The 121,896-nt window shown below is 39.3% G+C and overlaps 1 protein-coding gene across 1 annotated transcript; it reads right to left on the bottom strand.

Moving 5' to 3' along the window:
- Window positions 1-1,872: 1,872 nt before the first annotated feature.
- Window positions 1,873-99,800, bottom strand: PTPRC (protein tyrosine phosphatase receptor type C). Its single transcript, XM_089516502.1, has 30 exons — window positions 99,588-99,800; window positions 99,383-99,502; window positions 50,799-50,834; window positions 44,548-44,649; window positions 43,116-43,136; window positions 40,587-40,817; window positions 37,636-37,749; window positions 37,060-37,218; window positions 33,030-33,179; window positions 29,834-29,992; window positions 27,128-27,321; window positions 24,873-24,933; window positions 24,642-24,750; window positions 23,183-23,217; window positions 21,020-21,129; window positions 18,758-18,848; window positions 18,547-18,623; window positions 18,384-18,420; window positions 17,521-17,618; window positions 15,252-15,377; window positions 14,281-14,438; window positions 11,858-11,993; window positions 10,655-10,804; window positions 10,003-10,093; window positions 9,348-9,484; window positions 8,617-8,751; window positions 7,886-8,008; window positions 5,749-5,930; window positions 4,615-4,750; window positions 1,873-3,547 (listed from the first exon to the last, which is right to left on the bottom strand). Exons 2-30 carry the CDS (start codon window positions 99,447-99,449, stop codon window positions 3,269-3,271), a joined length of 3,504 nt encoding a protein of 1,167 aa, XP_089372628.1. The 5' UTR covers window positions 99,450-99,502; window positions 99,588-99,800; the 3' UTR covers window positions 1,873-3,268.
- Window positions 99,801-121,896: the final 22,096 nt, after the last annotated feature.

The raw sequence follows: 121,896 nt of genomic DNA, 5'->3' as shown, positions 1-121,896 counted from the left end.
TTGCTGTCTTCCAGCAGATCGTGTATGATGTGGGTCTTATTATTAATCGACCTGGCATTGCACAGGAGCAGCGACAGGGTTTGTGGCACGGTTGGAATGACCCTCAGGTCCCTTTGGTTGGGAGGGGGACAGGAAGGGGAGATAGATATGACGCATCGATCTCGCCTTCCCCTGTAACGCACGTCCCTTCTCCCACCGCCATACCTTCCCCTGCCCCACACAACCTCAATTGGAGCCCCACTCATGCCGATGTTATCCTCCTCCTCCCCAGCCAAAGCATCCCCCCTGTCCATATCCTCCCCCTTCCCTTCCCCAGCAGCTGGAGGAGCAGAGGTCAGTCACTGCAGACATTCTCTGCTCCAATGCTGGCATGGACGCACTCCTTCAACCCTATGCAGCCAAAAATGCGCAGATGCGCAGATGCGGAGCTCCGGAGTCCTCCAAACTCAGTCCGTGGGTGGCCTCCCTGGGGCGGTGCGCAGATGTGCACCTCCGACACCCCAAAGAGAGCCGCCCGGCAGCAAACAGCTCCCAGCCCAAGGTCCGATGGCAAAAGGAGGCGCGACGAAGCAGGAGTCCAGCAAGCTGGCTTTCAGTGTGCCGCTGCCCCGGCACGCCCCTCGCTCCACCCTCGTCCCAGCTGTTCCGAATTCGGCCCTCCGGAGCCGCTTTGGAGCTGTCAATGGCAAAGCGGGAGTCCTCCAAACTCAGTCCATGGGCGGCCTCCCTGGGGCGGTGCGCAGATGCGCACCTCTGACACCCCAAAGAGAGCCGCCCGGCAGCAAACAGCTCCCAGCCCAAGGTCCGATGGCAAAAGGAGGCGCGACGAAGGAGGAGTCCAGCAGGCTGGCTTTCAGCGTGCCGCTGCCCCGGCACGCCCCTCGCTCTGCCCTCCTCCCAGCTGTTCCGAATTCGGCCCTCCGGAGCCGCTTTGGAGCTGTCAATGGCAAAGCGGGTGTCCTCCAAACTCAGTCCGTGGGCGGCCTCCCTGGGGCGGTGCGCAGATGCGCACCTCCGACACCCCAAAGAGTGATGAGTGGTGCCAACTACATGTGTATGTTGGTTTGCTTACCTTTGTATATATCACAGAGGTACTATAAACAGAGATGTCTATCATCCTGTCTCTCATCTACCATATGCCTATGAGAAGCTCACAAGCAGGACATGAATGCATCCTGCTCATGCATCTCAGAAAGTAATACCACTAACACATTGCTTCTGACCTACCTGTAATACAGCTTTGTTGTTGTTGTTGTTGTTACATGCCTTCAAGCTTAAGGCAACCCTAAGGCAAACCTTACAGTTATCATTACTTTATTCCTTGTGAATTTCTTGGGTCAACTTCTCAAGCCATCTAAATTGGTGGGCATTACCTCACATGGTAGTACATCCCATTGTTTAAGCTGAGAAGAAAAATACAGTGGCCAACATGCTGCAATAAGGAGATGGAGTGTAACTTTAGGCTCACAGAGTTACGGGTCAGTTGTGCAATGCTACTCATTTGAGACCTGGGAAATTGCATAACTGAATATATGACCAAATGAGTATGAATATGTTTATGCCAGTGTGGCATAGTGGCTTGATCATGAGTCTAGAGGCCAGGGTTCAAATCCCCACTCTGCCATGGAAACACACTGGAAACATACTCTCAGAAAACCCTGTGATAGAAATGCCTTAGAGGTGCAATAAGTTGAAAATGAGTTGAAGGAACACAACAACAATAAAATCAACCCACCTTCTATTTATGATAGCCTAACTATCTAATCTATATATCATAAATTAGAAGTTTTAAAGTGTGTGTCTCTAATTTAGACCACCTTACAAATGTATTTGCCTTGAAATAATGTTTTTGCTTCTCTCTTAGCTGATACATTATTTTTATTTCAAAATGGAAATAGTCGGAAGTGTAATATAGAAAACTGTAACTTCGTATAAAACGACTGAAAACTGCAATATTTCAAAATGTGGAGCATATACAGGAACCAAAGAAGAGAGGAAAACATCTTCTATGGAAAATTATATCCAAGCCAGAGAAAACAGCATCTTAAAGAAGAAAGCCCAGCTGTGCTAACATGTAGAATCAAAATGTCAGCTGAAGAATGTTTCTTCAGCATTTTTCAAAACATTCCCTCTTCATAACTTATCAGACTTGCTAGACACTCAAGAGTAGAAGTCAGCTGAAATTTCTGTGAATACAGTGACACCCAGAGGCTGGTTCTAGACATACAAACTGTACATTTTTATCAGGATCTTGCTACAGTGGACCCTTGTTATATGCTGGGGTTTGGTTTCAAGATCCCCCATGGATAACAAAAATCCATGGATGCTCGTCCCATTAAATATAATGAGATAGCAAAATGGTGTCCCTTATAAAAATTGGAAAATCAAGGTTTGATATTTGAAATTTATACTTTTTTTGGACATTTTCAAACCGTGGATGCTTAAATCCATGTATAAAAAATCTGTGTATAAGAAGGGCCAACTGTATTTACAAATGCTCATTGCTCCATTTCAATCCCCTGGTTTGTGCTATTTCAGTACATCCAATGTCTCTATCACATCATGCTTTGCTTAAAGAAAGTTTTCTGATGATGGTAAACTTTATTATGATCCCACTATGTTTCATAAGGGCTTCAATATACTCAGAATGTCCTGCAGGATCACAGACTGTAGTTCACTATCCACAAAGGTCCTATGTTTACAAGGGGCATAATACTCTGTGTGAGCTTCATATTTACATTAGATCTTCCACATTCTCATGGAAGCCAATGGATCAGGCTCACTATTAGTATCCCATTTGAGGCGCAGCATTACATTAACTTTTTTAAAAAATCACTGTGTTTCTGATCCAAAGAACAAAATTATGAACATGGTCAATGCAGTTGTTAACCTTCTACCTCTTTTTTCAGTAAGCAGATCTTCATGCCATTCTAGTGCCTCATTTTAAAACTTAGTTTAAACATGTAGCATGTTGGGCTGTTGGAGAAAAATGTCCCACTATGTGTGTTGTGCTTTGGATACCTAGTTGAAAATTCATACTTATGATTGCTGGTGGCATGCATCTGATCTGCCAAGATGCCAGGTTAATTCTTCTTTGATAAAAAAAAATGTGAAATGTAGATTTCCTTTTCTATGTTTTAGAAGAACTGAGCTCTATACATTAAAAAATGAATACAAATTATACCAAACAATTAAAACTAGCAAATATACAAACAAAATAGCACATAAAAATTCACAGTGTACAAATATCTTTAACTGGCAATGGATTCTAGGCTTCTTCAGTTAAAACTTGATTTGTGGGTCCATTTGAAGAACTTGCAGCTTCCCTAGAGCTATCCTTGGCTTTGGAATCTTCCGTTGTTTCCAAACTATTTCCACCTTCTTGTTCTGGAAGGCAGAGGTCAATTGCAACAGAGTCAGACTTTTCTTCTTTCTTCTCATTGTTGTGAATATCAATCTTGTGTTCTTGGCACTGGGTCTTTTGCACTTGTCCATTCTGGGCCGGATAGATGCTAGCAATAGCATCATATAGAAACTGGTAATCTTCCTAAATGAGATTAAGAAAGAAAGAAAGAAATGACTGTATGCATAAAAGCATCATCTGCTTTTCTTCCTTCTCCAATTGGTTTGTTCCCCAAAAATAAAGAGTATAGATGGGTGAGAAGCAAGCTCCTATCATTAACTTTAGAAGTTTTAATTACTTCTTTAGATATAAAGAATACACTCAAGCTTTCTATTCATTGACAAGAAAACAAGAAAGAAGACAAAAAGAGGATGTCTGATACAAGAAGGCACTCCTTTGAGAAAATGGTCCACTGTCACTAGATTTTTTGCATTTTTCAGACCTTTTTTGTGAAACATTTGGTTAGGAGGCTTTTTTTTGCATAGAAAACAATGTAATTTTGCAAAATGTATATTTTTTTTTCTACGCAAAAACATTGGTTTGGGTGGAATAATTACATATTTGTGCAAAAACTCCAATATACAACAATAATTTTAAAATGTGCAGACTTGTTAACTTTACACAGAGGTGTGATAAACTTCTTAAATAACTCGTCATTGCATCTGAGAATAAAATACTGTATATACTCAACTGTAAGTTGAATTCATATATAAGTTATGGGGAGGTTTCAGAGTCAAAATTATGGATTTTGATATGATCCATGGATAAGTCAAAAATAAAATGTAGGGGTATGTAACAAAGGATGTAAAGGATGAAGCAAAGGAAAACAATGCCAAAGAAAGGCCCTTCTCTCATTCCCACCACCTTCACTGGTATGGCTGTGGGAATACAAGAAAGAGCCTTCTCAGTGTCTGCCCTGCCATTTGGAATTCTCTCCCTAGGAAGGCTAGAATTGCACCATCTTTACTGGCCTTCTGTCATCAAGCAAAGCCATTTTTATTTAGACAGGCTTTTAAAATTAAAAGCTTTTAGCAAAAGGCTGTAAGTGCTGTATAGTTTTAAATATTACAGTGTAACTTTTAAGCTCTTTCTAGAATGTATGTTTTTAATATGGTTAATAGTTTGATTTAGTTTTAATGTTGATTTTTGGTATGTTTCTAATTGTAATAATAATAATAATAATAATAATAATATCCAAACAGTTTACTTACAAAAGAAGAAACCATTCCTGGCCTGGCTTTACGGAGAGCTTTCACAACTTGGAAAACATCTATTACACCTTCAGTCTCAGCACTTTCCAAGAGGTTCATCAAGGCACAAAACATTCCTGTTTGCTGGGAACCATCACTACAAAATAACATTTCAGGAAATCCACCATGTTAGTCTATAACCGCAATGTGACCAAAAAGAAATGAACTAATGCCGTAGTTTGGTAAGAAGTTTCATTCCTCTCTTCTGGGGGAGATAGAGCTATCTCAAGGTTCCAGGTCATTCCTTGCTACTATAAGTCAAAATGAAGTGCTAGTTAGTTTTTCCCAAGCCCAGCTGGCATAACTTTAAAAACAAGGCTGGGAAACTGAAAGCATGGGAAGAGGTACAACCCTCTGTCTCCCCAAAGCCCCTGATGATAACACACTGTCTTTAGGGAAGAGTATCACTCCGGCTGACATGTAGTCCTGACTAAGCCACTGTGATGGATGATATCTGGATTTTCATTAATCATCTTGAAAGCTTAGTTGTTGAAATAGTTTTATTGTGTTTTAATTCATTTTCTTGAGTGTTTTAATCATGATATCTTTTTATTTGTGTTTTATTTTTGTTAGCCATTTTTGTTAGAAAGAATGGATTTACTGTTCATTTAACAGACAAACCCTGCTTGAATAAATGAAGAAGTTTTCAAGATGATTAATGAATATTAACCTCAGAGGCTTGGTATGGGCAGAAGCCCAAACAAAACTGTATCAGTGTGCATTTCAACATTCAGCCATCAGATACTGTGTGGAAATCTGACACATGGCAAAATGCCTCCCCAAGAAAGAACATCACCCCTCATGGGTTAGCAACTGAATAGAAAGCAGAGGATTAAAAGAACATTTGCACAACATGCAACATTCAGTGTGTGATATATTGTTTTTGACAAACCCATCACTATTCTCCCCAAATCATAGTCAAAGGTTTCTTAAAGTGGGGCAGCACAACCAAAACTGTAATCTTGTTGCACATGTGTAGTAACAGTAACATGGGCCAAATATGAACAATACAAAAACCAAGACAGGAGTTATTAACATGCAACACATATACATTCACACCAAAACTAGCCTTTTATCTGAGAAATTTACACTCACCGGCAGTGGATAACAACTTGCACATTCTTGCTATGTACATGAGCTTCAGATGTTCTTTCTGGTGGTGGTAGCCTCTGCTTAAGATTCTGGATCATGTTGAACAAGTCTTTGGGGCTTTCAGGGAGATCTAAGGCCTTCCATTTATGGTAGTGATACTGAAATACTTTTCGAGCTTCTTTCCTCTACAAGAAAAAAGCTATGTGTAGTGAGCTTCTTCAAAATACAACAAAACAATGAATGGAGAATAAGAATCAAACAATTCAGGACCATTTAGAGCAGGACTTGGAAATATATGGCATTCCTGATATTTTGACCAACAACTCCTGTAATCACAATGTAGCATGGTAAAGGACTGTGTGAATTATTATCCAAAACTAATCAACAACATGATTTAAATAATGTACAGATTACTACTACTACTACTACTAATAATAATAATAATAATAAAGTTTATTTCTATTTCCTGCCTCTATAGAAGTGGGGATCTGTTTTGAGGACATTGGACAAAGACATTCTCTTCCCTTTGTCTGGCAAAAAAAAAAAAAAGACCAAATAAATGTACTGTGCTCCCTTGCCTTTCGCGAGGAATCTGTTCTAGATTCACCTGTGTAAGACAAATACCCCATATGCTCGAGCCCCATTGAAAACAATGGGGCTTGTGCACATGGTGTGGTGCCGTGCGCATACCATGGGCATGTACGCCATGACCTGTTCAGTTGCATGGCTTTCAGTGTGAGCTGAAAGCCACATATAGCATTCCTGCCTATGACGCGGGTGCACTATATCTTCAAAATATGTCAAAGATTACCTAAAACCTTAGGAATTACCAAAGCAGCCTCTGTAAAAGTGGCCCTCTTAATCTCTTAGCTCAGAGGTGGGGAGTCAATGATCCTCCAGATATTGACAAACTGCAGCTCCTGTGCCAGCCTTAGCTAGCATAGCCAATGGTGAGAGATGATAGGATTTGCAATCCAAAAAGATCTTGAAGACCATTTTTTCCTCATATTTTTCTTAACAGTATAGTCAGGTTTAACACACATAAAAACTAGAGGTGCCACTTTTGATTTGCAAGTAGTTCTAAGATGTCTTCTGCCTGTGCTGGACACTTCCCAGTTTTATGCCAAGAATACAAACCAGCCAAAATAGTAGGTAAATCTTCTTTCAGGGAATTGGGGGGGGGGGGGGTATCTCCATCTGGACATGGTAGGTCAACACAGGAAGAGATGACAAATTAGGTGACGTGCACAGTTCTTTCTGTTCTCCACCAGCTCACCACTGCTCCCTTTCCCTTCACTCTGCCTAACAGTACAGGTACTTGCACTCAGTTGCAGACAGCTATTAATAGAGGATCTGAAATGTGAATACTACTCATATGTGTTACTATTATGTGGCTTCATGTTCCCTATCATGATCCTATCATGGTATTTTCTTGGCAAGATTTATTCGGAAGAGATTTGCCATTGCCTTCCTCTGAGTTGGAGAGAGAGTGACTTGCCCAAGGCCACACAATGGGTTTCAATGGTTGAGTGGGAATTTTAATGTTCTCAAGTCCGAGTCCAACAATCAAACCACTACACTGTGTGAGTTTCCTATTCTTGCATGTCCCATAATGAATTGTGCTCATCTCGTACCACTTTCAGCTTTCTTAAAAAACATCGTTTGCCTAAGAACCTGTTTTATGATATAACTATGCTGCTGGAAGAGGAGGTATATAGTGGAGCCATAGCTGCTGTGATGACAGGAGTGACAGCAGCAAAAACTGTCCCCATCAGAGCAGAAGTCTGCCTTGTTAGTTCCCAAGCTGCTCAAGAACGGATGGGACTTTTATTTCATTGCAAAGATGTCTTTCGGTGCTGTCTCTCTGCTTCTGCCACAAACAGTTTGGTTTTTTAAAAAAAAAGTACTTTTGCCAATGTAAATGATCTGCAGGACTCCAGTTTCAGTTTTCAGCCCATGCAAAACAGTGGATCTGGATAACTGTGACCTTTGCATGTACCACGTGGGCTACAGATGTGAAACTGACATTACTGTCTGGTACCAGTGCTCCCAAAGTAAATCCCATGATAGGAGCAGAAGAACACCAGGAAATCTTCCCTAAGGGACTAAGGGAGCAAGAATATGCCCTTTTATATTTTACCTTCACATGAGTTACATCAAAGGTACGAATGGTATAACTGGAGCAATTGTTGACATCTTTCAGTTCGACTGTGATGCCGTCGTATGTCATGTGTCTATCTCCCCAGTACTGTGCACAGAGTTCCTAGAGTGGAGGAAAGGCAAATTATGTAATGCCAAGATGCCAGCAGAGATTAATTTGAGTTAAAAGATGGAGGTGGGAAGATATTTGCAAGAAGTCAACTACACTCAAGCTGGCAGTTTAGGGGGGTCAGCTTAGTATCTCATAGTTGTTTGAAGGAAAAGTAATCAATATGAGTGGAAAATTAGCACTACGTAGCTGAGGATGTGCTATGGAGAGTATATATCATGGACATGCTCAATTGTGGACCAGATATCTCTCGGTCATAGCTGAGGATTCAACCATTCAGTGCATGGGTCAGAAGGCAAATTATGTTTTTCCGGCTCAGTGTGCATGTCTGTCTGTGCATGCATGTGTGCATATTAATAAAGTCTGCAAAACATACATACATATATATATATATATATATATATATATATATATATGCCTTATTGCTTCATTCCTTTGCACTTCTATTCATAAGTAACCCCACTGAACACAGTGGAACAAATTATTTTTTCCATGCAGTGGGTAGGTAAGTTGCTCAGTTCTGTAAATTAGCGAATCTGAATTTTAGTATGTCTTTGTATGAGGGAACATGTCATAGTATAGATTTCTGAAAATCTGCTTACTTGACTATCATCCTTCAACTCAGTCAGCATGACAATCACTTTCACTTTCCTTTGATAAACCATGTTCCAGAAGTCAGCAATGGTTCCTGGGAGTGGCCCTTGTGTTGCTATCATTGCATTTTGAGGCCAGTAGCCCTGAAAGGGAAAAAACATCAATCTCAAATCTTTCTAAAGAAATCATGGCTGGAGAGGGATAGGGGAATCACTGATTATTACACAAGACATATTTCATAGTGTAATATCGACAAAATTCACTGCATGCATTTCCCTGTGTGTACTGAAGACCAAATTTAGAACAATAGTTTTGGTCCAACTGCACATCATATGGGTGGGAAGAAACAAAAGAAGTACACCTATATGGATCTATGTAGCACTTGAGAAATAAAAACCAAGAAAGTTAAATTCCACCAAGAAGGATGGGTTGTTACTAGTAGTCCACATCCAGCCTTTAGGCTTTGCATAAATTGCCAGTACTATCTACATCCCATGAGTCTGCAATGTGGTCTAATTACAGGCTTCTGTCTTTACCATGCAAACTCTTGCACAAACATGCTCTCATACCATGCTCTCATTTCAATACTGGGTATTTTAGTATTGTTTGTCATTTAAAAGAAACATTCTTGACTTCACTTTAATTTGGAAAAGGAAGAGGGAAGGAAATATTATTTTGTACTGTTAAACTCTAAAAGTTTCAACAAACTGAGGTAGATAAGTTATCCAAACACACTTACATTTATAAAAGAAGCATTGATGTATTTGTTGGGTTCCTCATCACAGTCACTTTCATCATCAGAGGATTCACTGCCATCATTTTCACTCTCTCTGCTCCCCTCTTCTTCATGTTTGAATAACACTCTGTTATAGTCATCTGTACAGCAAGAAGATCCAGGAGGGAAAAGTTCTTCAGTTCAATATATCATGAAAGGTTAACACCAGTCATCACTCTGCCATAACATAAGTATGCCAAAGCAATATATATCTAGCAGTCCACCTAGTTAGGAGGGCTGAAATCCAGTGTGGTTTAGTACTTTGAGTGTTGGATTATAACTCTGGAGACCAGGGTTTGAATTCCCACTCGGCTGGTGAGGAAGCATGTGTGAGAGAGGGTTCTTCTATGTTTCAAATGTTGTAAATGTTTCAAATTAATTGTGACGTGTAGCTTGGCGCTTAACACGTTGTGTTAAACTGAGACAAAAAGTGTATTCAAAGATAGACTTTGTGAATAAACTTTTAGAAAAGCAATGGAGAGCCGTGTGGCTTTTATACAGCAAAAGCACATCCCAGATGTTTTTCTTTTTCCTAAAAGATCTAAGTGCATAATTGAAAATGCATTTTTGTTCTTATTTATAATGTTAAAAGAGGGGGAAATCCTCCTCCAGTACTCACATGGAATGACAGTTGAACTTCGGTTTTTACTTTTATTTTCATCTCTCTTACCAGCTCTCTGAGTCTGCCAGTTTTTGTATGAAGGCAGCCTCTAAAACAAAAGATAGAGACAATTAGAGAACAAATTCCAAATAAAAGCTATTTAGTCAGAGATATTTAAGCAAAAACATTAAATCATCTCGCAGCATCAGGCTTTCTTTAGTTAACCTAATTCTGCACTTCAGTGAACTCTTCAGCTTCACTACTAATTCCACTACTAGGGGAAACTTAAATATGAAAGGAATTGTGCCTGGCAGAGGCAGAGAATATCCATACCCAGCTTTAGTCTAAATAAAGACACTTTGTGATTTTTATTATTTTTTGTAATGATCTTTTATGATAACATTACAGAACCTAGAGCAGTATTAGCCTTAGAAACTTTGCTGCCTGAGGTGAAGAATAAAATTATATTCCCTCCCATTCAATGTACAAAAGCCAACTGGACCAATAGCTGAATCTTTCTTCAACATCAGTGATGAAAAAGATTTGACCATATCTGGAGGCAGCACATGGGGCAACCCACTGAGCTGACAGTTTTGTCCACCAGCACTTTTCTACCACCAACCATCCACCTTCTGTGCCTAGGGGCAAGGTTTAAACAAAAGCAATTTACCTGGAATTCAGCTTCCAACAGAGATGGATCACTAGGGGGATCTGTTTTCTTCAGCTGATTAAGGTAGTTGTGCAGTTCTGAAATATTGACCTCTGTTTCACCATACTGGATGTATTCAACCAAAGCTTGATGGATCAAGATGTATTGGGCCTAATGTTCCCAAGGATTCACAGAGAGTGTGGTTTTAAAGAAAAATGAAATTTAAAGGAATATATGTAAAATTCCATTATTACAACATTATATAGAGTAAGATTTTTCTGACAGAAAGCTTGTTCTCTGGCAGAGAAAAGTTGTGCATGTCAAGTGGCCTTTTTTGCAAAATGAATGTACAAAGGATTGCTTCAGAACTATTTGATAGTAAATCCCCTTGGATTCAAGTGGAACATATTTCTGAGTAAAAATGCATTAAAAATTTCTCCAAAAGAATGGGGATAAAGAAAATTTCAGAGATTGTGTAGAGATGAATCCCAAAACCTGGGTTACTCACTGCAGCTCTGTGATGAGTGTATCTGTATGACACTTGCATTTGAAACTGTTTGCTTGTCACAATTATATTTTAGACTAACATTTATTAAAACACCTTAGGCTGCATCGGCACTGCAAAAATAATGCAGTTTGACACTGCTTTAACTGCCATGGCTCAAATCTGTGGAATCCTAGGATTTGTAGTTTGTTAGGGCACCAGAGTGCTCTGATGGAGAAGGCCAAATACCTCATAAAAGTACAAACCCCAGAATTCCATAGCACTGAGTCATGGCAGTTGAAGTGGTATCAAACTGCATTATTCCTGTAATGTAAAAAGCACCTTAGACACACATTTCAAATAATATAATGTGAACTTCCCCCAGTGCACATTCATGTTTCATCAAAGGGAAAAATGAGTAAACTGAGAATGTGATGATTTTAGATTATTTTCTAAACAATGTAATTATTAAACTAAACTGCCTATGCAATCTTTCACCCTGGTGGAGTACAAACAAGGTTATAGCATGGGGGCAGTAAATGTGTTGTTGGAATGCAACTCCCATAAACCTAAGCCAGCATAGGCAATGGTGGGGTATCATGGGAAGTGAAGTCCTACAAAGTTTGTAAGTGGGACATGATCTCCACCTGCTGCTCTAGCACTTATAACTGAGCAAGTGAGATCTGCCATTGTGCATTCCAAGATTGTTCTATCTGGACAATAATTATCTGGAAGCATACCTCTACTTGGACCATAAGGCATCGCTGACGCCGTAGCTTTACAACATAGCCATAAACATCTACTCTTCCTTCAGACTCCAGTCCCTCCAGCATTGCATCAATTCCAATATAGGTTCCTGTGCGCCCAACACCAGCACTGAAAAGAGGGTAATACAGGGGAGAAAACAAATGTCTGTCATATTAAAGGGACAATACTGGCTTTTACTTTTGAAACTCTAGCAAATGTTTGCTCTTAGGGTTACTTCTTAGATGCATATCTTCAAAGTGGATGATGAAGACATCAAAATAGTTAAAGACTTTCTATACCTTGGCTAAGTCAAAAATCAAACTGGAGACTGCAGTCAAGAAATCAGAAGACTGGGACTTGGAAGAGCAGCTATGAAAGAACTAAACATGACAAGTGCAAAGATGCATCACTGAATAATGCATGCCACAATATCTCTGTTTCCCATGTATGTCTAGGAATGCTGGACAGTGAAGAAAGCTGACAGGAAGAAAATTAACTTATTTATAAATGTTGTGCTAGAGGAAAATTCTACAGATCCCATGGACTGTCAAGAAGACAAATAAATTGATTCTGGAACAAATAAAACATGACTTCCCCTAGAAACCAAAAGAACCAAATTGAGGCTATCGTACTTTGGTTGTATAATGAGATGACTCTGGCTCAGAGTTTTAAAAAGAAAATAATGTGTGGCAAAGTGGAAAGCAGTAGGAGGAAAGGAAGACTGTGCTACAAATGGATAGACTGAATCAAGGAAGCCATGGCCTTGGGTTTGCAAAACCTGAGCAAGTGGTCTCAGAGGTTTCTCACTCATAGAATCAGTATAAGTCAAAACCAACAAATTCTTATTGTTGATACCGATAAGACGTACTGTATAAACTTGACTATAAGTCAACCTCATGACTATAAGTCGAGGACAGGTTTGGGGGCCAAAATCATGGATGTTGATATGATCCATGGATAAGTTGAGGTTAAAACTTAGGGGCATGTAGCTAAGGAGGTAAAAGATGATCCAAAGGAAAATGATGCGAAAGAACTTATAAAATTCTGGCAGCCATAATTGTTTGTGCTCATCCTAAAGGTTGGATGGATGAGAGAAGAGAGGGGATCCATGCTTCTTTTTGGTGCTCCCAGAAATGACTAAGCTCTCATCTTTTACCACTACATTCAGATAAAGGGGAAAGCTCCATTATATGTGTGTGTGTGTGTGTGTGTGTGTGTGTGTGAGAATTAAAGTACAGTACTTACATTGACCCATGGATAAGTCAACCCAGGATTTTTTGGTTCAATTTTAGAAGTCTAAAATTTCTAGACGTATACACGAATATATACAGTACATGCACCAGACATATAGGGATGGGTGGGTCAGCCCCTATGTGTGTGTATGAATATCAATAATAATACAAAGAAAAATACATAAATACTAATGTTCCCTGGTTTTGTTTTCTTGGTAGATTCATATTTAGTTTGCACAGCCAAAAAGAAAAAAAAAATTACAAGGGAATTGTGGCAGAACTGACTGTACCACTTTGAAATGCAGGTGCAGAGCTACATTTTTAAAAGCTCACCTATGTAAGAAAGTTCCCTCTGTATAGTAATCTAGCACAGTGGGAAGAAAGTTTTAACTTAGTAGCCAAAATCCTGTTGGTGTGTGATAGATGTGTAAGTTCCGTTAGACACATAATTGTACTCTTTTGGCCATTGCGTGACAGATGTATTCAGTTTGTTTTTATATAAGTGAAGATCAACATGAATAACCATTTCACCCAAACCTAAATCTTATTTAGCCATTGTATCAACTGGATTTACCTATGTACTAAATCACCATTCAATAATTAATGCTATGGTACTACTCTAGCTGGGACTAGCCAACAAGATTCCAACCATTCAGCAGCACATTCTATTTCTATACTGACACTATTTGTCAATGCCTTCACCATGCAAATTTATTCACAGGGATTGTACATTCCCCTTTGCACAAAGGGAAAATAAGCAGCCACATTGACAGATGTAAGATTGGTTGCATAATGTTAGTATTGAGCAGAAAGGAAATGTAGTACAACCACCAAGTAACTACATGATTGTTGCATTACACTACAGATGCACAATGTAGGATCTCAAGCAGAGTTTTAGGATGGGAGAAGAGACTGCTGTCTGTGAACCCTTCAATTTTCTGACTGTAACAAGAAGAAATTAATAGGTTAAACTGATTCGACAGATGCCCATTTCTTAGGGAGATATACAGTGGTGGCCTTGAAGGGACAGACTCTGCATGAATAATTGTCAGTGATGGTTCTAGATGAGGTATGCATTCCCTTCCTTAACTGTACAGTACAGTATAAAATCTTATTACATGTGGTGACTATGACTCAGAGAGCACAAACTGGTTAGCAGAGCCTGTTGTATATTTAAATCTTACCTGCAATGAACCACTACTGGGCCGCTGAAAAAGTTGCTTAAAGCATTAACTCTGCGCCGTAGCTTAAGCAGGAGATGAGGCTCATCAGGTACTCCATGATCTGGCCAACTTGTGAATTGAATGTGAGTCACATCTCTTCCTGTGGTCTTTTCCCTTCTCTAGAAAAAAGAGTATATGTGTGTAAATATTCATTGTTTCAATTTTAGTATAGAAATCAGACAAAAAAAAAACCCAGCAGAAAAGGCTGATGTATCTGAACTGATGGTGCTTGGTCCAAATTGGAGCAAAAAATCTTGTACAATGCTTCCCACACTGAACTAACACTATGACAAAAAATATGTCAGATGACCTCCTCATTTTCATCTTTTTAAGAGAAGGGCAGATTTCAGGGTTTCAGAATCTATTTTGTCTTTAACATGAACTCTGTAATCCATCATCTAGAGTCTGGAGCAAAACACATACAGTTGGAATTCTGGCCTATGAATTTGTTTTGAGTACTAAACTAGAACTAAATGGTGCTCACAGTTTTTGCACACAAAACTACTGAAAGTTTTCCTTTTTTATCTTTATTTATACAGTAATAGACATTTATTTTATTGCAGCTTTGGCTAAATAACTGGGAATCAGAATTCCTTGCTGATGTGCTGCAAAGTAGGTCCACCTCTGTTCACCCTCGTATTACTTTCTGTACCTCCTTCCATACCTCATTCATATCCTAAAGCAAATTATATTAGTAAATTACAGATGACATAACCTAGTGGCTAAAGTAACAGAATATGCATGAAGAATATCCCTGCAATGAGATACAATGACTTGGTTCATATTTCACTGCAGCCAATGAACATATTAAATGATGCTAGGCATACCATCTTTTTTTAAATTATACAGACAGCAATACTGGTTATTTTATGGAGTCATAAGAATTACTGCAAGAATGTATATGAATCTCTTTAAGTGTTATTATTACTCACATTTGTAATATGCAGCTTTTGAACGATGTAATCAGGACATACTTTGCATTCATTTATCTTCACAATGATGTCCCCATAAGATGCAGTCTCCTCCTCCATGGATGGCCAGTATTTGGCACATTTGACCTACAGAAATATAAAGCTATCAAATGTCAAGAACCATTACAGGAACATAATCCTTGTTTTCTTCTTTAATTCTTTTTGTTAAGATAAAAGGTAGGGTAGAATTTCAGAATGAAACCGTACTTGTCCAATAAAACAGTACATATCGGTCTGTTTTTTCTTATTGACCTGAGGGGGGGGGAATATTACAGGGATACACCCACAACACCTCCACACATATTCCAAAAAGCCAGGGTGGATCATTTATGTCCAACAACATTTGATGTGTAGAAAATAGTGAAGAATAAAAACCTTGTATGTATAGGCCACAACCCAAAGTTCTTAAGACTCTAATTATTCTTTGTGTTTAGCCACACACACACACACACACACACACAGAGGGGGGGGGGGAGGGAGAGAGAGTTACAACAGAATGGCCAGGACACAACCAATAGAAGCTTCTTTAAGAGATCTGCAGCATGGAATGAGGACAGAGATGTGTTTCTTCAGGTTCCAGCAACCTGTCTAGTCCTGTTGTCCACTCTTTGTGTGTGGGGGTGGGGGGGGGGGTGGGGGGGTGGACTCAGCCCCCAACAAGCTGAGTACTACTTTTACTCATATACGAAAAGATGGAAGGCTGAGTCAACCTGGAGCACTGCAAGATCTAATTCACAATGTTTTGGCTGCAGTACTGGCGTTTAACCACTGCACCAACAGGGCTCTTTCATGGGTTAGCCAGCAAATAAGGGCATAATGTGTAGGGCTGTGTCATCTAGAGTGTTCCATTAGCAAATTTCCCATCTACTGATTTACTCTCCTGATTCTTCTTATTCACATTTTGTTTTCCTCCATAGCACAGTTTTTTGGATTTTCTTAGAAACTTCTGAGTAGTTGTTTGTCTCTTTGTTTCCCCATGCTGACATACAGAGGCAGCCAATGGATCCATTGCTTCAGTGAATCTCCACTTGGTTTTATGGGAGCCATCCATGCTGGGGTTTACAGGAGCTGCTCTGGGTTCTACAGGAGCTATCCAAGGTGATGAACCTGTTCTGAGACTAGATTTCAGCATCTTGGATAGTTCCCATAAAATCCAGCGTAGATTCACCACCTCAAAGTAACATAGGGCCTGAAAAGTCAGGCCAAAATAAAGCTGCTTTGGGTCACTTTGGAGGTATGCTGTTTAAATGCTGCATGTGTCCTAAGAGGCCGGAAGCTGCACCAAAGCCATGCACCAGTCCTAACAACTAGAGCTCAGCTTTGGTGCAGCTTCTGGCCTCTTAAGATGTGTGTGTCATTTAAACAGCACACCTCCAAAGTGACCTGAAGCAGCTTTATTTTGGCCTGTCTGTTCAGGCCCGTAACTACTGGCTGTTTCTCCTGAAATACAGTACTATTCCTCATAGCTGAAACTCACAGAACTATTACTGGGTGCAAACTCTTTGTCCCCTAAATCAATTCTGTAAAGGTCCTCTACCTTTCTGTATACCCTTAGTCTCCATCCTCAACCAAAAGGAAACATAAGACAATGTAACTGTATTTTTCTTATCTCCCAGTCATCCTTTTGCCGCCATTCTTCTGCATGATTGCTTCCCCTGGCAAAATTTGCAAGCCCTTTTGGAAACATATGTCCTTTTTAGAGGAATTGTTTTGTTGTTCTGATTAGGTTATGCTTTAAAGGACCATTGGTGAAGGAACTATGTAAATTGATTTTTTTCTCCACAAAATAACAATAGAAATCCCAATAACATTTCAGAAGAATTTTGCTGTAGCTGGTCAGACCTACTCTGTCCACTGGTTACCTATTTCAGAGACTGTAGTGGAGCACATTCTTTGTTCTACTGTCTTTCTCATCCTTGATGGAGTACAGATGGTTTTATTGAGACCAAAGGTGCAATTTGTTCAGCATTTAATTAGCACTGTGGATAGCCACTGTGGATACTACAGTGGATAGCCAGATGCCGCTGTGAATCTGGTGGGCAAATCTATGAGCAACAATTAGTGACTTCTTTTTATAAGACATATTACAAAATCACAAGGCCCCAGATGCCTTAGTATATTGCTTAAGCTATTGGTGGCAAAGAGCATTACCACAAGCAAATTGGTGAATGCAGTAAACAACACAATGGTTACAATAACCATAAGAATATTGTATGCATGTTTGTCTCACCCTGTTTCCTTCCTCACACCGAGTAACCATAACAACAATGGTTGCTTTTTGCTCCCAAATCATTCTCCAGAAATCATCTGTTGTCTCATCCTTGGGACCTGGCAGAAAGATAACTTTTAATATTTGAAACTGTAATCAAAGATAAGCATTTTTTTAACTGAAAATATAAACATGCTTAAAGCTACTCATAAATAAAGCTTACTTTTGGAAAAAAGGGTAGAGCCTTCATTTTGGCAAGTTACTAAAGAACAGAAAAGGTAATAAATAAAAGAAACAGAGCTTCCAAGTAATACAATGTAGGTAATGTTGTTACCTGTAATGCATTACTTTGTGGTATAATGTTCTTTTTGAAAGTGACATAACTAGTAGCAAAAACTAGCAGTATAGTTTTTGTAATGTAATTTATATAGATACTTAAATGGGCAAATATTGCTTTCAGGGACATTTTGAGGAGATTTTGTTCAATTTTGGGGCCATTTGTTTTAACGTTTTACATCGAATCGACCCACCATAAAGGTACCAAAAAGTAGCGGCCAATTATTGTTTTCATTTAACAGAAAGTATAGCAGCAATGAGTTAATTTTTAAAACTGGAATGAGCAAAAATATTTTAAAATAAATGAATTTCTAAACATCAAAAAGAAGATATAACCCTATGTGGACCTTGTTATACATAAGGAATGTGTTGGAAAATGCATATATCTTACACTATCAGTTGGCTACCAATATCAATAATTTATTTCCACATCCAAACAAACCCATGCAAGGTGGAAATGAGACAGATTTATTTGACTTTCCTGAAAAATATAAAGTATGAAAGATAATGAAAAGAAAGTGGGGATAAATGAAAAAAAAATAGCAAACCTTGGGCAGCAATGTACTTCCTTGGTTCTTTGAAACCCTATGATAGAAAGTCATATATTATTATCCTATAAATGTTCAAGAATGTCAGTCTGCACATCTGCAAGAATTACAAGACTATGAACAATATGATGATTTCAACATCTAAAGGGTGAAAATGACTCACATCAATATGGCTTGCATTTATATAGTCAGATCCTGGGTCACTGGTTATTGCTGAAAGCTCCACACGGTTGTAGTCATCTATCGATATTTGAATCAAATAAGAAAAAAAATCATATTGCTTCAGATGGAGTAGTTTGATATAATTTCAGACATGAATGAGGGTGCTTAAGAAAAAAATGACATGAAAAATCCAGTTTAATACTGGTACTTACAAGGAAGGATATCAACGTAACGGTTTTTGTTCTGGTTGTAGGATTTACGTGCATCTTTTATAGTGAATTTGCTGAAAACTCTGGGAATGCTCTGCAAAAGACAAGACCCACCTGAGCAAAAACAATGAAGTCTAATAGCTGGAGACGTATATGATAGTCAGTTCTTTTACTTAGCAAAATAATTTGATACCCTGAATGCTGTTTTTCACATTCTACTCTCAGGATTCAAAAAATGAATTTAAAAATATGATTTAAAAATACCTAAGATTTAAAAAGACATACACTGTGTAAGTTGTGATGTATTTTCTGACCCCATGTGAATTCCAGCACACTGCATGGTTTTAAAATGGCAATACACCCAAAAGGATGTTCAACACTCTTGAACATATCCATAGCCAGAAAAAAGAAAGAACTATCTAAATCTAGCTTGGTTAGTTTAGTAACTAATTAATTTCTGTTAATTTGTCCCAACAAGAGTAGAGCAACTGAATCAATTGTTCAGTGGAGTAGAGGGGGGGGGGGGAACATGTAGGTAAATACCAATAATTCAATGGATCTATTCTAGTCAGGACTAAAAATGGGATTTAGGTCAAGGAGAAATAAAATCAGATCACTCTCTCTATATTATAGAGTCTCTCTATATATATTAATTACTGTACTGGGCTGCAAGTTTCCTAGGAATGATTGTAAACAATAATGACAGAAGGTGCCTGGATTCTATTACTTTTATGATGTTACATGTATGCATAGCATTTTACAATTATGACTATGAAGGGATTCTTATACCACCATCCTGACATCCTGAATCCCCCATGCCATGAGAGAAAGAGAGGATGAATGTGCTAAGCTGCCACAACTTAGAGAGGGGTCTTTTCCCTTAAAGTAGGATTCTAGGAGGCTTACTAATTTCAAACAAGTATAATACTGCTAAAAACAGATAAAGGATCAGCATTAATATAGAATTAAACTATTAACAATTTAAAACAAATTAAAAATATGATTTAAAAACAATTTTAATAGTTATTAAAACGATGCAATTAAAACAGTGCAGCACATGATTACTGGCACTTTGGGGCCTCAGTGTAGGAGGGTCTTCAAAATAATACAAAACATTATTTATATAAATATCTTATGTATATTGACATCATGCAAATGAATATGTTAACAAATTCAATTTCAAATTTTATGTAATACTTTTTTGTGGTCATTTCCAACTTACGCAACCCGAAAGTGACCCTATCATTGGATTTTCTTGGGAAGATTTGTTCAGAGGAGCAAATTTGCCTTTGCCTTCCTCTGAGGGTGAGAGTGTGTGACTTGACCAAGGTCCCCGTGGCTGGTTTCCATGGATGAGAAGGAATTTGAACCCTGTATCCAGAGTTGTAGTCAACCACTACACCACACTAGCTGACTCCTCGTAATGATACAGGTCTTCTTAAATTTGATGTAGTGTAGGTCCTCATTATGTTTTTATCCAGCCCTGTGTAGACTCTGTGAATCCCAACCAATATGAAATTGATAGCTTAAATGCTAACATTGGCAAAACTCAAAAGGCTTGAAATATTTAAAGACTATGGAGAACAGCAGAAAGGACTTTGATAGTTTTGCAAACAAGGCTGTTTCAGAGACAGCTCTGAGTTACTTTCCATGGAGACACAAACTTCAAGCTGATCATGGACTGCACACACAACCTGACATGAACATGATCATAATTATGAAATATGCCTCCTCGTCTGCTTATTCTCCTCCAAATTCTAGTTGAATGTTTTTAATGTTTTTAATGTTTTTATATTATGACTGTTTAAACCTGTTTTAGCATTGTGAATGGGAGGTGGATATAGGGATTGATTTCTTCTTGGATTTTATTGTAACTTTGATATATTTTACTGTTGTAACCCGCCCGGATTCTCTGTAATAGGGCAGGCTACAAATAAAATTATTATTATTATTATTATTATTATTATTATTATTATTATTAAGAGCTGAGCTATGCTTTGTGTGAAAATGTCTACACAAGTCAGAATCACACCCAGATTGACTCACATTGCTGCAGGCCCATGGTTTTAGCCAAAGTCACTGCTGGAATATGGGTCTCAAGACTCTCACCAAAGTTCCTGTTCTGGGCCAGAAAAGAGTTTTCCACTCTTGCCACAAAAGGTTAAGTTGGGAGCTTCCTACTTCAAACCAAAGGAAAGCCAACTACAAATATGATTCAAATTCCTGACATGCATTTAGTTTGTTTCTTTTTAATAGAGCACCAACCTGAAATTCATCCAGGAAAAGTCTTCCTTCATCTGCTATCTTTCTCTTATATGCTTCCCACAATAATTCTGCAGGAATGGGTTCTATGCTCATCAGATGTCTTTCATCATCTTTGAAAACAGGTAGATACAGGTATTGTTTTTATTATGAATTATGTTGATAAATTAGATAGATGATAGATAGATAGATAGATAGATAGATAGATAGATAGATAGATAGGCATGTTAAACTGAATGTTGCTTAGTTATGTAGAAAGCTGTGCAGACATTTTACCCTGTGAACACCATAATAACCACTTTTTCCTAAAGTACATACATTTAAGCTTTGAAGATGAACCCACAATGTTTAAATCAGTGGTAGACAACTGTGGCTACAACCCCTTTACAGCAAGCCAAATGCCTCTTGCTTATCTCTGCAAAAAAGATGACAGGAAGTGAGATCACATCACTTCCACTTGCCATATTGAGAAGGACTACAGAGGAAAACAGAGGAATTGGTGTGTGGTATAGGGTTCTAGGATGTGTGTGTGTTGTCATGCATTTGGAGATGAACAATTATTCATTTTCCCTTCTGAAAAACCATACAGTATGAACTCATCTGTGGTATTAACTCTTTTGTGTCTGTCTACCCAGATCCTGCACATGGTAAAACCTTCTAAGACATGTGCACAAACACATAGCATTGGACAATTCTTTGGGCCTCATTATTGTCTTCCAGAAACAGTACATAGTTTTTCCTATAAATGATAGTATGAATGAGAATACATGGTATTTTTTGCCTGATAATAATGTGCAATGAGACAGTACAAATGAAATTTGTATGTGGAACTTCTCATGTGAAAGCAGCTGAGGGATAGTTATGTTAGAGCTTTGACAATTCCCCCCAAACCCCACAACTTGCATATTCACTAGCACATGTTATCTGAGAGAGTCTGGGAAGTGTAAAAGTAACAGAGAAAGAAGGGGGAAATGCTTTCCTGTCTCTAGTTAGTCTCTTGCAGCAGAAACAAGTCTTGCAGCATCTTTAAGGGTAAACCATTTTATCATGGGCTATGCTTTCATGGCCATTGTCTACTTCATGATCTGAAGAAGCTGATCTATATACCTTTGGGTGGTGTGAAGGGATTATTAACTTTGAAATGAAGATTTATATCTCTGGCCTGAAGAGCTCAGATCCTGATTATTCCCTGCTCTCCTAATGCAGTAATGGATATGTGGGGCATGTTTCTAGCCTGCAGACACAATGTGTCTGGGACAAGGTTAGATATCAGGGTACTACTTTTATATGAGCAGGACAAAAACATCTGTCTGATGCCTGCACCTGCAAAATTACATCATTTTTTTTTTAAAGAAAGACTAGGGGGCATGCAGCCACCCATTTTTGCCCAGGATCGGTGCTGTGGCAACCGCACGGAGCGGCACTGATTTGGTCCCTGAAGGGAGAAAAAAGAAGCTGTGAAAAGTGGGTTTTTTTTTTTTTTTTGGAAGGGGGGGGTTATATACACTGGCACTTTGTGCCGGCCTGTGGGCAGGGTGAGGGCTGAGCATGTACACGCTCCAAGCCCTAACGATGCTGTCCAGGCACCATTTTGACATGCACCCTTCTAGACAGCATGCGCCATATGACGCACCTCTGGCGCAATGCCAAAGGGGTGTCATCATGGTGTGTCAGTGCGCCTATGATATCCCTTCCATGGAGCAAGAAGAAGCCACTTTTCATGGCTTCTTTTTTATCCTTCCAGGGACTGGATCAGTGCTGCTGCATGTGGTTGCCACATCACTGATCCGGGGCAAAAAGGGGCGGCTGCATGCTGCCCATCTGTATAGCCCCTTTAGCCCCCTGGAAGGGGCATCATAGGTATGCTGACACATCATGATGACGCCATTCAGTGCTGTGCCATTTGATGCCTGAGATGCGTCATCATGGCATGCACCATCTAGAAGGTCACGTGCCAAAACGGTGCCCGGGTGGTGTCATTAGGGCTTGGAACATGGAGACGCTAAGCCCTTACCACACCCACTTTGTGCCAGCCTGTATAGCCCCTAGATGGCGAACATCCAGGGTGCTTTAGAAGTGGATTCCTGCAAGACATAGGGTTGAATTAGATGGTCCTTGAGATCCTTCTCAGTTCTATGAGTCTATATTTACTTCCATGATATTTACCTCTGGGAACAAGTACCACTGCTTCATCTGAATTTCTGTAAGAAGAATAAATATTTATCAATGCATAGCAACACTCTGTCATAACAAAGTCTTTTGGGAGCAAAAGTTAAATTTCAATAGTTGTTTTGGGACCATAGCAAATTTATGTGCTGAGTTGGGATGAAATGGGTCTACTGAGAAACAAGAGGAAAGTATCAGCCAGACCTCGAAAAAGTTTCTGTTGGGGGATTACACCTCCCAGAATCCTTCTACCAGCTTGACCAGTGGCTTGGTCAGCTGGGGCAATCTGGGAGATGTAATCCCCAAAAATGACATCCCAAGATCTGGAAAGCTTGTCAGCATGCTCTGGAGAACACGTGTGAGAAAGGGTTCTAGGAATAAAAAAATCCTAAGGAGCAATAAAACTGAAAACAACCCACTGAGGAATGAGCATACTCCATAGCTGCAGGATGATGTTGGTGATGGGAAAACAGAGGGGAGAAGATGAAATGGTATATCCTGAAAGTAGTCCTTGCTGGCTGGAACTCTTAACTACAACATTTTGCTGCCCCACTGAGAAAGCTTAATAAATGCCAAGCTGCATTTCTGCAGCTTGGTCCTATGGAATTACATTAGCAGTTATGAGGAGGGTGATGGAAAGAATAACATAACATAACACTTTCCATCACCCAGTTCCCATGGAGAAGAATGTTGAACCATGTCTTTACATTTATATGACTCCCTGTCTGAAAGGTGCCATGGATAGCTCTTTTAGAGGATTATCACACCTAAGCTTATCATGGTTAAAATGCTGGTAAAATGCTCCGTAAGTGTGAAGGTGTGATAGCCGGTCGTGCTTCTGAAGCATCACTGAAGCATCCCCTCTCCTCTCCCGTCAGCAAAGAGTTCACGGAGCAGCCATTTCTTCATAACAGAAGTTCCTTTTACTGAAGAAATGGCTGCTCCATGAATGCTTTGCTGACGGGAGAGGAGAGGGGATGCTTCAGTGATGCTTCAGAAGCGCGGCCGGCTATCACACTTTCACACTTCTGGAGCATTTTACCGGCATTTTAACCACGGTAAGCCTCCTGTGTGATAATCACCTTAGACTTCAATCTAAACCCCTACTGACATAGAAGCCACCAGCTGTCCTTGCACTGGAACAGTCTGTGACAGGAACACGGGGAACAAAGTCCCATGCCACTCCATCACAGGGACGTAGCCAAAGGGGGGTTCTTGGGGTCTGGACCCCCCCTTCCATTAGAAAAATGAATGGTGTGTGCTACTTCACCGCCGCACCCAAGCCCCATTATAATGGTGGCACTTAGTCTGGACCCCCCCTTCCTAAAATCCTAGCTATGTCCCTGTCCATCATCAGTGATTTCAAAGGAGGCAGGCCTCAATCTTTACTTAGAAGAAATGTTTACAACTGTCTCACCTTTATTACACATACCTGGAAAAGGGAAATAAACAGTTTTACCTGGACCTTTCTCTGTTGAGGGTGTAGATTTTGTACAGAACAAGGAGTAAAGCCAAAGATGTCAAAATAATGAGGAATGCCAAAAATGCAATCAGGGCTTTAGCATTATCTGTTGAAGGAAGGAAATCAAGATAGAAAGTAACTTTGAAGAAAATATCAATATTGTATTGCCATAACAGTTAAATTAAACAAATCAGGAAATTAAAAGGAGTGATTTAAATTTGAACCTACATCTGGTGTCCACGGTTTTCCATAAACCTTCAGAATAAAATATTCCATTGAAAACATAAACCTTGAAAACAGGGAAAAAACAGTAAATGAAAGGTTATTTTAAATTCAAATATGTATTACTAAAGGCAAACTATTTTAGAAACCTTCCAAAAAGTGTCTTCTCTCTAAATAAAAGGTGGACATTTTATCCTGAGATCCTGAAGTTCAAATTATTTCCTTGTTTTATGAAAGCTTTTGTAACGTGAGACATCACAGGAAAAAAATCAAGAGTTCAAACTGTCTAGGAAAATATTTTTTAAAATTGGTTCCTTCTTTTTTGTTATTCATTTTTAAGGAGCATATGGTGGAAGTCTGAAGATCTAAGTGGATGATAGATATGACACAACTAGGACTCAATATTTTGCATTTAAACAATGTCAATAATAATCCATTTGATCATATATCCTTGGGGCCCCAGAAAACCTAGCAGAACCAAAACAAAGGTCCAAGAACATTCTAAGAAGAAGGCATAGCATGTGGCCTGAGTGCAAAGAGGCATCACATCTCAAAGTGCTCATACTAGGGACTACCACTATCAGTTCATCCAGGAATTCGTGTTGGGAGTTGGGAGTTGCGGGGGGAGGTAGACTGTCTAGGCCTCCAGAGGTTCATTGGGCTCTAGTGTGGCTGTAGCCATGCCAAAATCCAAACGGGAAGGACTGCCCTCTCCACAGCTGCTGGAAGGGACAGTGCCAGGTTTCTCAAGATCTGTTTGGGCTCTGGTGTGGCTGAAACCATGCTGAAGCCCAAATGGAAGGGACATGCTGTGGTTGCTGGACAAGCAAAAAAGGGATGTAGCGCCCTTTCTCCCTCACCTAGGAGCTATGCCAGGTGTACCACTCCACTGGGTGACACCCCCATCTGGAGTGTCACCTGGTGTGTCCGGCAACCCCCCACCCCCACCCCCTTAGTAATGTTACTGAGTGCATCCATGTCAGATAATAGAAACTATTCAGCCAAAAAGTTGCATGAAGCCTAGGGAGGTTTCTATGCAGCTCCCAAAGCCAACCAGTCTCCAACATATATTTTCAGCCAAACATGTAGAATAATACACCCAGAGGAGTCATGATTCTCCATTTATTGTCTACCTCGAAAATTTGAAATGTCTATTCCTTCTCACTCCCAAGACATTTCTGCCTTTCAGAAAATAGCTAGGTGCAGCCCATGTCTGTGTGTGGGTGGAAAATTGACCAAGTGCAGTCCCCAGACCTTGCACCTATGTCTACCCTTGATCTGTGTAAAACAGTTTAGTCCACTGATTTGAGTATCAGATGAGGCATCTCCAGAACAGGTGGAGCCCTAAATTAAATTTAGACATGCCAATCTAGAAAGGCATATCTCTGTAATGAAGCAGGTTTCTGATCAATTTACCTTTTTCATAAGGACTAGGACTGGCCCAAAGCATTCAGCCTTGTGGGTTTGGGGGGGGGGGGGGGTTGAAGGATGGTACATTCAGAGATGGAAAAGTTGAAATCCCTTAATTCCTAACAGGATATATGTATTTGATGATTTCATGCTTGATTGCCACAATAGATAATTTCAAATGTGTTCTTTCTGCTAGGGAAGATGTCAGAAGTTTTTGTGCATCTGGCAGTGGATTTTCACATTCAGGACTTTTTTCACTTGAAAGTTGTTTATGTAAATTGTCTTGTGTGTTGGTCTGCTAATGTCAGATGCCTTAATAGGTTTTATACACATGTTGCTACACTCTTTCAGCTATTGTGCAAACTCAGTTCATGGCTGTACAAGCAGAGTTGTCCAAATAGTAACATTTCATATGGGCCTAAACCAGAATGAGCAACTGCACAGGGGCTGGGGCCATTTCTCTTCCTTACACCTGCACAGCAGGGTGCACTAGAAGTTCAGAGAAAAGAATTGGTAAAACACCTCTGAGTATTTCTTGCTGAAGAACACCACATTAAATTAATGGGGTTGGCAACTATAAGTTGGCAGGTGACTTCAAAGCACATATGCACACACACACACATATCTGAGGGAAGCTAACACACCTTGCTTTAACCACATCATTTCAACCTATAATCCCGGTGTGACTTGTTATTTTATTTATTCCTATATATTTAGGATAGCTCCCTTGAGATTTATATTCTGCTTTTCCTGTTCAATCCACCCCCAATGAGTCAACAACAGGCAAATGCAATTATCTCACTGTCAAGTGTGTGTGTGTGTGTGTGTGTGTGTATAATTATACAACTTACTGTGAAATTATATGTTTTCAAATAATAAAGATCTGCTACACGAAATTGACATGTGCTTTGGTTCATACTTCCACCATCCCAGGTCAAGGTAAATATTTTGTCAGGACCATTTAATTGTGCTGGCTCTCTGCAGGTCACCATTACAACATTGTTGTCTAACAAGCTGGCGTCGACTCCTTTCGCACGTTGTGGTTCTGTAAAAATGTTAAGTATTTCATATCAAAAGAAAAGAATAGGAAGCACTATTATATTATACCCCCTTACTTTTTTAAACAACAGATTCAAAGTGGTTTCACAAGAACACAGCTTAATGAAAGATATGTGAAAGCTGGTGAAAACAACCCTGCACCACCTCCTCTTATACCCAGTAGTAGTGCTATATGTTTTGTATAATGTTTTAACCCCCTATATGAGTTTTAAGTGCAATTCAGTTTTATCTTTGTACATATATGGATATTTTGATATATCTTATCTTGTATTTTATATTTTGTAACTGTATTTAGTATTCCATTGATATGGTCAGCTGATTTATCAACAAACTTGTTGTTGTTTGTATAACTAGCCACAACATAATTATGTTGAAGAGAAAAGTCCTTAAAAGGAAAGTGACCAGAAACTAAACAATCTTGTCAAAGGGGAAACTTTTCCCTTTTGCCTCCTATAGTTAGTACTGGTATACACAGGTGAAAACAATCCTTAAAATTACCCAACTGTTCACAGGCCTCCTACTGAGCTAATAAATTCTCCCAGATATGCCATCACTGTCAGGGGTGACTCCAGGTTCCCTACCTTTTTGGATAGCATTGGGATCACTATCACTTCAATATTGGTCGTTTTAAGAGGGGGGGGGGTGTGGAACAGTAGAAGATGTGGGAGAATCTAGGCCCAAGTCTTTTCCACCAATATTATAGTGTTTCCTCCTCATTTCTAAACTCTTAACTAGGGACAGAAAGATACATTCTCCTTTATTTAAATCTTTCCATGACGTTTGACAAATTCTTCAAAAATGAACTGAAATGAAATTCTTCCCCATTTTGTGCCAGCCAAATTCAACAGACACTGTCAGAGCAAGCATGGAGACAACCATGTTTTACCTCCTGCCATACAGGTGTTAAAGATGAGGTGACTCAGAAAAAAAAGAGACGACAACTTTAATTCAGCACTAACACAGTTGAATATGCAAGTGATTCAAACCAAGTATATGAAGAGGTAGCTACTCCCCGAGGTGGGGTGGATGAATCTTACAGTTTTATTTTCCCTATATTTGATTTTTTTTTTAAAAAAAAATAAAGTTCTTTCTATGCTAGACATGAAGATGTTGACAGGAAGGGATGGGCTCTGTAATTCTAAAACTTTTTGTCCCAAGTAGAGGAGAACCACCAAAGCAAAGAGAATGTAATCAATCAATGTCTCTGTAAGTACCATTGAGTTAATGCGTGCATTCTAGTCAAAACTAACAATTAGTTTTAGGCCCTAGTTTACTTTTGCTTCTGGAAAAAAAAAGAGATTATTATGAGCAATCTTTAACCTCTATTTGCTACTTAGTGAAGACCTACATAGAATCACATCAGTTTGGGCACTTCCTCACCTTGCTTACATTGTACTGTAGTATAGGTACTGTTTTATCATGGTCCAGGCCCTTCATTGCAGGAGCATGTGTGTCAGTAGCATAACTACCATTCACTCTGTCATGATTTGGCAAGGACAGTCCCAATTAATTCTAAATCATCCCAGTTTTTTAATTGCTTTTAAAATGGCCCAGTTTTTTTCTCCTCCTCCCACTTTCCTCCATTGTCCTAGGCTTGCTCCAGTTGCTGCAAACTGAGCTCAAAGTTCAAAAGCAGTTTTTACTCAGAAGGGGAGAGGAGAGGGCAGAATCTTGCCCTTTTCTATAGATTCGTGGAAGAACAAACTGCTGGAGTTTCTGTCCTGTCTTGCCATCTTGACTACACTCTGATGTTGCTTGGCCACACATGTCCTGGCTTTCATCTGTGAAATGTTGGAGGGTATGGACCACATAGGTAACACCAATGCCATGAGACTTTCCCACAGAATCATCACCTCAAATTTGGTCCCAGATATATAAAAAGAGTTTATCCCATTAGCAAATAAGACAGTTTACCTCTTCCAGCTTGAATTCAGGATCCAGGATGCTCCTGGATGTTATCATACCTAACTAGCCACCTATCTTACCAGGATGCTGCCACCCAGATGCATTCCAGGTCAAAGCCTTGCTCAGCCAGCACTTTTTTGAAGTTGGGGAGCTTCCGGCTTCAAAACTTGGCCAGCTGAGTGAGGCTTCGACCCAGGATGTATCTGGGCGGTGGCATCCCAGCTAGATCAGTGGCAATTTAGGTATGATAACATCCAGGAGCATTCCAGATCCTGAATTCATGCCAGAAGAGGTAAGCTGGCTTAATTTGTTAGTGAGATAAGCTCTAAGATCACACCATCTTGAAGCAGCTCCAAGGGATGCATCTGATTGGGATGTGACTTCCATTAAAAACAGGAGACATGTTTAATATGCAGTTTTGAAATTGCTTGCATATATTTTTTTAAAAAAATAAATGCATCCTACACAAACATTGTTGCAGATATCCAAATGCAGAACAGGAGGCATGTTCAGCACATATGTAGCACTTTTTGTGAATAGGCAAAGAATGATTAATTTTAAAGTTAGCACACTAATAAGAAAACATGACTTACGTGCTGCTTCAGTCTGAATAACTTGATCAGCTTTTATCCCTTCAATTTTTTTACTGCTCTTCTTTGAGATTATGTATGCCCATACTCTGACTGTGTAATTGGTGAAAGGGTCTAGGTTACGCTTCTCATAAGAGGTGGCATTTAAATCTTCTTTTTCATCTATAGATTTTAAAAAATATAATAGGAACTGTAATCTAAACAAATAAATAAAAAATAAAATAATGCAAGATCTAGTTCCCAACATTCTAAAACACAAAAACAAACAAACAAAAGAAAAGTAATAGCAGTGAAGACAAACTGAGAAGCAGGGCTGTATGTATAGAAGCTTGTTCAATTCACTGCTCTCTGTTTGATGTCAAAGTAAAAAGGCTTCAGTCTAGGACAGAAGACACTCACAATAAGTCCCCCTCTCCATTTGCCCTGCTGAGGTGAATAGGTTTAAAATAGGCCTAAGACTTTGCTTTCACTTTCCTGTTCCCTTATAATAAAGCCTATGATTCCTTACTTACTTTGTTTTGCAGCTGGATCGATTGAAATTAATTAATAAATTAAGCAGTTATCCTGTTGATGTTTTTTTAAAAAAAAAAAAAAAACTCTATCTGGACAATGTGGTTGCAAGCATTAGACCACTTAACTTTAAAGTGTTTATTTATTTACTTATTTGAAATACTTATGTTTCACCCTATATCATCAGATATTTGGGTAGCTTACAATAAAAGTAGTTTTTTAAAACAGTTTTAATATGAAAGAGTAAAATCATCTCAACTTGCTAAAATATATATATTTAAAATATTTTTAATTTTTTAAATACAAAAGGCTTTAAACCATGTTCATGTGCAGTTTTGGAAAAAAATAATTAGGTCTCAAAGAGTTTAACAAAAGCCTAGTTTTGGCTAGGTGATGGAATCTGATGTTGGTCTCAGCTGAGCCTTAAAGGGTGGGCACTCCACAACCAAGGCACTATGACTGTTTTAGTTGCAAAATCATGAATTAAACATTCAAAGTGCATTTCAGTTACAAGTGCCCTGTCTGCACAGACCAAATAAAGCAGCCACCCCCACCAAACCCCCAAACCCCCATCTTATCAGTGGGGAGACCACATGGTGCACAGCTCAAACCTGGTGCAAACACACTGGGCACATCCAGCCCATTTAGTACCAGAACCAGGGTATACCCCCAACCCCCTCCCCCCCCCCCCCCAGAAATTAAAATACCTCAACAGTTGCTCCTGATCTTCTTGAAAGACCCAGAGCCCTCTGTTCGGATGCCTAGCAGCTATTGAACACCTCTCACTCTGTCACCTTCCATGTCTGGTGCTGCTGCTTGCTCTGAGGACAGAACAAGGCACCCAGCCATGTGATTATCACTAGGTACCTCATTCTAAACTGAGAGTGAAGAGAACTGTGCTGGCAGTTGACACATCTGGCTGCTCAGGAGGAGCACATGTTCAAACAGTCACCCAGAATCAGAATGGAGGGCAAGGTAACAGGGGGACATTGGGGCAGCTCTGGGGCCAGGATACTCTGGGCAAAGCCTGGATAGTCCTGGCCAGTGCAGTGCAGATCACAGGTGGATTAACTGTTATTGACACACTGAGAATATCTCTTATTTGATTATTTATGGGAGAGATGGCCAAATAAAGGAAATGATATGGTGAGACAAGTGGGGTTGTTGAACTGAGAAAGGTAAAGCTGAAAGGGGGTACAATGAAGTTAGGGAAACTATTAATAAAATATTCCACATTACAGGTACCAAATTACTTGGTTATAACCATTGGCGGGGGAGGAGGGAGGGAAGAGGGGTTGAAAACTATGTACTGTAGTAATGGTAATATTTAGTAAGGATTCATTACACATGTTGTAGGGTATTATGAATCATAAACTAATAAATAAAACAATTAAAAACTGTTATTGCCTCACTGTAGGACAGTTGAAGTTTTTGACAAATGCTAGCTTCTGCAATTTCTTCAATTCTGCAGTGTGCTAAAAAAATCTGTATGGCTATCTATGCACATTTCACTGAAAATTAGTAACAGCTGTTTCTTTTAAGTCTCTCTAATAATATAAGTGGGGTTGCTTCCTAGTCCCATATATAGTGATAGATAACATTCATTCCCAAATGTAGTCTGATGGTGGGTTGTTTTTCTTTAAAGATTTCACAAGGAAAAAAAATAAAAGAAAAGTATGTGAGTTAGTTTGGAAATGGATGTTTCAAAGCCTTTTCCAGTTTTTTAGAATATAATTATTACTCGTTTTCATTTTGTTCTGTAATGCAATTCAAATTGATGGTTCATGGGCTGTTCCCAGTCCACAAGCCATTGGTGGCTGCTCTCCTGTGAGTTTCCAGGAAAGAAAGAAACAATTGTAACCATGGGGTGCAACTATGGTACCAGTCCCTGGCTCGGGGGGGGGGGGAGAGATACTGGCCCCTCATGTCAGAGAGCCAGCATGGTATAGTGGTTTGAGCATTGAATTATGACTATGGAGATCAGGACCACTAGGCCACAGAAACCCACTGGGTGACCTTGGGCAACCCATACTCTTTCAGCATCAGAAGAAAGAAAGGCAACCCCACTCTGGACAAATCCTGCCAACAAAACCCCATGATAGGTTTGCCTTGGGATTGTGGTAAATCAGAAATGACTTGAAGTGACATAGCAATAACAAACCCCAACTCAGATAGCTTGAGAGGCATTACTTTAACTCTCAGAGGACACTGCCCAAAGCTGCACTGAAGCTGGGATTGTGGAGTGAATTAGACTCTTATTAGAGAGGTTTGCAAATCTTCCCAGAAGAACCAGCAACAGTTCTTAGTTTCTTATGGTGCTTTGTTTTACCCTTCTGACCAGATGCCACTGCCCTAACACTGCTTCTAATTAGCCTCAGCAAATCTCATTAGATCTGGACAACAGATACTGGGCAGACTTACAATACAAGGAAATATGTTTTCATAAAACAGGCATGATTTAAATTTTATCTTGGTTTTTTTTCCCCCTCACGGTAATAGAGAGAGCCTCTACCAGGCCTCTATGGATTGCTCCTCTTTGGTGCTGAGGCTTGCAGTAAAATGTACCTTCCTCCATGTGGTGATCCTGCAAAGCTCCACAAAAATTATTTCCAATAATTAAGAATAGCCCCTTAGAAATGGTGGTGAGGTGGAATATGTCTTGTGGAAAATATATTTGCAAAGTACATACCAATTGGCTTAGAGGATGGATCATCCGTAAGGTAGATTTGGACCTTGTAGCCATAACTTTGGCCATTGATTTCATTTTTTGGCTTTTCCCAAGAAATTGATATACTTTTGTTCGTTTGCTTTGCGGTGACATTTTCAGGTTTGCCTGGCTCTGACACAGGAAATTAGCAGAAAAGATATGTTTAAAATACAGCGATAACTCTAGTTACTGAAACAGCAGCAATAATCATCATGAAGAATTCCCCCCCCCCAAAAAAAATACTATAACAGATGAACCACATTGCACATTACCAAAAAAGAGTAGTTTTTAAAACTTTCTCAAGACAGATTACATAATACATTTCAATCCAACAAAAGCAATTGATTTATGAAATGTCTTCACATGGTGTAATCATTAAATATAATGAACTGAGGATGTTGGGATTTCAGACAAGAATAGTATGTTCACAATAAGGTAGGAACAGGTGATAACTAAAGTATTCCTGTGAATACAAACAGCAGCTTCAAACAAGTGTTTTTTTCTCATGATTATAGCAACAGAAGAGAAAATGATTAAACACCACGGTTCACCTCTTCTGATCCTGATAATTACTAGCCCTGCCAGCAAGGTACTACTTATTTGCACTATTTAAAATGTATATGTTACATGCAACTATATTTTTATGGAAGCTCTCCTATACCTACTTACCCAGGAGTAAATTCCATTGCATTTAAGGACACATTATTATTATTATTATTATTATTATTATTATTATTAAAATCAATACACATAAAATGACATTTGTTCATTTCAAAACTGTATCATCATGTACCTTCTATAATTTCTATTTACATCTTATCCTTTGATACCCAATCAAGGACACTTATTTCTGAGTGTACAGAACTGTGCCTAAATTAATGTTTTATCTAATTTAGCTCAAAGTCTACAAAGGTTTATCTGTTTGCTTAGGTACAAGAGAATACCCATGGGAGCAACCTGTACAGTGCACAGTGTCCGATTTAAATGGCTAGAAGACAGAATTATTTCTGAACCCTGAAAGCAACAGTCTAAACAAGTGCCTTGATTGGCTTTAAGTTGTTCCTTGAGGAATACTTTTCACAATCCTGTACCATCAGCACTTGTGGCTAGGGATTCTGGGAGTCTATGTGACATATATCCAAATGTTCTCCTCTCCTATAAAAAGTTATTAGGCAGTCAGTAGAACCTGCTGGATGCCATGTCAGTGGGGTGGTGAATCCACTCTTGGTTTTGTATCAGTTTGAAAGAATGCAAGGTGCTGAACTTAGTGTGTGTGTGTGTGTGTGTGTGTGTGTGTGTGTGTGTGTAGGGTATAGTGATCAGCACCTTGGATAACTCCTTTTCTAATGAAAACCCAGACCAAATTCACCACCCACCTTCAACAGTTTTCAGAGTCATAGCATTTTTTCTAATATCCTAGAAGATGGGTTCATGCATCAAATGTGCTAGGGAATAAGATAAAAGATTACTCATTCAGTTCCTAAAATGCTCACAAAGTATTCTAGTCAGTATCTAACATGAGATAGCTCTCCTTTATCAATTTTCCAGCCCATGTACCCACCCACATTTTCCCTTGAGAATACTGTGGGCCCGTGGTATTTGCTGAGGTTGGGTTCCAGGATCCCCTGGGGATGCCAAAATCCATGGATGCTGAAGCCCAGTATTTTCAGTGGTATAAGAAAATGGGGCCTTATATAAAATGGCAAAATGCTATTTATTTATTTATTTATTTATTTATTTATTTATTTATTTACAAACTGTGGGTGATTGAACGCATGGATACAGTATCCCTGGATCCAGAGGCCAACTGTAAAAGCATAGTAATCTGATAGTCATTTCCTTCCTTAAATAATGTGCAGTGTCCAGAAAGGCTAGTATTAAGAGTTAATATTTTTGGGTACCTGCTAAGGTCCATTCAAGGCCTTGCTGTTCACATTCCTTGTTGTGACTGCCTGTTCATCAGCCATCTGAATCATGTTTGTCATATAATTTGCCTTTGTGTAGCTATTTTTTGTCTTTAACAAAGATATTACATGGAGGCGAGTAAACTAGACTGTGACTATGATGTCAGATATCCCTTCCATCCCAACTGGACCCATCCTCCCACACACAGCTCTTCACTCACCCTGTTTGCTTGCTGTGGATGGGAAAGCTTTTGTTTGCACCAATGGGATTTTTTCCTCCCATTGCAAATAGCAAGCTGAGGTGAGTTAATTCTGATCAAAACCATGACAGAGGCAAAGAATTAACAGCCACAATCCCCATTATGCTGTTGTCCCAGTAGAGGACATACCTGGACTATAATTTCCGGCATCATCCAGCCAGCATGGCCACATTCCAAAAAGTCATTTTTTCCCCCAAGCTGAGGTTTGGTTACAGTCCAGCTGGGCTCACTGCTATCTTTCCACCACCAGTGCCATCAAAGAAAAAGGAAACTGTGGGGCTCTCCAGATCACCCCAAAGGAATGGGCTGGAGGTGCCCAGTTTCCCTCCGGAGGGACACCACAGCAGCCAAATAGTGCAGCATCCCTCCAGACCAAAATGAACCCGGAAAAACTGGGTTCTTTTTGGAGTGCATGTACAACGTCATCAGTGTGCCATTGGCACACTGTGACGTGTCCATGATGCAAGTGCGGCACCCAGAAGTGCAGATGCGCCACCACGCTTGCATTATGCACGCATGTCACATATGGATGGTGCCACTTAAAGATGGCGCCGTCCATACATGTTAGGGTTCCAGAGCATGTGGATGCTACACTAGCAGTCTGTACTGGGCCTGTATGACAAATGACATTGTTTTGTCCCTGAGCACTAGCGCTATGATGGGAAAGAGGAAAAGTATCAGATTCTGCTATTCAGACTGGCCCCAGAAAAATCATGTCAGCAAATTGCCAGGATGACAAAGTGGCTCAGTTAAAGGCACTTGTCTAACTACCTGAAAAACCAACACCTGACATTTGTGCCTAGATTATACTCGGTCATTGTTACGCATGAACAGAAAACCTTTATGAGGAAAGGTGCTATCAGAGATGATGGGAGCTCTTCTCCCCATTAAGCTCCAGGGTGTGAATACAGGATGAGTCTGGGCCAGAAGCCTCCATTGACTAGTTCAGAGAGACATCCAATAGGATTATCTTGGGGCCCTGCAGGTGCTGTTGGACTGTTACTTTATGTGGACATGGTCAGGATAGCCAATGATGAAGGATGTTGCAACCTGCAGTCCAACAACACCTAGATGGCCTCCTGATTCCCATCTGTGGGAGATTAGGGGAGGTAAAAATGGAAGGGCTGTACCCTCTACTGTTCCTTTCAAAAAATTCTCTAGGCATATTTTGGCATATTTTGCCATAATGCCATTTTAGGCCCAAGATATTCCCTTTTTAGCAACAAGAAGTAACCAGAAGTTACCGAAGGGAGCCCTGGTGGTAAAGTGGTTAAATGCCAGTATTGCAGCCATAAGGTTGTGAGTTTGATCTAAGACAGGGCTCCAGGGTCCACTTATCCTTCCATCTTTTTGTAGATCAGTAAAATGACTACCCAGCTTGTTGGGGGCAGTTGGCTTACACAATGTAAATCACTTAGTGTTAGTTCAGTAATAAGTGGTATAGAAATGTACTTGCTGTTGCTATTGCTATTTGCTATTCCTGTTTCAGAAAAAGGCCTCTCCTGGGCCAAAAATAGCTCAAGGAGAATAAAATGTGGCAGAAATGCCCTCATGTACATTGGAGGGCATTTGGATGCAAAATTATTTGGAGGGAAAAAAACCAAAGATTATTTTACACGCACACCTGGAGCCATAGTGGACACAAAAATGACCCTGGGGCTTCATGTGTTCCACACCCCACATTTTGCCCTACCCTGCCCTAGATGATTCAATCCAATGTTCCCATCCCTTCCTGTAATGCATATAACACTTTTAATCACATGAATGCATCATTATATTACACTGATTTCTGGGGATGAAAGAATGTTCAGTAAGAAGCAAAGTGCAGGAAAATTATGTTATACTCACGTCCAAATTCGGTTTCTACCCTGATGGTTGTCTTATTCAGATTTTTATTCTCGAAATATATTTGTGATGTACAACTGTAGTTCTTATTAGAAGATAAATTACCAATAATTTTTTGGGGGTTCGAAGATTTCTCATTACAACCTTCAGTGGGTATAACATCTGTAACAAATGGTAAGATTTCATGAATTTGTGTACCCAAGAGAATGCAAGCATCTGTATTGGGCACTAAAGTCCTATAGCCCTTAATATGATTTGGATTCCAATTTCAATCATTCTTGATGATGCTGGTTGGGATTGATAAGAGTTGGTCCAACAATATCAGAAAGGCCAAAAATGCCTCATTTCCAATCAAGATATTATGGGTTTTTTAAATCATATTTGGTACATAAAAAGACACAGATATTCCTGAAGACTGGACAGCAGAGTGCATACATTTCCATATTAGCCTTGACTTTTAGAATACGTTTGTTTCCTACTTCTCTACTTTTCTCTCTATATATATTTAGAACCATTTATTTTTTAAAAATTCTCCATAAAATTAAGAAAAAATTGCAAATAGTTCCTTTAAAGTCCTACCATGAGAGTGACAGCAATATGAATACTGTAATTGGCATTTAGAATTGTTAGTAATGTTCCAGATTAAAGTCACACTGGTGTCAGTTACATCTTTTGAGTCCAACTTCCATCTAACTGGAGGAGAGAAAAAAGAAAAAGAAAAGAAAAAAATCCATGATGACATTTTGGTATTAATTGTTCACATTTTGAAAGAAAGCTGGATGAAATTCTGCATTTATTTCTACATTTTATAACAGGTTACATACATTTACACATTTGGGTATCCAGTATGGTTTTCAAGTGTTCTCCTATTCTATTGCATCATTAACAGAGATATCAGAGCCAGAGCAGACAGGTGTAATAGTGGCCCAAGTCCTCTCCAGATGGAAGCAGATCAGAACTCCCAAGGTGAGCTGTGCACTTTGGGGCAAACCAGAGCCAACAGAACATATCCTTTTTGTTCCTTTTGCTCTGGGCTTAAGGACCAGTAAGTGACATTGGTGGCCTCTGGCCACTTTGGAGATGTACATCATTTAACCAGCACACTTCCAAAGTGGCCTGAAGTTACTTCAGTTGGCCCATGTGTCCCCCCCCCCCCAAAAAAACAACAACGAATATTCTTAACTTTAAAAAAAGCTGATTATCATGTTAAATCTAGCAACTTCAAGATGTGCACCAAGCACCCCGAGCAGATCTTAGCCAGTGATAAAACTTTTTAGTCCTGGCTAGTCTCTATAGCTGAAGTTCATTGGGATTTTAAGAGTACTTAACTCAGGCTGGATTATGCCCTGGTTCAGTGCTAATCTTTACAACAGCATCTCAGAGACACTGAACATCTGGGTAGGATACGATGGACTAATCCCGTCATATCCAGCCTATACCAACCCTGCCACCTATCTGGTTCAGTGTTCAGATGCACTGAACATGTTCAGATGCAGGTGTTCAGATGTATGCACAATGCCATGCCATGGAGCTGATGCTGCTGCCACTTTCCCCATTTCCACTGTCACTGTTCTACTTGCAGACCCTCAGCATGGCTCATAAGGGCAGAAAGTGGGCACTTGGCTTCACATGTCCAGATGCCCCCTCCCAACATCACAGTATGTGGCTGGGGCCTGCAAGGCAGTGGAAGCAAGTAAGGTTATGTGTGACAATCCAGTCTATCAGCTATTATGGCAGAATTTCTGGGAAACCCCATCACAAACAACTGTTTTTTTATTACCAAATTAAGGGCCAGTTGGGCCAGGTAAGGCTGGATACATTGGACTGACATCTGGGCTACCCATCTCTGGCCTAGGGCTGTTGACATACATCATCTAAACAGAACAATGCCAGAATGGAGAGAACACAGGCTTTTGGGGCTGTGTGTACAGCCCCAGAGTTACAATGTAAACTACAGTCCTTCACCTCTTACATCTTCATGCATTTATTGGACATCTTTGTACATGAACATTTTGATACAGGAATCTTACATTTTAATAACATGAAGTGAGGGACATCCTCCCACACTGTCCCCCTTCATCCACGCATTGAACAGGGACATCTGAGAAAGGGAAGCCTATGCTGGGCCTCCATATCTAGGTTTGAATCTGGGGCGGAATCAGAATGTACACCTTTTTTCTGTCATCTGAGAGGCTCCACCTCTGCAAAAGTTTTGTGCCAAACGAATATAACATGGACTTCTCCATGCAGGGAATAGTTGTTCTTATTGATTAACTACCAAAATTAGAATTTCATTTCTAGTTCATTTTTTTAAGGAACTACTAAAATCTACAGTTTTAACTACCAATTGCTTATCCCAACTGAAGTAGGCGCACCAGAATCATTTGGTGAAGTGGAAACCAACACTCATGTAAATCACATAAATCCAATGGGGTCACTTTAATCAAACCAACAACTGGATTTACAGTATACCACAAACATCTTCCTATTCAGGATAGAAAGAACATGAGATGTAAGAAATTTAAATGCAAGAGAAAGCAAAACTGATAGATTCATCTATCCTTAAACTCTGCATGTCGACCTCTAAATACAACTTCGAATAGAATTCCAACAAAGGCTTTCCCTTGTAATGCCCACACACAATATATGGATTACAAAGGCAGGGCAAAGAACTGCATGTTTAGGGCTGGGACAAGCAGCAGATGGTGCCATTTTCTATGCATGAATCCCCTTCACAAGATTAATACATAAATGGAACTATACTTAAAATGTTTCAGGTAAATGTGATAGGAAGCTCCCGTTAGACATCTGAACATGCAAATAAAAAGAAACACTTTATTTTAATTTAGTTTTTGGCAGATAAAATAGTATATAATACTTTCTCTATATAGAAGTGATATATCTGGAGGAAAATCATCATGTACAAAAATGCTTTCAAATAAAATTTAGCTTCCTTCCTTCCTTGTTTTAAGTGAGGTTGGGAAAGCGAAGATATCTGCACTGAAATCATAGGTAAAACATTGAAATCATGTGAAAATATCCATGTATCTGAACTCTGTCAGGAGTGGGAACTTTGGTTCTCTTTAATTCCAAGAAGTCTTCTTAACAACTTCACCAAACTACAGTTCTAGTAAACAATAAAATAAAATAGACTTGTGACACCTTGAAGAGTAAGATTTTTAAGGTGCTGTTAAGTCTGGCATGGCTACTTTTCTGGAATTCACTTCCATTGCCTATATTCTTTCATTGGGTAACTAAGTTGTTATATGAATAAGGAGAGGGTGAATACTTCATGCAGGAATACTACAGGGTTTCTCTGCTGAATAGTCATATTCATTAAAATCCTTAAAATAGAAATGCGGGTATCTTAACATAAATGTGTGTAAAAAGCTCTCCACTGCATCTCCAGTATAACAGTTAGTATATTCTCTAAGGAGGCCAATACCAGGATTAAAACAGTTGATAAAATGAGGATAGAAAACAATAATCTCAGTTTTGCTTTAAAAAAATGATGGGGTTTCTGTGCTTACCAGGTGGAACATGAATTGATTTGGGTTTGATGCATCCTGGAAAAAATGCTTCAATGTCATATTCTTCACATTCTTGAAGTCCAGTAAGCTTATTTGTGTTCTTGTTCCAATCACAAGGGTAACCATTGAGGCAGCTAACATTTTGCAGATCTGATGCTCCATCAATGCTAATATTTGCACTAACATAGGGACGAGCATCCTCATAGTTCTGCACCGACAGGCTAATAATATCTAGGAAATGAAGAAGAAAGATATTCTCACACACTTCTTGGCAAGATTTCTTTGAAATCTACAGAGAAACCATTTTTAACATGCCCTTCCTGTTTCAAGCAAGATTCAGAGCATGCAGAGCAAATGAACCTACCACTGTCATATTGTTGATGTATGGTGCTTTTATTGTCTAATTGCCCAACCATATTGATGCAATGTTTACAGAAGGGGCATCGGTTCTGATGTCATCATCATCTGCTCATAAACCTCCTATGTTTCCCCATTATAACCAAAGAAAATTCATTAAGGGTACACAGTGGTCAAGGCCATATATCAGAGTAGTGTAGTGTAGATCTGCATTAATTGTGCTATGCAAACTTCATGTTGATTGACAATACTGCTGCTATTGCACAACTAACCCAAGACACAAAATGTGCAGGCAACTGCACAACCAAGTATGCATGCATCCATGCACAATGGTTATCAGTGCACAGTAAGTAACACTTATCTGTGTGTATGCAAAGCTGAGCTCATTGTGTGATGGCATCATATGCATGATGAAATCACCAGGAGAGGCCTTTTGTCAGCCTCACCACTGCCACAAGCATGGTTGGTAGTGATGTGAAAGAAGGCCTTCCAAGTGGTTACCCCTAAACTCTGGAACTCCCTTTCCTAGGAGGTCAGAGAGGCTCCCTTTCTGTTGTGCTTCTGCTACCAGGCAAATACTTTTTTGTTCCTGCTGACTTTCAAAACAGAAAGTTTCTAAAGAATTGCTGAGGGTGCTGTACTGTTTTAGATGGAACTGTTTTAATTGCTTTTTATCTTTTAATTGTATTTTATATTTTAAAGTGTATTTTTAAATCATTTTAATATTGTCAGTAGTTTAATCCCATTGTAATGTTCACTTTTTTGTATGTTTTAGCTATACTGAATCTTTGAAAATTGTAAGCTACCTTGAATTCCACTTTTGGGAGAAAGGTGGGATATAAATATAATGACAACAACAATGATGATGATGATGCACACTTCTGCTTCAAAAACCTTGAACTGAGTACAGATGGTCTGCATGAGACAAAAATGCCCAACTAACTCTGTAGGAGTTCTTTTGTAATGGTATTTTGGGGTGTTTTTTATTGGAGAATTGAAGGATCTCCCAGCCTGTTAGCAATTATCAATGCTAACACTGATTTTCTACTAAGGCCTTCAAAATGTGTGTCACTTACCACAACCCTCACTGGCAAGTCAACCAGAGCTTAGCAGCCATATAGGATGGTGCCCACAAGGATCAGTTAATTTTTCCCTCCCTCTCCCCAAATGGAGGCCAGGAAACACAGTGAGATTTGAACCTCCTGGTGACCACAGTATACCGCTGTTCACTTGCATGTATCTCCAAGGGGTCCAAAATTGTGCAAGTTTTCATTATTCTTTGAAATGTGCAGCATTTTTAATTAGGTTGTTTTAATTGTTTTTAAACATGTTGTTTAATGTGTTTTATATCATGAGCCACCTTGGGTCCCTTTTTGGGAGAAAGGCGGGATAGAAATAAAATAAAATAAATAATAAAAACATTGCCTTATCATGGAGGGATCTTTCTAACTCACTTATTAAATTTTCTAAATTTCCTTTCCCAAACTAATTATTCATGGGTCAACTCCATGAAAGAAACAATTACTTGTAATATATACATGTCTTCCTATGTGACATTGTTTACCTCAGTGTCTGGTTGTTAACTAAAAGAGAGAGAGGGTTAAAGGCATTCCAGCCCATGGAATTTACACATTCACATAACATACTGAAAGGGACATTTTATGCTTCATGAATTTTTTGTTCAAAAAAACCCTCAGGATTGTATCCAACACGAGTCATGTAAAATCAGATGATTGCAATGTATTCCACTTCACATCTCCTACCATACCATAGATAAACATGATATTGAGACAGAGCGCCATATCACATTAAGAAATGGGTGTTTCAATACATGTAGGTGGCACTATGATAGTAATTATTAGTTTTAAAGTGCATGTTTTAACCAAGGGTATGCAGATACACAGATAGGACTTGTATGAAGTAGTTTTACATCCAACAATGCTTTATTATCTGCTTATCTCTCCAAAATCTTATAATTTACATATAGCTATTCTTATGCATGAGTAATTCATACAATATACAGTAATTCTTCTTTGAGAATGTAGAATGGGAATTAACTGTGTCTGCAAATGAACTAACAGAGAAAGCAGCATCTGATAAAGTTAATTTATATCCTTTCTTATTGCAAATGTTGATGTCCTCTTCAGCAGAGAAAGAAAAAGAAAGACTTACCACAATTTCTGGCAGGAGTTGCTGTAAAAAAAGAAGAGAGAATAATATGAGAAAGCAATTTGTTGAAATTGTCTTGAGAAGAAGAGTTAAATATCACTCTTTAGCTATAGCACTTAAGTATGTACTTCTTTGTATATACTTTAGTTTTGATATATTTGAATATATACTTGAATATATGATCCGCTAAAACACCAAATATCTAAAATACTATGATATACTCTGGCTGATTTGTTCTTTGTGTTTGGCATTTAAATATACAAAGAATTAATACATATTGTATTACATAATTATTTTGGGACCAATGAATTAGTATCCAGCATGGTCAGTGAAATATGAACCATTACACAGTTGGGATTTGAGCCACAGATTGTGGTGGGCTACCATCTGCATCCCCAGGCTCAATAAATATAGTCATGTTCCAGAAAACCTCAGGGATACTTAAAGTCCCAAGACTAAATAGCTCCTTAGCAGTGGCTGGTGCCCACTCCAGTGAGCTGGACAGAAGACAGAGTTTTCAAGGGTGAAACCACAGAGCTATCAACTATGGAGCCAACTATTCCTACTTTGCTGGCTAACATCCTCCTTGGCAAGGTTTATGTAAACCTTGTACCCACCTGGTGTTTCAAAGGGGTAGTGGGAACTGGGTGGCTAGTACTACTTTTGCCCAAACAACAGGGCAAACATTGCCATAATTTGTGTCTTATGCCAAGTTTCTATTGTACTTAGTCTCTCAGCAGGTACAAAAGTTTGTGACCAGTTCAGTTATATTACTGGTTTTCTGCACTGGACTAAGAATGGCTGCAGCTTCACCAGTGAGTTGCACCATTCTCAAGAAAGATCGCACAACTACTGGATATACTCATGTATAAGTCTAGAAATTTTAATCACAACATTGACCCCAAAAAACTGAGTTGATGTATTCACAGGTCAATTTAAGTACTGTACTTAACTTAAGTACTGTATTTACTGTACTGACCTTTTGGAAGTTTGATTCCTTTCTCTGCTAGATATTGTGTGTGAGATGAATGGGGCTGGTGGTGAGTTGTTCAAACCTCTGCCCAGAGTGTTATAAATTCTGCTTGAAGATCTACCCACACATTTCCCAATGAGAAACTGTTCTGACTCAATTTCCCTTCATGTCTATAGACCTTGTTTCTTAAAGTAGATTTCAACTCTAGCAGTTGGTTTAAGAGTTAGAATTAATAACTGGTCTTAAAGCTGGCCTTGCTTAAGACCCAGAGAGCCAACAATCTTATTTTGTGCTCTTAAACTCTAGAAGCAGAATTCAAGACCTGGACAGGAATTCTCATGAAATAGACATACAAGTTAAAACCAAAGTTTATATAATGATCACAGGCATGTGAATAGAATTCCAAGCTATATGCATGCATGCAGTGGTAAGATGGCACTTAAATGTGTGCATGTTTGTCACCTATTGGACCAGAGGTGGTGTCTGCAGGAGCTTGAGAGATGTTTGCTGGAGTGTCAGTAGATGCTGAGCTGTCGGCATGTATGGAAGAATTATTCAAATCATCTATCAGGGAATAAAACAAATGTTAGTGTTACATCCAGCAACAACTATCAAATTCTCATAATTGGCAATGACCTTGAAGTGAAGCTGCAAGGAGAGAAAAATCTGTCATTTCCCTTTTAAGAACAAAATTAGAATTCTTAGGCCAAAATACTATTGCTAGCCCCAACTAGAGTACTAGAGTACACCAGCTGAATCAATGGAACTTACATGAATGTTAACTTACCAACTTCCTACTTGTTCAATTGATCTATTCTAGTAATAGAATTTAGGGCTTTAGGCATTTGGCTCCTATCTTACCCACTTTAAGTATGCTCAGAATTGTGTTGCTAATGTAAATCTAAGGTGTAACCATATTCACACTTGCTTGGAATAAGTTCCACTCAATACAAGGAATCATTTTGATGTCATGGCAAAATACTCTATGGTTTATCATGCCAAGGCCAAATTTAGGCAAGCCTTGGGCTTGTGCAGTACAGTGGACCCTTGTTATACGCTGGAGTTTGGTTCCAAGATCCCCCGTGTATAACAAAATCCGTGTATGCTCAAGTCCCATTAAATACAATGACATAGCAAAATGATGTCCCTTATAAAAAATGGAATATCAAGGTAAATTTATACTTTGTTGGAACATTTTCAAACCGTGTATGCTTGAATCCGTGTATAAAAAATCCGTGTATAAGAAGGGCCGACTGTACTTTGCTGCTTAATATGACACGTAGGCGTGTTACAGACCACCTCTTTAGGGCAGCCTGTAACCGGCCCTTTCCCCGCTGTATCAGGGCCTCAGCTGCCACAACGGCAGCCTCTGAGGCCCCGATCCGCCGCTTTCCAGGCCACGGGGAAGCGGCAAAAGGCCGCTTCCCCACGGCCTGGAAAGGGGTGTCCTTGGGGCTTCATGGGGCTTCATGGTGGCAGGGAGGAGGAGAAAAGGGCCGCTCGGCCCCTTTCTCCCTTGCATCGCTGGCGCAGCCGTCTAAAGGCTGCACCAGTGACGCAAACCACAGAAGGAGCTCCATTTCGGAGCTCCTTCTCACGCCATGGAAAGGGTGCTCTAGGTGCCCTCGCGTAGGGTGACGATGTCACAACTGCACTGCCTCGTTTGGAGGCGGTGCAGTGGTGACGTAGTCATGGCAGCACCCATCTGTATTTTATATGGACTCATCGCGTACTAGGGTGCCGTTTATAAAGGGCCATAGTTTCAAAGAGAAGTTCGAGATGTTTTTATTTCCAATTCTGATTCTAAATGAAATAAACTGTGGTTAATCTTAACTATGATTTGTTTGAAATGTGCCAGCTTCAGACTATGATTACTCAAAGCTAATTTGTTTCTATTAACTGTAGAATCAGAGTGCATCTACAGAGTAGGGATAATGCAGTTTGGCAACACTTTAACTGCTATAACTCCATCTACAGAATTTTTTTGTGAGGCACCAGCATTCTTTGGAAGAGAAGGCTAAAACCCTGTAAAACAACAAATCCCAAGATTCCATAGAACGGCGCTACAGCACTTAAAATGGTGTCAAACTGCATTTTTTCCTATAGTGTAGATGCACCCTAAGACTAAGCCCAGTTTAGGGTTCAGATGACATGTTAGACTATCTGTGGATAATTGAAAATAAAAGCAATATTATCTGAATTCCTCTGGTGATGCCAGAAGAAAGAGAATCCGGAACTGGAAGGGTGGAAAGTAGGATATCTTCTCTCAGTAAGCCACTGTTTATCTTGATGTCAAAATAAAGTCACCTTGGGGACCCTGCCATTGCCCTCCAGAACCACTGTCCATGTGGGCAACTCTGCTGAGCACTATGCCAGGGGCAGGGACATAGCTAGGATTTTAGGAAGGGGGGGGGTCCAGACTAAGTGCCACCATTATAATGGGGCTTGAGTGCAGCAGCGCAGCGGCACACACCATTCATTTTTTCTAATGGAAGGGGGGGTCCGGACCCCAAGAACCCCCCCTTGGCTACGTCCCTGCCAGGGGTCAGGCAGAGTTAGACAACAGTGGCTGTTTACGCATAATCTCATAATGTAGTGCGCCCGCCTTACGCGGCTTGAGCACGTATGCTCAAGCCGCGGGGCGCGCGCGGGGCGGAAGGGGCAGCACGTCCCATTCAATTGAATGGGCGCGTGCACCCGTTGTGCCCGGTGCGCTGCCGCGCCGCCGTGCATGAGCCCCATTGTTTACAATGGGGCTTGAACATAGGCGGAATTCACCTTACGCAGAGGGATCCGGAACGGATCCCCGCGTAAGGCAAGGACCCACTGTACATATCGATTTTACAGTATGTACACCAAGCAGTTACACATGTGGATGCTCTGGGGACACTGGAAAAGAACACAGCAAACCTGATGGTGCATGCGGGATGGTGGAAGGAGAGAATGGAGGAAAGGCAGCAGTGCTGCTGAATGTCTGAGTGCTGGAAGAGTTTGAATCCATGTGAGTGGTGAAGGATGAGTTGCTTGGTGGATGAGTCTCTGGAGTAACAAAAGTGCAATCAACTTATTACCATTGTTAGGATACAATAGTCAAGCATTAAAAGCTTGCAGGCAACTTTAACAGAAAGGAAGAGAGGATGGAATTCCTGATCTTTTCTAAACTTTTTTTCCTCAATAAACACATGAAACTATGAACATGTACAAACATTTAGGCTGTGCATATGATATTGTAATTTAAAGGTATAATATTAATTTCACTAGTTGTTCATGTCACATCTCTTGCTATTACATTAAGTGATACACGAGAATTATGATTTATGAGTAACATAGTACAATTAAAATTACTAAGACTTCTGTATGGTGTGGTATGGGAGGAGGTCAATGGGCAGTGACATCATGAGTTACTACACTGGGTGATGCCAACCCTAGTGATCACACTGCACACACACACACACACACACACACACACACACACGTGCACACGAACAGAAAAAGCCACACAAAGCCTCTTATCTCAGCAGAATCTCATGGCCATATAAATTAATTTAGTATTTTTGCTGTCATCACTCCCTTTCACTGGAGCCATGACTGTTACAGTCACTTTGGTACACCATACAACCATATCTGTGACTTATGCTTTCCAACATCTATACTCCCACACAACCAATGTATTTAGGCCTGTCAATTGATGGTGGAATGTGGAGATTATGGCCCACTCTGTTCTCCTTTCGGCAGCACTATGATCCCCATCTTTTCAGTACATTGCAAGAGGAATTATCACCTACAAACAGGAGCAGGAAAAGCTGCAATTAAAGTCTTAAGGGCTAGAGCAGAGAGCATCAGCAAGCCTGAACAGGGCAGACTGAGGGTTAGGGTTAGTGTATATTTTCCCTGTTTCATAAGGGTGAATGATGCCAGCGACAGCTTCCATATTGCTAGTGCTTGGATGCTGACTTTCCTCAGCAGCTATCTAAGTAGGTGTTTAGTTCTCAGCCCATTCTCCTAAAACTGCTGCACCATTGTTTCTCATTCCGTTCTATTTTATATTGAAATATACAGAGACGTCTTACCTACACACTCACCCCACCTAACTGTCAATTGATTTCAGAATTAGTCATCACTCGTTGTCTGTTGCCACACCACATAATTTTTTCCACTCCATCTGAGTAATGCTTCTAGAGCCACTCAGCAGTTACTTCAGAACATTAAAACTTAATATTCTCCCATCCCCAACTTTTAAGGAACACAGTATCCCCGAATCAGGATAACCTTGATCAGAAAAACTCTCCAAAGCAAACCTGGGATGGTGATGAAAACCGTTGTGACAGAAGGAGAAGGAGAAATCATTTTCCTAACGGGCATTACAGTAGAGTTAGAGGTTTGGTAAAGAACCACTGTGTCTTTTACTGTTGAGCCAGGCTTTCCATCCAGGGTGCTTGCAGGTGAGGTTGCCGTGGTGTGTGGAGGTATGATAGAAGGATCAGGAGTTGGAGAGTGACTTGCATTCCCTAAGGTGAGCAGATGTGAGGGGAGGGGGAACAAGAAATCAGATACATTTTACAACAGATCCTGAAACAGAGTAGTATGATGTGGCCAAACACCAGAGTCTGTCTAATAGAGGAAATTTGGTTTCTCAGATATCTATCATGCCATGCCAACCAGTGAAGATATATATTATGATGTTAGGTCTCCTGACCAAAAGATCTCTTGTCTTTTATTTTACAGACGGTAATTATGTGCAATGGGGATCTGAATAAAAGATTCAGTCAGTGTCCAAGAATAAGATTTGTTTGCCTCTATGCTATTGCCTCAATCCATTTGCTCTCCCAAAGTTGTTCTTAGCAATGAGGGGGAAACATATGGACATAAGCACTATAGCACACATGTTTTCGTCCCTTGTTTTGTGGCTAACAAGGGCCTGTACATACAGAGTCATGGCACGGTGTACTGATGCTGGATGCCCTGACTCCGCCCCCAGGGCATCATGATGCCGTGCACCATTCCAGACAGCACGTGGCATCAGATGATGCAGTGCCAAAGGGGTGCCATACAGCTGTGCTGCTGCAGCTATGGCTTCCTTTGGAGGGCGCAAAAAGGAGCTGCTTTTTGCTTCATTTGGGCCATGCCAGGTGCAGGAAAACTATGGCCCATGGTCCCATTGTGGTACTACTGTTCTCCATACCCCAAAATGTTACCAGTTTTCTTGCTGACATACTTTGTGACATGTTGATGGTCCACAGAGTTCCTCATCCCTCCATTTCTTCTAATCTGCTTGCTTGTCACTCAGTTTGGTGACAATTCTTACTTACTGAAAACTATTTAGAATCCTGAGGAAATTTTTGAGGCCAAGAAAAATATTCGACATATTGTATAGAATACAAGAGAAATTACAGAAGCCTTCCCAAGGCCATGGCAATTAAATATCATAGACCAGAAATAGACCTGTGTATTTCTTGGGTTCAGTACTCACAACTAACATAAACATTGTTAGAACGGGCAAAATTACTTCTTTGGCAAAGTATCTACTTCTTAAAGCAGGTTGTGCTGATACTTTTCATGCTTTAGTTTTATTTCACAAAGCTTCCTGACAGCTGAATTCTCCTTTGAAGATAACATAAGATTGGATTAATCTATAATCATGAAATGGAATGGAGAGAGGGGGACACTCTTTAATAACTTAGTTTGTGAACAGAAAAGGCAAGGAAAGCACAGCTATTGCAAATAAATAGCTGAGACCCAAGACAGACGGGTGGGAAGTGGCGTGTCAGCGCTGATTCTATGGTTCGGGAGTGCGCACCAACTGCACACTCCCAAACCCTAATCCGTACGGACACTGCCATCATGGCAGCCTCCTGTCCCCCTGGAGGATGCCATGATGGCACAAGCACAGCACCGTGTCCGCATGTTGTGGTGTCACTCTCGCCTCATCGCCATGCAACAGTGTGCCAATGGTGGACCCATTGCATTGGCTGCGTGCACCTAAAAGAACCCAGTTTGGCCGTGCAGTTTGGCTGCTGCAGCATGCCTTGGGAGCAAAAACAGGTGGCTTCAGCCTGCCCTTTTGGAGCAGTCTGTCAGCCCCTAAATATAAGCACCTGGACAAAAGAGCAAAAATAAAGAGCAGAAAAAGGACAAGATTATTGATTTTCCATATTACTGATTCACCGCCCCTTCACCAACGTGCTCTTGGGTGGATTACAGATTTTTAAATACTTGAAACCATTACATCAGTATAAAACTAGCAAAAGTATAGCATCAAAATACAGTAAAGCTCAAAGAACATTTAATCAAGGTGGAAGCAAAGCGTGATTAATAGCTGGCAAACAGCATAACAGTAAAGAGAGGCCCTAATAGTATGGTGAACTTGGTTATAATTGGTTATGTTTGTGATCAAAACAAATCTAAGAATCTCTCAGCCAACCTGGCCAAACCAAAAACAACTTTCTGGGGACTGATCCAGTTTCTCTTTTCTCCCTTCCAACTCACTATCAATCCTACTGCTCTACAAACAGGATTCTCCAGTTGCCTTTCCAGATACCTTTCCATATTGCTGACCTCCTACTCCACTCACCCACCACTGTCCAGAATATAGAAAACGTGGCTTGCAACAACAACAAAAAGACAGAAAATGAACACCATTACAGAACTGGATCCTGCCCAATGTACAGCAGACATTTCACAGTAATGTAATTCAATTAAAGGTCTTTTCTTACCATCTGGAAAATCATTAGGAAGAGGTACTTTTTGATCTAGAAAGAAAGAAAGATGACAGCGTTATAGTCTGAAATACTACTTATATTTTTTCCCCAGAAGGGTCTTTGGTCCCCTTAAGTATATTTTTAAAAAGACAGAAAGATCTGGCACCAATATTTTAAATGTATTTCATGCCAAGATGGTTAAATGGGTTCTTGAGTGTGGTAGTTGACAGTGTATCATAAACAACAACAAAATTGTAGACAGAAGACAATTTCTGCTCTTATAATTTGGAAAGGAGCATATTAAATGAGCAATGAAATACAGTAAGAACCAGTGGCAGCTCATGAACCAAGAGAGAGAAACCTCATCACAGAATGGATGAAGGTGCACTTTACTTGGTTCAAAAACCAAACATCTCAAACTTAACAAAAGGTGCACAGAAGCAAAAATACAGCAAAGACAAAATAAGATTGGACAATTAAGGATGCATTGAATTACATGTTTTTGTTATTGCTTTTTAAATTATACAGGCTGAGTCTCCCTTATCCAAAGTTTTTGGATTTCAGATTTTGGGGGATTTTGGAATACCTGTACTTGTACATATCTACATAATGAGATAGCTTGAAGATTGGACCCAAGTCTAAACACAAAATTCATTTATGTTTCATCGCCTTATACACATAGCCCAAATGCAACTGTGTACAATTTTTTAAGTAATTCTGTGCACAAAACAATGTTTGCACACACTGACCCATCAGAAAGCAAAGCTGTCACTATCTCAGCCATCCATGAAAAAATAGTTTTTGAAATATTTCAGGTTTTGAAATTCCAGATAAGGGAGACTCCATTTTGATCACTACTTTGTGAGAGGTACTAAGAGACTAAGAGTCACCAAAATGCAAGATATCCAAAAATAAAAAAACCAACCAATCAACTATTTGATCAGTTCCCCATTGGCACAAAGAAGCTTATTAGGTCACTGTGACATTCTGACAGCTAAAGGTTATAGCAAGAGACCAACAACTAGCAAGATGTTAACTTTAAATCCCAATATTATTTAACTGCATTCATATTGTATGTATTAACAATATACTCCACAGATCAAGGCTTGATTATAGACTTAGTCTCATTCTTTCATCCAGTCACTAAAAGCTCCATCACACAATATATCACCTAGCACAAAACAGCATGCAGTACATATTTTTAAAAATTAAGGCAGAGGTGCTAGTTTTACTGGTTAGTTTCCTGTGATATCCAAAGAAAGTGCTGTGCCTCACTTATAGTTCAAGCATTTGATAGTTGTGATCTAAACTTTGCTAGAATGAAAGCAGCATGACATCCTGGATCCTTTGAAGTTCAAAAGGCTGGATCTTTGGTCTTGGGAATGAATTTGTTCACTTCTCTTATATAAAGACTACAGTGAAATGGAGGTAAAAGGAAATTATCATCTCTATAAAACAATAATGACAGAAAGTACTGAATCCTACTGTTAAGTGACAATCACTGAAAATGTGGCAGGGAGTTACCAAAGGTATAAAAATGCATGAAGTGAAACTGCATGCAGTGCTTCCCCCAACCCCCCCCCCCCCAGAGAATCTGCTTTTTACATCATTACAAAAAAGGTAGTAGTTTCTTCTGCAGTACTGTTTATATACACAGGGTTCACAGAAACATTCAAGTTTTAAAAGCTCACAAACAGCCACTGGAAGCACTGATCTTGTGTGTGTTTTGGAGGAGTCTCAAACTTTAGAGTTATGCACATCCACTGCAATAATATTCTTTGCCATGTTGCAAGGATAGATAACTTGTGCTCCTCTTGATATTGTTGAAACACAACTTCCATGATCTTTGCAACCAGGGATGGCAGCAGTTGCAGTCCAACAACATCTGGAGCTCCACAAGTTGATAATTCCTAGCATATCTGAGGGGAAAAACCACATGCACAAATCAACTGATTTCTTCAATTATTTTATCTCTCAGAAAGGAATTCCTAACTTATAAGTGGCATTACTTGTATACTGGGTCAAATGTACACTTGAGCAATAGAGCAAAGGTCTGAACTGGCCCTTTCATTTCATTCCAGTACATCCACTATGAGATTTAATTATAAATATAAATATTATATTATTATTGTTATTATTATTATTTCTCCAGATTTTACTCACTCAGCAAAGATTATTCAAACAAGAACAATACAAGCTGATGCTTTAATTCTCTGCTTTTTATATTATTATTTTCCTGTTTTCTCACAAAGTGACAGATTTCTCCCCATCTTGCCCCATTTCTTGTTTTGCTTCCATTTTACTTTTCCTTCCTAACATAATGCTTTGCTACCAGAAGAATCTAATTCCATCAAGTGAATCATTTCACTTCCTTCAAATATAACTCTCTGTTCAAGTATCCCACTATCCAATGTAACATTGTGACAAATTACTGTCACACCAAGGAGCAAAAAACACTCAAAGGAACTGTGGCCTTCATTGTCCCCAAGATTTGCGTTTTTTAAACAAAAACAAAATGGACTGAATTTCATCTAAGGAAACCATAAGCTCATTTCCCCAATATATATGATTCCCTTAAATGAAGTTCAGCTTATTTTGTTTTTGCTTATTTTTCAAAAGTACTTTGGACCTGAAGAAGGCAAATATTGGAGAATCTCTTCCTTGTCTTTCACTGGCAGTTGGCACCTTCCAGTTCCATAGGCTTGGGAATGTACTTTGGATTTTACTCTCAGTTTTAAAGTTGCTGTCCAAGATGATGAACCTTATATCCAAAACAGCTTTAGCACCTTGGATAAATCCATTAGTGTTCAAACTAAAACCTGGAGTGGACTCACAGCCCCACTGAAATGAAAGCCAACAGCTACCACTGTCTTTCCCCCTTCTTAGACTTTTTTTATTTTTAAATTTATATACCACTGTCAGGTATGCTAGCTTGTAATGATAGAAAAGAAATCAACCAGAATCACATATCTGCATGCAAATATACAGAATATAGCTACCTTGACTGAAAACAGAGTGGAACTCATTTTGCTTCGGAAAACCCATTTATTTACAAGGCCTGTGGTGCATTCCAGAAAGGGAGGGAAATGGTAAAAAATGTGTACAACTGAAAAAGTATGCGTGATTTAAAATGCAGTTATTTTGAAAGATGTGCATAAACATGCTTTCTTGTTATTTCTGTATGCCTTCAAATCACTTCCAATTTATAGTGATCCTGAGGCAAACCTATCAATGGGTTTTGTGAGACAGGTCTGTTCAGGGGTGGTTGCCATTACCTCCCTCTTGTAGGAATAGTTGGTATCTATGGCCATATCCGTACAGAGGAAAAGAAATGTTTGGATGATCCACGGTGCCAAAATAGGTGAAACACAAATCCAGTGTTTACTCCTGGATGGTGTTCCAGGGTAAAAAGAATCCCCATTTGCTCTGAATCAGGCTAGAATCTCTGGAGAATTTCCTTAACTGCATGCTAGTGCAGGGACAGGGGAAAAGCAGTGAGAGGTGGGCAGAAGAAGTCAGGAGAAGGCACCCTGATGGCTTGGGAGATTGTGCAGGCAGTACTGCCAGTACCAGCCATTGTGGATGCAGTTTCTGTGGCCACCTGAAAGCCCTGATAATAAGCCAGGTTTTACTGTCAGTGTGGACACAGTCCATATCAAGTAGAGCGCAGTAAAACCAGTGCAATATGAGCTTGTGGTATAAACAGGAGAAAATATTCAGGGTGTTCTTGTAAGGTTGTGTGTGTTTTTTTTAAAGAAAAAGTTGTCTTTATTGTTTCAGAAAATGCATCTTGGGATAGAAAATGAAAGAAAATTACCTACATGCCCATAAGAGAGCCCTAAAGCTGGTTCTCATATATGTAATTTGGCTAGCATCCACTATGAGGCGGGAGCCTCATGATCATTCCCTTCCCAGACAAAAGCAGACAAAGAACTAACTAAATTTTAGGATAATAGGGAAGTAACCTCTGCAGGCAGAAAGGGAGCAAAAGGCTTGAGTAGGTACAATAGATATGGACACTTTTATATCAAATAATCTGATCCTAAGGATTATCATTCTGCCTAATTTTTTCTTCTGGACTCTCCTTCTTTTGACATTTTTAAACAGTATTTGGATGGCCATCTCTCAAGACTGCTTTAATTGTGTATTCCTGCATGGTGGGGGTTGGACAAGATGGCCCTTGCAGTCCTTTCCAACTCTATGATTCTTTGATTAAAAAACACTTTATTTTAAAAAATGGGGGGAAATGGGAATTCACCACTGAGTTACTGGTAATCTACTTATTACAGTGCTCAAATTAACTTTAGTCACGCTTCCTATTTTTTTATTTCACATTTGAATTTAAGGAGGGAGAAATGATTAGCACAACAACATATTTTAGTCAGTCATAAGGCTGACACGATACTAATAGCAGAAAACATCATAGACTTGGAACAATTACTAAGGAAAGTCAAAGAAGAAAGTGCAAAGGCAGGCTTTATACTGAACACATAAACAAAACAAAAATAATGACCACAGAGGATCTAACTAAATTCAATCTAGATAATGAGAAAACTGAAATATTAAAATTAATCCTGTACCTTGGATCAAATTTTGATCAGAACAGAAACTGCTGTCAAGAAATCAGAAGAATACTAGGAACGGGAAGGGCAGCTACAAAAGAACTAGACAAGATCCTAAAGACTAAAGAAATACAACTGAACACCAAAGTTAGAAACGTCCAGGCCATTGTATTCCCCGTCACCATGAACAGATGTGAGAACTGGAGAGTGAAGAAAGCCAACAGAAAGAAAATAAACCTATCTGAGATGTGGTACTGGAGAATAGTGCTAAGAATACTATGGACAAAGCTGAGGCTGTTGTATTTAAACCACATCATGAGAAGGCAAAGGCAAGCTAGAGAAGATAGAAGGTAGCAGAAAAAGAAGAAGACTGCATGCCAGATGGGTAGACTCAAACACGGAGGTCATAGGCCTGAGCCTGCAGGACCTGAGCAGAGCAATGGGGGACAGGGGGGCTTGGAGATGTCTCAACCACAGCATCACCATGAGTTGGGGTCGACTCAAGGGCAGTTAACAACAATAACATGGATTTGAATGGAATGAAACAGAAACACCCAGAGTATTTTCCCTTTATTTTTAGTAGTGCCTATAACTGTCTGGAGCATCAGCTCCTAGTCATGAATATGAATCAGTCACAGCCACTATTACCTCATACTGCCTTTACTTGTTATTGAATTTTTTCAAGGCAATGTCATGCAATGTGATTTACCCATATCTCCAATTTCCTTTTTCCTTTCTTGTGCATAATGCATTGGAAATTTAGTAAGAAATCAATAGATGGCACCATAGCACCAAAGTCTGTAGCACACTGTAACCGAGGAGAGATCTGTGTCTCTTGGAACATGGGAGAAGTGAATCACTAGGCCAACCGAAAATGAAAGCCTTTCCTTTTTAAAAAACAGCCAAAATTAAGAAAAGTCACAGGGTAGCTTATCATTTACAAATGTCTTACCGAACTTGAGTTACAGGCCCATATTAAGTCTAGGTTGAATGGATCACATTTCATCTTTACAGTCAGAATTTGAGGGCAAGTGAAATAGTTTCTACAGTTTATCCTCAGAAAATGGCTCAATAGACTGAGATGAAAGTTGGCAGTGTAAGAGAGACTGATGTGAGGATAGTCAGTGCTGCTTCTGGGATTCGAAGAAGCAGAAAATGGGTGTGTATAGAAGCTTAATTTCACCTCCTGAAGTTTGAACATTATTTTCCTTCACAATCTTTGGCTGAATTTTGATTTTCCAGCTGATTTCTTTCTATGTATAGAGTCTTTTAAGAAACCATTATGTTTGGTGCATAACAGAGAGTCTATTATGAGTTACATGTGATACAAAGAGTATGCATTTTATATAATATAAAGAGCATGCATTTTAAATTAGATTTTCTCCCATTTTAGTTTAGTTTAGCATGTATTCAGCTTGTGTTACCTATCTGATGACCCGCACACTGAACGTTTATAGCACTATGATTCTCATTTAATTGTCATGGCAACATTCAGTGGAATCCGAGGATTTGTAGTTTGGTCAGAGGCAAGAGAGTTCTTTGGCTGACAATTCTAAATGTCTCCCAAATGGCAAATCCCAGGACTCAGTACAATGTTGCCATGGCAGTTAAAGCACAGTCATAGAGTGTGAAAAGCCCCAAGGATGGAGGAGGAAATAGAATAGGGCTGTGTTTGGTTTCTAGGGAGACAGGAGAGAATACAGGTAAGGAGGAGTGCACTATGCTCCATCACATGGAAAGAAGAAAATATCTCCACTTAAGGAAAGAGAAATAACTTGAAAATAAGAGAAAAATATTATTTCAATAGTTTATAATGATTTGTGTTGTCCTTAACACACTAGATTGTCTTGTTGTTCTTGTGTGCCTTCAAGTCTCCAATTTATGGTGGCCCTAAGGTTTTCTTGGCAAGATTTGTTCAAAGGAAGTTTGCTATTGCCTTCCCCTGAGGCTGAGAGCATGTGACTTGCCCAAGGTCACCAGTGGGTTTCATGGCCAAGCTGGGAAACAAACCCTGGTCTCCAGAGTCATAGTCCAATGTTCAAACCACTATGCCATCTTGTCAATATACTCATCATTCATCTTTGCTAAGAAAATTAACTCTCTCCTGTTCCTGAGAAAAATACCAGATGTATTTTAATAGAGAATCCATGTTAGTAGAACACTCCCTTCTCCCATATGGCATTTCTGCACAGAAAAACAACAATTTCTATACAGAAAAATGTTTTCTGTGCAGTAAATGCTGTTTTTCTGTGCAAAAACATGCATGCTTTTTGCACAGAATAAGGTGCAAAACAGACCAGCAGTAAGTGCTGGGTTGGGAGCGGTGTCTGAGTGTAACATTTAGATGCCACATGCTCTGATACTGTCTCCACACCACTGGGAAGCTGCATGGCTGACTGAACATGTGGCAGTTTCACAGCATTTTGGTGGTGTAGCATTTACACATTCTGTGCTGCCAAAATGCTGAAAAGCTGCATTGGCAAGGGCACTTCTTTTCTGCTCCCCAAAGGAGCATTTTGCCACTTATTTTTGGGCTAGAAAAGTGCCGGATCGGGACCACAGCCATGGCCCGCATCCAATGCTCAAATGGGTGGCATGATGCCACCCCTTTTGGGCCATAGGTTTTGGCCCTAAGTCTCAAACTACAAACTATTTATGCCCACCCAGGATTCTCCTCATCATCATTTCCCAACATTCAGGAAACTTTTCTTTGCTTGAGAGTCAACGATTTACAAATATTATTTCCATCCCCATTCCTTATCTACCTTGTTTCTACTATTATTGTAGTTTTTTAAAATCAGATTTTGTTATAATCTTATATATTTTTTCATTTATTAGCATTTGTAAGTTTGCAAATTAATAATTGCAACAAATGGAACAAATCTTTCACAAAGTAATTTTGACCTTGTACATTTCTTCATAAAGAACATAAAATCTGAATTCTTTTGAATGAATTGAATAGGGATGGGGCAGATAAGAAGAGATGAAATCTTGAGAGCCAGTTAGAAATGCAGAAATGATGATGGCTAGGAATAGGTAGGGGCAGTAAGTAAGAGAAGGAGCATTGGTTTGATGGGAGCTGACAGTGAAGAAAGAATTCATGGAGACATTTTACTTTAACTTCACTGAGAAGCTGGATCATATTGTGTAAGGAGCCAGCATTAGGACAGCTGTCCAATTTCTTTATTATACAATAAATATTTACTTTTTTCTTTTCTACATCTCTACCAGGATATTTTGATTCTATAATTAAGAAGGAAAATAGGTGACATATTACTGCATTTAACCCAACAATCAGCACAATCGGCTCGTCCATTAACAGTGTCATCTTGGGGCCTAAGAACCAGACCGAGGAAGTGGTTTTTTGAAAAGCATAGTGAGTGCATGCATAATGGTACCATACATTTCCAGTGAGAGCTAACATCTGCTGTTGAACCAACTCGTATACTCACTGTCCTGTTGTTTCTTTGTCTGTGGGGCATGAAGTGGAAAGATGCATTTTCTTTTCTCTTTCCAATGACAAGTGGGGCAGAATTGACTAAATCAGTTGTGTTCTTATGTTTCTACCAGTGGAAAAGGTGTTTGCCTCAAATAATTTAGAAGAGGGGAGAACAGAAGAGGGAGGAGTCTTGCCAATCCCATTAGAATCAGGCAAAAGCATCCTTTCTTAGCCTTGTTTGCCCACACATGTCCCAGTTTTCATCTATGAAATGTTGGAGGGTATATAAGTGATCAAAAGTCCAAAGTTTGGAACATCATGGACAACCTGGATAGGGGTGCCATCACATCTCATATGGTTGAAAAGGGAGAATATAAATTAAATAACCAAATCTGCCACAGTTGGGTAACTGACTCTGCCCTTTCACTGCCACTTAATTTTGATAGGGGCTAGCCATTTCAAACTCCTTTCCCATACTCTTATTTTAATAGGGCTTTGAAGTTAGAAATAATAATAATTATTATTATTATTATTATTATTATTATTTATAACCCACCTCTCCCTGTGTTGGATCAAGGCGGGTAACAACATATTCAAAGAGAAAACAATAATATCAAAGGCATTCGAATCATTCCAAAGAGAACAATTTAGGCACATGGGGAGTGAAATTAGGGGATCAATAAGGGAAGGCCCGCCAGAAGAGATCTGTTTTTATTGCCTTCTTAAAGTCCTCGAAAGATGTTAGTTGGCAGATCTCGTCCGGCAGATAGTTCCAGATTTTTGGAGTGGTAGCAGAAAACATCCTCTGGGAAGTAGTTACCAGTCTAGTTCTCTGTGACTGTAGTAGGTTCTTCCCTGAGGACCTGAGAGTGCAGGAAGGATTGTATGGGAGGAGGCGTTCCCTCAGGTAAGCTGGACCCAGGCCATGTAGGGCTTTATAGGTAATAACCAACACCTTATATTGTGCCCGGAAGCTAATAGGCAGCCAGTGTAGGGATTTTAAGACAGGTGTGATAGAATTAAGGATCTCTATTTTAGAATGTGATGCTAATACCACCAGGGTCAGAGTTCTGATATGGAGAGAGAGCAGGAATTGTTTTCTTGGATTTCCCTCCTACTTCCCCACTGTTTCAAACTGATATCCTACCCTCCTTCAATCACTCTATCCTTCATTCCCCCAAAAGTATTTTCTTTGAGATTGGCCTGGAAGAGAGCGTCTTTCCATTGCATGAAGAGGGTCCTATACAGCTTTGAATTCCAACTTACTAGCTTTCTTGGGACGGAGAGTGCCATCCAGAAAAGTAATGGAAAGAAGTATCTCTTTCCCAGGATCTCTTGTTGTCCAATTTGATCTCTCTCACACACTGTAGAGAAGATACCAACTCCTCTCACTATGCAAATTCTCTCTGGCCTGCTACGTGCTAGGGGTTGGCCGAGGACCTAGCGTCCACACCGGCCTCACCCCTAGCACGTGACAGGGGCGTAAAAATGGCGGCGCCCTATACACATGGGCACCGCCATTTTTACGTGCCCCAGATATGACACCGCGAGTGTGAGAATAGCACTTCACCGCGCTCCATCCGGGGCACAAGAAGAAACCCCATTTGGGGGCTTCTTTCTGCTCCACGAGGGAGCTGCGCAGTTTGGCTGCTGCGGCTCCCTCACGGAGCAACCAGCAGCGGTGCGAGACCGCCTGTTTTGGGCGGTCTGTAATGCGCCCCTGTGTCCAAAATACTATTGGTATTCCTAACTAGAGTAGACCCATAAAATAATAGAATTTACACAAGTGTTGACTCACTATTCAACAGTTAATCAAATGGGTCTATTCTAGTGAAGACCATCAATAAAATTTAGAGCTATGCATCTGCAGCTACTATGTTACAAGTACCCAACGGAGAATCAATGGCATCTAAACAGAATGATACAACAGTTAGAAGTACTCTTGAAGACCCTCTAATCCAGCTTTCTGATACTGGCAAAGCATTTAAAAGCATCTTTTCTCTTTGACAATTAAGTGGGAGAGTGGCTAACAAGCAGACTAAGGTTCATCTCACATTAGACAGTTATAATACTACAACTGAAAGCCACTGATTCTTAGTTGTGATCCCTTTGGGATTTCTAAAACTATACACCTAGAATCTTGGCACCCTCTCTGTAAGGCACTATGGACAATCATGGCTAAAGAAAAATATGGAGAACTGAAATGTAGCACAATAAAATGTCTTTAAGTAAGGCTGTATCTCTCCTACACACACACATTCAGAATTTAGATGGTTCCAATACTGGAGGCCAAAAAGTAATTTTCATGGAGCTCAGAGTAGTAATGACTCAAGATTTTTGTTGTTTTCCTTCTTTTCCTTGTAACATTTGATTTTGCTCTTGAGGATAACTGCAAGGTTAGTCTTGAGAGGAAGGAAAGGAATTGGGGTGCAGACCTACCTTGATTCAAATGCAAAATACTACTTCACTGTTTCTCTTTCATTTCCTCCCAAGAAAGGTCTCTAGCCAGTTAGCATGTTTTGCTGAACATGCTGCAGCTATTCGGCATAACTATAACCATAACCATGTCCATAACTACTGGGAAATATAGGTTACAGCCCATCACAAGTTTACTCTCAAAGAGTGGTGTAGGTAAGGCTGAACTTGGTGGTTGAAGTCAAAAACCTTGGAGCTTTTGTAAAACCACACGGAGCACAGCAACTATGGGGACAGCAGCATTTGGACCAGCATGGGAATGCTAAGGCCTCCATTCAATGGTGGCAACTACTCGCTACAACATTCCTTCTGTGTTTTTCCTCCCAATATTTTAGCTAAGGTCACAGGAAAGAAGAGTGATCACAAGGATTCACAGATAATTATTAGTGCAATGCTCTAATTATTATTATTTAAAAAACATATTATCATTGTCTACAACAAAATTGAGAGCTAGCATGGCGTAGTGGTTTGAGCATTGAACTATGACTCAGGAGACCAGGGTTTGAATTCCAGCTTGGCCATGTGAGGCCATTGGGTGACCTTGGTCAAGACATATACTCTCAGCCTCAACGAATGGCCATTGCAACCCCTCTGAAGAAATTTGCCAAGAAAACTCCATGATAGGTTTGCCTTAGGGTCACCATAAGTCAGAAATGACTTGAGGGCACACATAGGGTTGCCATATCCCGCCGGAGGGCGGGACTTTCCCGGGTTTGGACCGATCTGCACGGTCCTGTTCCGGTTGGGCCTTTGTCCCGGGTTTGCCCCCCTCGGGCTTTGTTAGGGCTCCGCTGTGGCGGGGCCTTTGGCTGCTCTTGCGGCCGCCGCTGCTGCCGCCACCATTGCAGCTATTGCTCTGGCCTGCTGGAGGCCGCTCCTCTGAACCTATCCTGGGGTTTTCTTGGCAAGTTTCTTCAGAGATGATTTGCCATTGTTTAAATAAACATGAATATTTTGTTCTAGTTGTGAGCAATGAATTTGTAAACAGGTGATTAAATGGTTGAAGTCAATATAATAATAGTAAAATAATATGACTGGAATATGCTGAAGGCAAGGTTTTTGAGAATGAGATGAGAAGATGCATCATATTTTAAATATTAGTATTTGCCACAGAAACAATAGTAATAAATGTTGAAAACAGACTATTTCTGCATTGTTCAGTTGGACTTTAAACATTTGTGGCACTGCCTTAAGCCTTCAAAGCCTCTATAATGGTAAAGTTCCCCTGAGACAGGCAGGTTTTAAGTAAGGCCTGAGCAACTTGTAACCCACCAAGTGAAATGCAGTCCATCAGCTGCATGTTGTGGCATGTCAGGTGCTTGGTGGCCCTGCTGTTTTTGCAGGTCTGAAGAAGTAGCAGAAACAGTTTTAGTCCACCATGCACAACTGGTAGCCTGTATTTGGCTTTGAGGTTCACAAGTTATGCAGGCCTGCCTTAAGCATTGATTTGCTAGCCCAGCTAGCCTTACACTAGGCCTTTAACTCAACATTGCTATTGAGGGAACTGAAAGCCTGTCATCCAATTCCAACTAATAGTGCGCCGTGAGTGTCCACATTATCTGCTAGACTAGAGTGGTGGTATCAGATAATTGGTATAGCTGCACTTAATGGCACTATAGTTACTTCTCAGTTACATATTTGTGGTGTTTCCATTATGTCTACTTCAGTTTTTCTCTCTTTCAGAAGCCCAGGGAAGGAAAAAGGAACAGGGTGTGCAGCACCCTGTGGTTTAGAGCGCAAAGTGGTGAAACTTGGTTACCATAGCACCAGCATGCTCAATGCTTTAGCCCACTCTGAGTATGAAACCACAACTTCTCCAGTGCAGTTGTCAGTTTCCTGATTCAATGTATTTGCTATAAGTGTGTGCTTGTAATTATACTAATTTCTTTGCTAGCTTGTTTTTTGCCAGACATAACTATGAACCCTGTTAGTTCCAGAGGGCAAGAGACAGACTATATAGTTTGAATTAGCCCTAATTTGTATACTTAACAACTCATGAAGAGAGTCCAGTCTCATAAACTCTTTAGCATATTGGGGGGGGGGGGTGGTATTGCTAATTGAAGGGTGTGGTGCTTAGTTGGGGAGGCAGATTTCTAGATCTGCTTTATTATGTTCATAGGTGAAAGCAGATGCTGGATCATGTTTATTGCATTTATTACATTCATATCCTGCTCCTCCTCCCATGAAGTAAAGACCATGAGCATGGCACTTCCTCTCTCTACTTTATCCTTAGAAAAGCCATGTGAGGTAGTCCAAGCTGAGAGAGAGTGTGACTGACCCAAGGTCACCCAGTGAGTTTCATGCTGAGTTAGGACTTGAATTGTATCTCTCAAATTTCAGTCCAGCACTTCAACCACTGCATATTAATGGCTCTCTTCTCACATACCAGTGTTACACAAAATTCTGATGGTGGTTGTAACCTTTTTCCTACTTAGGAGTCAGAACACTGGGACCTGAAAAAAATTCTTCTAAGTGTGAAACAAGTATGCCTTACTGTTGGAAGAACCTACACTCTTCTGTTTCCGCACAAGTCATTCACTGGTATGCCCACCAATTCACAAGAGGCCAACCCACAAAATTATTAATGGAGAGGGGCAGTACTCCCAGAGGGGAGTATTTTGCTCTGGATCTGCATGACGGGCCATTAAACCATCACTTATATCTGGTAATGGTCTGCTGCTGAGAAGGCTGATTTCAGGTTCAAGCTATCAAGAATGCCAACCTGGCTTGAGAAGTAAACCATGAAGAAGGGAGGAAGAGAAAGCATTTGTGCATGATGATTTGTTCACTTCACATTTCAGTGCACATCTACATAACCCATACTTCCCTATCCAATGCAATTTTCTTTTGGTATACACCTCTGTATTTTGTGATGTAGCTTTTCAATCTAGCCCACAGTATTTTAATTATTACTAAATTTTATTAGTTTTCACTTTTAAAAACAAACAAACAAAACCATCAAACACAATTAAAAGAAACAATCATCTGACATAACATATCTATCACCCAACAATAAGATGTAATTATCTAGCCTATTATACCATATAACATCAAAATACTTACTTTCAAAGTTCCTCCGTCTACTTCCTACCTTCTTCCCCCTTACCCCATATTTATCCTCCTTCCTTTTACCTTCCTTTACTCCTCAGCTTTTCTTCTGAACCATTCCTCCAACTCTTACACCTTTTTCACCATGTTCTTCATCCCATTCTCTCCTTTAATTTCACATTCTCAAACTTTCCTACACATACTCCTGCCCTCAGCTACTTTATCTTCTTTTCATTCTCCTGATTAATGTATCAATTGATACAATAGTGGATGAGAAATTAAAAATTAAACCAGAAAGCTATCTTCTTGGAAATTAGAAATGAAACCAGAAAGCTATCTTCTTGGAATGTTTGATGAGAAAATCGAGAAGACATAGGAAAATCTTGTTTTACTTAGTCACAATTGCTAAGGTTACCTTCACACAGAGATGGGAAAAGAAAGAAATCCCAAGTATGGAGGATTGTATGTGGAAATTATATGATATAATTGAAATAGATAAATTAACATGTTTGATGAGAAACAATCCCCTAAAATTTCACCATGAATGGGGCAAAATGATTAACATTATGGGAGAGCAATGGGGAGATACAGCAATTGATACAACCAACAAGCAAATAAAGATTTATTCAGACAAGAAATGTATTGATGAAAAATATGTTTTTCTTTGTAGTAACATCATAAGGGTTATAGATATATTGCTAGAAATACAGGATGTTCAAGGGACATATAAGACAATATATATAGAAATATAAGAGAAGAATTGTAATAGTGTGGAAAGATAGTGTTTAAATAAGAAAGTTATTAAATTAAAAAGAATTAAGATGTATAGGTAGTGAGGAAGCTGGGAGGTGTGTTGTTATTTTAAGTGGTCTTAGGAAGAAGATTGGGGAGAAAGCAGCCCACAGTATTTTGATTAAGGTATCTAACAGTGTGTTGTAACACAAAACACTCTGGGTTTCCCATGTGCTCTGTCACAAAATAACAGAGCATGTGGTGGCAATCTGAACCAGCTATTTTGCACAATACCTGACAAAAGCCATCAATCTATTGGTTAAGCTGTTCACATACAAACGATGGTAGTGTGCATGGTCTGGCATCTTTGCCATTCACTCAGCAAGGTGTCAAAAGATCTATTTGCACAAGCCAGAAGACCTTTTACCAATGATGAAAACTATGTGCACAAAGCCAGAGGTGGTGCTCCAGCATTACTGCATTAGTAGGGCTTTTCATACACTGTCATTCAGTGGACTCTTGGACATTGGTTGAAATAAAAAATAATACTTTCTCTCTTGTTCCTTGGGAAGCAACCATATTATCCAACTTTTAGTTGTTATTAGACCATATTTGTACCATCCCTGGCTCTGAGGTTTCATGGTGAACACCTGAGACGGGGAGGCGTTACAAACTGCCGCTTTGCGGCGGTCTCCCGGCGCTGCTGTTTGCTCTGCAAGGGAGCTGCCGCAGCCAAACCGCACGGCTCCCTTACGGAGCAAAAAAGAAGCTCCAAAATGGAGCTTCTTCTGGCGGCGTGCTCATGATGCCGCGAGGCGCCAATGGTGCACTCGCGACGTCATTAGTGCTGCGCGACGTGCGGACATACAGCGTCCGTTACGTCAAGATGGCGGCAGCCGTGTGGAACAGCCGCCGCCATTTGTTACGGACAGAGTCCGTAACAGGAATAGGGGCGTCTGGAAGAGACGCCTCTTTTTTAAACCAGGACGTCCTAAGGTTGTCCCAAGTGGCGGTTTGTAACCCGCCTAAGTATGGTCCCTGATAATTGCATTAAGTAAAGTACATTAATCATCAACCATATTTGGTCAGAACATGTCACTGGGGGGAGGATGGGACAAGTTTAGCAAATGAGAAAATATATACAATCTCTCTCCCTGAGATCCCTCACCCTATACATCAGAGAAGAAAATCAGGACCTTATATTCAGGGCTAGGCCCTAATGTCTAGAAATCTTATATGTTATTGGTGTAGTATAACACACACAAACAAAAGCAGCATGTGCATAGCAAAAGTAAAATATGAAACTGAGTTCAAAGTACAGTTGTCCCTCCATATTCGCTAGGGTTAGGGGAACAAGACCCCTGTGAATATGGAAAAACCGCAAATAACAAAAACACTGTTTTTACCTGAGAGGACACCTCTCTAGGAATCTCTAGGTTCTCCAGTGCAACTCTGTGGTCAATGTCCAACATACACTGACCATAGAATGGCACTGGAGTAGCTACAAATGGTCTTTCAATGCAACTTTTAGTTAAAGTTGACCACAGAGCTGCACTGGAGGACCTAGACAGTCCTAGAGAGAACATATTAATGAAATCCGTGAATAATCAAATCCACAAATATCAAAGCCGCAAATATGGAGGGATGACTGTATTCTATATTTTGTGTGTTTAGGATAGCTTAGAAATAATGAAGATGGAAGAATCGTTACCTACTCATAGCCATTTCACAACGTATACAGAGATAAACCCAGGAGAATGCCCAACAGAATAGGCCAAAAATGGAGGTATAGCCAATCACAGCTGCCTGAAAAGACCCAGATGGCCAAAATAGACACAGAATAAATGGTTGTCTTCAGAAGCAAGCCCTGAGGCTTATTTTATGTGTGTATGTGTGTATGTGCACATCTTCTAATTGCCTATATGGCAACACCATGAATTTCACAGTGCTTACTTTGCCAAGGAATACTCAGTGATGGGTTTGTAAGTTCACCTGATATTCATTGGCAGTCCATCCAAGTACTAACAGGTCTGACCCTGATTAAATTCCAAGATCAGATGAGACTTGGTGCATTGTTTGGGATGTTTTGACATTGGTCTTTGTGGACCTTTTTATTACTCTTGTTCCTTAAAAAAAGAAGATTAATTGACTTCTTTATGTCAGCACAGTGCTAATTCATAAACAGTCATGAGAAAAATACTTTGCCTTTGCTTCATTTACGCTCTGAACCAAATACAGTGGAAGTCAAGGGTTGTTGACTTTAAAGAGCTCTGATTCAAGAAAAGTTCTTGGACCTAAAACTGTAAGACAGGGACTTTGAGGAATATTGTTGATTAGAATTCCAGCTTGGATCCAAATTAGTTTAAAGTAATTTCATAATTTTCTCTCAGATGTGTATCTTATAGTCTGATATCATGAACAAGCAACATCTGTCCTTTTGATTTGTGAGGTCAAAGTGTTTAGGGAAAGGTGTTTATAATACAAGAACCCCAAGGAGTCTGTAGAAAGTCTCCAGTGAATTACATGCAAGTGTGGGTGAAGCCAGCCAGTATTAGGAATGGAGGTCAGGTTTTGTCCTAACTGCATCACTTTCTCAGGTTAACTCATCTTACTTTCCCCCACAGTTGCAATGCAAGTGAAGAAAATGCAAGCAGGGGTAAACTTAATGCTTAGTACTGTATCCCAAGAAAATCAGTTCTCCTCCATTATTCCAGTCCTCTCCATCACTCTATATTTTTCCACTGTTTTCTGCAGTGTTTTCTTTAATTCTCCCACAGTGGATAAAATAAGAAAAGAAAATATCTAAAGCCGGGGTGTGTAAAGTGGGACCCACAGAACACATGTGATCCCACCCTCTTTTTCATTGCACCCATCCCAACCAAACCCCCCCCTCAAAAAAAAAATTCAGGTTAAAAAAACACTTTGAAACAGTCAGTTATGAAGTTCTACAGGACTAGGTTTATATGCACCCCAAGCCCTCCAAACATCTCCCAAAACCAGAATTTTGGCCAAAATTGGGATTTTGCAACCCATTATAGGTTGCAGAGGTGAAAATTCCCAAGAAGGCATTTTTGGGCCTAGCACAAGTCCATAGTTGTTCCTGGAATGACAGTATAGGAGGAAGAATGTAGAGACTGACTGGTTTGCCCCTTCACTTCCTTCAAGAAAACATGGCCAATGGGAAGGGATTATGGCAATTGTAGTCCAATAGATCTCGAAAGCTCAAGATTTCTCCACTTGTGACTTAAGAGTTTTCAAAGTATGCTTACATGTATTGGATCTATATAATGGTCTCTATGATTATTTTACTCATTTATGCTGGAAGGCACACATAATACATGAACTAGAGTTACTAGATAGTATTTTCAATTACTTGTCTTGCCGGTAGCCACAATAATTTTGAATAACCACAGTGTTGACACTGAGTTAAAATAATCAGGATTGTCCAGTAAGGCATAAGAAAATTGACAAAACTGAAACTAATGTATCCCTTAAATCCTTCTCTGCTTATAGATACTAAAATAATGTGAATATCTAATACTGAGATCTACATGTTACACTGACAATATTCAGTGTCAATATCTTAAAATTGACATGATTGATAGATAAATTGTTTTGTATCTAGCATTAGACAGAACTCTGACAATATTTAATTGTAGGCAGCTTGTGGCTTTTGATATTTAACATCCAATATGTGATATATGACAATATTTGACAGGCAAGCTTTCTCAGTATTCAATTTCTAATACTTAACTGTGATATGTAAAAATATGATGTATTTGGGAAAATGAGATGTACCATCAATCATTCAGTTATTGACTTATCTGATTAGTAGATATGCTTATACATTATGAACACCACCTTTTCCCCAAGAAGCTGTTTTGCAATGAACAAGCAGCTCACAAAAGCTTTTACATTTCTAGCATTTATAGTAAGGCTCCTACAGAAGAACTATCAAGTATGGATGATGCCCTTGTGTCATCCACCTCCAACTGGATCTTGGCTCAAAGTATCTCTGAATCATTTTTCTTAACATAAGAAGACAGGTAAGCAAAATTAAGACAAGGAGTATTACACAAAATTTAAGCCTATTGAAACAATTGTAAAAATACTCTAGCATATATCTACTTACTGTCTCCTGAAAATTAATATCATTAATCACATTTATAATTAAGAGCAGTTTACTGCAGAAGTGAGGATCTCCTCTTGTTCCAGATATCTTGACTTACCCATCAATCCCACCCAGCACAGCCATGGTACATACGGAAGTTGTAATTCAAATATCTGAAAGGCCCAAATTTGTCAGCTTTGCTTTACTGCTATCTATCACCTTAATCTTTCAATAATGATCCTTAAGAATATATAGATAAATTACCATGTTAAAACAATGCTTGGTTTTATTTGAAATCCTATAGGAGTCACACTACACTTATGTACAACAGGGATAGATAATTCATCTATTGACTTATACTATGTTGTCAGCATTCCATAGGCTGGAAGTATATTTCTGACTCTTTTTGTTCAGTGAGGTGCTTATTGCATTAACAAATAAGCTGGTTTATCTTTTCCAGCTAGAATTCAAGATCTGGGATGTCCCTGAATGTTATCATACCTAAATTGCCATTGATGCATCTTGGGTCGAAGCCTCACTCAGCCAGCACTTTTTCGAAGTCAGGGAGCTTCTGACTTCAAAAATTGGCTGGCTGAGTGAGGCTTTGACCTGGGATGCATCCAGACAGCAGTGTCCTGGCTCGATCAGTGGTAATTTAGGTATGATAACATCCGGAGGCATCCTGGATCCTGAATTCAAGCCAGAAGAGGTAAACTGGCTTATTTGTTAATGTGATAAGCTCCTGAGTATATCTACACTGCAGAATTAAAGCAGTTTGACACCACTTTAACTGGCATGACACTGTCCTACAGGATCTGGGATTTGTAGTTTGGTAAGACACCTGAGCTCTCTAACACACCAAGCAAAATGCCTCATTGCAAATCCCAGGATTCTGTAGGACAGGATCATGGCAGTTAAAATAGTGTCAAACGCAAACTGTTTTATTTCTGAAATATGGGGTCCATACAGACAGGCCAAATTAAAACTGCTATAAGTCACTTTAGAGGTATGCTGTTTAAATAACACATGCATCTTAAGAGGCCAGAAGCTGTGCCAAAGCTGCACTCCAGTCCTTAGGACTCGAGCACAGCTTTGTGCGGCTTCCAGGCTTTAAGGACACATGCAGCATTTAAACAGCATACCTCCAAAGTGACTTGAAGCAGCTTTATTTTGGACTGTCTGTATGGGCCCATGGATTACCCACAGTATTATGAGGACATTTGAATATTAATTTGTATTATGCAGCACATCCATGCAAAGTGTGAGTATTTCATTAAAAAGTAAAGAGGGACGTTGACCTGCAGTGTTAAAATTTTGCACGAGGAAGAACTGTGTTCAAATCTCTGGGTGATCTTGAACTAGCCATTAACAATCTCTTAGCACCATCTTCCTCCACTGTATTGTTTAAAACAGAGTGGCAGGGGGTGGGAAAAGAGCAATCCATGTTGTCCAAAACTGATTGGATTAATGGTATTTATATCTTTAAATCATTCTGTATTAAAAGGGCTGATTTCTTCTTATACACACAGTCTCTTTTCTGTATGGATGAACAGTGATCAAAAGACTTAGAAGACCTTAAAATATGAGGTTAAATCAAATATTTTGTGTGCTATATGTGTTCCATAACCTGACAAATGGCCCATCTCTTATTCAGAATGCAGTGTGCTCCTCTTTAATTTTGCATTGTCTCTGTAGTAGAGAATAATAGAAGTGTGTGAAGGAGGAGGAAGAAAATGGGAGAATCGTGGCAAACTTCATTCTGAAAAGGAGAAAAATCAGACAAACAGGGCTGTGCAGCAACAACAGTGTGCAGCACTGGATTTCATAAAGTATGTGGTACTCCCTGAAGGGCTCTGAAATTTCCATAACAATCATCACAATAAAAGATACCATTACAGCAAAGCTTGCACAAGACCTTTGCTTGCCAATGAACAGTCACCTGGGATTCTGCTATTTCCTGCTCTAAGCTTAAGGCCACCTTCCATCTTGTCTGCATCTTGACTCTCATCTATTGTGTGACTAAGAAACAGCACTCACTAAACCACATTGCTAGTCTTATTTGTCTACTGTGACCTAGATTTCTGAAGAAAGTACCTAACCATTGCTAGGTGATAGAAATCTAGCACCTGTTCTTTCAAAGAAATAGACATGTGAAGATACATAATATAAAAATGAAACAGGCACAGAGACAGAGAGATGGGGTGGAGGGTAGAAGTAGCAATTTGTCATTGCACATACATACAGGACAATACATCTTTAAGGAAAGTAAGGAAAGTTTTCATTGCCCACAGTGTACTACAACATGAACTACCCATTTAACTTACTATTTTACACAAATGAATGACAAGTCCTCAGAAGAATAACTCAGGAGGAACAAAGGGGATGACCATTTATCCGGAAGTCCCTAAGTGAGAAGCAGGGAGGAACCCATCTTAAAGCATCCCACATTGCACTCTGATGCTTTTCTTTCTTTTTCGTAAGATTAAATATATGCCTGAAATATAAACACTGAGATGGAGAAGGTATATGCATACAAGGTATAAAAGCTTTTAATTCATTTGCGTTTTCTTTTTTAAATATTGTAATTTGCTTGTATTTGATGTAATGTTTTGTTTTTAACTGTATGCGTTCCAGTTTTGGGAGGAAGGTAGACTATTAAATAAATAAACACATGAGAAACAGGCATATAACAGACATAAGAAAGAAATGAATAAACGACAACATTGGCTGGAAAACTATTGGGTTAACCTCAATTACAGTAGACCTCTTAAATCCTTTATTGCATTGTGAGTTAATATGTAGGTAAATGTTATTGACTGACTGGATCTAGTCTAGCCAGGACTAACAATAGAATTTAGTATTTCTAGGAATGAAAATAATAATAAAGATGTATATTATCCTGAAGCTTATTATTCCAATACCTATTAAACATAATCCAGTTCTCAAGCAATTTATCAGGATTCTCCCTTCTTTTTTGTTTCTGTCAGTGTAGTCACAAACGTGAGCATGAAAATTTAAATAAGCTAATCAAAAACATTCTGAAATATTTAATCTCAGATGTTATGGCAGATATAGTAATTAGAATACAAAATTACTAAATTTCTTTAAAGAGGTTGCGGAAGCTTGCACCTTGGTAGCTTGCACCTTGATGCAACACAAATTCTAGACGTTGTTAATAAATATGTGACTATTTCCAAGTCTTCATTTAAACCCAACATTTCCCAATGCAATGAAATAAACTTGAGTTTGTACAATAAACATCTAAGCTTTACAGAATTTGAAATATGTCTCCAAATATGGAATATGCCAGCCAAAGGCACCTGACAAATCCAAGAACATAATTTGGTGAAGGCTGTGAATACATCTTAACTGTAACTGTGTGATTTCGGTTTGCAAAAGCTTTCACATCAATTTACTTTATTTCTTAATGTATTTTTCATGTAATTGTTGTCTCAGTGCTTTCTGAACTTATATGGTATAAGGTATAAGTGTGTGTGTGTGTGTGTGTGTGTGTGTGTGTGTGTGTGTGTGTGTTATATATAAGGTATAAGTTCTGGATTTGTCAGGATGTTTTTCATATCTATCCCCACCATTAAGAATGTACAAATCTGATGGTCCTGATGATGTTGAAGAGTATGTGTGAGAAGATGTTCAGTGAAGATTTCAACATTGTGTGGCTATTCTGCAAGCTGACCTAGTGGAGCAGCAGTTCTGGCATCAGCATCATATGGCACATCCCTTAACAATCAAAGCTACACAGGTTCCCATGTCACTTTTTTACTGCAGTTAATCCATTCTGGGTTTTATTACAGACTATGTAGGGCACTTTCTTCTGGGGGAGTGGGGTGGGTGGGATAAAGTTTAGCACCTTCAACAGCAGCTTTAAACTCAGTGTTGATTTAGCAGTGTGGAATAAAACTCAATGTGGCAGAAGCTACTGACTGCTCCAATTTCACATAATTGAATTTCAAACTGAGATTTGGGGTGCATCTACACTAGAAATAATGCAATCTGACACTACTTTAAGTGCTGTAGCTCCATTGTATGGAATCCTGACATCTGTAGTGTTACAAGGTCTTTAGCCTTCTCTGCCAAAGAGTGCTAGTGCCTCACAAAATTACAGATCCCAGGATTCTATAGGATGGAGCCATGCATGGCAGTTTAAAGTGGTGTCAAACTGCATTATTTCTGCAGTGTGGATGCACCCTTGGTCACAGTAGAGCTGGAGTGAGCACCCTTACTGTATCTGGGGGTCATATAGAATCATAGAGTTGGAAGAGACCGCAAGGGCCATCCAGTCCAACCCCCTGCCATGTAGGAAATCTAAATCAAATCATCCCCGACAGTTGCAGTTCCCTGCATCTCAGCAATCTGCACCCACCCAATTTGCAAAAACCCAACACTGCCAGACTCGGGGGGCGGGGGGGGGGGATCAGTGTAAAACTGGTCAATTGTGCCCCCAAGTTGTCAGTGGGGGCTGGCTATTTAAAGGTTGTTTGGATGGATGTCAGCATTTTTTTAACTGTGTGTGTGTGTGTGTGTGTGTGTGTGTTGCATCTGTATTGCATAAATAATCCAAGTTGACAATACTTTAATTACTGTGGTTTAATGCTATGGGATTCTGGGAACTGTTATTTGTTGTATTGAGTCATGATAATTAAAGTTGTATTAACCTGGATTATTTCCGCAGTGCAGATGCAACCACACACAATGTATAATGAATTATTAAAAGACAGTGATCATGACAAGTTACAGTCTTAAGCTATGTTGTAAAGCATATTGCTTACTTTGTACTTTATCATCATGAACATTTCAGTTTTATAAAGCTGGCCATGATCCTGATCACTCAAACCATTTCTACTTGTTATTTTTTCAGTAGCAAATGTGAACACACACACACATATAAGTTCTCTGCCTGTTTTCCTTTCTCCCATTAGAAGTAAAGGGGTCAAAAAATGTTTCACCTCGGTTGAATTGTGCCACATACACACAGAATCACACAAACTGTCTATAGTAACAACAATGCTCAGTAAAGCCGTTTTAAAACTCATTATCCTTATACCATATAAGTTCTAGAAAGCATCAAGACAACAACTAGCAAAGGAAAAAATACGTGCTTCACATTTTCTTAACACTGTTGGCCAAATATTTATTTTTATTCATTTTTAAACCATGATCTGAATTAATTTTTTACAGCGCTGAGAGAAGACAGCAGGCAAGGGGAAATGAAAGTTAAAAAAAGGATGGTGCCGAATCCATGAGAGAGGTTGAGGCTTTGAAAGTCTGCTGTGGACTTCTGAAAGCCTATACTTTAGGCGCCAAATAAAGCCTTCAGGCAATAGCTGGGAGAACATGTGATTACATGCTCCAGTTACCCTCCAACTCCTTTCCCATTCTCAGAGACAGCAGCAAGGTACACAAACTAGGGAATTAAACAGACCTGTAAACATCTTTCCTGACCTTGACAACAAGATATTTCTGAGGTGTACAGTGGCATTTCAGTTATTACCAGTGAGACAGAGGGAACGAGGAAAAAAAGAGAGAGCAAACTATTACAAGGAAGAGGATATCAGTGCTATTTTGTTTTATCAACAAAACGAACTTTGATTTGCAGCTACCAAGATAAAAGCTTGGCAGGAACCTGTGTGTAATACCACCAGCAGGCTTGCCAAAAATAAACCTTAAGAACATGGTGTCGTGAAACAGCAGAAGAACATCTGTACGGAGTTAAAGCTGTGATATTAACAGTTTTTGTCGATATCTGGAACTCTAAAACAGGGAAACGTAAACAAGAAAAAAGGGGCACTGGTCTTGCTACAAATTACAGTCTTCATTGGCTTGCAAAGCTTATCTTCATTATGGTTTGGTAGAATAGCTTAGTTGTCGTAAAGCACTTATTCTTGTCTTCATTCCCAGTAGCAATGCCTGGGAACATACAGCTAAGAAATAAGTCTTTTGACATCAAGCCTACATAACTGGTGACCCGCAACATACAGTGGCTCATACAGGAAATTATAAACTTCTTGCTTTTCCTGTTTGCCTGGCACTGCAAAATGTCAGAGTAGATGAAAGCTATCAAGCACTCAGCAAGCTAAAATAATACATTATGGAGACAATAGTGTTTGGCTTTCTGAGTTTACATCTACTTTCAATGCAAATGTAAGCCGGAGAAAAGGAAAGCAAAAATGAGGACATGGCATAACCATATTAGTGAAGTAGATACGCCACATACTACTCATGATTTTGGAGTCAAGAGGGAAGTCTCTATCATTGTTAGGATGGGAAAGTCTATTAAAATATGCACTGTGCTGAAATTAATATGGTGCTGGCAGACATACACACTTGGCAATGCCTTCTTCTGATGCTCATTTGAACTGTTTCGATGTTTTGAGGGGAAATACTGGTAGTTGGAAAGGCTCACAGCATTCCATAAATTCTCCACTCCAAACATCAGGGGAGAATGGCATATGGGCACTGCCTTCATGAGTCTGTATTTATGCACCTTCAAGTTGCCTATCGACTTGCAGTGATCTTATTACATGTAAATTATGTGTGTGATAGAACAAGAGTGGAAGGAGGAAGAGAGGGTAGTATCCTTATATGCAAGACTTGGAAGTTTTCATTTGAATGGCATGTGCTCTTCAGTTGTTGTCGATGCTTACAGTATCATGGTTAATGACATGAACATGATCTGCCCCTTGTAACATCAACAGAACCTGTCTCCTTTGACATCATATGGTGCTGCCTGTAAGTCTTTGGGCCCAGGATAATCCTGACCTGGCAACACAGATCACAGAAAATGTGTTTTCTGCAAGACATTAACAAATCTTCTCAGCTTCCATTTCTATTCTTCTTCCTATGTTGTTCAGGTACTCTGTGGAAGCTGGAGCAGTGACACCTTTTCCCACATAAACAGGTAATATGAGTAATTTGGGACCAGAGAGGTAGAACCATCCAAACATTGTTACTCAAAGTCACACACACTAGCCTACTTTGAAAAGGGTCAATGTTGCCCTGGGAAGAACTGAAACATGTTTTCCTCCCACATATTTCCAAGCCTCTCATATTATCCCAGTGGTACAAAGGCTGAATTAATTTTCTGTATCTGATTTCTGAATACGCTTTGCTATTTTGGGGATCTGGGCAGAAATATCCCCAAAATACTGAAACCACCCACATTTTCTCTAGTTTTTATGTGCCTTTACAGCATTTCTGACTTATGGAAACCCTAAGATTTGTTTAGAAGAGATTTACCATTGTCTTTCTCTGAGGCTGAGATAGTGTGATGGTCACCCAGTAGATTTCCATGGCTGAGTAGGGATTTGAATTCTGATGTCCCAGAGTACTAGTCCTCTCAAAACACTACACCACACTGCCTACTCCTTTTCACTAGAGATGGAAAGTAACATGGCCTGTTTAGCAAACTCTTCCAAATGCTAGATATAAAGAAGTGTAAGGAGACACCAAGTGGTGCAATGTTCACTGAATGCTCATCTGAATCTGGGTATGTTTAGCTTGGAGAAGAGAAGACTGAAAGGTGACATCTTTAAATATCTGAAAGGATGTCATGTAGAAGATGGAGTTAGTTTGTTATTTTCTGCACCAGGGATGAGAATATGAACTAGTGGATTAAAATTACAAGAAAAGAGATTTCACCAAAGCATTAGGCAGAATTTCTTTACTGCAGGAACTGTTTACTCACCTCAGAGAGTGGTGGCCTTCTGTGAAAATCTTTAATTATCAATTTGATAGACATTTTTCAGGAGTGCCATGACTGTGTATTCCTTCACACTAGGGCATTGCACTAGATGACCTTTGCAGCTTCTAAGATGCAATGATTCCATTACGACTAAGCATGTTGGGCCCTCTAGATATATTCACAATACAGCTTCTACAATCCTTTACCATTAGTCATTCAGGCTGAGAACTGATATCCAGAACATTCAGAGATCTAAAGTTTCTCCCTGTAATCTATTCCTGTAATAGATTAAATTTAGAGAAAATAACAGAGCACTGCTCATAGTTCCAGTTTTCTTAAATACATTTTAGACCTTCAATCACTCGCTCTGGCAATTTCTTGCCTTGCTTTCCCCAAGCATCAGTACTTCCAAGCTTACTCCTTCCTGGCTAATACACTACTGTACAGTGAAACTCTTCGGTGCCAAGAACATTTGCAAATATGTTGCTGCCAAGCACTGTAGTGGGAAGTGAAGCTTCACTGCCCAAATGTAACTATTAATGTGAGGACTATATGCCCTCCCCCCACAGTTTTCTGTAATTGCTTAGGGAAGAACCAGTATAAAAGTTTCTTAAATCTATATATGACTAGTTCCATTAACTAATGAAATTATTTTTTGGCAGCCACAACAGTAGTACATACATGTATGTGGCTTGTAGCAATTAAACTGGGTTTATTTCCTGATGCAAGACTGACAGCCTGAGTAAGTGTTGCCGGATGTGGCTATGTTAATTTTATCTATTATCTGCAGAGCCTGTAATGCTAGCAGCTAAGTTTCAAAGTCTCCACTCATGCTTATTAGTAAGCCAGCCTTCTTGTTCTCATGTTATGCTCCATGTAGACTCATTTACTGAATAGGATCGTCTCATCAACAAACGTATGCAAGAACAACAGCACCCTCCAGCTAGTATTCCCCAGCAAATGGTATTTTGTCTTTTAAAAGGAGGTGATTTTCCTAGGGCAGTGGCAACAGTAGATCACTGGGGAGGAGGGCATTTTTATTACTTGCCCTTGGGTTGCCAGCCCCTCAGCTGCACTACTCTCTAACCACAATCAGTGGCTATCATTACAGTATATTGTACCAAATTGCATATGGGCTGGGGGAAGAGATGTGCTGAAGAAAGGGTCTTAAATACCCTTTAAAGCACATACCACATATGGCCAAAGAGTGCATGGGTGTTTCTGATTCTCATCAGCTCCTACACATACCTGGTAAAGTTCAGTGTTATGTGGGATGTGGCAACATTGTATTCAGTTCCAGCATCACTCTACCAACTGATATATATATATGTTCATCATGTACTCATCTCAGACTCATCCTAGTTGGGCCTTAGTCACAGAATTAACAAGGGGAAGAACAGATTGTGATTGAGCACTAAGTGGTGTTTAGGATTTAGCACAAGATATAAGTGTTGTCAAGCCACTGGGAAATCAAATTCATCTGAACCATCAGATTCAAAATATGTAAATGGAGCACTGCCCAGAAAATCCATTACAGTCATATGCAGACTCAAAAGGGGGAAATGACTCAAATATGTAAAAAAGGTTTAGTTAAAATGAGATTACAAAGATTTATATTATGATTTACACCCTCTTTTCCTACCTTGTTGTTTTCTGGATATGATAAACTCCTATTGTTTCCACCAAACATGAATGTTGCAATCCAATATATATGGAGGATGCCAGATTGAAGGGTTTGTGAAATATTGTGCTGTAATTCCACAGATTACTTGTTAGCTTATTGAACTAGGTCTCACAAACAGCAGATGAGGTGGAAAACTGAGTCTCAGGGATACCACATCAGATATGAAGTGGGGCTCACATAACAAAATACTTCTTCTATAAAAGGGGTTGGAGGACCGGACATCTATCCCCTGCACCCAAAAGAGTGCCATATTGAGGAAAACACTTTGATGCTATCATTTTCCCATAAAATGAAAATGAATGATGTGAGTTAAATGTATGATTTCTCCAACACCATATTGTGGTGTTGGAGAAATCACACATGTTACTTCAGTGTCAGTGAGATATAGATGTAAACGAGTTAGTGCGCAGCAATGGCATAACATCAAGATATTATTAATTGCCATCAGGTCAATTTTGACTTATGAATGAAAGACAACCAAGAGACCTGGTCACCAACTGCCCTGCTTGGGTCTTATAAACTCAGGACTGTGGCTTCCTTGACTGAGTCAAATCACTTGTAATGTGGTTTTCTTCTTTTCCTACTGTCTTCCACTTTACCAAGTATTATTGTCTTTTCCAATTAGTCATGCCATTTTATGATGTATTCAAAATACAACAGTCCAGTCATTTTGGCTTCTAGTTATTTGCTCTTGGACCAGTTTTATTGTCTTTCTAGCCATTCATGGGATCCATAGAATGCTTCAATTTCAACTCTTCCTCATCTTTCAAATGAGTTAATTTTCTTCCTGTTAACTTTCTTCACTGCCCAGCTTTCATTCACATACATAGAAATTGGAAATATTATAGCATGGATCTTTCCGACTTTGACATTTAATAAGATACCAATCAGGAAGTCTCTATTTCAAACCTTGTGTCTGCATCCGGTGACAAAATATCTCTCAGTCACCGCCAAGAAGATACACTGTGTAAAGCTTTCAAATATTGTGAAGTACTGTGTGTTATTACCGTCACTCAACTGTTGTTTGTGAGAATCAGGTCTATGTGATGGTATCTTGAAGCCAAGTCCTTGTCTTTTTACATAGCTCACAAAAGATCAGGATCTTGTGGACCTCCAGATGTTGCAACTCCTATCATTTTAGACCATTTGCATTGCTGACCAGGGATCATAGTCCTGAGCCACTTCTGCAAGGGCAGTCCCGGGATGGATGTTGAAATTCCCCAGCACTACTAGATGAGGTGTCTCCAACACCAACCTCGAGACCACCTTGGCTAGCTCAGGAAGGGAGACCTTTGAGCAGCAGAGTGGTCAGTACACCAACAGAATCCCACTCAAAATCTGTAGACTGTGTGAGGGGGCATCTGGTCAGGGGGATGGAATCATGATAGATCACTGAAACTTCACCTCCCTGCCCCCTAGGTCTTGTCTGCTGCTGCACAGAGAAGCCTGGTGGGGAACGCTGAGAGAGATTAATCCCCCAGTCACATCCAAACAGGTCTCTGTAATACAGGCCAGGTCAGCTTGTTCATCCAGGATAAGGTCCTGAATGGCAGCTGTTTTGCCATTCACTGACCTGGCATTCAGAATTCAACCGAGGGGAAGGAACTGTCACCAAGGCTGGGAGACAGTTTGGGGACCACAAATACCCTCTTGTGCTCCCCTCTTCTTTGATATATATATAATATAATAACAATGAAAAACAGCTGAAAGTCAGTGGGCTTCTTCAATGGAGTGGTGTTATTATTCAAGTTACTGGAAGTTATCCCCTCAAATATGAACTTAGGATGGTGGGTAGCATCTACACAGCAGAATGTGTGTATGATAGCTGCAGTCTAAATCCACTCTTATGATCAAATTATGCATTACAATAGCTGTGTTTAATGTGTTTAGTTTCCATATGTCAAGACAATCCAATAGCCAAAGGTTTTTTTGGTTCATTGTTTTTGGCAAAATAACCAACATCATATCATTGGTCCAGAAATTTCCATAGTAGAGGTTACCTTAGGAATTATCCCCATGAAGTTGCATCTGACATTGCTAACATACAACTTCAGAGTCAGCAGGTCTGGGGAATACTGACATAAAAGAAACAGAAGACCCCATACAAAAGCAAATCAGTGCTTGCAAAATCAAAGCTATAGCCCTAATATTAGGCAGACTGACCAATTGCTTCAAAAAGCAAATGCTGATGGCACAGCAGTTCTTCATCAAGCCAGAAGTCATATCTGTCTCTTGGAGGACAAAACTACCCTCTGATATGGTGGGAAAGGTGTTCAGGTTGCCAGTGCTCTTATAATATTCAACTGCCAGACCTACATGTCAAATGGAAGGGGTGTCATCTTGCCCTTTGTCATAGGTAGAAAAATTTCTTGATCTACTCCTGCCCAAACTGTTCTGTCCTAGTTCACTCTAAGACCTTTATCGCATGGGGTTTAAAATGTTCCCCAGCGTGTTCTAATGGGGGAGCGCGGGGGCGTGCACGGAATGCGATGAGCACCAGATGGGGCCCAGTACATGACTTTACCGCATGGGGGAAAGCCGCCGCCGCCGCGTGTTCCCATTGCGTTCCAATTCGGTTCCAGAGGGTGCCATTTCTGGGAACTGTTTCAAAGCATCCCCAGAAATGGCGCCCTCTGGAACCGAATTGGAACACGATGGGAACGCGCGGCAACGGTGGCGTTCCCCCGTGCGGTAAAGTCGCGTTCTGGGCCCCATCCGGTGCTCATCACGTTCCATGCATGCCCCCGCGCGTACATAGCACATATATCCTAATTTAAGCACATGGTGCAGTTTTTCTTGGAGTGTTATCACTAAATAATAGGGAATATTATATTTGAATTACTTCATATTAAAAATGGCCTGTACATAGGGAAGGAAGATTGTAGCCTACCTTCATTCCTCATACACTCAAAGATTGTGTGACTCTCTATGTGCACAGCAAGTTTTTCTAAATTTAACACTGTTTGACCACTAGAACCATTCTCTCCCACCTTTTCTCAGTAATCAGAAGAGGTCTTTTTTGAAGAGGAAAAGTTGAATATCATGGTTTTATTCCATTTTCGGATCAACTCAAAAATCTCTGCATTAAATAGTACTTCTAACCCTAGATCTGTGAGCTCTCTCTCTCTCTCTCTCTCTCTCTCTCTCTCTCTCTGTGTGTGTGTGTGTGTGTGTGTGTGTGTTTTACAAAACAACATAATGTTGAATCACTTGGATACATTTCTATCCGAAGTGCTTGACCACTAACTGTATAGATTTTGTCTTGCCAGAACCGCAAGACAAAATTATATCCCTGTAAATCACAAATACTTACTGCTCATTTTTTTGTAAATTCAGCTTATGATTTTAGTAACAGACATAGGCACCAGCAACCACACAAATATATATATATATATAAGCTATTTTTCATTTTTATGTGCTTCCTTTCATCACTGCTGGCTTGTAGATCCCATCCTGCCATCTTGAATAAGAACACATTTAGCCTGAGGCAAAGGAGGAAACCATCTAAACACGTGGCATTATACTTTTTGCTTCTGGAAGATTTTTCAGAAACATTGATTAGAAAACAATCTTGAACTAAAACGACAACATATAGATAATGTCTGGAGTAAGTGAGAAATCTATCACTTTATCAAACTTACTTGTCAACTCCTCCAAGCTCACATATATTTTTTTTAAAAAAATAAAGATTTTTAAAAAGTTACAACAGCATAGACAGTACTGCAGACAGTGGCGCAGTTATGTAATTTCAGCCTTTGGATGCAATGGCCTTATGATAAACTTACATACATATCTCTTTAGATCAGGCCTGCACAACATATGGCCTGGGGGCAGCATGCGGCCCACCATGATTTCAGGTGGCTGACAAAGATGAGAAGAGGGCCAGGCAGAAATGAGGAGGAAGGGTAAATGCTCAGCCCACAAGGCTTCTCCGCTGCCTGGCTTTCTCCTGAGGAGAGGGCTGGGTGTAATTTTGTTGGAAACCAAAATTTCCAAAGTCAAGTTTTGTCATAATAGTGATATGATAATAATAATATTAATCATAATCATAATTTTAATTTATATTTCCCTGCCTCTCCCTATGGATCGAGGTAGGGTTACAGCCCAATAAAAACATACAAATACAATCAATAAAATCCAATACAGTACATCATCTCAGCAATAATAATATCAATTAAAACTAATTTATCATAGTACACGAGTTGTATAACAGTAGATTATAAGTATATGACTATAAAAAAATGAAATATTCACAGAGTTGTGGTGAGTGGGAGAAGAACACAACTCACAGTGTAAGTTCAGCTTATGATTTTAGTAACAGACATAGGCACCAGCCACCACACAAAACCATTTAAAAGCTATTTTTCATTTTTATGTGCTTCCTTTCATCACTGCTGGCTTGTAGATCCCATCCTGACATCTTGAATAAGAACACATTTAGTTTTCCAAATAGTTCAAGCATTCCAGTTTCTATTTCTATTTTTTTATTCTATTTCCTATTAAGCAAAGAGTTTGGAGGAGAGCATGAAAAAAATCATGGGGAAAAAATATAAGAAACCATCGATGGACATAAAAAGACACCAACATTATGAACTGATGTTGCGTTCAGTTCATAAAAGTTGCCTTATGTGGCAGAGTTCATCTGTATTGTGTTTGACTGGAAGTGTGTCTACAGGGCCATATGCAGTTTTTTTCAGGCATCTATTGTCTAAGAACCTTCAACTACAGGTTGAAACTGGAATGTTAAATATCCAACCCACATTCTCTGTACACTTTCTTACAGTTTCTCCCTCTGAATACTTATTTTGAGAGAAGTCCTCCAGAAAGTGAGGCATACGGAATCTCATCTAAATCTGATCTTGTTCCCTGACTGACTAAGGTAACTCTTGTAACATCAAAAATCCACCAAACAGTAATACTTTTATTGGGCTAACCAACATGAACAATAGACATGTTGCAAGCTTTCAAAGCTCCACTGGATTCTTCATCAGGCAAGTTTTAGTTTAGGCAATATCAAGCAAAAAATAAGGTAACTCTCAGTCAGAGATGGGCAACTTGAGATATTCTGGAACTTCAATTCCCATCCTCCCTGGTAGGCAGCATAACCAGTGTTGATGGATTATGTGAGCTACAAGTTGCCCACCCACGCTCTAATTCAAGATTTGTTAAAAGTGTACTTGGTAGCTTGTGCCTTGACAATTGCCAAGGAAGCATATGCAATCATGAACTTTCTTTGCATTTGTGAAGATGCTCTGCTTATAAAAGTTGCAGGGAAAGCATCTCAAGTTCTCACAATTTATTTCTCAGTGCAGTCTCTGTGCTTGGTAGTGGTCAAGAGAGATCACATTGATGTGGTTGGCTTGGATCAACTGGCCTTTAACATATTTTTATAAACTGTTATGTGGCAGCTTGCTTAATTTCCGCTAGTGCTATCAGTGATAACCTATAAAATATATTGGCCTTGATTGGTGCTATAGTGAGGTAGATAGCATTGTTAATGTTTAGCACAACCATGCATACCACTCTCGGATAACAGCCAGGTACTGAATCACTTCCCAAACATCTTGAAGTCAATGATAAATCATGGGAAGAAGACAAATGGAGCTTCGGCACTTGTACTTCTTTCCTTTGTTTTTTGAGGATGAAGATCTCCTGACTCCTGTAGTGCCTCTGGCTGCATGGATGTAAATGAATTTCCTGAATTCTAATGTGAGGTTCCAATGGATTTGATATTTCCTGTGCTGCATGTAAAACGGATAGCTAGGCCATTTTTCATTACTCAATAAAACTGCCATCCTTCCTGCCTTGGAAACCATACATTGCACACACCTCATGAAAATTCATGAGGTTAGAACCACTCATTAGAATGGGTGACAGGTTTACCTAAAGGTCCAGAAGAGTTTCACAAGCCCTTTCATCTTTGCTATTACTGGAATGATATACTTTCATTAGCAATCATAATATCTGTGCTCCCTTATGAGGCAACCTGCCTCATCCCTCATCATTAAGAGGTCATGATGGGAACATACAACGAGTTTGCATCATTATCATGCATTTTCCTTATAACCTAGGGAAAATGTCCTACCTACACAATGTGTTGTATCTCTGTAATGAAAATGCTTAATCTGTGATAGATGGCATTCTATCAACTACAGTACATATATATATATATATATATATATATATATACACACACACACACACACACACATATATATATAATGTGAAAAATATATAACAAATTGACATGCTTGTATATAGGTTTTACATTTTCTAAAAAGGCTTTAATGGGTAATGGAGCCAAAATCTTGTTTTTTAACTTGCCTGTCATAATCCATTTTTGAGGATTTCACTTCATTTCTTGGGTTTTCTCTTTTGAATTTTATTTATTATTTTATTTATATAATTTATATGGTGGTGATGTAAAGAATCTCACAAATTTTCCCATCTCCATTGAAAACATGTTTCACATGTTGAGATACCTTTTGTCTTTGGGGGATCAGAAAATTTGTGAGTGTTCTTCAAGAAAACAGCCAGCTACTCTGGGATGTTTCACATTTTGGGATCTCTTGGCCGGTGGGGTGGTGGTGGTGAACAAATAACAACATCAATAAACTTGGCTTTTCTGCCAAAAAAAAAAAGTCAAGACACTGTTTTCAAAACAAACATATTGTTTTTGTGCCAAACCAAGAAAACAACTTGTAACTAAAATATGCTAACAAATATGGAAAACAAAATGGTGGCCACTTGACTGGACATGATCAATATACATCCCAATCCACAAACAAAGTGACACAAAAGACTTCAGGACTAGAGCATTAATATCCCATGCAAAAAAAAAAAAAATGCTCAAAATCTGTATAGACTTCAAAGGTATATGGAGAGAGAAATCAAAGAGTTGAAGGCAGGGTTCAAGAAAGGAAAAGGCACTAGTAAACATATGATAGCTAATGGAATGCACCAAAGAATTCTAGAAAAATTATAGAATCATAGAATCGTAGAGTTGGAAGAGACCCCAAGGGCCATCCAGTCCAACCCCCTGCCATGCAGGAACTCTCAATCAAAGCATCCCCAACAGATGGCCATCCAGCCTCTCTTTAAAGACCTCCATGGAGGGAGACTCCACTATACTCCGAGGGAATGTGTTCCACTGTCAAACAGCCCTCACTGTCAGGAGGTTCCTCCTAATGTTGAGGTGGGATCTCTTTTCCTGTAGCTTGCATCCATTGTTCCGGGTCCTAGTCTCTGGAGCAGCAGAAAACAAGCTTGCTCCCTCCTCAATATGACTTCCTTTCAAATATTTAAACAGGGCTATCATATCACCTCTAACCTTCTCTTCTCCAGGCTAAACATCCCCAGCTCCCTAAGTCATTCCTCATAGGGCATGGTTTCCAGACCCTTCACCATTTTAGTTGCCCTCCTTTGGACATGCTCCAGTTTCTCAACATCCTTTTTGAATTGTGGTGCCCAGAACTGGGCACAATATTCCAGGTGGGGCCTAACCAAAGCAGAATACAGTATCACTATTACTTCTCTTGGTCTAGACACTATACTTTTATTGATGCAGCCTAAAATTCCATTGGCCTTTTTAGCTGCTGCATCGCACTGTTGACTCACGTTCAACTTGTGGTCTACTTGGACTCCTAGATCCCTTTTACATGTAGTCTCATTCTGCCAGGTGTCCCCCATCCTATATCTATGCATTTCATTTTTCCGCCCTAAGTGCAGTACCTTACATTTCTCCGTGCTGAATTTCATTTTGTTAGTTTTGGCCCAGCTTTCTAGTCTATTCAGGTCATTTTGAATTTTGATCCTGTCCTCTGGAGTATTAGCTACTACTCCTAATTTGGTGTCGTCTGCAAATTTGATAAGTATGCCCCTATTTCTGCATGTGCTTTATAGACTATACCAAAGCCTTTGACTGCACAGATCACAAAAAACTATGGAACACTCTTAAAGTCATGGGAGTGCCACTACATTAGATGGTCCTGATGTGAAATCTATATTTATGACAAGAGGCTACTGTTAGAACAGAATGTGGAGAAACAGAATGGTTGCCAATTGGCAATGGGGTCAGGCAAGGCTGCATTCTGTTACCCTACTTGTTCAACTTGTGCACAGAAAATACCACACAAAATACCTGTGCGGAAGGAGCATCATGATGCTGCATCGCGGCACTTATGACACCCCTTCCAGGAAGCTTTGTTTTGCTCCCTAGAGGGAGTGGATTGGTGGTGCTGCGCGCAGATTCTGCAACACTGATCCGGGACACAAAGGGGCGGCATCCAGACACCCATCTGTACAGCCCCTCAGTCTCTAAACTTACCACATCACTGATCTAAACACACTACGGATGTCACCCACCCAAAGAGACAATCCGTCTTCCACTGTCTGTGGCCCAAGGTACATTATCCATACAATGGATAGCTGCCTTGCATCCCACCCTGGGAGAAAGGCAACATATAAAAAAGTCAATAAACTCAATAAATAGTAACGTTTAAATCATTTAGGTCTGTGATATGCATTTCTGAGATACAACTGTTGGGTTCAGAGTGGATCCTTGCTGTTACACAAGATTTGATTAAATCTGTCAGTCTTGAATAGAGAGTATGATGTCATATTCTATGCTGAACTGTTCTTGACCTTAGTCATTTCTTCTTGTTCCCTGTACTGTATTAATCCTAGGCATTCCTGGCCATTACAGTAACCTGAACTAGTTTGTGCTTATAAACATTAATGGGTATCAGCAAGTTGTGTTTCTAGTGTCCATTTTTCTAATACCATTTGCTTTGCATTGTAACTGTGTCTATATGATTTATTTAATGAATTCTAGGTGCTATAGTGAATATACAAAGTAGCTTTGATCTATTGCCATTTTGTCTTCACCTACCAGTTAGTCTGATGGTAGTCTGATTTCTATTCCCCATCATGTTTCAAAGCATTTTTTTATAAAATTGCTCCGCAAAGTCTTTTTTTGTGAACAAGGAAAAAAAACGCCTGCCCCCTGTGTACTATAAAAGATAGAGTCGTCGCTAATAACTTTTATATGGAGTGGTGGGATTTTGAATGAGGAGCAAAAAGATGAGAAGTCTTTGAATCTACAAAATGGAAAGCAAGCAAGCATACCAACTGAGGATGTGTTGACACAGAGGGAATAATGGCCACCCTAGAGCAGTCAAAGGGGAAGTATAAAAAGAAAAGTCAGAAAATAGCTTGTGTGTGTGTGTAACATTATGTACATTATGGACTGTACTGAAACACTCACAGCTAGTTTTAAAATACCTGATATCTGTGGCCACAAATGGCTTTTATTCAAAGCACAGAGAAAATGCCTGAAAATAGATAAATGGTTTAGCAGTTCTTGAAAGACCAGCAAGCATGACCTGTTTGCAAGGGTCCTATTTTATTGATATATGCAGTTGGAACTCAGCAGACAGCATCTCACACTGGAAATTTATAATCCAGCTGTGCTTTACTGTCTAAATCTTATGACAGACTTTTTAGTTCTGGAAAAAAAACCTTGAAGTTAATAAACAATATGATTTTTTTTAAAAAGGTATGGAAATATGCAAGATAGACAAGAAAATGGTCTGCACTCTGCATGTACCCTAGATGTAGGACAGGCAATCTTCACTACTGGGCCTGCTCTAGGCATTTTAAATGTACTCCTGTACTGTTCTGTTTCAGGGTTCTGCATTGCTGCATATACAGAGCCACGTGTGTCTTTCGCATTATAACCTACACATTGAAAAAAGAAAGAAAGAAAGAAAGAAAGAAAGAAAGAAAGAAAGAAAGAAAGATGCTGTAGTTATGTATTTAAAAGGAACGAATTGAATGAAAGGCAACTCAGCTGCACATCACACATGAATGCATTACATAGTCATGGGTGACCATTTCAGTTTCAGTTCTTTTATATATGTATAAGAACTTGTGTATAGGCCTTGGAGTTGCAGAAAGAAATTCTCACATTTCCTCATACTTTGGATGGGGAAAAAAACCTTTAGATTTTAAAAAATTAAGTGTGGGAGAAACTCAGGCTAACATGTTTGTCCATTGAGGCCCTGGACTTTAATTGTTCACTGTCTGAGCTTGAAAACCTATGTCTCAACTATGTTAATCCTTATTGATAGACCTGATAGAGACATATTGATAGAGTTAGCAGTCTTTGCATATCTCTGCTCACTAACTGCCAGTTTGCATGCTACTTTTACATCTGTTTGGGCACAGCATACGTTTATGGTGACTTCATGCTTGTTTGCTTACCGTCTCTCTTCCTCCATCACTCTAACCTGGAGCCAGTTTTTCTTTTTGCTTCTCAGTCTGTCTCCTCCATAAAACCATGTGTTTGCTTAGCTGCAAGTTTTTGTAAGTATATATATATATATATATATATACACACACACACACACACACACTAAATACTAAACTTATTTCTTTCTTTGCTTGCCCCTGTGCGAGTATGGATAGATGTGGGATTATTTGTTCAGTTTCTGCATCAATTTTATTACTCTGCATGAGAGTCCTACTAACCCTGACATTTCCCAATGTTTTTAAAAATACTTTTTTGTAGACTACTGAATATTGAGATTATCACACTGCCCTTTTCCATCCGTCCTTCCCTCCCCTGACCTAGGTATAGGATGAAAACTTTTAAGCACGGATTTTATTGCATCCCTCTGTACTCAGTCCAGAGGCATCCCATGCCCGATCCAGACTTCTCTGGCAGTTTTTGAAAGAACAGGATCCATGCTTAGAGGTTACCATCCCATGCCTAGGTCAGAAGGGAAGGACAGAAAAGGGCAGAGCAATGATCTCCATTAAGGATAGCTTATATCTATTGAATTTGGCTAGTGCAAATGCAGGAGAGTTTTATTTTAGTTTTTTTTAAAAAAAATTACCAAAATGTGCCCATTCCTTCATGTTTGAAATGGAATTAACATGAGGTTTTTAAAAATCAAGTGCATGAGAGGGGGGGAAATGCCAGTTTTCCTGCTGCCAAACAGTAAGTAATCATACAGGTCTTACATTGCTGTAGAGATATGAAGGCTGTACAGTTTATTTTTTGTGTCACTGTGGAGTAGCTAAGATTTAAAATCTGAAATTAGTTGAAATAGTCATTTTTTAAAGAATCTTAAGGGTGAAGATACAACTTCAGATCTAAGAGTTCTTCATGTAATGCGGGGAAGAACTTACACATTGTAGAATGCTATTTCTAGAAAGGTTTGAGCTGCTACAGTTCTTTTTCTTCCCTAAAAAAAAACACTGCTGTCAGGACTCAAGCCCATCGTCAGGTTGGGTTTTTCAGTTTGTGTATCACACAACCAATCCCTGGCTACAAGGCGACCATCTCTGGAAAATAACAAGATCACCAAGGAAGACTTTGAACAGCAATAAGCCAGGAAACAGATCAGGGGTAGCAGCCACCAGTTCTTGAAAGCCAGTCAGTGGCTCTAACAGACAGTGAAGCTTGACGTTCTTGCTTCCTGTTCCCCAGAGACAAAAATGGGAGAGTTCCTTGTGTGTCTATGGTTCAGCTTTTCCAAAAACTGAAGCTGATGTCATTTCAAAAGAACAGTGAGCATAATATTGCTTTCTGCAGATTTTATAAATAAAGCTTCACCTTGTAGTGGAATCTATTAGAAGTATTTTTGCTAGAGTTACATTTCTGATTGCTACTATGAAAGTAGTTGTGGCCTCCTGATCATGAGATACTGTCAGATCTCAGCTTTCCTCATTGACCAGAACACCAAATGTATTCTTCCTTTACTGCCTAAGATGAATAACTCTGGCTTCATCTTGATGCACACCTATTCCTCCCCTCCTCTCACATTCCACACACACTTCATAGAAGCTGGTTGTCTACAGCTAGTTTAATAATTATTAAGTTCCTGAGCATTTGACACCGGAAAGAGGAAGGAAACTGCTTGGTTTCCCATTCCATGCCTCCAGAGTGTGACTGAATCACCCCTGTGAAGGTAACCACCAATCTAGTTTGAAGGGTTTGTCCATCTTCTTGACTTTACACATAAAAAACACAAATGTTTATCTTCGAATCCTTCCGAAATGGAAATCTGCTTTAGTTACAGCAAACATGCGCAAAGTAGTAATGCTCCATCTCAATCCCTTTCTATCAGGGTGGGGAATGCAAACAAAAGTTTCTTTTCCTGACCCCATAGAGTCATAATGAGAGCAGCAAATTAAAATCCATTATATAGCAGTAATCCACATCGGTTGCTGTTTACAAGTTCTTCCACTCTGTAAAGATGTTTAAACTTTACACACATACACACAACAGAGAGAGAGAGATAGAGAGAGAGGAATGAGTTCAGATATTACTGAAAAGGATTTCATTCTAGCTGGCATCTTTTTCACTATGAGTTTGTGAGCCAGATTTATGACCTCATAACTTTGGGGGTTCATGTTTACAGCCACTAACAACTGAATATGACCCCAAAAAATCCCTTAAGCCAGGCAGCACTTCAGCCAAAGGGTTTCCAAAGCACTGCAAATAGGGACTCTGGGAAATGGTTACTGCAGCAGTTGCAGGGCATTTTGAGGGAACCAGTGGTGGCAGATCACCAAGGAATCTTTGCAACCCTGCAACTGAGGGAGTGCTGCAGTAAATAATATTTGACACACACACACATGCAGAAGAGTTCACAAACCAAGTGAATTTTTGACAATTTCATTTGATTCACTGCAATTCCCAAAGGAAATGTTGTTTCACACTACAATCTCTGACTCAATGCAAAGATGAAACATTGGTGTTTCATCTTTGCATTGGTATGGATTTATTTTTTGTTGTGTGCTTTCAAATTGTTTCTGACTTATGGTGACCCGAAGGGGAGCTTCTCATGGGTTTTCTGCAGCTGAGAGTGTGTGACTTGGCCAAGGTCACCCAGTGGATTTTGGCTGAGTGCGAAATCAAACCCTGGTCTCCAGAGTCATTGTCCAACACTCAAACTACTACACTACTTTGGCTCATTGGTGTGAATAGGCCCAGGAAAATATGTGATTTAGTTTTATTTTTAATAAATAAAATATTGTGGATGAGAAACAGAGTCAAATCAAGACATTTTGCTGCCTAGGGCAAAGAACAAGATGGCAGCTCCTGCCTCGGCTCTATGCCCACAAGAATTTTACTTCATTCTTTGTAAAAGGACATTGCCTTCCATTACATCTGGGGGCAACTAGCCACCTGAGAGGTTATACCACAGGCTCCATGGCACGCATACCTTAGTCTGTTATCACATTGCAGAATTAATGCAGTTTGACACCACTTTAACTGTCATGGCTCCATCCTATGAAATCCTGATGTTATAATTTGTTGTTTCTCAGCTCTCTGAGAAAGAAGATTAGATATCTCACAAAAATACAACCCCATAATTCCATAGCATTGAACCATGCCAGTTAAAAGCAGCATCCAACTGCCTTAATTCTGCAGTGCAGAGGCAGCCTTAGTCTCAAACAAGTTACAGCTTCTGCCTGCATTTTCGTCTTGAGATGTCCATCCCACTCTACCTCATAGTAGGAGCAGTACTGATGGTGAAGATGAACATACACTCCATTGTTGTAGCCCTTGGGGCTCACTTAATGGAAGAAGCAACATGAACATTATAAGCAACACTGGGTGGCTAAGTATGGCCACTGTTTCAATTTCCCACAATTCCTTGGAGTGATATTCCATCAAAGCCATTGTGAGAAATGAAAATGTAAATTAGACTTGACCACACAGAGTCATAGACTGTTTGTTTGTTTTATTTTAACAGCGGAGCAGAGTATATAGCAGCAGTCACCTCTGCTAGGATCCTGGCAACTTAGCAGTTGCCAAAAGACACTGGGCTCTGATAACTGTCCTGAAACTCATTCTGAAAGGAGGGGTACATGTTGGTGAATATTGACAATATTCTCCTTGGCTACCTGAAAGACATCTGCATCTGAATCAACCTGCCTGCATTTTAAGATGGTTCTTCAGAAGCCTAATATGGAACCACCAATGCACATAATGGAACTGGCGAACACAGTCAAGCAGTAGGGTCCATTTTCTTGTCAGTGGCCTTGTGTTTATGTCTACATTCCAATGGGGTTTTCTTCCATCAGTTCATATGCCACCTACCCAGAACACTTGTGCCCAAGTTTGTTGCAGTGTGAAAAAGGACCATTGGCCTTGTGGCACCCACCATATGGAAGAATTCCACCTCTGATGATATGCAGGCCCCAGTTGGGTGTTTTATAGTCAACGAAAGACTAGTTTGCTTAAGCATTGTCCCAATTATTTTATTTTTAACGTTGTCAGTTATTGGCAACTTAATTTTATTTATTTGTTTATTTATTTATTTTGGTGGGGGGAATCCACAAATGTTATTATTGCATAGAATCTTCATGATCATCATCTTATTTTGTGATATCTGGTTTTCGGTATAACCCACTTTGGTATTTTTTGATTGAAAGCAGTATAAAATGTTCTGTTCTTAAGTAAATAAAACTGATAAATCACTGAAAGCCTACCAATGGGCTTTAAAGACTTGTTTGTTCTGCATTCCTTTTTTTCTTGGCAAGTCTATAAAGCCACTCTAGTTTGAATAGGTGCAAATTATTTTACTAAATTATATGATATTATGTTGAGCTGGATCCTGTCTTTGGATGTGATTGTTTTGCCGCTATTTTATTCTTGCAGTTTTTTAACCATTGTTTTTACATTTACTTTTACAGTTTGTATTTGATGGCTTACAGGAAAAAATTTTTAGGAAATATGGAAATGTTTGTGGTGGAAGTTGCCTTATAAGAGAGTGGCCTAAACAGTCAGTTTATGAATAATGTAAATCAATTATTAAATAAGCTAAATAAATAATTTTAATGATTAAACTATTAAATAAACCAAATTTAATAAACGGAGACACAATGTTGGCTTGCAGCATTACCCAAAGGTTGTCTAAATATCTTTCACCTTTCAGTATCCTGGCACAAAACACTGAGTTCAGTGTTGGTGAAGGAAAGAATGAGTAAGTGTCAAGGTTTCCATGTGCCTAACATTTGTGCCTGGAAGATGCGGGGGAAGAGATGCATCCTATTAATCAATCACACAAAATTTGGAAATATAACAAAGAGTCAGAAGTTAGCAGTGATAAGAAATAACTAGTTGAATGCATTAAATCAAGGATTTAGTTGGAGAGCCAGATTAAGTTGGTTGTGATTTGAGCATTTGGATTAGGACTCTGGAAACGCTGGGCCATGGAAACCCATAGAAACAAGCTTCGATGACTTGAAGGCACACAACAACAACCACAACAAATTAGAAACTGACTAACAAAATGGGACAAGGTAAATTTATTTTTAACAAAAGTGTTTGAACGAAACTGGAACTACACAATGAACATAATTCCAGAATTAAGCTGCTAGTAAAATGAGTGAGAGTGCAAAAAAACCAAAGAAAGCTTTACATTTCCCAGCTGGTTTTTATCCAAAGGCTAATTCTCTTGGATATTTGCTAACTTGTCGGTTTCTCTTACTGTTTCAGGATTGAGCAATTACAATGTTAGGTCAAAAGACTCAAAGCACTTACTCAAAACTAATTCTAATGGGATCAATTGTGCTAAGGGCTTTTGAGGCTAACAGTCTCAATAACTGATCTTCCTCCATTCCATCTGATTTTTAAAAATAATAAAGGACCCACATTACTGAAACCAGACATTTGGTTATATCCCTAAAATATGAAGGACTTCAGACTAGATGAAACTCATGTGAAGTAACCTCCCTCCCAAAAAAAAGCATACGAAAATAATTTCAGAGTGCTTTCTCTGCTTTGTGAAATTGCTAGTAAGTTCTCTCCAGCGTTCAAAATAAGGAAAATCAGGGGAAAGTAGGTCTTTTACTTCAGGTCTTTTACTCCAAATCTCAAGTCAAGTCTTAGATCCTTGCAAGATAATTTCAAGTCAAGTCTCAAGTTGAGTCTCAGATCTGAGACCTAAACCCCTACCTCAGGCCCATTGTCTAACATGTCTGCTGTTTCTAGATGAAGTTAGATGAGCAAGTTGGTTGCTAAAAAATATACAAGTTGGGAGTCGAGTCGAGTAAGTGACTCATTTATTGCTGAGTTGAGTCGAAGTTGAATCACTGAAGTGGCTTGAGTACAACTTGAGTCCAAGTCAATTGACTTGAGTCTACATCATTGCTATTAAGTATGTGTTAGATTGCCCTTTAAATGTAAATTAGATGCCTCCACCCAAAGCCTTACTGCTATGAAGCTGAAAAATCTGTTTTTGTTGTGTGCTTTCACAATAGTTTCCCCCTTTCAATGTAAATATAATTGTATTCGTGTATACACACACACATATTGATGAATAAAACTAACAGTTCTTTCTGCTTACTCTCCTGTCTGTGGACGCCAGGTACATTCGCATTAAGTAGTGCACTATTATACCCTCAACCCTGACAGTATATAAAGTCAAAGTAGTCACTAAGCTGAGGTTGGACGGAGGGGGAAAAACTGGTTTGAGTATTTTCTTTTGTTGTGTGGATACATGTGCTTTTATTTCACAATGAATTTTATACTTTCTTTGTTTTGTGGACTGGAATAAATTATTATTATTTTCCTAGTTTAGCCAAGCAATTAAGAGAGGGAGTAAGTCCCACCAAAACCACAGTGTTTGGTTCTGAATTAATATGGATAGCTTTGATCTGTATCAGCAATATTAAATCTAAATCTTTTTTATATAAAGCTGTTTGACTACCTGACAAAGGGGCAGGAAAAATCATTTTAAAGAATAACACAGAGATAGACTGGGGGGGGGAGAGCAGGTTGACCTGCTTTAGAATAAAAGCACAAAGTAAAATATTCTTTCAAACACACACATACTCCCAAAATCCAAATGAAATAACACTGTAGCCTTTCAGCAATGGGATGTTTCCTGAATCTTGGTACCTCATAGGATTTCTATAGTAACAATTAGTTAGGATATCACATGCCCTAGGCATCTACCTCATGCAGACAAAGGAGATGAAAATCTTCCTTTTGAAGAAAACTATTGTAGTACAACCTCTCTTCCAACCCCTTTCCTTTCCTTCTCTGTTAGACACTGCATAAGGTAACAATAGAGGTGAACTGAAAAGACAGGAACTGGCTTACTCTTTCTAAAGAAAAGAGAACAGCAGTCAACTAAGAAGAGTCAGTTATAAAAAAGAAATACCCCCTCCCCCCCATGAAAGACAGGATTCATTTCTTTAAGCTTTACCGTGTTTACTTGTTTTCATAAACCATGCAATTATTTCTTGCCATCTATGTTTTGCAACTATTCTGACAATGTCACACAGATGACACACACACATAATTTTAAATTATTCAGCATCCTAATTGTGCACTCTCACCTGTACATTTTTAATCACTTGTCTAAATAAAAAAATGTTATATAGCACTGAGGTGACTAACACATGAATATATTTTCAGAATCTGATCTGTATATGGCATTTGTCATACGTGAAATCAACATATTCTTTCTACTCTTCAACAATCAGAAGAACTCACTGCTTTAACTACAGTCAGACTTCCTTATCCATGGGGATCTGCTCTGGACCGCCACAGATATCAAAATCCACACATACTCAAGTCCCATAAAAATTAATGATGGCATGGTGCACACCCATGCCCACTACCACGGCTGTGTGCATGCACCACCATTATGCAAAACAGCGACTTGCCATTTGCGGATGGTTAAATCTGCAATTTAACCTGCCGATAAGGAGGGTGGACTGTACACATGAAAATATATTTTATAGACACCAGCTTCAAGAAAATATGTTTTCTAGAAACAGGGTCAAATCACATTAATATATTTGCTTGTCCAACATTCATATCCTATGTACATCTTCCTCCCATCCCTATTTTTATTCTTTTTGTTTTTGCCCCCATTCTTGATAATTATAATTTTTAAAACCCAGAAAATATTTTTTTAAGTATGGTATTTGTAACTTTAAAAAAGAGAAAAGAAAATATTGCCTTTTAAAAACTGGATTTCTGTTCAACGGCTTTCAACTTTGTCAAATTGATTTTAATTGTTTTCCTCCCAATTAGGCTCTGAAAATAAAAAGTTGAATTATGTGGAAAGAACAACAGCCTTGGGGGGAATTTGTAAGGGGCAATCTACAACTACAGAATGGTTTGAATACTTTCCCTCTCTATCCCTAACAATCAGTGTCTATGTATCCTTCCCTGAAATGCAAATTGCCATTATCTTTGCAAACACAAAGTCAAGACGATGTGCTTCTCAGGTCCTCCGCCTCCCGCATATACCTTAACCTTCGGAGTTGAAATCTGTGTTGGAATTTTCTGATTCTCCACTATTTTTACTCTGAGGATATTCTGCTGTGTCTTGTCCTGGTGGAAATTACAGGGTCCCCATAAGCCATTGTGCTGCTCAAATGGGCAGGGGTCTCCTGCAGTCAAGTTAAATATTAGACAAAAAGAAAGCATAAAGAAATAGGTATGTCATACTGCCACTGGACCTATAAACTATGGAGCAAGCTTGCTCAAAGGAAGGAGAGAGAATCACAACTCCATCAGGACAACTGAAAGGAAAAGAATGAAGCAATGACCTCTTTCCCCCAGGTGATTATTTGGAGTGGTTTTTTTAAAGGCAGTTGGATAACACTTGTCATACAAACATATCTCCTGACAATTCACAGTATTAAATAATGCTTATTTGAAAAAACAAAGAGATATCTGAGAACCCTGGCCAAGTGGGGAATAGCGTGCTGTTGAATTGGGAAGCAATGGACTCCTACCTGTTGCTGTTTCCTTGGCAACTGGGTCTTTCTTTGTTTTACACCAGAGACGTAGCAGACCATATTTCTATGCCCAAGTTTACTGTGGTGATTGGACACTGTTTAACTTCCAAAGATACAAACTTTTCCAAACCATGTATAGACTTGTTGCCCTTTCTCTGTGTTTTAAAATTTCCTTAATTATTCAAAATGTGTGAGATGGATAAATTAACAGCTAGACTAAATAGCAAAGATTGGAATATTACTGAAAAAGAATGGAATCCCAATGTAGAATTTTGCAAAAAGAAATGCGAAACTTAATGAAACGAAGATATAAGGAAGGATTTACGATTGTACTGAGGTAACACTGTTGAGAGTATAAAAAGTTAAAGAATCAGAAGTTGTGAATATAGAACTAAGCAAATGATCTATGTAACCGGATACAATAGAAACTTAGAAGTAGATTAATTAGAAATGTAAGTGGAATCTTTTTAAACTTTTTCACACATGGTTAACTTTCAGTTGTATATATTGCATTTTATATGATGTGGGAAATATAAAGCTGTCAATTTGAATCTGTATAGAATAGTTTTATTAATAATAATAAAAAATAAATTTCCTTATTTCTTTTTTGGCAGTCCTCAGGGTCTCCCAGGCACAGGATATTGACCCTAGAACCCATAAATATTTCCCATACCTGACATAACTGGAGATTCAGCAGTGACAAACTCACATACTAGCTTCTTAAAATCATGCTTTACCTGCATGGCTTTGTGATGAAGAAGTGATGCCCTGGGTCACCAGATTCAAGATTGCAACAAGACCTATATTTTGATTTTGGGCTAGGAATAAAGTGGTACAGAGAGAAAGTATATAGAAAACATTGGTAATAGAATTAAGACGTTGGTCTGAAAGATGCAGACCACTGGGGAATAAGCAGTGTAGTGCACATAGAGAGTTTGGATGGGATGTCAAGAAAAGATGGGAGACCCTGGTTGCATGAGATTTTTTTTTAAAAATGCCAGTACCAGATGTGTAAATACTTACAAAACTAATGGTCCAGTAAGATTCAGTGAACTCCCCATACCTAAAATTATATCCAATATCATACACAGTCTGGTCATATCAAATTTTCTAAAATGAAATAATTAGTCCAGTGGAACTTGAAATCTGAGGAACTAAATACAGGATCTGAGATCAGGGAGTGGCTCAAAAATTAATAGAGAAGTGACTTCTCTGGTATAATATTCTTGCTCATACAAGCCTGAGAAAAATGTGTTTACTTAAAAAACAGAAAAATGCAACTTCCTTGCATAATATGTGATGTTAAACTTTCTTAGTGAGAAAGCCCAAATCTTAGATGTCTTTGGACTGAAATGTTAAATTTCCCCCCTTTTTAAAAAAAATACTGAAAACATTTCAGAATTTCTTCCGAAGATTCTTGTAAACTCCTTTGAAATATGGTGTTGTACTGAATGCACTGTCAATATTTTCCAGCCAAAATACCACATGGTAGAGAAACCTAACCCAAATCAGTGTGAAAGAACTTTGCCACTACTACCATAACTACCACCAATAATAATGATGGCAATAATGTCAAAAACCAACAAAGTCAGTATTATCACAGATAGCCATGCTAGTTCAGGCAGGGAGAGCTCCCTGTGAAATAAACTGGTTGTTGTATGGGGTGTGTTTCCCAGCAGTATATTTCAAATGGTCAGCTTCAGGAAATTATTTCCACGGTGAGTTCTCTATGTGGAGTTTTGCAACCCATGCAAAGGTGCTCTCCCTTCATGTAGTTAGATCCCTATATATTACTGCACCCAATTGGAGATTGTGACCCAGGTATTGTTTCCACTGGCAATGCTGAAGACATTGGCTTTCAATTACTTTAGTGTGTTGTAACTGACATTCTTCTTAAGAAACCCTTGCTAATATTCTGACAGCCTCCAACTTTCCTAGGAGCACAGAAGTATTTGATAAACAAATCGACAATTTTCAGCATAATCATTCAACATGACTTTGTTGCTGCTGCTGTTTTCAAGAATATCTTTGCAGTTCCAAAAGGAATGAATAAGTAATGGCAACCTTACCTTTTCCAAAAACATCCACGTTCACAAGGGCCAAGCCAAAGGCCAAGAGTTTAAGCCACCAAGGCATGGTTATATCCACAGACTGTATGTATCCTTACAAAACTGCATGTGTATGTCTGTCTGTGAAAGGCAAAATAATTGTTATAGCTTGGTGTAAATGCCTTTCCACAGTCCAAATCAAATGCAGAATATGCTATGAACATACATTGCAATGTCTCCTTATCATCCGGCGAGCAGCTTCCTCTGTCACCCAGAGACTAACCACCCTCAGTCACACTCTACAGCAAAATGACCTCACAGACAATTTTGCTCACTTCTCTAAAATGCTTTCTTCTTCTTCTTCCTCTTCTTCTTCTTTCTTATTCTCCTTCTTCTTGTTTCCAGGAAGTCACAAAAGTTCTCTGAAGTTGTTGCAGTGTTGTTCTGACTTCCTAGTTGAAAAACAGATGCCACCAGGCTTTATAAAGAACTTAGAAGAGTTTCTGTTTTGAATGGTGAAATAGTTAATGTTCCCACTGTTTGTTTTTTTCCTTTTTGGAGAAAACAAAAACCCCATTCCTACACAGACTGAGCATCACATCAGCTTTCTCATGACACTGAGGAAACAGGATGTCAGCATGCTTAACTAAGAAGACCACACTAGATTATCTAATGCCTCTTTAAAGAGTTCACTCATTGATTAAAACAGACCAGAGAAAACACGCTGATGAAAACCATGCATGTCTTCTCTTCATTTGGGTTCCTTGGGGTTGTTGCTCCCCAATCGACATAACTCCTGATTTTTGGCTATGCTGGTTGTGGATTATGGGAATTATAGTGAAACAACAACTGGGGAGTCAAGGCTTAGATACCACTCAGGGTTTCATCTGAGTGTGAGTATAACACCAACACAATCCTAGACACTAATGCAGATACTGAGAGCAAGAACCCTGGCCACTGTGAGAATGAGGAAGTTTGATTTTGCCTTCCTTATATGTCACCTATAATACAATCCTATAGATTTTCATGAAGAGATAAAACTCAGAATGTTCAGTAGGACTTATTCCAATGCATGTGTTTATCTTTATGAAACCTGAGTGTCTCTTACCAACCTTAAAGCTCTCCAGTAGTTGCATATATTGATACCAATGAAAATCCCATCCCGCCCTGACCAAGTCCTCTTGAGACTCAAATTTCACCTCATTCTCCTCCCATTTAATTAAATCTTTGATTGTAATCCAATTTTTACAATTTCTTTTATGCCTTCTAAAAAGTGTTTCTTGTATAGAGACACAGAGCGTAATTTTGGGAGAGGAAATGGCCCAGTTTGTTGAGTGTGCAAATGTGGAAGAGATGGGAGGGACTCCATAGAGCACTATTGTGCATGTATTCTGTCCCAACAAATACACAGATTGGCTCAGAATAATGTAATATTTTCCACCCCATCCCAAAGTTGATGCTTATTCAAAATACTAATGCTTGTTCAAAATGAAAAAGATAGATGGTGGAATATGGTGCTCTATTAAAATGTAATGAATCATTTTTATAAACCTAGGCTGGGAAGAAGAAAATGTAGTGACGCAATACTGCAAGTGAGGTTCAAGCAAAACAAAAATTTATGAGTAAGTTTGCGATGGAAAGGTGGGAAACCTGTTATTTGATTTGAAAAATTCTATAATTTTTGAAACCTTCCTTTGGGTGTTTTCCTTTGTGGTAGTCTTTGCCAAATCAAATGACATTTCCCTTGTCATCTTGTTACAAACTCAACTACACCATGATACTTTATTAAGTTAAACCCTCATGTAACAAAGGACTGCAAGTCAGCTTGAATAAATGGTTGTAGTCCAGGGGGAAGGCTAACCAAAGTTCACATATATAGTTTGCAAAAAGCTGGAAAGGAACTGCCAATTGAACTGGAGAACACAATGGAATGAGTGTGGGCCTGCAGCAGGGAAATAAATTAAGTGCACAAGGAGGGTGGCAGAGTGGTGGCAGGGGGCTTGGAGACGTCTGGAAGAGTGTGGGGGGGGGGGATGGGGACGGTCTGGGGGATGGCTGAGAGTGATGGCAGGAGTGGGTGGGAGATGGCTAGAATAGGCAGGGGGCAGTGTGGTGTCATACCCCTACTAGTATTAACTGGTGCGGTCCACACACTCCACACACCCCAATGATGCTACTGGGCTGAGAAGCTACAACTGGTTCAAGGTGGCCTCATGAGTGTTCTGTTATGGGGAAGCTGCTCTTCAGGTCCAGCAATCCCTTTTGAATAAACAAGCATTAACTGGGAAAACTTTGACATTACACTGTGCCCTTGGTATCTGCTGGTGTTTGGTTCTAGGACCACCTTTGGATACCAAAATCCATCAGTGTTGAGGTCCTGCTAGCAACGTCCTGCTAGCAAATTCAAGGTTTGCTTTTGAGGATTTTTTTAAAAATAGTATTTTCAAGCAGTTAATGCAGAATCCATGGATCTGGAGAGTTGACTATACTTTGAGAACTCAGTTTCATCCAAACCATTGTTTATTCCAAGTTACTTTATTATATTTAAGGCATACACTCTTGATCTTTATTTGCCACAAAAATAAAATAACAGACAAATTAATTTGGAAGCCATTGTTTAAGACACAAACACAGCCACCTAAACCAATGCAAATTTACTGAGAAGTAAAATGAGCCTTCTCCCTGCTGTCCTGGCAGCCCATGACTTTCATGTCAATAGGGTGGTGAATTTGGATTGCAATGTAGCAGATGCTGGAGGAGCCTATGGTTGTGCTTTTGAAGCTGAATGTACAGAGAGGTTCAGTATAGCAAAGGTGAAAGCAGAAGCCTTTTTTATTGTTGAGTTATGAGTGTGGGAAACAACTTGAAGTAATGGGACTTCCTCCTTACACAGTCTTCTACCAGCTGGATGAATGGGAGGGGGGACAATAACCAGCATGATGTAGTGGTTTGAACTTTGGGCTAGGACTAGGCAGACCAGGGTTCAAACATGTCAAATACTGAGACCACAAATACCTCTCAATGCATTTTGGGACCAGGAGAGGCTTCTTTTTCATCAGGAAGTGATCCAGTTCACTTTGTGATTTTGGGGGGGGGAAATGGCTCAGGAAATCCTAAAATGTGGCAAAAATACCATGTCCTCTACAGGCCACTTGCAGTTCAATGTTTTTGACTCCTGGGATTTCTGGGAGCTGCATGTGGCCTGTGAAGAAAAGGAATATACTTTCTCACACACACACACACACACACACACACACACAGAGAGAGAGAGAGAGAGAGAGAGAGAGAGAGAGAGAGAGAGAGAGAGCAGTAAATCCAACAACATCTGGAGGGCCACATCTTCTCCAGCTGCACTAGAGACCATCCTCAACTCTGACATAACATATATGATGGAGAGGCAGCCACAAATCTTGGTTTCTTAAATCCCAGACTTTATGACAAAGAGAGAAAGGAGGAGAAGATATCTACACATCATTCTGAGGAAGATAGTGGAAGAGTCTGAAAAAGAAGTAAAAGCAGGGAGAGAAGTTTGAGGGGACGGGTAAGCCAAGAAGGAAGTCTTGTCAGTGGGTATATTTCTTGACGTACATGATGTCTTACCTGCCAGTGCTTGTGCTATTTGTCAGCAACCCTCAAAGGCTCTTTTTTCTTACCACCTACTAGTTGTTAAGACACTTGTTTAAGGGCATAGTTGACAAGCAAGGATAGAAGGGATACACAGTGCCACAAAGTGTCATTTCCTTTCTAAAGAAATCCTATCTGTTATAACATTTCAGTACCTAGATTGGATTTCCCCTTGCATTTCACTTGGCGAAAGAAAATGCACACACACACATATTTGAGAGAGAGAGAAAATACGGTATGTTCAACAAAAGCAATGATTGTCTGAAACAGTAAAGAAACTGAAGATGCCAAGTTCATGCACTTCTCACTGTCAATTAGATTTTTGTTCCCAAATGTTGCCAAGGGAACCTATTTATACAATGAAATGAATTTAAATTTGTATATAATAATGCCTCTCCCACAAAGCTTTACAGGGTGTCAGCTAAGAAAACAAAGGTCATTGCAAGTAACAGTTGAAAAGACAAAGAAACTTGGTGCCTCAGAGGAGTGGAAAGATGTGGATTTAAACTAGTTAAAGCTGTATTAAAGAAATAAGCAAGAGTGCAATTGACAGTGGGAGAAGGATCAAAATAGAGGAGAAAAGAAGCAGCAAGAAAAGAAATAATTCAGGCAAACTGATGAGCATAAAAGGGGATCTGGATATAGATCTGGATATAGATTCTCTGTGTACAGTTCAAGTCTGATGTTTAGGTCCTAATGTTGGGCTGTGGGGGTCTTTATGTGTCTTGTTTCATTTACTGCAAATATGTATTATATGCATTATTTCCTTTACTGCAAAATTTGATGAGCCAGCCCTACTGTTATCCTTCCTTCTCATTCAGCTGAGCAGGGTCCTGAACTGATTTTATTTTCTTAATGTTTTTCATGTTTTTAAAAAATCCTGCCTTGTTTTTTAAGAAAAAGTCAAGGCAGCTAAACAATAGTTTTTATTAAATTGTATAATATATAAAGAGCCAGTGTGGTGTAGTGTTTTGAGCATTGGTCTATACTTCTGGATACCAGGATTCAAATCCTTGCTTGACCATGGCAACCCACTGGGTGAGGTTGAGGAAGTCACACTCCTTCAGCCTTAGAGCAAAGCAAAGGCAAACCTCCCCTGAACAAATCTTGCCAAGAAAACCCTGTGATAGGTTGACCTTAGTGCTGCCATAAATCAGAAACAACTTCAAGACACATATCAACAACAAAATAACATATAAAAGTGCATATAGCATTCTTGAAATATGAAAAAAAAGTTCACATTGCATTCTCAATTCCAAATAAGAACAATAAATAAAACACAGCATCAATATAGTATCAGAATAAAAACCGTCAGTAGGTACAATACGCAAAATAAGAATAACATTAAAAATAAGCCAGGAAAATATTCATCCAAATACCTTTCAAAATAACCATGGTTTCCCCTAGCTACTTGCAATAACAGTGAAAGGTTGTTTGGAAACTTCTGTCCTTATGTCCTACCTTTAATACACTAATGAATGGAAAGATAGTGAATGGCAAGGCTGCATAGTTTGGGGAAAGATATTTTTTCTGCTTGAATGAAAAGATAAAATGGCACCTTTTGTTCCATTCCATACACAGAAGCCAAGTCATAATGTGGCTCTTGTGCCTGCTGCAGATGCCCATCCTAAAGTACTGCCAGCTTAGTATGTGAAGTACAGAGCAGGAATTGAAAAGATGCACACACAAAAAGAGTATAAAATGCATATTTTTATGATGGAAATAATTTCCCCCTATACCAATGCTTCAGGTCATCATCCATCCATCAGCCACCCATCATCCACCTATGTTACCCCACAATGTAGTATGTCTGGAATGTGGGGTTCAGATTTCAAATACATAAATAATTGCAAGAATTTTGCAGATCAGAAGCATTGTTTGTTTGAGTCCTAGGATAATTCATTCATTTCATTCATTCAGAGTTTTTATACCCCACTCTTCAGCCAGAGCTGATTACAAATTGTTAATTACACAGTTCCCTTCCTTCATATATATATATATATATATATATATATATATATATATAAGAAGACATGAAACAGAAAGAGAAGGGAATGGCAGTCGGGAAGGGGATCAAGTCCAGCAGTTCTTCTCTCCCTCTGAGGCCAGGACCATGGCAGATGAATTGACGGAGGGTCCTTTTTCTATCCTGAGCTAGGCATGGTGGAGTTTGCCTGCCTCTTCTCTCTCTCTGAGGCCAACTATAAGTTACCAACCTTCTAGTCATGCAACATTTTGAAGTTTTATTTATTTAATAGTATTTAGACCCTGTTTTTCAGCCACAAAGGCTCTTAAAGTGGCTTACAAATTGTTAAATCGACAATTAATACTCCTTGAGTTGAGTCTGTCTGCAATCCAACATTGTCTTAACATAGCATAATTATATGGAGAAACACTATATCGGCACTACACAACCCCAATACAGTATAGCAGTTTTATGCAAGACATCTCGGTGACTTCATGTCATTGTGTAATGAAGAACACAGCGCACAGTTTGCAACTGAAATAGTCTCAATGTGAAATACACAACTGCAGTGCACAATTGCAAGGCACAGCCATAACGTACAACATTGCTGTATGAGCAACTCTTCTTCTGCTACTGTTATGAGAATATGTCTGTTGTGCCATGGTTAATAATTCACCCCACATACCTAGTGTGACATATACATGCATATGTCACTAACAAGAAGCCAGCCATATGTGACAGATACACTTGCAAAACTACAATTTCCATTCTGTCAAATGTTTTCAGGCTATTTACTGTTTCTGTCCAGTGCAATTTATTGCCAGTACTATCGATACGAGTGATTTAGAATATCAACTAAGGAAAAGGAAAAAGGAAAAGGAAAAGAAAAAAGAAATATGGAAAACGTTAGTATGTTTATTCAATAAGAAACATATGCCATCTAAGGAATAATTTGTATATCCTCTAATATATAATGAGTTGTTGAGTCTCAGGCTGGTTTTCTGGATTGTTTTGTTTTTATACTCCTGACATACTTGTCTCTGATGTACCTGCAGCAGAAGGTAGTGGAGCTTTCCTATTTCCCCATCACTGTTTAAGCCTCTGACTGTCTCTCTCTCTCTTATTTCCCTCCTTCCAGGTTTGCAGGGTAAATGCTGGGTATCCTGTCAGACAGCATTAATTTTGTGCCTAGTTCTTCAGGTACTTTTCAGTCTGCCATATGACAGAGCTTGTATCCCAAACTACATGCTTTGACTTTTTCCCCCTTAGCATTCTTCCCAATAGCTTTATACAAACTTCTTATTTGTATGAATTGTAATCTGTAGACCCGTCTGCATGTTCCTTCAGGCAGTTTGCAACATTACGGAATGGAGGCCAAAAAAAGAAAAAGAAAAGAAAAGCCTTTGAGCAAGAATACTCGTAAACATAAACCATAGCATTTACATGGACAATCTGCTTCCAATGATGCTTCTTGTCTGGTAGCCGAGATCCCCTCTTCTGTTGACAAGATTATTCTCTCTGGGGATATCCATATGAGTTAGACAGATGTCAGTGAAGATGGGCATGTGGAAAACATTACTTCTTGCTCAGTGCTTTGTCAAAGATGTGTCATTAGAGGATGACAACTAAGCACAGAGGTTGCCTGGGAACTTAAAGTTAGGATTCCTGTGTTTCTAAGGCTGCAATAAACTTATGTTCCAGGCATTCTAAGGAACATAAGGATACATAAAATATATCCTTGTTTTTTACTTCATACCTGTCACAACAGGTGAAGATTTGCATACGAAGGGGAAAAAATCACACATCCAACAACACAGGTAGAAGTTTCTTATTTTCTCAAATGCACTATTTTTCAGTGGCTTCAGCTGTCAGTCACCAAGCACAGAGTAACCATGTGATCAACTATATCAACCCAAAGCTTGTTGACATGATCACCTAACTGAGCATCTCTTCTGAATGGTGTAGCAGGAATGGGTGATTCATGCACAACCTGTCCTCCCCTCCCCCACACTTTGACACAGATATTAGTTAACAGGGGATATGGGCACACCAGTACAGAGCTGGTAGGTGCATAAACCTGATTCGCTGGATCACTTCTACACCCTTTTTTGAAGAGGAGGAGGTGTAGGTAAAAGTATGTGAATCAGCTGTGTGCTCACATGACCCTATATATAAATAATGTCTGGCACTAAACATTGCCTTAAGTGTGGTTATGCCTATATTTTTCACAATATTAAAGAGACCATTTGCAGGTGAATGTGTGAACCAGGCCAATGGTTTACAGCCCTTGCCATGGGAATGCCAGTAAAAACAAGCTCTCTGCACAACTGGAATTGCTGTTTGTTTTCTTCTGTCATATGCGTGAATGACATTACTGTGATGATCCTGAAGTTACAGTATTCTTTGCACAAATAAACATGCCTCACTCCCTCATTACTGCTTTTCATTGACCAGCAAAAGTTACTATCTTCTAGACACCTTTTAAGTTGCCCTGAGACCTTTCTCTAATATATAATATAAAATATATAATTTTCGCTCCCTCCCTGCCCATTTCTCTTGCTTTGTGCTTTGGTTCATGTTGCTATTAAATTACCATATATACTTGTCTATAAGTCGAGAAATTTATGACCAAAAATTGACCCCAAAATCCTGGGTCAACTGCAACCAGTGCTTCCTCTTTGGTGCTTCCTCACTGTGGCAGAGTAACAGCCTCTGTCCACTGCCAGGGAAACGCTGAAGTGTCACCATGGACCTGAGGAGCCTCAAAGTTTTACCCTCGATTTATACATGAGATCAACTTATAGTTGTGTATATATGATAGCTTTAATCATGTAAACATTTGATAATTTTCTGCAAATGGCACCTGTCCTTGGAATACCATGTGCCCACTTCTAGGATACTACAAGTTTTTGCTGTTGTTAACCACCCTCAAGTCGATCTTGACGCATGGCAACTCTGTGGAAGAGACATCTCCAAAATCCCCTATCCTCAACAACTCTTCCCAGTTTCTACAGATTCATACCTGTGACCTCCTTAATTGAGTCCATCCATCTAACATGTAGTCCTCCTGTCTTCCTAATTTATACCACTTTTCCCAACATTATTATTTTTTCTAATGAGTTGTGTTTTCTCATAGTGTGACCAAAGTACGACAGCCTCAGTTTAGTCATCTTTGCCTCCAGGGAAATTTTAGATTTGACCTGCTCTAGAATCCACCTATTTGTTCTTTTTGCTTTCCATGGTATCCTCAGCACTCTTCTCCAGCACACATCTCAAATGAATTTATTTACTTTTTGTCCATTTTCTTAACTGTCCAGCTCTCACATCCATACATGGTAATAGGGAATACAATTGTTTGTGCAATTCTACCTTTCTTGCTTAGTTGTATATCTTTGCTCTTTAGGACCTTTTCTAGTTCTTTCATAGCTGCCTTCCCCATTCTTAGTCTTCTTCTGATTTCTTGACTGTAGTCCCCATTCTGATCTATGTTTGATCCCAGATATAGGAACTCTTTTACTATTTCTATTTCCTCGTTATCTAGATTGAACTTGTGAAGATCCTTTGTGGTCATTATTTTTGTTTTCTTTATGTTCAACAGTAAGCCTGCCTTTGCACTTTCTCTGCACTACAAGTTTTCCACGGCTTCTCAAGGCCATTGAGAATGTTTCTAGGGTATGTTTGGCCTGGTGTCTCCTTTTGACCCCCTCCCAAAATGCAGGCCTGCTGTTTGCACATCCACATAGCAGCATCATGCAAACAACCGCAGCCACCAACCACCTCTCACAGCTAGCTGCTGTATAGATGTGCACATAGCAGCTGGCTTTCGGAAGGTGTTGGCTGCCATGATTGTTGCTCCCCCCCCCCCCCCGAAGCATGGGGCCGCTGTGTGCACATTCACTCTGAAGCCCTGTGCTTGGCTACCAACTGCTTCCCTAAGCCAGCTGCTGTGTGAATGGGTGCATAGTAGCTGGCTTGGGGAAGCTGTTGGTAGTCACAATCACTGCCAGGTGGGATAGGGGAGGGGGAAAGAAGCAGAATCACATCCCATGACTACCTGAGATGTGGAACTGCAGTGGAACCTATCACACAGGTGGGAGGAATATTGCATTAATGGAATAGCAGCAAAGGAAGTAATGGAATAGCAGCAATATTGAGAGCCTTTTGACAGGTTATGACCATCAATTGAAAGGTGCACTACAGGAATGAACGGGATGTAAGATAGCAGCAGGATAGACATGATGACATGTGATAAGTACTGGTCAAAGTCCTCTTAAAATTCTGCTTTTATAGCCTCATGTGGTAAAGTTCAGCTGTTCTGGAGGGCTCTCAGCACAGGCAGAGGTTCATCTGCATCTTGGCCATACGATCACTAAGATAAGGGACAATAAAGCTGTTACTCCATTAATAACAGTAAAATATCTTGAAGTTACTTTGGTAATAAATTTGAAATGTTATTAACTGCACTTTGCTTCTCTTTGTCCTTGATCCCCACATCATCAAGAAAAGGAGTGGCCTCTGGCTACACTACTACCTCTAGAGTAGACCAACTGAACTACAACAGAAACAACATTTGATACAAAATATAAGTCTGTAACTGATAGCATCACCTTTCTTTTCCTGTATGATTTTTAAAGCATCTTTTGCCTGATTATGAAGCCAGTAGAGCTTTGAAAGCTTGCATGATGTATTGGCTGGCCAATGAAAGTATCACTCTTTTGCAGATTTTGGGTTTTGTTGCATTTTGCTACATGGTCAGCACAGCTACCCCTGAATATGTTTCCTGCGTTTACTTTTGTGTATCAGTTTCCCCACCTAACAATATTGACAGTTAAAATATTTGCTACATGTTGCCTGAGATTTAATCACTTGATGTTTCAGTAATGTGTTGTCATCCTTTGATGGTAGGTTGCATGAGTGAATGCAGTTTCTACAACCATGCTCTTCTTTATGCCTCCCGCAAGTGATATCTATATATTCTGACTTATTTTTACTGAATGATCAAAGAGAAAAAGATTACTGCCTCTGGTAAGAATCATGTCCTGTTTGTTATGTTTATTAGAACTTTACTTGAGCTTTACTGCTCAAATATTTCTAAAATAATCTTGCACATTTTGCTTAAACACTGTACTTTACAAGGGCACAACACTGAGGTTTATGCATAGTGCTTGATAACTAAAACAACAAAACAACAGCAGACACCTTAATCCAAAAAAAAGGGGGGGGGGTGAGGAAACTTTGGCCCTTAAGATGTTTTGGGCCTCACTGTCCAGGGTCCCCAGTGAATATGGAAGGGATCATGGGAGCTGTAGTTAGTTGTAGGAAAATCCCAAATTAAAGAGTATAAAAATGATTGGGCCAGCTAGGCCAGTTGAAGCAGTATATCCCAGATTCCTCCCTCATTGCAGAGCATAGCCAGGAGGGAAGCCAAAATCACATACAAGCCAAGGGCTAACCAAGCAAGAGTTAAGTCTTTCCATGCTTGGATTTGCCTTGCCACATTCCCCAAACAAGCTCCCTCTCATCTGACTCTTCCCTCAGCTGAAGATGGTGAAGGAGGTGAAAATATAACACTGGGCTTCCCTGCCACAAGTCTCGCTCTCCCACCCTCCGCCTTGCCTACAAAGTGGAAGCATCCTACTGTGAAAGTGAAATCTTGATACCTTCTTTTTTCTTGTTCTGCAGGTGGGAGGGGAGGGGAGGGGAGGTTAGGTGATGTCAAACTTCCATTAATTAATTTCTTGATTAAGAATAATTTCTAATTTCTTTCTACGTGCTGATCTGGATGAGAATTTTGCTCCTAAATAATGAAGAAATATCCCCCATATATGCACCTCATATACTGTATTTCCTTGTATCTTTCGTGAAATGTCAATGAAATAAATGTAGCTTATGGTGTCTCTCATGTAAAATGGCAAAATCAAGGGTTTTTGTTGTTGTTGTTTTAAAATATATATTTTTAGGTTGTGGATAATTGAATCCATGGATGCAAAATCTGTGGCTATGGAAGGCCAACAGTACTTTTGGATGAGGAAAATATAAATCATAATGCAGATTTCCAAAGTAAAATTGGTTTGTGCAGGAGCTTTCAGAAATGTTTTTCATGTCTGAAAAGGCTCATAAACTCTTGCGACCCAAAAATTTTAACAAGAAGAAAGAACCTAACTAGAACAGCAGCTGAAACCATACATACTTGCAGCATTGGGGGCTGGTAATAGGAAAGTTAAGCATAATATAATCTTACAGTATTCAACTCCATGTTTACATGGGGAGAGTTAGGTTAGATATTATTATTATTATTATTACAAATGAAATTGATAATATACTTCAGGTGCATAAGGTATTGACCATTATAATGTATCTATTGATATGATGACTAGTGAATTTGGAAAGAAACTTATGTGTTGCAATATTAAGTATGCTTTCCAAAACTACTTCCTCAAAAACTATTTTAAAACTTCCTCACTTCTCGCATCCTCAGAACATTCTTTAGAAGTAATGAAGGTGTTCCGTGTTCAAAGAAATATGCAGACTGTTTCTAATTTCTTTCCTCTTGTTAGCCATCAGAACTTTTTCTCAACTTTTCTTCCCCACATCCCAGTAGAGTATAGTGGATGGGCCCATCTTCATTGCATAAGAGTTTCAAAAAAACAGAGCAGACCTGGAAAAAGAAAAAGTTCCCAGCTGATGACATATGAAGCACCAGTAACCATCTGACTAGTTCCTGTACACTGCAGACATGGTTCAGTAGTGTCACTACAGTGTGTGGGCCGCACCAGGTGACACCCCAGAAGGACTGAAGAACTTTGATCCCCCAGCCAGCATACTCATGTTCAGCATACAAAACAGCAGCCCCACCCTATTTGTTCTGGAGTATTTTTTTATTGTTTAAAAAAAAAACCTTTTGTTCCTGTTGCTTGAACAAAGAACCCAACATCAGGGGTGCATCTACACTATAAAAATAATGAAGCTTGACACCACTTTAAATGCTGTAGCTCCATCTTATGGAATACTGGAGTCTGGAGTTTTACAACTCTTTGCTTTCTCTGCCAAAGAGTGCTGGTGCCTCACACAACTACAAATTCTGTAGGATAGAGTTAAGGTGGTGCCAAGCTGCATTATTTCTTCAGTGTAGATGCACCCCAGGTCCATCTAGACCACATCTTCCTGTTTCTCTTATAACCTAGTACCAGGACAAACAATACAATACAATACAATACAAACAAATTTCCAATACAAACAGAAAACCTTGTTTTATGATTTCTCATTGATCTGTTAACATAGGCTTCCATGAAGTTTTGTATTTACCTTGCCTTTTTAATATAAACAATAAACTTTATTATACTTTAAATCCAACTACTCCTTGGTATAAATTATAAACTTCTTATCTTTATTTCAAAAAAGAAAAATTCTTTTCATGTGTCTGGTCCCGGATACAATTTCTTGTATTTTTCCAAACGTTCCCATTCTTCTTTCCTTTCTTCCAACTTCGAATCACACATTCGTGCTGTAAGTATATCCATTTGCATTGCCTCTATTAATTTTTCTAACCATTCCTCTAATGTGGGTGTCACTTGTGATCTCCAATATTTAGCAAATATAATTCTGGCAATCGTGATCATATATAAGATTAATCGTCTATGTTTTATTTCTACCTTTTTTTCTTCTAGAATACCAGTCATATTTAGTAAAAATAATAGAGGATTTTTTGGTATATTAATTTCTAATATTTTTGACATAGATTTCTGTATTTTTTCCCAAAATTTCTTTGTTTTTTCACATTCCCACCATAGATGGTAAAAGGTGCCTCTTTGTTTTTTACATTTCCAACACGTACCACTCCCAGCCTTATACATTTTATTTAGTCTATTTGGGGACAGGTACCATCGATAATGCATTTTAATGTAATTTTCTTTATAATTTTGACATAATGTAAAAGAGTTTGTGTCACGCCAAGATTTTTCCCACAAATCCATGTCAATTGTTATTCTGGTATCTTGTGACCACTTAACCATACATTCTTTTACTGTTTCCGATTCCAGATCTCTTTGCTTTAATATTTTGTAATATTTGGATATGTGCCCGTTTTTCCCATCAAACATAATATTATCAATCTCGTTTCTTTGATCTGTTAATTCATGTTCTTTTTTATCAATTTTAAATTTTTCCATGAGTTGTATTTGCAGTAGCCAATTCTTATTAGTCAATTGTGTTATTTCGTTATAGGGTTTCATTACTAATTTCCCATTTTCATTTTTTAATAATTCCTTGTATGTTATCCAACCTTTACCTTCCTGTTTAGATCTTTTGTAAAATGCCTCTTGACTTGAGATCCATAATGGCCACTGATTATAAAACATTTTTTTGATTTTTAACCAGATTTTGAATAGTGAGTTCCTTATGAAATGATGGGAAAAATCGATATTTGCATTTATTTTTTCATACCAAAGAAAAGCATGGAAACCAAATCTCATTTTTGTACTCTCCAATTCCAGTAGTTCATCATTTTTCAGAAATACCCATTCTTCTATCCATTGAATACATGCAGCGTAATAATACAGTTTCAGATTAGGTAGATTACATCCCCCTTTCCTTTTATCCTCTGTCAATAGTTTCCACCTAATTCTTGCCTTCTTTCCTTGCCAAATAAAGTTTGTGAGGATTTTTTGCCATTTTTCAAAAAAAGATTCATTACATAGAATGGGTAAATTTTGAAATAAAAAAATGAGCTTTGGTAGTACATTCATCTTCAAAATTTCTATCCTTCCTAACAATGAAAATTTATATCTTGACCAATTCAATAGATCTCTTTTAATTTCATTCCATACCCTTACATAGTTATTATGGTAAAGTTCTATATTTCTGTTAAAAAGATATATACCCAAATATTTAGCTTTTTTGACCACTTTGAAACCGGAAATGCTACTTAGTTCTTGTTCTTCAGTATCTGTCATATTTTTAGTTATAATTGCCATTTTATTTATATTTATCTTGAAACCTGCCATCTCACCATATTTATTAATCTTATCTATTAAATATAATATTGATTTCTTAGGATTTTCCAGGAATACAATTAGATCATCTGTGAATGCTTTAAGTTTTATATTAAATTTACCTATCCGTGCTCCATCTATATCACAGTCGTTCCTAATACTATTATTTAATATTTCCATAGTTAGTATGAATAACAGAGGTGAGAGCGGACAGCCTTGTCTGGTCCCTCTTGAAATTGGTATATATTCTGTTATATCATTATTAACCAAAATTCGAGCTTTTTGTTTTTTATAAATCGCATTGATCCAACTCAAAAACATATCTCCAAGATTCATTTTTTTTAATGTTTCCAACATAAAAGACCACTCTACCCTGTCAAATGCTTTCTCAGCATCAATCAATATCATTGCGAATTTTCTTTCATTATTATGTTCATAATACTCTATTAGATCCAAGACAGTTCTTATATTGTCTTTTATTTGTCTGCCTGGTATGAATCCGTTTTGATCTTTTTTAATTAACATATCTACACACTTCTTTAATCTGTTTGATAAGATTGATGCAAAGATTTTATAATCTGTGTTGGTTAGGGAGATAGGCCTAAAGTTGGTCACAGATGATTTCTCTTGCTGCCCCTTGGGTATCAATGAAATATAGGCTTCGTTCCATGATTCTGGGATTCCATTATTATGTATGTCATTTAGGGTATCCTTTAAGGGTTCTAACAGCACTTCTTTCAACTTTTTATAAAATATTGCCGACAGACCATCAGGTCCTGGGGCTTTTTGTGTTTTTAAATTTTTTATGGCTTCTAGTATCTCTTCTGATGTAAATGTCTTATTTAGTTGATTTTTTAGGTCTTCATTCAGTATTATATTAAGATTTTTTTCTAGATAGTTTTGAATCTTATCTGAGTTGTTTTCCATTGATTCTTTTCCATATAATTTCTTATAAAAATCTGTAAATGTCTTCTTTATATTGTTACAATCTGTTATTTTTTCTCCCTTTTCATATATTTCTGTAATTAATTTCTTTTCTTTTTCTTTTCTTATTCTGGATGCCATTAGTTTCCCCACTTTATTCCCTGACTCAAATTGTCTCTGTTTTAAGATTCTTAACTTCCTTTCTTTTTCTTCCGTAGCTATCATTTTAAGCTGTATCTTTATATCCTCTATTTCACATTTCAATCTTTTGTCCCCTTTTTTTCTCCACTCTTCCTCCTTTCTATTTAACTCTTCCACCAATCTTCTTTCTTTTCCCTTCTTTAACTTATTCCTTTCATATTGCATTTTTATAAATATTCCTCGTATTACTGCTTTACCAGCATCCCAAATAGTTTTTGATGTCACCTCCTCTGTTTTGTTTTCTATAAAGTATAATTTTAGACTCTTTTTAACTTTCTCCAATAGTTCCTCCTCCTTCAATATATCCTCCTGTAATCTCCACAAGTACTTTTTGGTTTTTTCAAATGTATTCAATATAATCAAATTGTGGTCCGATTCATAATTAGATGTGATTTCCATAGATTTAATAAACTGTAATAAAGACTTTGATGTTAAAATCATATCTATTCTTGAGAATGAGTCGTGAACACCTGAATAATATGTAAATTCATTTGTATCTTGATATTTATATCTCCAAATATCAGTTGTATTGTATTGTATTGTATTGTATTGTTTGTTCTATGTGATTGATTTATGTGATTGTATTGATGTACATTTGTATATATTTATTATAATAAAAATATAATTAAAAAAAATAACTTTGTACCAGGATCTGAGTTCTGGCTCCGTGCTGCATCCTTTAAGCTAAATATCTTTGGCTGGTAAAAAACGTAATACTTATTTCATAAATACACGAACACCATTAAAGATTTGGACTTACCATCGTTCATTGGGTTTTCTTCACAGCAGGCCTATAATTAACTCTGTAGTCAACATTCACCAGAATCACACTGGAGGATCTAAAGATTCCTAGAGAGAAAATTTATCTAGGCATTTGTAGGTCCTCTAGCACAGTTGTATGGTCAACATCTGGCAGATGTTGACCACAGAGTTGCACTGGAAGACCCAGAGACTCTTAGAAAGATGTTCTCTGTCAGATTTTTTTTAAAATTGTTGCTTTTTATTTCATGGGGGTCCTATGCCCCTAACCCCCGTGAATATGGAGGGACCACTGTACTTAAATTTGTGTAGTAAACCTGATGTGGAAATGGTCAGGTGGGAGGGAAGAGAATGGAGTGACTGTGTCTGGTTGTTGAGGAGGCAAAAGAGAATGCAGAGGAGCAGAGGTGTTCCTACAGGGGTATGGGGACTGCAGACCACACCAGGTGACACTCTTAGAGAGGGATGTAACCCTCACCCCTGCCATACTTATCTTGCTTGCTGCATTTTGCTGTCCTGTGGCAGGCACCTCAGTGCAGCAGTGGTTCCTTTCTCAGCACATCAGAGAAAGGAGCTGGCACCACCTCTGCCACCAGCATGCGTGGAGATTTATGCCTGCCTCAGGGAGGCAAAGCAAATGGGTATGTGAGGGCAAAGAGGGGGTTGCTGTGGGGTACTGTATTTCTTAGCATGCAGGAGACAACAGTGCAAGAAATACGAGGCACCTGCAGGATTTCTCTCTTTCCTCCCCTCAGAGGGTGGGAATGGGATTGAGTGCCAATGCAAGGGGAGGGGGGGGCAAGGCATCCCCTGGATGGGAGTTCAGATCGTGTTTTGTTTTTAATTTTCCTCCCCTTCCTCTACCTACATCTGTGGCTGTTCCAGGAGGAGATGGATATGAATTGTCCCAGCAGCCACCCTCTTCCTTTCTCAGGTGCCCTGTCTGTTCCATCCTAAAGTATTGCTTGCAAATGGAGATGCAGAGGATGCTCTCAGTTTACTCCTACCCAGAAACCCTTGGGATCTCAGGGCTTAGATGGAAAGTGGAGAGGAAGCCCTTTACTTTGATTGTGGGTTTGTGGCTTTTATAAAGTACTGTGGGTAGCAGCGGGGAGGGACAGAAAGCAACTGTGGGGCTGTACTTCTCTCTCCCCTTCTCATTATCTGTCCCAAACAGCAGAATATGGGATGGGGTGGGAATATTGGATGCAGTAAAGGCAGAGGCTGCAGAGAGAAGAGGCGAGAGTTTCATTGTGTGAATTAAATTCCAGCCACTACTGAGACTAAATTTTGCCTCTTATATGTTAGACAAAAATATAGGTGGTTATATATTCTTCCAAAAAAACCTTGATGCTGTATTTACGGTGCTGTTGAATTACAAATTCTTTCCGAGTATGGTTCCTAAGGTTTGGGAAAAGGGGTTTTGTGTGTGTGTACACACACATATATATTACACACACACACACACACACACACACACACACACTATACATTTGTTTCTGAACATAATGTATTTTGAAGGTTACTGGTGCAATTGGCCACCTTGTGTCCTGCATAAGGACAAAGGCAGGATATAAATCAAGTAACTAAATAAATGAATAAATGAACAAATACATTATATCTTACTGATTTCTGGTAATGTATGAGTGACATCCACAAAAGGGTAATGACAGTTTGTCCAGATGATAATGATGATGCAGAATATAATAAGAACTAAATTATGGCAAAATGAACTGTAGGGAATAAAGATGTGAATAAAGTAAGAGCTAAATATAAAATAGACTTTAGAAAATGTCAATACTAAAATACAAACAAGGGGGCTGTACAGATGGGTGGCGGGACACCACCCCTTCTTCCCCAAGTCAGGCCGCAGCAACTACATGCCGTGGCCTTTGCAGGACACCAAAAGAAGCCCCGAAAAGGGGCTTCTTTTTGTGTCCCGGAAGGGGAGCCATAGGTATGCTGGCGTACCATGATGATGTCCCTTCCACACTGCACCGTTTGGGCGCTGCATCCGAGGGACATTATCATGGTGCGTGCCAAGAGGCATGGTGAGGGCTCAGAGCATACAGATGCTCCACTCTTACTGCGTGCACAGGTTAGCATAAAGTGCTGGTCTGTACAGTCCCAGAGTAATGGGGATGTGAGATCACAGGATAGCATAATACCCTATATACCATTTTCCCTCACTTCGTAATCTCCATGAGTCTTGTACTACAGCTCCCATTATCCCTGACATATAACCATGCTAGCTGTAGCTGATGGGAATTTTAATATAAAAATGGAGGAAACCACATTGCAAAAGCTGGTACCCCCCAAATGTGTGCAATTCTCACCGAGCCATTGGTCCTAGAGAAAGTCCTTTCCTTCCCAACCTCAAAACCCAAAGAGTTTCAGCTATTCAGTGTAGGCAGCACTGAGTCAGACAGTCCAATGATCTGGTTTCATGCAGTTGTCTAGGGCTATTATAATTGAGGTATGGCAGTAATTTTGTAGTTAGTTAACCACAAAACCATTTTTCCTAAGCCCAACTTGTATCAATGTACCTACAAGACTAAAGCTCCATGCTAATTTACTTTTTGAACCTTCTAATGTGAATGTGCTCCACTCAGACCTGTCATTATTACTCATTTACAATGATGCTTTGAATCATGGTTTCATCTACACACACTAGAAGCACACATGCTTGTTTTCATTGCTGCTTGTGTTTTCACAGTTTCACAGATTCTGTATGGTCTGGTATGGGAGTAGGTCTGCGGGGTGACAGCAACACTGTAAAGGAGGGGGACAGTTAAAACAAAAAATTGGTGGGTGGGAGAGTGGGCAGGAAGGAAGGAAGGAGGTATGAAGCTGAGAGAAAAGTAGCTGCAGTATTAAGTGTCCTTTAAGCATTTGTAAAATTTGCAGAGTTTTTACACTGCATTGTCCCAGACTTTGGAAATGGGAGCTAAGCTTGTAATTAGCTGCTTTACGTGTTAATGAAAGTATAATGAAGGCAATTGCAAAGGTAATATAGTAAGCACAAACAAAATTACCTTGTTGATGTAACAGGTTATGCCTTCTTGTTACTTTTAAAGATTTTTTTCCCTTCAAAAGAAGCAACAAGGAAAAAAAATAACAAGCAGCCTAACAAGTAATGCAGACAGTGATTTCTTCAGCATTGTAATAAGTAGTGGCAGGTTAATTTTTCAGCACTGTAACAGGAAAGAATTATTTTTAAAAATAATTTCCCACAATTTGGGTAGTCCATGCCTCTCTTCTTTAGCATAAAGAAGGTATAAAATAAAATCTTTTATCTACTTTATAAAGACATCCAGAAGTAAGGTTACATGAGTAGTGGCTGAACATATTTAAGGTTTGCACTTTGGTGACAATAGTGAAATCTATTTAGATCAAATTATTGTTAGCACATTTGGATTTATTAAAAAAACATTTCCAAGCCATGGATGGATACAGAAGAATGACTGTACTTCTTGTCTTTAAGTATGAAACTTTACTTTGAGAATAAGTCAGTCCATACCAATGAAACAATGTGATTATTGGGCCCATACAGACAGGCCAAAATAAAGCTGCTTTTGGTCACTTTGGAGGTATGCTGTTTAAATGACACACGTATCTTAAGAGGCCAGAAGCAGCATGTAGCTTTGGCGCAGCTTCAGGCCTCTTAGGACGCATGCATCATTGAAACAGCAGATTCCCAAAGTAACCCAAAGCAGCTTTATTTTGGCCTGTCTGTACAGGCTCTATTATTTCCATTCAGGAAAAGCTGAAACAGGCTATGAAAAGCTGACTATTCATCTGAGGATCAAGAAATAAAATGTAAGATAAGATAACCATCTGGGTTGCTAATTTGACATTGACATCACAGATTCTCCAACAGAACACTGTATTTTGATCACTGACACCACTGTGAACATGGACCAGACAAAGATGTGCTATGTGTCATGATACCAGATCAAGAGAGGGAATGTTGCCCTCACAAAATTCAGCTGAACTGTTGCTCGGATCATATAAGAATTTCAGTTTGATCAATAGTAGCTGGGGAATAATCAGTCAAGGAAACACTGAAAAGAGATTGTTAAAGTATTCTAATGTGTTCAGTCAAAGAAGACATAATTTTTGTCACACAAATTGAATGAAGCATCATCCTGATAATTAAAATCATTGGTTCATAAAACCACGTCCAAGTGTGATTCCTATTCATTATGAATAGGCGTTAGAGCAATTGTTGCAGCAGTTATAACAGGAGGGAATTATTCAAACAACTACTACCATGTATACTCAAGTATAAGTCGATCTCATGTATATGTTGATGGCAGGTTTTGAAGCCAGAATTAAGGATTTTTATATGGCCTGTTGATAAGTTGAGGGTAACACTTAGAGGCATGTAACAAAGAATGTAAAGGCAGAAGCAAAGAAAAATGATGCCAATGAACTTACAAAATTCCCACATGCATAATTGTTCGTGCTCATTCTAAAGGCTTGAGGGGGGAACTATGGTAAATTGTGGCTGTATGATGTATGAGGGAGGTGTGGAGGGGGCTAAGAAAATGTACACATGTCAAAAAGGATGTAAAGGCAGTAGTACAGTATTATCAAAAAAGGAAAGCACCACCTTCTCTGAACAGAGTGACTAAAGGTGAGAGCTTAGTCCATCCTGGGCAAACCTAAATGAAGCACTCAGCCCCTCTTCTCTCTCAATGTTCCTTTGAGGGGAAGGGCCAAGAGCTGCTACCACAATTTTCCCACCCAGGCATTGAAAAAGGCCAGAAGCAAGACTGCAGTGGAGAAAATAGAGTGGGTCGGTATTTCTTTCGGGCACTCCTGGGAAGTTCTTGACTTTCACCACTCCACTGAGAGAAGAGGATGGTTTCTTGTTTTGGTACAGCTGTATTAAGGTACAGTATTTACACTGACCTGTAGATAAGTCAACACAGTTTCGGGGGGTTGGTTTTTTGAATAAAATTTCTAGACTTTGACATGAGTATATACAGTAGCCTCTGGATTGACCTAGTAAGGATTGCAATGGCATTACAAGTATACATTGGACAGAATACTCCCAGAACAGCGCAGATCATTCTGGCGCCGAAGCTGCCCCTAATTTGCCCCTTTACCTGGGTAATCCAAAGTGACACTGGGTGGCTGACCACACACATCCTGCACCAGCCACCGCCACTACCAACACTAGTTTGTCCCTCTGAGGTTGAAAATGTGGTGCCCAACCTGGATCACATGGCTGGGCACCTTTTTGTGTCCGGAGAGACTCATGGTAGTGGCACAGTGATATCCAGTGTAAACAGGTGCCCAGCATCACTCATGATTGATCCAGATTTTTAAAAGTGGATTAAGGGAGGGATGGCCCAGATTCACTACAGAACTGCTCTTCCCACATGAAGACATCTATAGTCAAATCAGGCCTTTGGCCCTCTGTCATGGAGACAGGACAACATGAGGGTGGGTGAAATTTGGTTTAAATGGCCAGTGTAGAAAGACCTAGGCCTGTTACAGACTGCCAAAATAAAGCTGCTTCGGGTCTCTTTGGAAGTATGCTATTTAAATGAGGCATGGGTCCTAAGAGTCCAGAGGTCGCGCCAAAGCCACACTCCATTCCTAAGCACTGGAGTGCAGCTTTGGTGCAGCTTCCAGATTCTTCAGATGCATGCATCATTTAAATAGCATACCTCCAAAGAGACCCGAAGCAGCTTTATTTTGGCAGTCTGTAACAGGCCCTAAGAAGGGGATTCAGGGTCTGTGCATACCAGCAGGAAAAGCTAGCCTGGAGATGGGTCAAGGTGTGGTGTCCATATGATGCATGCCCCGGCTCTGCCCCAGGCCAGCGTTACGCCAATGTTGCACCACATGGTGCATGGTGCCACGGCACTCCTCTGGTGCTGTATCCACATGACAGAGACCAAAGGAGCGCTGTGAAGCCATGGCACTGCAGCTATTGCGCCCTTCCCAGGGCGTAAAAAGGAGCTGCTTTTTGCGGCTCTTTTTGAACCCTGGAAAAGCCAGATCAGGGCCGCAGCATGTGGTTGCTGCAGCCCAATCTAGTGCAGCTGGAGGTGGCT

The sequence above is a fragment of the Sceloporus occidentalis genome, unplaced genomic scaffold, assembly GCF_023333645.1.
Source record: "Sceloporus occidentalis isolate IW3139 unplaced genomic scaffold, rSceOcc1.0.p SCAF_3, whole genome shotgun sequence".
Taxonomy (NCBI): Eukaryota; Metazoa; Chordata; class Lepidosauria; order Squamata; family Phrynosomatidae; genus Sceloporus; species Sceloporus occidentalis.
This window is presented reverse-complemented; position numbering and strand designations above follow the sequence as displayed.

What these genes read in the sequence shown, in the direction of transcription:
- PTPRC (XM_089516502.1), bottom strand. Translation starts at nt 99,449, where the DNA reads ATGCCTTGGTGGCTTAAACTCTTGGCCTTTGGCTTGGCCCTTGTGAAC. An exon ending in TCCATCCTCTAAGCCAATTG is followed by an intron (nt 29,993 to 33,029) that starts GTATGTACTTTG and finishes TAAAATCTATAG; the next exon opens with ATGAAAAAGAAGATTTAAAT. An exon ending in TTACGTTGATATCCTTCCTT is followed by an intron (nt 18,624 to 18,757) that starts GTAAGTACCAGT and finishes AAATATCGATAG; the next exon opens with ATGACTACAACCGTGTGGAG.